This window comes from Felis catus, chromosome D2 (assembly GCF_018350175.1).
Source record: "Felis catus isolate Fca126 chromosome D2, F.catus_Fca126_mat1.0, whole genome shotgun sequence".
In the NCBI taxonomy this organism is placed as follows: Eukaryota; Metazoa; Chordata; class Mammalia; order Carnivora; family Felidae; genus Felis; species Felis catus.
The window spans coordinates 87,536,407-87,672,210 of NC_058378.1; the positions used below are offsets into that span (position 1 = coordinate 87,536,407).

The 135,804-nt window shown below is 55.9% G+C and overlaps 9 protein-coding genes and 2 long non-coding RNA genes across 16 annotated transcripts in view; 7 read left to right on the forward strand and 4 right to left on the reverse strand.

Moving 5' to 3' along the window:
* Nucleotides 1-4,174: 4,174 nt before the first annotated feature.
* On the forward strand, nt 4,175-5,190 carry LOC109492807. The gene is made up of 2 exons (XR_002146794.2): nt 4,175-4,512; nt 4,903-5,190. It is a non-coding gene; the product is annotated as an uncharacterized LOC109492807 (long non-coding RNA).
* Nucleotides 5,191-20,682: 15,492 nt separating this feature from the next.
* LOC102902043 lies at nt 20,683-28,520 on the forward strand. Its single transcript, XM_006938294.3, has 2 exons — nt 20,683-20,853; nt 24,833-28,520. The coding sequence occupies exon 2, from the start codon at nt 24,901-24,903 to the stop codon at nt 26,128-26,130; it is 1,230 nt and encodes a 409-aa protein (XP_006938356.2). The 5' UTR covers nt 20,683-20,853; nt 24,833-24,900; the 3' UTR covers nt 26,131-28,520.
* Nucleotides 28,521-35,373: 6,853 nt separating this feature from the next.
* CALY (calcyon neuron specific vesicular protein) lies at nt 35,374-44,670 on the reverse strand. Its single transcript, XM_023241166.2, has 6 exons — nt 44,545-44,670; nt 38,062-38,216; nt 36,937-37,050; nt 36,227-36,340; nt 35,697-36,030; nt 35,374-35,523 (listed from the first exon to the last, which is right to left on the reverse strand). Exons 2-5 carry the CDS (start codon nt 38,194-38,196, stop codon nt 35,722-35,724), a joined length of 672 nt encoding a protein of 223 aa, XP_023096934.1. The 5' UTR covers nt 38,197-38,216; nt 44,545-44,670; the 3' UTR covers nt 35,374-35,523; nt 35,697-35,721.
* Nucleotides 44,671-51,663: 6,993 nt separating this feature from the next.
* On the forward strand, nt 51,664-56,232 carry PRAP1 (proline rich acidic protein 1). Its single transcript, XM_019814041.3, has 4 exons — nt 51,664-51,923; nt 54,317-54,383; nt 55,127-55,179; nt 55,973-56,232. The coding sequence occupies exons 1-4, from the start codon at nt 51,916-51,918 to the stop codon at nt 56,184-56,186; spliced, it is 342 nt and encodes a 113-aa protein (XP_019669600.1). The 5' UTR covers nt 51,664-51,915; the 3' UTR covers nt 56,187-56,232.
* A 1,279-nt stretch (nt 56,233-57,511) lies between these two features.
* FUOM (fucose mutarotase) lies at nt 57,512-62,452 on the reverse strand. Its single transcript, XM_003994526.6, has 6 exons — nt 62,300-62,452; nt 61,501-61,569; nt 59,981-60,051; nt 59,692-59,790; nt 58,987-59,060; nt 57,512-58,722 (listed from the first exon to the last, which is right to left on the reverse strand). The coding sequence occupies exons 1-6, from the start codon at nt 62,382-62,384 to the stop codon at nt 58,656-58,658; spliced, it is 465 nt and encodes a 154-aa protein (XP_003994575.2). The 5' UTR covers nt 62,385-62,452; the 3' UTR covers nt 57,512-58,655.
* Nucleotides 62,453-63,279: 827 nt separating this feature from the next.
* LOC109492811 lies at nt 63,280-65,570 on the forward strand. Its single transcript, XR_002146797.2, has 2 exons — nt 63,280-63,620; nt 65,457-65,570. It is a non-coding gene; the product is annotated as an uncharacterized LOC109492811 (long non-coding RNA).
* Nucleotides 65,571-67,544: 1,974 nt separating this feature from the next.
* On the reverse strand, nt 67,545-76,286 carry ECHS1 (enoyl-CoA hydratase, short chain 1). Its single transcript, XM_023241167.2, has 8 exons — nt 76,134-76,286; nt 74,776-74,973; nt 74,147-74,274; nt 73,035-73,134; nt 71,757-71,861; nt 71,162-71,281; nt 69,575-69,642; nt 67,545-68,577 (listed from the first exon to the last, which is right to left on the reverse strand). Exons 1-8 carry the CDS (start codon nt 76,219-76,221, stop codon nt 68,512-68,514), a joined length of 873 nt encoding a protein of 290 aa, XP_023096935.1. The 5' UTR covers nt 76,222-76,286; the 3' UTR covers nt 67,545-68,511.
* Nucleotides 76,287-85,146: 8,860 nt separating this feature from the next.
* Nucleotides 85,147-95,682, forward strand: PAOX (polyamine oxidase). The gene is made up of 7 exons (XM_023241168.2): nt 85,147-85,408; nt 85,997-86,483; nt 88,290-88,489; nt 90,406-90,658; nt 92,176-92,288; nt 92,896-93,053; nt 95,268-95,682. Exons 1-7 carry the CDS (start codon nt 85,225-85,227, stop codon nt 95,403-95,405), a joined length of 1,533 nt encoding a protein of 510 aa, XP_023096936.1. The 5' UTR covers nt 85,147-85,224; the 3' UTR covers nt 95,406-95,682.
* Nucleotides 95,683-98,071: 2,389 nt separating this feature from the next.
* MTG1 (mitochondrial ribosome associated GTPase 1) lies at nt 98,072-114,182 on the forward strand. Of its 5 annotated transcripts, XM_006938297.4 has the most exons (12): nt 98,140-98,284; nt 98,575-98,742; nt 99,332-99,455; nt 102,348-102,439; nt 104,839-104,919; nt 105,461-105,517; nt 105,870-105,960; nt 108,156-108,217; nt 108,656-108,752; nt 109,136-109,217; nt 113,022-113,134; nt 113,526-114,182. In XM_006938297.4, exons 3-12 carry the CDS (start codon nt 99,386-99,388, stop codon nt 113,657-113,659), a joined length of 879 nt encoding a protein of 292 aa, XP_006938359.1. In that variant the 5' UTR covers nt 98,140-98,284; nt 98,575-98,742; nt 99,332-99,385; the 3' UTR covers nt 113,660-114,182. The 5 variants fall into 5 exon arrangements, with proteins under 5 accessions (XP_006938362.1, XP_003994576.1, XP_006938359.1 ...); XM_006938300.3 differs by lacking the exon at nt 98,575-98,742 and having other exon boundaries at nt 98,072-98,284; nt 99,332-99,396; nt 102,335-102,439; nt 113,022-113,112; nt 113,526-113,669; XM_003994527.6 differs by lacking the exon at nt 98,575-98,742 and having other exon boundaries at nt 98,074-98,284; nt 99,332-99,396; nt 102,335-102,439.
* SPRN (shadow of prion protein) lies at nt 114,176-117,034 on the reverse strand. Of its 2 annotated transcripts, XR_002736999.2 has the most exons (2): nt 115,873-117,034; nt 114,176-115,737 (listed from the first exon to the last, which is right to left on the reverse strand). XR_002736999.2 is itself a non-coding variant. In XM_023241171.2 (1 exon), exon 1 carries the CDS (start codon nt 117,032-117,034, stop codon nt 116,597-116,599), a length of 438 nt encoding a protein of 145 aa, XP_023096939.1. In that variant the 3' UTR covers nt 114,176-116,596. The 2 variants fall into 2 exon arrangements, 1 of the variants encoding a protein (XP_023096939.1); XM_023241171.2 differs by having other exon boundaries at nt 114,176-117,034.
* LOC101090391 (olfactory receptor 287) overlaps nt 117,003-135,804 on the forward strand; it is a 21,325-nt gene continuing 2,523 nt past the window's right edge. Inside the window, exons 1-2 of the mRNA XM_003994550.6 lie at nt 117,003-117,081; nt 127,567-127,662. The gene's annotated coding sequence lies outside the window, so the exon portion shown is untranslated. The remainder of the gene's footprint in view (nt 117,082-127,566; nt 127,663-135,804) is intronic.

The following is a 135,804-nucleotide window of genomic DNA, read 5'->3' on the forward strand; positions in this document are numbered from 1 at the left end:
TATTTCTTAAAAAAATTTTTTTAAGTTTATTTATTTTGAGAGACAGAGAGAGCAGAGGAGTGGCAGAGAGAGAGAGGGAGAGAGAGAGAATCCCAGGCAGGCTCCATGCTGTCAGAGCGGAGCCCGATGTGGGGCTTGAACTCTCGAACTATGAGATCATGACCTGAGCCGAAACCAAGAGTCAGGTGCTTAACTGACTGAGCCACCCGGATGCCCCAAGGACTTTCGTATTTCTTATGGTACAAGTCTTCTGGTGAACTCTTTCAGGTTGTGTATGTCTGAAAAAGTGTTTATTTCTACTTTGATTTTGAAAGATATTTTCCTGGGTATAGAATTGTGACTCAACGGGTTTTGATGTTGTGCATTTATTATCTGCACTGTCCCCAGTGAGACATCTGTCATTGTCCTTTGTTATCTTTGCTACCGTATACATAAGGTGTCTTCTCTCTGGTCACTTAAGATTTTATCTTTATCATTGGTTTTGAGCTTTTTGGTTATGGTGAGTTTGGGGATAATTTTTATTTATGTTTCTTGTGCTTGGTTTTGGGTGAACTTCTTGGATCTGTGGGTTTAGAGTTTTCATTCAATTTGGAAACTTATCAGCCCTTATTCAAATTTTTTTTCTGACTTCCGTTTCATTTAGATACTCCAATCATATGTATCTTCAGCCTCTTGAAGTTGTTCTATGGCTCCACTTTTCAAAAAGTTGTCTTTTCCTCTGCTCCTTTTTTTTTGTGGGAGGAGAGCTAGTTCTGAGCACTACCTGTCCATTCTGCCATTAATCTTTTTGAGTGTTTATTTGTATTTTGTTTTTGTTTTATCTCAGACATTGCGGTTTTCATCTCTAGAAGTTCTATTTGGATCTCTTTTATGTGTTTCACGTCTCCACCTAACTTGTGAAATGATGGAATGTTGTGGTAACTGTTGTGCAAAGTCCATCATCCATATCAGTTCTTGGTCGGTTATGATTTGATTTTTCTTTCCATTAAGGTTCACATTTTTCTGCTTTTTGCTTCTTGGTAATTTTTTGTCAGATGTTGCACTTCAGGAGTTTACCCTGTTGAGTGCTGGACGGTTTCACATTCCTATAAATGCCCTTGAGTTTTGCTCTGGGATATGGGTAAGTTATTTGGCAACAGGTGGTCCTTTCACATCTTCCTTTTAGATTTCTCAGGCAGATTTGGAGCAGTGCTCATCCAGGACCCTTCCCCTGAGGCAGGGCTCCCTGTCCCCCTCCCCAAACGCCGTGGATCATGGGATTTTCCATCTGGCTGGTGGGAACTGGTGCTGCTCCCAGACCTGAGTGTCAGGTGCGACTCTAACACTCTGGAATGTTTCTATCCACAACCCCACACGCATGCACTGATCTACTCTCGACTGAGTTCAGAGGGGGGCCCCTGAAGAACTCTGGAGCCCTCACTCTGTGCAGCTCTGCCTTCTTTGGTCTTTTGTGCTGCTGACCCCAGTCTCCTGTCTGCCTGGCCCCCCATCTCCACTTTCCCACCCCAGGAGCCCAACCACGAGTTGGGGCGATTGTAGGGCTCATCTCATTTGTTTCTTGCCTCTGAATAACGGGCTGTCCTTCATGGCCTCGTGTTCACGGCCTGGAACCGTTGTTCAGGTGTGTTGTGTGTATCTTATCGACCCCTTGAACGTTTCAGGTAGGACAGTAGACTCTGTCTCTGTGGCTCCATCTTGGCCAGAAATGGAGTCACCAAGACCAAGTTCTAGGTTAGCACCTACACGGGTGAGGTCAGGGATGAGGCAGCCAGCGCTGGTGGGAACTACATACATCCCAGCATGTCACAGAGACCTCTAGGGGGCACCTTCCATGAGACATGTGAGAGATTCTAGCTTGCAGGGCTTAAATGGGTGCTGTGGGAGAAGCCAGTTTAGCAGGTGGTGGTGGTGAGTCCCTGAGGCCTGGTCCTTGCGAATGTCCGCTGGCGCGCACCCAGGGGTGCAGGAGTCAGCCAGGACTCAGAGGTGCCTGCCCAGGTGGTCTCTCCACCTGTCCTGGCTCCTCCGCAGCTCATCACAGCCTACCCAGGAATCTTCAGGTTATGTCATTCTTGCTGACCACCCCCTGCCACAGTAGGGTCTCAGAAAACTATCAGTGCCACTCCCGAGTGTGTGTAGTTTAAGCTACAATAGAAGCCATTTTTTTTGAGGTGATGCAAAAGAAACGATTATGGGGTCTTGAGATGTGGCAGAAAGAACTGAAGTTCCTGGGGTGGAACCAGTCAGAGTGATGCTTCCGCCAGTGAAGAGAGGGAGCAGGAAGTCCTGAGGGCTGGGCCCCTAAAGAGTGGCCCAGGAGGACCCCTGACAGGGAAGAGGGCAATGGCACACCCCCGGAGTGCTGGGGGGCGGTGCACGGGCAGCACAGGCCCCCTCCCCCGTGGGACCCCCACCTTCATGCAGGAAGCAGCCCCAGTGGGGCCCTGAAGCGCCAGCTGGCCTTGGCCCTCACCCCGTGCCCTCCTGTTTCTCCCATCTTAGCAGCGGGCCGGCCTGAGGGCCAGGCTCTGCCCCCCATTTCAATGGGTCTCACAAGAGCAAGAAAGGCCTCATAAAGGAATACTGCACGAGCATCCAGATTTTGGCACTAGGACTTACTACCAAATCTCTGCCTTGCAGAGTCACTGGAGGTTATGGGAAACTCGTCCCTAGGGTAAGAGCGTTCAGCTCCTCTCACGTGAGCCCCCGACCCTCAGGCTCAGAGCAGAAACCACAGGAAGCCGTCAGGGTAGGTGCTCACTCCTGTCTGGGACCAGCTGAGGGTCAGTCCTGGTCCGGGCAAGGCGTGCCGGGCTGCCTTTGCGCAGTCCTTGGTTTGGGAAGAGGTACGGGGAAGCTGGAGCAGAGAGAGGGCAGAGGCCAGGGCCTCGGACAGGAAGGGGCCCCAGGACCCCGGGGGAGGGGCCACGGTGCCCCTGGGGAAGGGGGCAGGGGACCTGCGGGGGAGGGGCCTCGGTGCTCTAGCACACGAACCAGGTAGAAGGCTGGGGAGTCAGCGGCAGCGACTGTCAGGTCAGCGTTCTCCTGGGTGTTAAAAAGGCCCACCCAGGGGCGCCTGGGTGGCGCAGTCGGTTAAGCGTCCGACTTCAGCCAGGTCACGATCTCGCGGTCCGGGAGTTCGAGCCCCACGTCGGGCTCTGGGCTGATGGCTCGGAGCCTGGAGCCTGTTTCTGATTCTGTGTCTCCCTCTCTCTCTGCCCCTCCCCCGTTCATGCTCTGTCTCTCTCTGTCCCAAAAAAATAAACAAACGTTGAAAAAAAAAATTAAAAAAAAAAAAAGGCCCACCCAGAGCCTAGGGGACCCAAAAGCACGTACTGTTGGGGCCATTTCTGGAAAATGTAAACCGGCCCGAAGGTTTGTCTGGGGAAGAGCCCTTTGTCAGGACTCTCTGGCCGGGAAGGAGCTGGTGGGAGCGGCCGGAAAGGCAGGAGGCCTTCGGGGACGGGCTGTGGGGCTGTCAGGACAGCGGGGCGCCTGGAGGAGAGGGCCGAGGCTGGGGCCTGGGGGGGGGGGGGCGCCCTGGGCCCATCTTGCCTCCATGTGGTCTGTGAGTGCGCTCTGCGGACTTGGGAAGCCCCTGGAAATGTGAAGGAAGCAACAGAGGAAGTGACAGCCTAGAGGGTACCCCCCACTTCCCTCCCCTTCCCTCGTCCCTCCTCCTCCCCCCCTCCCTTCTCCTTCCTCCTCCCCACTCCCTTCTCCTTCCTCCTCCCTCCTTTCCCCCGCCCCACCCCCCACAGCGCAGCAGAGGAAGTGACAGCTTGGAGGGTATCCCCCCACTTCCCTCCCCTCCCTCCTCCTTCCCCCTCCCTCCTCCTTCCTCCTCCTTCTCCGCTCCTTCCTGTCCTCCCTCCCTCTCCCTTCTCCTCCCTGCTCTCCCACTCCCCCCCCCCCCCCCCAGCGGAAGACAAGGGAAGGCACTGGGCAAAGCCACGGGTTCAAGGCCTCACGCTTTCCTGGTGCTGCAGGAAGAATGGGCGTGGGGCTGTTCCCCTGCTGCCGAACCCACCGCTCACCCATGGGGGTGGGGAAGGGGAGTGGCGTTCGAGGTGGGGCCGCCCTGGCCCATCCTAGGCAGGCTTTTGGACCTCACGGCGGGACCGCACGGCCGCTGTTGGGGCACCAGCTCAGTAGCAGGGGTGAGGAGGGGGTGACATCCCAGACCCCACCCGGGGAGAGAAAGCGGGGTCCTCCTGGGCCTGGCCCCCACCCCTCGGGAGTTAGAGGGTCTTGTGGGGCTGGGGCCACGTGCTCCTCTTCCCCGAAGCCTTCGCCCCGCCCCCCCCCCCCAGCCGCCCGGACCGCCCCCACCCCCCTCCACCGCGGGGTCCGCGGGGCCTGCGGGAGCCCGGAGCACCTTGACGAGTGAAGGTCGGATCTAAGTTTCTGTCTGTGGCGCCGGCCTGGGGCCTCGTCTGGGCTGAGCAGGATTCTCCCAGGCGTGCCCACACAATGCGGAAGGAGTGTTCAAAGGACCTGAATAAACAGGCGGTACATTTCGGGGACAATGGGCAGCCGCGTCTCCAGGCGGGGAGGGACCTCTGGAATCCGCGGTCCCGTGCTCCGGGCCGGGGACTGCGGCGCTTTGTGCGCCGGGTTAATGAGCTGGAAAATACAATTGCGCTTCCCTGGCTGTGAAAATCGCTTTGGGGGCAACCGAGTCACTTAGCTGCCGGGGGAACCGGGAATTGATTTCCTTTGTCCCGAGGACCCAGCGCGTCCTTGCGGAGGCCACGGGCTGGGGGCTGGGACTCCTCCCACGAAGACCCCAAGCAGGACAGGCTTCAGAGAGACTGAGCAGGGCCAGGAATCCCCAGGGAAGGACGAGGTTTTAAAAACAAAACAGCAGACACCTATTCTCCTACCTCTCTCATCTTCCAGAGCCTCACCTCTTTTGGACCAGAGGAACGTCCCTTTCCCCTTGTTGAGCCGGCTATGAAGAGGCCACTGTCCCTGGAGGATGGCACTGGAGCCCTGGACCAGGCTCCTGTGTACGGACACTGGGCAGCTGGGCAGGCAGCCCCTGCCCAGGGAAGTCTGCTGGGCCAGCGCTACCCAAGAGGCCCCAGGACTCTGATGGTCACTTGAGACCTTGCTCCTTGCTTGGCCAAACACCATATTCACTGCGTAATAAATGGCCCAGGCCCACGGGGCATGTTGTTTTGGGCAGACTGTGGAAAGTTTCTTAATCATTTCCCAGATACGGGGTCATGAACGTTTAATTTCTGAGCCACACAGACAGTGCCTGACACTTCTGTAATAATTCTCTCCCATCTTTCAGGCTCACCCAGTGTGTGGCTTTAGATGGTGATGAAGCTTTTGCAGGCTTGATTCTGTGGATGGTGGGGGTCTTGCTGGTTGATGGTCTGTGGAGACAAGCCCTGGGGATGGCGGGCTGTGCTCAGGGCCAGTCCACGGAGCCTCCCTGCTCTCTGCTGCAGATGAGTCTGACGCCAGCAGTACTCCACCGAGGGGCCACTAGGCAGTGGCATCGGGGGTCCTGCTGGCCTGGAAATCAGGGCTGAAACCCTGATTCCCAGACTTCATTCCTGTGGTTACCAGCAGCCCAGAGAAGCTGGAAGTGGTTTGAGGAAGGCCTGTAAATCCCAGGGGATGGGGTCTCAGAGGAGCCAGGGTTGTCGAGGGGCACTGGCCTTAGACGGACAGCCATGGAGTAAGAAACACGGCCAGAGTGGAATCCTTGAAAACCCCTCAGCTCTGGGAAGAGGGGAAGAAATCCCACGGCTTCAAGGGCGGACGTTTTTCCTCGCTGAATTCTCCTCATTGAAGTACGTTAATTTTCAAAACAGACGCAGCCTCAGTTTTGGTAATTCTCCAGGCGTGGAGTTTCTGTTCTAGACAGAGGCCCTCCACGGAGTCCTGCACACAGGCCTGTCCTCCCTGCAGCCACGACGGCCAAGCTGCTCACATCTCTGAGCCCGCTGGGCGGAAGCTTCTGGGGCTTGTAATCCGGCCTGATCCTGCCGGCCTCAGATCCCTGCAGGCCCAGAGGAAGGCCACACACAGCAGTCCCAGCTGAGGCTGGCCCTGGTGACAGGCCAGAAGAGCGGTCCCCTCCCTGAGCCCTGAGCCCCTCAGGACAAGTTGACAGGTGGATGGGCTGGGTGGGTCCAAACCAGATGAGAGATATTAGGGTTCTTAGGGGGTATTCTGGAATTCTGGTTCATACAGAGCACTGCTCCTGCCTCAGGAAGTACATGAAAAGGCGTGGGGTCTCCAAGCTGACCACTTCCGTTCATAAAAAAGTGAACGGAACAGTTCAAGTGTTCAAGTGGGAACAGTACCCCAGTATGAGAGTCGAACAGACCAGCCCCAGAAAGAGGTGGCCTCCTTGGCCCTCCCTCAGTGCCCCAGCCCATGCTTGGTCAAGGGGAAGGAGAGCCTTGGGCCACTTGGGCCCAGTCTGTCCTCCACAGGGGCCTCTGGGCAAGCCTCAACCTCTCCAGGGACAGAGTAAATGAGGGGCATTGAGAGACCAGTCACCCTAGTGCACTCCCCACATTCAGGGAAGACATTAGGGCAGGGAACACATCCCCCAACAGCCCTCAAGTCACTGTGGCAAATAGAGGGGCATCGGGTGTGTGGTTAGGAAAACGCAAAGTGTGAGATCTGAGCAGAGACTCTAATGCCAGGGGTGTTTTGGGGACAGAGGCAAGGCCAATGAGGGTGGCACTGTGGGAGGGGGCCAGAAAGGGGAATAGGATCTTGGGGTCATGAAAACTGATGTTAGGAGCATGGGTTTTGTTGTAAATAAAGGGGGGAAGGGGTGTGTAGGGTCAGGCAGGAAGTTCAGGTGGCCACACCAGTAAGGTAGTTCTCTATTTGTGCCTCATAGGCTGTGCCAGTGCTGGTGGCGTGGCCTGGGGGACTGATGAGACCTTAGCAGGACCCCCACCCCTCACCCTCAGGCAGGGAGGGGGACAGGGGGGCTGCATTTGGGAGTTCTGCAGAGAGATGTAGGGGCCTTGGGTGTTTTCTTCTTGATCAAAGACACCAGGGAATGAGCTGTGTGCATCTATGGACAATTCATGGCACAAGAATTGTTAAGTTTGAAAACAATCGAAAATGGAGGGTAATTGACAATCTAGAATCTAATTTAATCCTGGTCTAAAAGACCATTTAAGGCTGACGTTTCTGGCAGTGGGTCTGACTGCCTACTTTCTTCTGCAGTCCTGGAGGCGGGGAGGCGGCTGGGCACGTGTGGACCCTGGGCCTGGGCTGCTGTCTGGCCCCTGCTCGGGTGGGCAGTCTCGGGTGGTGAAGGAAAACCAGGATCTCTGCTTCAGGGATGCTGTGACCACAAGGGCTCCCCTGCCTCAAGTTCCCCTCCACGTTCCGGAAGAGGCAGCTCTGGCTTCCCCAACCAGGATGGTGATGACCGGAGCCTCACACACCCCCAGCACTGGCCCCAGGCGGGCACTGAGCCCTGGGGATGTTCAGGCTGCAGTGCTGGGCCTCCTTCACCACCTCCCAGGGGAAGATGGGAACCCACCACCCGCTTCGCTGCAGGAGCGTCCTGCAGTGCGGGACCAGAGAGCGCCCAGAGATGACTGGGTTGTGGCCGGGCAGCAGGGCCCAGCTCCCGCTGGACGCATGCACCGGCCACACTTGAGCGCTCTGGCCGCCCCGCTGGGACTGTTGGCCTCCAGGCCCGTGCCCCGAGGCCCCTTTGTCATGCACATGAGGGCGCTGAGGCTGAGAAAGGGTCCCCTTCAAACACCGAGTCCCCGATGAAGAGCACTTTTCTTTCCCGGTCTGCGGGCTTGGCACATGCCTGCTGTTTCCAAGTGGCCTCTCATTGAAGGGGCCAGCTCCCCCATTCTTTGTCCCTCTAGGTGCCCGGCTGACAGACCCTGGCAGCTGCTGCGCTTTCAAAGGCTCTATAGAGCGTCTCTGCAGGTGAGCCCTCCTGCCAGGGGGCTCCCCGTCAAAGGCTCTTTGAGACGTCACCGGGGAGCGGGCTCTGAGCGTGTAGCTGCTCACAGCGCCGGCACAAAGGCCGCGCCACTCAACGGGCGACCCCGTCGCCGCCCCGCCCGCGCGCGCTTCCGTGGGGAGGGGGCGGCCAGTCCCGGGCCTCGCGGTCCTTCCCCAGCTCTCCCGCGGCGCCGGGCCTCCCTGGCCTCCCGGAGCCCGGGGTAATTGCTCCTGTGAAGCCCCCGGCCGGCCTGCGGGCGTCGCGGTGCCCTGAGCGCTCCCACCCAGCGCACGGGGCTGCCGTCTGGCCGCCGGGTTCCAGCTCCTTTTCAACTTTATTAAACCGGGCCCCGCGCCGGGAGGGGGCGGGGTGGGGGGGTGGGGGGAGGGAGCCGCTCCGCCCCGCGAGAGGCGGCCCGGGCAGGGGAGGGGCCCGCGCCTCCGGGAAGCTCCGCCCCGCCCCGCGCCCCTCCCGCCCAGGAGTGGGGGCAGGGTCCGAGCTGCCTCTGCCGGGTCGCTCGCAGCCAGCAGTCCTCGGGCCCCGTGGCTACCAGGTGACACTCTGTAGGATTCACCAAGCAGCCCCGTAACCCCAGGCTGCACCCCCCCACCAGTGCCAGGCTGCACCCCCAGCCCCAGGCTGCACCCCTTAACCCCCCAGCCCCAGGCTGCACCCCCAGCCCCCTAACCCCAGGCCGTACCCCCAGCCCCAGGCCACACAAGGGGTTTTCTTGCCCTGGGGTTTGGGTTACGGGTTAGTCTCCAGGGGCTCTGGGAGGTCAGGCAACACTCTCAGGGACTGAGTCATGTGGTAAAGAGCACAGGGGACACCTGCTGACAGGACTTGAGTGAGTCCTCAGACAGATTTTTGGAAACCCAATGGTCACTTGTCACCAGCGTATCCACCCAGGACTGGGCAAGCAGGCAGCCCTGGGTGGGGCCCAGTTTCTCGGACTTCCAGCCCCTTGGAATTTCCTGGGCCTTCCAACGGTGGCTGCTCCAGAAGCTTCTGCACAAGTGCTGCCCAGCCCCCACCAGCCCAGGAGACAGACGCCTCTTGCTAGCTCAAAGAATGAAGTTTCCCTCAGGCCAGTCCTGAATCCCTGCCCACCCTCTGCGCAGGATGTGCCCCTGCCCACTCTCTGTGCCACTGTGCATCCACCTCTGCGCAGGATGTGCCCCTGCCCACTCTCCCACGCTGCTCTCCTCCCTACAGCCTCTCCACCCTGAGCCACGTCTCCCCACAGGCCACTTCCCCCCCACCACTCAGGTTGGACTCAGGCTCCAGTGACCTCCTAGGCAGACATCAGATCCTGGCCGCTCAGAACAGCTAACTGTAGTCAGTGATGGTCGCCATCTTCCTGGTGAGAGCCAGCCACGCTCCCTTCATGGACCCAGGAAGGATGCTGGGGTCCGGGGTGGGCTTGTGTGCTGGGGCGCATGGCAGCTCTTCCCAGACCTTGGAGCCACTGGCCTTTATGGAGGGGTCTGTGCCTGTCGGGCCAGCTTGGCTGGCCAGTGGAGCAGAAGCCCCTGGGTCCCGGAATCATTTGCCAGCGGCTGATTCTTGTTTGCTGTGTCAGCTGGGGGGGGGGGGGGGCGGGGGGGACGGCAGGGCAGGTGCCGAGGGAGGTGAGACAGGAACAAGTCTGGTCTGTGCGTCCCAGCACGCTTCTCAGAGGCCGTAGCTGTGGGCACACGGCTCCCACTTGAACTTCCAAGGGAGGCTCCTGGAGCCCTTGTTCTGCATCAGGGTTACCGGATGACTCTCTCGAATTTCCTGGGTTCGCTCCTGTTTGCCCAGGTCCCCAGGACTCGGGTCTGTGGGACAGATGGTGTCCATCAGGCTGACGTGGCCCAGGGGACCCCGCTGCCATAGCCTATCAGTAGCCCACACCCGACTGGCCTCCTGGGAACCAGCCCCTGATTGCTCCTTCTCCTCCTGAGCAGGGTGGGGGCAGGGCAGCTTTCGAGAGGCCCTACAGAGTGGAGCCTGCTCGTGGGGCCTGGAGCCTGGGATGGCGTCCCGCTTGTAGCTTCCGGCTTCCGTTTCCCCTGGGCCTTGCTTGCTAGCTGCAGGTTGGGGTCTTCCTTTCTCTTCCTCTTTCCTTCAGCTGAGCGTCACAGAACGTGGGTTCCAGTCACCGGGAAGGCCTCCCAGGCAGTGGCTCTCCCCTCTCTCCACACACACCACGCACCTGCCGCTCGGGCAAGCCCGGGGACCTTGCAGGGCAGCGCCCTTGCCCCCACTTGCTGTTTGGGGCCTCTCTGCCTGGCCCGTTCCTCTGCCCAGGGTGGGGGCCCCTGTATGGGGTCCCCAGGAGGTGGTTCTCAGGTCTAGCACCAGCCTCCACCTTGAGTGGATCCAGGCCACTTGGCCGCAGGCGCCTCTAAATCTGGGCTCCTGGGGCACGCGGCCACCGGTGAACTTCAGGCCGACCCGACGAAGGCGTACCAAGTGCTGACCGTCACCCTTGCTTCCTGTAGGGCCTCCAAAGGGACTGTGGCTCTTGGGTTCCTGGCTCCCTGGTTCCCCACCCCCAGCTGTGGCAGCTCCCCGAGGGAGCAAGACCACCTGTGCCCCCCATGCCAGGCCATCACCTGGAACCCAGGCTCACCTTAGCCCCCTGGCCCCACAGTCCCCTCGGGCCCCCTTGTGTGCTCAGCCCTGCCCCATGTCACCTTCCCAGGGAGGTCTCCCCTGGTCACCAGTGGCCACATCCCCTGTCCTTCTCAGCCCTTAGGACCACTTGTAGGATGAGCCCTCACTTTTCTCTGTCTCCCGACTAGAGAGGATGTTCCTGTGCTCACCAGGTGCTCCTTGGCGTGGAGCCAGAAAGTGCTCAGCAACCATGGGTTGATGAATGAATGTTGAGGGTGGTGGGCACGCAGACCATGCTGGGCCTGGGACACCTGTCCTCTGCCCAGGTCCCTGGGAGCCTGTGGGTGGCAGGAAGCCCAGCTCTGAGGATGCTCAGCCCCTGTACGCAGGGTAGGGCTGGAACGTGCGACACCCCGTCCCTGGGACACCCCCGCCCCAGGGTCTGGTGGAGGCGTGACCAGGAGCTGCTCTGACCTGCCCTTCCTGCCCTGCTGTGGCCGCCACTGGACTCGTGGCTGGCCGACCAGCCGTCTCCATGGGTGTGGTGGGGGGAATGTCCCCCTCTTTTGTCCCCTCTGGAGTCTATTGTCCCCCTCGGGGGGCATGGCAGCTGCCTGGCCATTCCTGGTTCCTTCTCGCCCGGCTTCCGACCCTGACTGCTATCGAACTCCAGCACCCAGAAGCACTTTCTTCCACGGAGACCCCTCCCCAGCACGGATCCCTCCCCAGCTCCAGCCACGTGGCAATGTGAGGCCCACTCCGCCAGGCTCAGGTGCACGACCTCAGCTCCTGGGCTTCCGGGGAACAGCGTTCGGAGCACAGCATACGGACCTCAAACGGTTGCGGGAGACTCAGGGGCTCCTGGGGCCTCAGGCCGGGCCCTCCTCCCCACAATGGCCCCCTGCAGGGCCGGGCTGGGGACTCTACACTGTCCTGCCCAGGCCCTCGGGGGCTTGGAACCATCCTGTTTTAGGAGAACCAGACCCTGCCTGGAGGGGCCATAGGTGCAGGGACTCCTGATCAACAGGTCCTGCCTGAGGAGGGTGGTCTTCTCAAGGTTACCCAACTCCACTAGCCCCTCCATCACCACCTGGTGTCCTGTAGATGCAGCCTCTCCTGACCGTGTGGACAGCCCGTGACAGCAGCGTGTCTGCTCGAGCAAGAGACGGTTGTATCGCATGTATACTTAAAACACATTTGGCAACAATTAATTAATGTATTATTTAATTATATATAAATCGTGTCATAAAGCATGGCAGGTTGATGAAGCTAGATGCATGCAGCCTGGCATGGCTGACCTGTGGTGACCACCGGAGGCCCCGGGTCAGCCCTGTGTGTATGCCCATGCCTCTCCCTGTGTCTCCTGCTCCCGCCCCGGCACCAGGCACACTGTGGAAGCCCGTGTGTCAGGCAGGCCCCCCTAGTCTGGGCTGCTCAGGCCCCTTCCTCCCCAGGGCGGTGGGCACGCAGCTGAGGGCCTCGGTCTGCCGATGCTCAGAGATGATGCAGTATGAGCCCCACACGAGGCTCGGAGATGGGCTCACACACCACCTCATGTGCCTTGGGGAGAGGGAACTTTGTCGAACGATTTCCTTTGAGGTGGGGCGAGGCCAGGCCGTCCTGCCTCGGACAACAGCCAGCGTCACGTCACTGCAGTCCCAGCTTGTTCGTAAGGATGTGGCCTCACCAGCACGCTGAGCCGACAGGTCCGTGCAGCCCCGGAGACAGGTGCTTCCCGGGAACCAGGTGGGCATAGGGTGGCTCGGGCTCCAGGCAGGGGCAGGGGACATCCTCCAGTAGGGCATGGTGTCCTGGGCTGGGGGCTGGTCCCCTGCCTGCTGGAAAGTGACCTGTGGGCCAGCCCTGCTCTGCTCTTGCTCTGAGGTCCTGAGCTGCTGTGCCTGAGGGCACCTGACCCCGGCTCCCCACCTGAGTGTCCAGCTGCCGGCCTGGCTGAGCAGAGCAACTGAGGGGTCCTGAAGGCCCCCGTCCCTGGACACGCAGACCCAGAAAGACACAGAAGGAGCATCTGGAACCAGCCTCAACAGCTGTCTGTCCTGGGCTCGGGGACAATCTGGGCAAGGAGACCTGGCCCCTGCTTGGCCTCTCCACCCCGCCTGAGTCTGGGGGCTGGCTCTCAGCCGGGCCTGTTTCCAGACCCTCTTCAGGGAACAAGCAAGGGAAGAAAGGAGCATCCAGGTCTGCCCTAAACTAGCGAATTACCACCGGGACCATACAGCCACCTCAGGAACCCTACTGTGCCACCGGAGCGGGAGACCAATTAACATGGACACAGTTTCTCACTGTCCCGGGCAGCCGGCCACAACCCCTGAACTGCGAGCTCTGGGGCAGGATCTCTGTCCTCTGTGTGAGCCATTGTTCTCCCTTTGGAAAGAACTCAAAAGTCAAAAGAAATGTTTTGCTGACGCGGAGCAGATGTGAGCTTTTCCTCTGGGCTCAGATGTGAGCGTGAGGGGTGGCGAGGCGCCCTGGGGCCAGGCCTGTGCAGCAGAGCCCAGTGTCAGGTCTGACTTGTGGTCTCCTGGCTCAGGAGGTCACTTCCTGCCACAGGGGACACTGCCTGCCGGGAAGGAGGCACCTGACCTTGGTCACTGGGGTAAGATGGAGACGCCCCAGGCTTTGACCTCCCGAGGGCATGTCAGAGAGAGGGAGGGGTGTCAGAGCAGAAGCAGACACGATGCCTGGGTACCTTTGCTCCTGAGTTGGGGGATGGGAGCCCCAGAGCCCTGTGTGCCCAGCACCAGGCTGCAGGCCCAGAGTCTGACGACACGTCCCCACTTATGGGGATACTGAGCCCAGAGAGCATGGGGTTCTGCCAGCCAAGCCAGAGTGGGGACAGGACCCGGCTTCCCCACACGGTAGAGCCACCCCAACCTCTAGAGTGACGTACACAGCAGGGGTCAGGACCCAGTCGGGGTCGGGGAGCAAGGCAGAGTGGCTAGTGGAGGCTGGGTCTGGGAGGGCGTGCCCTCGTGTCCGACCGGACCCACACCACGCGCTCCTTGGCACAGAGTTCAGCTTCGGAGGAGGCAGACGTGTTTCCCCTCTCGCTGGTGTGGGGGAGGGGCAGAAACACCACGGGCAGGTGTGCTGGCCTCACGCGGGGCACTGACCCACCAGGCTCTTGGGGCGGCTGTCACAACGCTTTCTGTGCAACAGGAGAAGCCTCGTGGGATCACCTGATTCCCCTTCAGGGGCCCCGCCCAGGGGAGGACTGGTGCCGTTTCCAGCTCTTTCTTTTTGGCTTTTCTAAGATCGAGTTTGGACTCAACCTAGACGCAGGCTAGCGGCGTTCCTAGGGCATTCGAGCCTGGCAGTCTGGTTGGTACAAAACTGCCCAGGGGTGCATCTGGACTGCGTGGTGCCCACTGAAAAGGAAAGCCTAGAATGTTCACTGCCCTCTGACCTTCTGCCTGCCCCCCCCCCCCCCCCGCTCCTGCCGCCATGCCTGCCCTCCTTCTAGCCCCACCCTCAGACTCAGGGCTATCTATATACATTCACATGGTATCTCAGTGGGGCAGGAGATGTCCTTGAACCCTTGCAGTGAGTCCTTGGAGAGGACTCCCCAAGAGGAAGGACCAGGGGCCAGTGCGGACAGGGACCCCTCAACCTCAGGCCTCCTCCTGTTGCCCGCGGCCGTGACCTGGGTCTCATGGCTGTGACCACATGGTGTGGCTGTGGCAGGCAAGGACACCTGGCGCCCCGGGTGACCCCAAGACCCTCGGCCAAGCTAGCCCAGACTGTGGGCTGCCTGTCCTCTACCAGCCACCGGGGATCCCAGCACCCAGGACCCCCCCCCCCCCGGCAGAAAGCTGGCACCTCGCCTGCCGGCTGCTGGACAGGAAATGTCTGACGGAGGGCAGAGTGGCGGCATCCTGCCAGGACTTGAAGTGAGAGAGGAAGTGAGAGCCGGGCCCGGCCATGCACAGCCGGAGCTTCTGTTGAGCCACTGTGGAAGGGGGCACACGCCCCAGGGCCTGCTGCGCATCCTCGGGGACCCCCTCCGGCCAGGCTCTGGGACGGCCACCTACCTGGGGCTCTCTGCATTCTGGGGCGCAGGTTAGCCTGGAGCAGGGCGCCCGCACAAACTCTGATCCCGGTCCCCGCAGGCCCCTCTCCACCTGCCCCCACCAGGCATGGGCTCCCCTGCCGCCCCCACATTAGAGGCCTTGGAAGGATTCCTTCTGGGGTGGGTGGGGCAGACCTGGAGCTACACGCGGGAGCGGGCATAGTCCTGGTGTGGATGACCCATGGCTGGGCGGCCTGTCGTGTGCAGGGCTGACCGGAGCTCGGTTCTCTCTCCCTCCCTCCCCAAACATCGCTGCTGCTGGCCGGCCAGCTGTGCTGGGGTGGACACACGGCCACCACAGAGGCTGTCCGGCCAGGTGGGGCCTGTGAGCCAGGAGGCACGTGCTGGGGGCTGCTGGGGAGGGTGCGATGCCAGTGGAGACCTGACTCACAGGCTAATCTGGAAGCAAAGAGGGGAAGGGTGCCCAGCAGAGGGGACGGAGGCTTGGCAGAGTGGGGACACAGAGATGGAACATTTGGCATGGCCAGAGCCCTGGGGGCGGTGGGGCAAAAGAGGAGTGGCTGCTGGAGTCAGCAGGGTCCCCCCACACACCAGGGGAGCCCGTTGCTGTCCAGACACTGTTCAAAGAGGCTCAGACAGCAGCAGCCAAGGTCTCTAGTCCAGCCTTCATGAGAAGTTAGGAGAGGTGATGGGTGGCCAACCTCAGGGGAGAATGGTCAAGGGGGATGGGAGGCACTGGGAATAGTGTTGGCTCCCTCCCTGGTTTTCCAGGGTTTTCCAGGTCAAAGGGGGAGGGGGGTCAGAGGATCATCACAGTCCCAGCCCTGAGCTGGGGGGCGGGGGGTGGTGGTGCAGGTGCAGGGGCTCTCACGGCTCTATTTCCAGAAAACATGCCCAGCTTGGCCCCGGGCAGGTGGCACTTGCCCCCCTGGGTGACCCAGCTGCATTTCAGTGTCTTCAGCACCTCTCCTCCGCCGGTGACTAGAGCTTCCGGTCTTTGCTTACAAGTGGGTGGCCCCAGCCCCATCATCCCTGTGCCATCTCGGTTACTTTTAGTTGAAATATAATACACACATAGCCTAAAATGTACCATTTCAAAGTATACATCTCAGTGGGTTTTAGTGTATTCACACAACTGTGCCACTGTCACAGGGACTAATTCCAGAACATCTTCATCGTCCCCATGAAAAACCCCATCACGCGTTAGCTGCCGTTCCCTGCTCCCACCCCACCCCCACCCCGGGCCCTGGCCACCACAAAGAGCTTGTGCCCCCACAGCTGCCCACAAGGGGCCTGGTGTCCTAAGATCCCCCCAGGGGCTGCCCAGTCTCCAGCTCACGGTAGATGCACTTGAGAGCCATTTGTCACCTCCAAAACTGAGGTTGGAAGACCCAAACCCCAGCAGAGGCTTCCTGGAGTCCCTGTGTCACCCCTCTCGCAGCATCCCCACGGAGGACCTCTGGCTGGATCTATGAGATGTCACATCCCTCGGGGCTTGGGCCCCTCAAGGCAGCTATATGGGGATCCAGGCTCAGCAGTGACAGCCCAGACACTTCTTCATCCTAGTTAGTGGTGCCCACCCTACCCAGGGCCATGCCACGTCCTTCCCTCCCCTTGAAGAGCCTACTGTCCAGGATGAGGTTGGGAAACTCTGCAGGCTGAGCCTGGGCTAAGACCACAGGGCTCCACTCCTTAGCCCTATTCCAGCTTTCAAAACTCACCTCCCCAAACACGCCAGGTTCATGTACAATACACGTGCAGCAGGAGCGCACGCACACCATAAACACGCACATACACACATGCCCCTCCCCACATAGATGCATTCACAAACACGTATCTGTCAGCCGCTGAGAGGAAAGCACCTTTCAAGCCCCATTCTGAAAACGGAGTGTCAATTTCTCCTTTTAATTTTGCCAAGTTTTATTTTACCAAATTTGACACCGTGTTATTAAGTGCTTATAAGTTTAAAATTATTATATCATCCTGGTGAGTTGACTCCTTATCATCAAGTACTGATTTGTATTGTCTCCAATAAAGTGCTGATGTCGGGCGCCTGTGGGGCTCGGTCTGTTGAGCCTCCGACTCTTGATTTTGCCTCAGGTCGTGATCTCACACTTCATGGATTTGAGCTCCATGTGGGCTGCTTGGGGTTCTCTGTCTCGCTGTCTCTCTGCCCCTCCCCCGCCCACTCTCGTTCAAAAATAAGCATTAAAACAAATTAAGTGCTGATGTTTAGACTGTCTAGTATTCACGCAGCTACACCAGCTCCTTTTCCATTAATGGCAGTTGCTAAGTATGTTTTTCCCATCATTTCACTTCCAGCTTTTCATCTTCATGTTTCAGGTGGCTCTCTTGTAAACAGCTGGATTTTACTTGTTAGCCTGCTGAAAATCTCTTTTTGCCGATATGTTCTTATATGTAATATAATTACTGATAGACATCGTTGTGTGATTGTTTTTGTGCTATTTATTGTTCCACTTTATCTTTGCTTCTTTTTTCTCCTTCTCTGATTTCCTTTAGATATTCTTTTGAAAAAGAAATTATCCCCCCCCCACCCCCCCAGTAGTTTGGAAGTCGAACACACTGTTTCTATTGTCTATTTTTGTTTGGGATATACTGTGTTTTTTGAAAAGACAGGTCCACTTTTTTCATCAGTTCTGAGAAGTTATGAGCTGCTACCTTTTCAGATATTGCCATTTCCCTATTTTCTACCTGAAACTCCAATTAAAATTATGTGTGACCTCGTTGTATCTCTTGGTCTCCTAACCCCCGCTTTATATCTCTTATCTCTGTCTGTATTGAGTTCTGGATCATTTCTTCAGCTATTTCTTCCACATCCCAACCTGTTTTCTTCAGCTGTGTTTAATGCTATTTAACTGAGTATTTAATTTTCAAAAATATACTTTCTTTCTTTCTAAAAGTTCTATTTTATTCTTTTCAAATTTCTCTATTTGTTTTTAATGCATTTTGATGCTATTTTGTATTTTCAATTCTTTTATTTCTGAAAAAAAATTTTTTTAATGCTTATTTATTTTGAGAGAGAATGAGAACACTAGAGGGGAGGGGCAGAGAGAGGGAGAGAGAAAATCCCATGCTGACAGCACGGACCCTTTAAAATAAAATTTTAAACACACACTTTATTTTTAATATCTTTAATTCCATTTTCTTTTTTCTTTTTCTTTTTTTAATCTGTTACTCTTAGAAAATCTCATTTTTATTTTTTATTTTTTAAAAATGTTTATTCATTTTTGAGACAGAGAGAGACACAGAGTGTGAGCAGGGGAGGGGCAGAGAGAGAGGTAGACACAGAATTCAAAGCAGGCTCCAGGCTCTGAGCTGTCAGCACAGAGCGTGATGCGGGGTTTGAACCCATGAACTGTGAGATCATGACCTGAACCGAAGTTGGACGCTTAACTCACTGAGTCGCCCAGGCGACCCAGAAAATCTCATTAAAAAAATTGTTTTTTATTTGAGAGAGAGAGAGAGAGAGAGAGAGAGAGAAAGCGTAACCAGCATAACTGCTGGTTCGGACCACGTAACCCTTCCACGCTTCACCCAGAGCATCGGCAGCAACTTCTGTGGCCACAGGCTCCTCATAAAAGGTATGGAGTCTGAGTTCCCCATTTCTGGCAGCCGGTAGTCGGGAAAGTTCATCCTGGAGCAGCCCGCCGCCTCCCAGATGCCACCAGTTCCATTTTCTGAGCATGGTTTCTCTAATTCCATTTTCCGAGCATGGTTGAGTTTGTTGCTTTGCGGCATCTTGCTGGCGGAGACTGTCTCCTCTCCTGTCCCGTAACCGTGGTGTTTGTGTCATGTGGTTTCAGCCGTGGGAGTCCTGTGCAGTCTGGTTTGAGAGCTATGTTCTTCTAGAGGAGACTTCACTACTGCTGTGGGGACCCCAGAACCACTCATTTGCTGAGCCACACAGCAAATGAAAACCCAACCCTCTGCGTAGCTCTGCGTGTGACTAACTCCCAGCTGGGGGTGACAGGCTGTAGAGCACCCACAGGGTTGTTTTGCTGCGGGGGATTCTCTGTCCGGTCCGGCCCCTCTCGCGACACCAGCCTTTGGGGGCCCAGCCTCCTGCGGCGGCCCCCTGCCGGCTCTACCCTGGCCTGGCTTGGCATCCCGTCCCGTCCTCTGACCTCGCGGGGCCACTAGAAGCCGCTCTTGGCCCCTGCAGTGGCAAACGCACGTGGGCCGCTGCAGCCAGGCCGTCGTGCTCCCCTCGGGGTTCAGCTCCCTTCTCCCTGGACACTTGTGTGCTCCTGTGCAGCCAGGGAGGTTCCAGACTTTCTAGGTGCCTTTTTGTGGAGGGCCGCACTGAGGAAGGAGGGCCCTGCCTGCCAGAAGGTCCAAGAGCTTCAGAGAAGCTAGAAATCCTGATCAGTCAGCCAACTTCCTGCTTTTAAAGTGGCAACACGTTTAATAAAACAACAAAACTCCCAGGCACTCTGGGTCACACAAAGCCCCCTGCAGCCTTGCGTGGCCAGAGACCTGTCTCTGACCTCAGAGAGGCAGTGTCTGCGCTTTCTGGCTGAGCCATCTGACATTCCGGGGGCTTAAGGGTCTGTCCGAAGGCCACGTGGATAGTAAGTGGCAGAGCTTGGGTCACATGGAGCCTTAGAAGTTTGGTTCTTCCTTGATCGATCCAGCCCCCCCTCAGATGCTCGACAGCCTCGGGCTGGGAAATGATGGGATCACCAAGTGACGGGGCCAGGGCCAGCAGGACCACCCCGGTGAGACGGAGCCCCGCCTCTGTGTCCCAGCCCTGCACATTCTGGTCTCCAGTGTTGGGAGCACAGACTTGCTTTCCAGACCGTCCCCGCTAACATGAGGGCGGGGGGCCCTAGGATGCCAGGATGCGGTCACGTGCAGACTCATCTCTCCCACCAGACTGGGCTCAGGGGTGCACGAGGGCTGACGGCTGGCCCTTGGATGCACTAAGGACTCGGGAGTCAGGTCTGGCCGCAAGGACAGGCTGGGGGTCAGTGCTAAGCTGGAGGCCCTGAGTGTGTCTGCCCGCGTCGGCCTGGGGAGCTGGGGTGACATCACCACCTGGACTCTGGCCAGCAGCCTAACGACCACCTTCTGAGCCCCACACCTGCCTTCTTGCCACCTTCCTCCAGCACAGGGTTCTCTCCTCCCTCTGCTCTCCTCTCCAGCCACCAGCACAGGCCCAGGATGACCGGGGCGTCCCTACCTGTGGGAGGGACGACCCTGCCTATGGCTGCTCCCAGAGGCAGCTGTCCACGGCCCTCTTCCCCACCCCCCCGCCCCCCTCTTCTGCTCTCATTCCTTCCCCCCACTTCTAGGGCTACCAGTCTTGTAAACAGAGCTTGGATAATCAGTAAACTGGAACCAGGCGCAGAGAGGGAGGAGGGAGGAGGGTGGTACTTTGCTGCGGGTTGAGCAATGAGGATACAGACAAGTGAGGAGCGGGGACGGGCCCAGAGAGCCTCACAGCTCACTGGGAACCTCCCAGAATGCTGAGGGCAGGGCACAGAGTCAGGAAACCAGAGCCCAGGCAGGAGCGGGAAGCAGAGCTTCCGGCAGAGTCAGAGCTGAGGTCCGGGGGAGGCTGTGGGGGTGGGGTCTGAACTGAGTGGGGCGCAGGGAAGGGGGTCACTCCCCTGCCCCGAGTTGTCGAGAGCTTTGTTAGGAGGGAAATGTTGCCTGAGCCACTGACCAGGCCCCAAGGACCACTGCCCACGGCCCAGAGGGTCCTTGACTGGTGATGGGGAGGGAGGCATGGGGGCCCCCCCTGCCCTGCCCACCCACTAGGGTCTGCACTGAATAGCCTTGACCCTTGACTAGTGACCAGGCTGAAAGGAGCCCTGGAAGGGGCGGGACGGTCACCTCCCTTGGAGAGGTTCTCACCCACTGGAAACTGCACCGACCCTGTGGCCCCAGCCCACTCACCTCCCCGATTCCCTCGCGTGTCCAGACCGCCCTTTTTGGTGCTGGACGCGGATGGCTTGCCCGGAGTGGGGGTGGAGGGGGCGGGCCGAGGGTGGAAGGCGGGGCGGGACTGGGATTCCCTCCCCCCGTCCCCTCCCCCCCCCCCCCCCCCCCCCCAGCAGGGCCCTGCCCAGCTTGGTCCGTGGCAGGAGCTGACCTCTCAGACCAGACCAGCCCAGCCCCAAACTGGAACTCCGGGGTGGGGGCAGAGGTCCCGTGGTCACGATGCTCTGAGACCCCAGGGATCCGCGGGAACCCCCCCGCCCATGGCGCTGAACCGGTAAGGAGCAGAGGGTCGTCTGATAGGGAAGCAGAGTTCACAAGGAAGGTGGGGGGATGGGAGGAGGCCAGCCTTTGAGCCCCACATCCCCCACTTCCCCGATCCCTCCAGGCTTGGGTTTGGAGCCCCGCGGTCCGAGCTGGGCCTGGGCTCAGCGGGGCCCCCTCAGGAGAGGCCGGTGTGTGAGTGTGCGGTGTGTGAAATACTCGCGGTGACCCTCTTTCTTGCCCTGGCTGCCTCACGGAAATGAGCTCTGGGACCGGCACCGCCCGCGGAAACGCGGCAGTAATGTGGGGTGGGGGTCCCTGACCGTGCGGGGCGGAAGGTGGTGGTCCTCAAGCGCTACAGCCTGGACCCAGCCAGGAATGCAGCCGAGAGGAGAGGGCTCCGGTTAGCACACCCACCTGCCCGAGGGCCCCCTCCCGCACAGCCCTTCCAGGAGGACCAACCGCAGCCTTTGGCTTTGCCCTGAGTGCCCGGGAGTCATGCCCCAGCGGCCCGACTCCTGGGCGCGTGAGCCCGGAGCAAAGAACAGCGGTGTCTCCCGCCTCCCAGGTGCTCAAATAGCTTTCCCTGGATCTACTTCCTGCCCTTGTGTTCCCAGCCTGGCCAGCTTCCCTCACTCCGGGCTTCCCTCCCCCTTCTTCCCTCCCCCTCCCCCCCTCCTTCCCTCCTTCCCTGGTGCTTGCAAGGGGAAACTACCCCTGGCCCCCATTAGCCCCCGCTGCTCACAGGCAGGGAGGCCAGAGGCTTCTTTTCATTGGGTAGCGGACACCCCAGGCCACCCTTGCTTTTGAAGACTGGGTGTTGGTGAGGGGTGAGTGTCCCTCCGACTGGGGGGAGGGGGGGCAGGATGTGCAGGGAGAGCCCCTCAAAGGATTTGTTGTTGGGAAAGTCTCTGTCCTCCGAAGGCGGTATCACTGGATGTGCCTGCCCCTCAAAGTGCTGTTACTTCAGGCACGATCTCATCAGCTGGGCCTGTGGCTGGTTTTTCTGGGGGATTCTGTCCTCAAAAGGCAGACCCCTCCTCCGTGCCTCTTGGAGTGGTTACCAGCTTGTGCTCCGAATCTGTGGTGACACGTCGCAGGCCCCTGGTCCATGCGGGGTGTGCCAGCCTCACTGGCATCATCAGCACCAGGCAGCTTCATCAATTCTGGGTGTCGCTGCTTTTCCAGGAACAAAATAGTCCGTGAGGGACTGTCTTCACCAGGGGGGAGTTCAAATAGCTATTTTCTTAAGAGAGCACATGCACGTGATGGCTCAGATCGGAGAGGAGCCTTTGGAGACACACCTTTGGCCCAGGTGGGAGGAGGTCTTGGAGGGGGACGGGGCCCCCAGGGACCCAGATGGCTTCTCCCTTGGGTTGCTGAGTAGAACTGGTGAAGGGGCCGGTGCGAGGTGTGGGTGGGTTTTGGGAAACCACCAGGAGGGCCGCAGCTGGCTCCCAGGCTGACCCTGAGAGGGCAGGAACAGGGGAAGTCACCTGAGCCCCGCGTGGCTGTTTGGGCAGGGTCGCCCAGCAGCTGGGGTCTCCCCTTCCTTCGAGGATGCACTCCCACGCCCCACCCTGGCCAGACCTGCTCGGGGAACCTTACCAGGAGGCACCGGTCACCCGGCCCTCCGCGTCACTCCTTCCAGCTGCAGGGCCTGGCCGGGCGGCCGGCAAGCCCAGCGGCCCCGGCAGAGGGGCCTTGTAAGTGCCCAGCGTCACCATCAGACAGACTTCAAGAGCTTCCTGACCATCGTGCCCCTATTTCCAGACCTTGAGGCCCAGCTGGGTTTCTCAGAAGGGGCAGTGCTCTGCCTCTTCTCCCTGTCCACCCCTCACCCCCATTCTGCACAAGGGGCCTTCCTCAATCTGCTTCCTTTTTTCGGTTTCTCGCTCCTTGTGCTGTAGCAGAGATGCCCCTAGAAAGTATTGGCTGCAAACTTCCTTCTATGTGGGGACGGCACTGGGGGAGGGTCCCCAGCTGCCTCCCAGGCCTCCCCCGGACTGCAGTGAAGAGTGGGCAGCATGGGTGGCCGGTGCTGGCTGGCTGAGACCCTCAATGCCCAGAACGGTGTCTGAGTCATAGCATTTAACGACGAGGTAAATCAAGCGTGTCTGCCGGGGAAGCGTGGAGCGGGTGCAGGCACGACCCGGATGCGTGCACACCGTCACCCACTTTGCAGGCTGCCCGTGGGAGAGGCGGGGCAGCCAGCCCTCCATGGAGGGGGAGCCCTGTGAGACCAGGCTTTCAGATGTGTCCCCCAGAGCCTCGCCCACCTGATGTTCAGCTGTGCCACCTGGAAGCGGGGGTGGTGGTGTGGGGATGGTGCCCACGCAGGAGGGCTTGCTGGCCAGGAAGGGTGGGCACCGTGGCCCCTTACAGAGGCTCCAGCTGTGCTGTGCTGGCCACGCTACGGGAGGAGCCCCTTGTCAACACTGTGCGGGTGCCTTCTTCCCGACCAGCTGGTAGAGCAAGTAGGGGTGGGGGGCCCCGTGGAAGCAGGGAGTGGGCAGCTGGGCTTCTCCCACCTCCATTTCCCAGAGCTGCTCCCTGGTCCTCCTCTGGGCTCTCCTGCCCCTGCTCACCGAGAGGGGACGGGTCTCAGCTGGGAACTTCCTGGCAGAGTGGCAGCACAGCCACTGACCAGCTGCCACATGGGGTGTGCAGGGCTCCAGTGGGCGAGGCCCCTCGGCAAGGCCGCCAGCCGGTCGTCGGCACATGAGAGGGTCTCAGCAGCGAGTGCTCTGTGGGCCTCCTTGGACACTAGCAGACAGACCTCTGGTGGCTGCAGTTCAAGCTCTGTTCACTGAGTTGGAGCATTGGGATCTCGATGTGAGGGTCTCAGGCAGCATGGAGAAAGTTCTAGTGCTTCCTGGAAAGTGTGTCTGCCCTTCCTAGAGCAATAGAGCAAACGTTATAGAGGCGGACCCATCTTAGTCTGCTTGGGCTCCAGAACACAACATGGCAGGGGCGCCTGGGTGGCTCAGGCGGTTGAGCGTCCGACTTCGGCTCAGGTCATGATCTCACGGTTCGTGACTTCGAGCCCCACGTCGGGCTCTGTGCTGACAGCTCAGAGCCTGGAGGCTGCTTTGGATTCTGTGTCTCCTTCTCTCTCTGCCCCTCCACTGCTCATGCTCTGTGTCTCTGTCTCAAAAATAAACGTTAAAAAAAAATTAGGAACACAACACGACAGTCTGGGGGCTTCAACAATAGACAGTCACTTCTCACGGTCTGCAAGCTGGCATTCTGGGATCTGGGTGCTGGTGTCATGGCCACCTCCTGGCTTGCAGGTGGCACCTTCTCACAGCATCCTCACTGGTGGCAGGGGCGGGGTGCTGTCTGAGGGTCTCTTTATAAGGGCACTAACCCCATTCATGGGGCTCTACCCTTATGCCCTAATCATCTCCCTGTACCTGTACCTGGGGGTTAGGGCTCCAACAAATTCTGGGGACATAAACATTCAGTCTATAGCAATCCCTCAGGACCAGTAACCAGGTGAGCCACACCTGAAGAGAAAGAAGGCGCTGGAAGATGCGGTCACTCTGTGCCCCGACCCTTTCAAAGCCAATGTCCGGTGGACATCAAGGAAGATGCCCCAGATGAGAACAGCAAGGCTGATTCCTTACAGCGCACCATATTGGGGGATCCCACGACACTTGGGTGTGGCCGAGACCCAGAGGCAGGCAGGGGAGTGGGAGACTCCACAGTGGAAGGGGGCTCAGGCACCCTGCTGGGGTCTGGGGGCGGGGAGCTAGAGCAGCGGTATCCTTGCGATTGGGAAAGGGAACGTGCTGGCTTTCTCCGAAGGGCCCTGCCTCGGAAGCGGGGCGGGCAGTAAGCAGGAAGGCTGGTGGTTTGGGCCAGTTGTGACTGGGGTCGTTTGTGGCTCTCCGAGCTGTGTGCTGCGGGTTCTCGACCTCAGTTCCGTCTTTGTAGATAGTCCGCTGTTGTCCATCCCGTATCGGTCCGTGTGTCTTGATCTTTTGCAGCCTGAGGGTGGTTTTCTGTTCCGGAGACCAGAGGCAGATTCCCAGGGCTGGATTCCCAGGTGGTGCCCATGGAGTCTGGCCCTGGGGAGGGAGGCGTGGCTCTGGCCATCCCCCCCCTGAGGCCCAGTGAGAAGTTCCACCTGTTCGTGAGCTACAGCAGCGTGGACGCCACCTGGACCCACGGGCTCATCAGCCGCCTGGAGGCGGACCTCGCGGGGCTGAAGGTCTGCCTGCACGAGCGGGACTTCACCCCCGGGAGGAATGTGCTGGAGAACATGGCGGAGTGTATCCAGCAGAGCCAGAAGGTGCTGCTGGTGCTGAGCCAGGACTTCGTGCAGAGCCGGTGGTGCCTCCTGGAGGCCGACCTGTCGCTCTTCGGCTCCTGCCTGGAGAGGAAGCCGGTCATCCCGGTCCTGCTGAGGCCCTGCCAGGTCCCGCTGCACCTCAGCCACCTGACGTACCTGGAGGCGGCAGACAGCCACTTCTACCGCAAAGTGGTGCAGCTCCTGCTCATGCCCAACCACTGCCTGGCCCGCTCCCTGCCCGCCTGGCGCCCCGCCGCCTCCCTGTACAGCGGGAAGAGCCTCCTGACCCTGAACTGCGTCAACAGGGACAGTCTGCCCTCGTGGAAGGTGGGCACCTTCAGCACCCTGGGCGTCCCCGACCCCCTGAAGGAGGTGCTGGAGGACCCCGAGGTGTACAAGCGAGCCGTGGGCATCCTCAACGGGGTGCGGTCCCCCAGGTCCTGCCTCCGCTACCTGGGCTGCAGGGTCACGCTGGCCGTCTTCCTGTTTCTCGTGGCCTTGGCCCTGCTCTCCCTGCCCCTGATCATGGGCCTCCTGGAAAACACCCCAGCTCAGCGCTTCTTCCTCATCGCTGCCAACATATTTTTCTGCCCCCTCTTCTTCGTGTTAGGAGTTAACACCCTGTGCTGGTTCAGGAGGTTCTCCAAGAAGATGATGCAGGAACTGGTGCTCAGGGTGGGGGAGGCCAACCTCCTGCTGGCGCCCCACTCGCTGCTGATGGGCTGCGACACCATGAACAAGCTGCACTTCGTGTACGTGCTGCTGGGCGACTGCAGGCGGGTCTTCCTGGAGGCGGCGGAGGGCGAGGCCCTGTTCCGGGAGGCCCTGCTGCGCTTCTCCTGCAGCTACGCCTGCTGCGTGGCGCACGCGTACTTCCCCGCCTGCGACGAGGCGCACAGAGCCCGCGGCCACCTCGAGCTGGGCCTGTGCTTCTGCCAGTTCGTGTCCTTGCAGCTGCAGACGCGCCAGGGGCGTGAGGTTAACCCCGTGTGACGCCAGCGCCCTCCGTCGGACGTCTGGCCGCCCCTCAGCTGGCCCTGCGGACCAGGCCTCAATGAGGTGCGTAGGGGACCCTCCCCTGTGGCCAAGACCTTCGCCCGCAGGCCCCACGCCAGCCCGAGGACCCCGCAGCCTGCTCTGAAGGCAGATAGGGGCTGGGGAGAGCGGCAGGCTGGCCTGTGACCCCAGGTGTCCTCAGGACGTGGCCTGCTCCTCCGAGGACATGCTCACTGCCTCTCTCTGGATGGCTCGTTGGCGTCCAGGGGCCAGGACAGAACCCGCGGGCTCGTTGTGGCCCCGCCCTGAGCAGCCCTTCCAGGCACCTGGCCCTCAGACTGGAGCGTGGAGGGAGGCCAGGCCAGCCTCCAGGACTGGGGGCCGTCCGCCCTTCACCGCCAGGGCGACACACACACACACATAGACACCCCCCCCCCCCACTGTCTACCCCGAGGGCCTGTGGGGCCGCCGCCATCCTCGGCTGGAAGCCAGGAGGCCTCCGTTCCTCCTCAGCGTGGACACCCATCAGACCTGGGGCCGCAGCGCCACCTGCTGGTGCCGTGTCCTCCATCCGGAGATCAGTGCCTGGCGCAGACGATCTTCCTCCCGAGAATGAGAGGCCTCCGCAGTCAGGAACCTGAAAAATGTGTACTGGTTCTGGATATGGGGACACAACAGCTAGTGTCCTGGCCAAGCTGCACATCCGCCCTGTGACCACCTTGTGTCAGCCCTGTGTCCGTCCGCCCTGTACCTGCCCCTGTGTCTGCCCACCCTGTGTCCACCCCAGCAGTGAGACCTTTGCACCTCACGCCCGCGCCTCTGTGAGCCCCAGTCAGGGTCTGCAGACCCTCGGCCCCAGCAGCACACCAGGGCAGGTCTTCAGACAAGAGGAGTGGCCCCGGGGCACTGCCTCAGCTCCTCTGTCTGTAAAAGAGCAGCTGGCAGGTGATGACAGATTTGAAGTTGGCGCTGGGTGTTCCCGGCAGCCCTGGGGAACCCTCCGCCCGCGGCCAGGTGCTGCTCCGGTTTGCAGCCTCACATCCATCTTGTGTGACCAGTGGCCCTCGGGGCCTGATGCCACCCCTTGTCTCTCCCATGAGCGCAGGCCCCAGACCACAGCCACCAGACGACAAGCAAATGAAGTCCCGGCTCTGACTCCCTAGCAGCCCTTACAGCCAACAGTGTGCCTGCCTCCCAAGACCTCCTCTTACGCACCCCTTAGAGCAGACCCCCGCCCTGCACCATGGATCCTACCAAAACCCCGCTCTTTGGGTTTGAATGAACCAATGTGGTCCTAGCTCAGGAACCCAAAGCACTCCACCCAGAGACCCTGGCAGAGGCCGGAGTCTCAGATCCCTGTCTACACCCTGCCTTGACGTGGTCTCTCCAGGCGCGCGCGTGCACTTCCTCCAGGACTTGTGAGCAACCGACTTCTCTATTTCAACCTGTCTTGTGCAAGAACAGCAGGTCTTGTGATCTGTTGAAGTACAGCTCACCACCCAGCAGCCTGCACACACTGAACACGTGTTAACTGGACACAGAGGCTGGACTGCTCACCTGTGTCCCGAGGCCAGGGCTGCACGGGGAGGGTCCCCCTTGAGAGGAGCAGAAAAGGGAGGGGCTCTGGTCACGGGGACAGTGTAAGCAAAGGCACAAGGCAGGACCCCAGGTCACAGGAGAAACTACCAAGTAGGGGATGGTCCTGTGAACCCCAGGGCTCGCTGGGTGGCTTTGGGCGCTGGAACTTTCTTGGGGGCAGTGCTTGGCATCAGGATCCGTTCCAAGGGGTCCCAGCACCTTGACGGACCTTGAGAGGCCTTCAGTCTTGGCCATGTCCGAAGCAGGGGGCATAGTCTGGGCCCCAGGCTGAGAAAGAGCCTCCCAGGAGCAGCCCCACAGATGCAGCATAGGGTGAGGACACAACAGGCCCATCCATACCCACTCTGCCGCTCTGGGCACAGGTGGCCCCATGAACACTGACGGGCCTACTCTAGGCCACAGCAGCTGCACCCGCTGTGGCTGTGGATCCGCTCGATGCCTAGAACGTGGCTGTGCCAGCAGGTGCACGAATGCTTCATGGAGCTAGGTGACCAGCCAGGCCTTTTGGGACCTGGACTCCCGGCTGCAGCACAGAAACCCTGGGGGACAGTGGCTGGGGGCCTGTGGGCTGAGGCCTAGCCGTGTGCACGGGTGCCCACATGTACACACAGCCCCTCCACTCCTCGGGCAAACCATGTGCTGACAGTGTATTCCTACCCCCACGGTGCTGTGCGGCCCAGAGACAGCAGAAGGACAAAAAGAGATGCCTGTCCCTTCAAAAGGCCATGATATTTCAAGTCATGAAACACCACGTTTGTGAGCACAATAAAGAGAAAGGTTTAAATTAACCATTTTTAAGGCTTATTTATTTTGAGGGAGACAGAGAAAGAGTGGGGAAAGGCTAGAGAGAGAGGGGGAGAGAGAACATGAGCAGGGGAGAGGCGGAGAGAGGGAGAGACAGAATCCCAAGCAGGCTCCACGCCGTCAGCGCAGAGCCCGACTCGGGGCTTGATCCCATGGACCGTGAGATTGTGGCCTGAGCCGAAATCTCCAGTCAGAGGCTCACCCGACTGAGCCCCCGGGAGCCCTTACGGGAACCATTTTGCAGGATCGTTGATCTTTTCCTCGAGCTGTGGGAAATCCAAGTCTCTTTCAGATCCTGCCGGCTCGGTATTCCGAGCCTCTGCTGGGGTCCGGCGGTGTCAGGCCGGCAGGGGGTACCATACAGCCGGGGGAACGGCACCCCCAGTGCCCGCTGTGGAGCAGGGTCTGGAGCTGGCTGTCCCCCGCCATGCCCGCCAGCATCTATCCCCAGGACTGCGCCATCCAGGCCTGTGGCTCCAGAGTGCCAGCACCCCAGCTGACCGCCCAGCAGCCTGGACACAGAGCTGTCCCAAGTCACGCTGCCTGCCCTGACCCCTGTCCTGACCCACGCCAGCAGTCGGTGGTCAGGGGGTTTGATGAGGCCCTGTCCTCAGGCTGCCGGAGTTCCCACCCCCAGGCACACCTTTGCGTCCAGAAGCAGTGGTCTCCACGTGGAGAGAGGGGAGGCCACTGCATGCCCCACCTCCGCTGTCCACCCCAGGGCAGCCCCTCAGCCGGCCCTGCAGAGCACACACACATACCCCCTGGGCAGGTGAGGGAGGAGACACGGACCTTTCCTGGGACCTCCATCTCCTGAGATGCCTCGCAAAGCGTTGGTGATCTGTCCTGGCTCGTTCTTAGTGGGTGACCTCAGGTGTGCTGGGGCCTGGGGACCCCAGGGAGGGGCCGAGGTTCTATCCGGTCCTGGGAGCACCTCACTAAGGCGCTGGTCTCGCCGTACCCCAGCTGCTGTCCACAGCCAGCCCTCCGTCGTGGTGTGTCACCCACCGGCGCCCACCCCACGGGGCCTCTGCATGGACCCCTTCCAGGGTCTCCACATCATACGGCGCTTAGGGAGGAAAAGCACATGTTCTGACTTCACCATGGGGTCCTACTGCGGGTCCCATGTTGGGGTCCCACCGCGAGGATCCAGGCCGCGGCAGACTGCAGCGTGGAGTCAGTCCTGTGAGCTGGGCTTCCCTCCGGTACCGTCTGCCCCGCACACACTCACCTTTCTTCTCCACAGCAACCGGCAGGTGCCTGGCTGCGGGAGGTGCTCTGCGCCCTGGGACCATGAGTGGGCACGCCGGGGTGTCCCGGCTCCTGGGAGGGTAGCACTGGTGAAGTGGCCTCCCACCTGCGGGATCCTGCGCTCGAGTCCCGAGGTCCGACCTTGGCGGGGGGGGGGGGGGGGGGGGGGGGAGGGGTTGCCTGATGGGCCAAGGCATTTAACCTTGAAACACCCTTGAGGAAAGAGCCGAGAGGAAGTGAGAGATGCAAGTGGGGACAGGGTAGTCACAGAGACAGGTGCTGGGGGTGGGGCATAACGCACGGCACACCGATGGGGCCGGTGGGTGTCTGTGTGCGCGTGCGCCTGTGTGTACGCATTGTGTGTGCGTGCGTGCCCGCATGTGCGTCTGCGTGCGCGCGCGCATTGTGTGTGCGTGCGTGTCTGCGTGAGCGCGCGTGCCTGTGTGTGTGTGTCTGTGTGTCTGCATGCGCGCGTGCATGTGCGCATGTTTGTGCGTGCACGCGTCTGCGTGTGTGTGCGCATTGCGTGTACATGCGTACATCTGCGTGAGCGTGTGTGCATGTGTGTGCGCATTGCGTGTGCGTCTGCGTGTACGTGCGTGCGCGTGCGTGTGCGCATTGCGTGTACGTGCGTGCGTGTGCGTCTGCGTGAGTGCGCGTGCGTGTGCGCATTGCGTGTACATGCGTGTGTGCGCGTGCATGCATGTACGTGGCATGTGCATATCCCGTGTGTTTGCCTGGTGTTTGTCACGGTGGAAACCACAGCCCACCGAACAGAAACAGAATTCGTGCCCTGCTAATGTGTCCTTCTTGCCGAATGTGCAGCCGAAGGAAGCAGAGCTGACTGCGTCTGACAACCTAGGTCTGCCCGGCCCCGGACTTCGGGTCACGCACGCAGTCTGTCCAGCGAAAGGACGGCCCCAAAGGCCACGGCGCCCGGGTGCATCTCTGCCCGGTTGGGCCCCTGAGGGTCCAGGGTTTCTTTCTGCGTTGAGCTCAGATCTCCTCCCGTTCTCCCCGAGTCCCGCCAGCCTGTGGGAGCCCGTGATCTTGGGACACGTTCTATGTTTCTGTAAGAATTGTTTTAACTTTTGGACATTTTATCTGACACTATCGACAAAGCCTCTTTTAGTTTCTTCACGAAGGACCTTCCGGGCTGTGGGTTCGAGCCTCCCCAATACTGGCGCCACACGCCGTGGACAAGACCCACGGGTGAACAAAGTGCAGAGGGTGTCCGCATTGGCTCCCCGAGGGCAGAGCCTAGGACGGAACGGTGAGCAGGTGGCGAGCCTGGCAGAGGGTTCTGGGGGGTATGTCCTGGGCACCCCTGAAGGCCAGGCCCACCTGAAGTGAGCCAGCCTGCGGTCCCACTCCAGGGCGGCCAGCTTGGGAAAGGGTTTTTGCAAGAGGTTTCTGTAAAATCTGGGTAAGAACAAAGTTGAAAGGACACCCAGAGGATGTGTGGGACCCTGAGACAGGAGCCGGGCCCGCTGCAGGGGGCCTGGCAGGGGCCTGCACACCCTGTCACGGAGCCTCCTGGGGAGAATGGGGTGCTCTGGGCAGTTGTGCACACAGATGCGGGGAGGGTGCGGAGCGGCTCCTGCAACCCCCGCTGGGTTTGCCCAGAGGTCCTGGGGCGCGTCAAGTCGTGAAGTTGTGCTCGTTGCTCGCGTAGCATAAACGACTTGTTTTAATTTGAAGCGTTGAAAGTTAATCTCAGTAACCTAAGGTTTTCGTTTTAGAATGTGTGAGAGAATTCCAGTTTAAGATCTGATTGACTCTGACTCCGTTGTATTAGATGGTGAGTAGTGAACAAATGTTCGTAAAGGTTTTGTTTGTAGGTTGGAATCAGTTGTATCAATTTATGGTTAGAGCTTGAAATACCCAGGGCATCTAATTAAGTTTATCACATTTGTGAAATGTCTTTAAAAATTAGAGACTGACTATATATCAAATATATAAGTTAAAAGAAAATTAAAGAATGAGTGAAGAGACACATAAAAGTTACTGCATTTGAAAGCAAGCTTTTAAATGGAACTTTAAAGCTTGGGAAAGCTGGGGAGGTTCGGGACAGACCTCCAGAATGTGCCACGTTGGCTTGTGGATGGTTTTGAGCTGAAGGCACTTGAGACCCTGTGGGCTCAAGAGAAACTTTTGTCCTTCCCTTAACCACATGCAGGAATCTAAACGGGGGCGGGGTGTCTTTCCCAGAATAAGGGTTATTAACCGAGATACATTCTGTCTGAGTGACTCATCTGTCTGGTGGGGCAAACATCTAATTACCAACATCTGTTTCTCTTACCTCGCTGTGAAGTGCATTCCCTCCTCTGACGTCCCGGACCCCCACCCCCTTCTCCTGGGTTCAGGACGACATGTGTACCTCCTTTCGCCTGTCTTTGGAATTTCCAGGTCTATGTGGATTTCCTGTTGGTACATCGTTAAGTTTGATTTCCTCCTGTTAATCTGTCTTACTCCAGCTAGAAGACGGGAATTCATGTCCCTGACACTGGTTTAAGTTTATAAGTATAAATTATAAAATGTTATAATTTTATAAGTTAAAAAAGTTTAACCCAACAAGACCACTGGTAGGAATTTGCTTTGAAGATAAGTTCCCCACAACACAAACCGCACACGCGTAAATTATTCATTGCAGCAAAGTACCGTAAACCCGGTAAAGAGCCCTGTGTGGCGGAGCAGCCTGCAGCTGGGACAGGAACGAGGACAGCGCATGAGCACCGTGTGGCATGACCTTCTGTGTTTGTTAGGTGAATGTGCTCGGATGAAGCATGTGTTTGGCCTTTGTCCTGGGTCCCGGTGTAGAGCTCCTGAGACCCTCGGCATTTCCTGCGTGACAGGGAAGGCGCCGAGCACTAGTTAGAGCAAGGAGATTCCCAGGGCTTCCAGATTGAACACCCAGGTGCAGGAAAGTTCCCTGCTCCTAGGACCACCCCTGGCCTTATGCCTCTTCTGTCCGGCTGTCCCTGATTTGTACGCTTTATAATAAACCAGTAATCTAGCAGGTGCTTCCCTGAGTTCTGTGAGTAGTTATACTGAGTTATCAAATCTGAAGAGGGGATCCCCAAATTGGTAGCTGAGTTGGAGGGAAATGCATATGGCCTGAGGCCCCGATACTTGTGCCCAGCGTCGGAATCGGGAGCAGGCTCTTGAGGCTGAGCCCTTCACTTGTGGGGTCTGTGCCCGCGCTGAGGAACAGGTGTCATAGCACTGAACTGTAGGACACCCGGCTGGTACTGGGGGACTGGAGATTTGGTTGTTGTTTGTGTGGGGAAAGAAACCCTTCTAGTGAAAAGTGTCAAATAGGAAAAATAAAGTGCAGGTGCATCTGTGCAAAAAGATGCACAGACGGGCTGAGCTGGTAACGAAGACTGATCTCCCTCGGGGGTGGGACACACCGTTTGGAGCCGTGCTCACGTTTTACATGCGAAAAATAATAGGACAAAATCAACCAAATGGGAGAAGGACCCTGAAACAGTGCTAGCAGTACTAAGCGATTCCGCTATATTCCAGAGGAGTAACACAGCCACACTGATGTGAAGAAGAAACCGCGTAACCTGAACACAGCATTTTGACTATGAATCCCCAAGTTAGAGACAGAACTCTAAACGAGCACCAGACTCTAGTTTGCACGCTTACTTGTGCCATGGTATGGTTACCACTTCTGAAAAGGATTCCAGTGTGTTCTAAGACTAAGCAAATGAGTATATTGAGGAAAACAGGAACCAGGTTTCTCCCTGTTGGAGGATGGATGTATCAGCAAGGAAAGGGGGAACTAGAATAAACCCTGAGGTTGTGGGTTGGGATTAGAAGTATCGGTATGAACTCCTGGAGATTCATGTATGTCGTATGTGCACTCATAGTCCATAGACGTATGGATATATTGTATTGATTAAATGTGGGTTGTGTCTGTACAGGTGTAGACACTTGCACACACGTGCACAGGTGTATACGTGCACTCACAGGGAGGAGGGAAATACGGACTGTGTGCGGATGAATGTGTGCATGTATGTATCACACCCCAGCTCTCTCCACTGAATGTGCCTGAAGCCACACCCACGACCACACCCAGATCTTGGTAGCTAGCACAAGAGGGGCCTGGAGCATCTTTGCTCCAGAAAGCTAGGAAGCGTCCCGAGACTGATGAGGGCATGTCAATAGGATGCCTTCCACCAGCCAGGAATGAAACATGTGAACATAAGAATCAATAGTGGTGGTAACAGATTGTCGCCTGTTGAATAAAACGGGAGAGTATGGGTCACACTGATGTAAATAAATGAGGAAAGGGGGGCAAGGGAAATCTTTTCTTTACAGTAAGCCAATAGAATGTCAACCACTAAATGTAGGAAAAGTGCTGAATTTAGATAATTGCCACTTGGAAAATATAGTAGTATTGATTCAGACAAGAATTGTCAATGGAGGGGCGCCTGGGTGGCTCAGTCAGCTAAGGGTCTGACTCTTGATTTTGGGACAAGTCATGATCCCAGAGTCGTGAGATTGAGCCCCGCCCACCCAGGGAAGGGGCTGATGTGAAGAAGCCCCCCTCCCCCCCCCGGCCTCCAGCATGTCCATGGTTTCCTTCAAACACCTGTCTCATCCACTTCCTGGTCACTGCCTGCTGTCCAAAGCCACTCAGACCCCTTACCTTGCCTCCCTGGGCTGGAGGCTGGAGGTCAGGGTCCCACACTCAGTCTGAGTGCCCAGCCCTGTGTCCCCTCACAGGACTGCACTAGGGCCAAAAAGGGCCCCCCCCCATGTCACCTGACACTGCTCAGTGCAGAAAATGCCCGTTTCCTTCCTAGTTCTGGCTGCATGAGCCTGCAAGGTTGTTATCTCTAACCCCAGCCCTTGGTACTAGGGCCGGAGCTTACCTCTCACCCGGTGGGAACAGACCTGAGGCCTGGAAGTGCTGTAGTGGGGTGGGGGTGGGGGGTGCTGTGGGCTGGGTGAAGAGACTCTTGCTAGCTCCAACATCCTCAGACCTCCCACCACCCCTCTAGCTCCAAGGGAATGGGAGATAGGGGTGCTCCAGGAGTGGGGACCCCTTTCAGACAGGGATGGGCTCACATCCCCTCTCCAGAGGCCCGGGCCCCTTGGAACCATGCATTTGCTCATTTCTTCAGTGACTTGTGCCTGTGTGAGGCGGTTGGGGCAGGAACCACATGTGGGCGCTTGCCCAGAACAGGGGGATTCAGAGGCTCCGGTCGACGGGTTAGGTGTGTGAGGACCAGGCCCGGCAGTAGGAGGCAGAAGGGCCTCACTGGATGTAGGGCTAAGCAGCAGTCAGGGCTGGAGCCCAGCCCTGGATAGAGGCGAACTTACTCCTTTGCAGCCCGGCAGCGCTGGGCCTGTGCACGCCGGGCGCTGGCCTTCCCCCTCTCCCTGCGTGGCCGCGGCTTCCCGGGGCTGCCTCACTGCCCCCACCCCCACGGTGGCTGCTGCTCTTCCGGATCCTTCGGGGCTCCCTCCGGGCAGCAGAGGAGACACGAAGCGGGCGCTCACCCAGGCGGGGGTTGGGAAGGCAGGGAAAAGGTCAGCGTGGGACCAAGGAGGCTCAGGAGAAACAGAGGCCCAGGTGGATATGAATCTTTACTTAGAGAAAAGCAACAGAGCTGCAAGCTCGGGGGCAGGGGGCGTCAGCGAGGGGTCCTGGAAGCAGGGGCACGACCACGAGATGGGAGAGCGTCGGGCGAGGGCGGTCACAGGTGCCGGCAGGGGGCGCTGCCAAGACAGAGGGAAGCAGGGGCGAGAGCGGGCGCTGCGAGGTGGGCCCGCGTCCCCCCTCGCCGCCCACCTGCGTGGGAAGAGGTGCCAGGCTGAACCCCGTCCCCCGGCTTCCAGCGCACCGGATCCCCGCCCTGCCCACGACCCCCATGCCGCCTGAGCACACCTACCCGGGCTGCAGGTGCGGAGGGGCCATCACTGGGGGGCCGGGGGCGGGGCGCTGCCTGCCGCCTTCCGCGCCGCCTCTTTCTCTCCCGGCGCGGAGGGCTTCCCGGGGGGCTCGGTGGCCGCCGCCGCCGCCGCCGCCGCCGCCGCCCCCGCCTGGGTGGGCGCCTTGGGTCCCTCCTTGACGGCGCGGTAGCCCTCCCCCCAGGCCGAGGGCGTCTCCGTGCCGTGCTTGCGGCTCAGCGGGTAGGCCCCGATGGCCGCCAGGATGCTGCGGTGGCGCTCGGGGTCCATCTCGGTGTAGTACATCTCCAGGGTCAGCGGGGTGCAGATCTTGTGCTGCGGGGGGGGGGGGGGGCGGATCAGGGCGGGGCCGCAGGGGTCTTCCCTGGGCGTGGCCCGAGAAGCGGAGGGGAGGCAGCCCACCTCAGTGCTTCCACAGGGACACCCCCCCTCCCGCCCCCGCCCGGGCAGAGTAAGGTCGCGACTGCCTGCCTCACCCCCGACCCCGTACACCCAGCTGGCCAGGCCTTACCCGGAGCAGGAAGCCGTCGGGGCAGGTGAACTGGTCATACCAGATGGCCTTGTACATGATCAGGACACAGCCCAGGAGCGCCATGGCAAAGGCGATCATCCGCGCTGTGGGCAGCTGCGGGAAGGAGAGAGACCCGAGGAGGGGGGTGTGAAGCTGTTGGAAGGACCAGGGCGGTCCTCACACAGCCCCGCTCGCTTCTGTTTGGCTTTTGTCTCAGAAACAACGGAGGAAAGGAGATGACAGGTGTCACTAATGAAAAATAAAGGGTTTTAGAAATGGTGTGCAAAAAACGATTTAAAAAACCACCAAAACCATTTAGTGAACTTAAGAGCTAAAAAAACAGGAAGGGTGAAAATATTAGCCAGATATACAGCATAAGTGACTTTCCATAGTACCTAGAAAACCCAGGGGTCACTAAGGGAAAACGGACACACAGCAGGAGCAGGTGGGGCCCAGGGTGGCTCAAGGCAGGAGCCCCTCTGAAGGCAGATGCTGTTCTCATCCACTTTATAGCAGGATGAAGGCCTCTGAACGGGGTGGTGTCCTGTCCCTCTCTCTTCCTGACAGCAGGCGAGTGAGCAAGAGGTCCCGGCCAACCTGGCCCAGACGTGGCCACCCATGGCCTGCAGCCTCCTCCTCGCCATCTCCCCTGCCCTGACTCCCCATGGAACTGACCGCTGGGCACCATGGGCCCAGGAGGGTTGGGTTACCCTGCGTCCTTCCTCAGGGTGGTTACAGGCCAGCTTCTGGGCCTCCAGGTCGGGGAACTTCTTTGGCTGGTCCGGGGGGGACAGCTGGTATTCTGTCTGTGTCTTGATAACCACCTGTGGAAAGAGATGGCCCAGGAGGACCCTGAACCGGGAGGACTGGCGGGGGCAGGCCCAGGGGTCAGCTCCCCGGCAGTGGTATGGGTGCTGGCCATCTGCCAGGACTGCCTAGTGGCTCCACTGGCTACAAGCTGAGGCCAACGGAAGGTGGAGGCAGAGAGCCTGCTGGGCCGGGCGGCCCTGGGGCCTGTCCACACCACACAGGGAGCCCCTTAGTCTGGGGGCTGCAGTCAGCTCTCCCTGCCAGGCCAGGAGCTTCCCTTTTAGGTGCTCCACAGCTTGGCTCCTGCCTCCAGGAAGTCCACCCTGACTTCTCCTCTGGCTCCCAGAGTCTTGAGGCCCCTACCACCTGGGGCACAGGCAAATAGTCCTGTGCTTTGTGAATGCTCCCAAGGGGTGAGCACTGAGCCTCCCCACGTGTCTACTGAGAGCCAGATCCAGACCTGTGGCGGACTCGGCTGCTGCCCCCCCCCCAGATCACTGGGAGGTGCTCCCACCCCCACGGCCCCCAGACAAAAGCTTTCAGCTGCCTGCCCCCTCCCTCCTGCTGGGACAAGTCCTGATGCCAGTCAGCTCGTGTGGGGTCAGGCAGGGCTACGCTAGAGCCGAGCCCTGCTTCTCACACATCCCTCCTGACAGCGGGTCCCCATCGGTCACCTACCCCAGGACCCTGTTTCAGGCCCTCAGGGAAGGATGGGGATTGTTTGCTTGCTGAGCGCCTGTGGGCAGCACCATGGGCTGGGCACTGTCTGCAAGATGTTGTAGGAGTCCTCACAGTGACCCCCGTTCACGGATGAGGAAAGGGTGACTCTGGGTGACCAGAGAGCTGATCAGGTCACATGGATCACCCATGGCCGACTAGGGCCTTGGTCCAGCCCGGCTCTACCTCTGCTGGCTCTCCTGCACGTTGGGGGAGGCCACATCTGCATAAACTCACCCCACTGCCCTCTATGCACAGGGCAGGCTGAGAAGAGCCCCTCACCCCCTCATGCTGGTCTAGGCCCTCACCTGGTCCGGGAATGGTGGCTGGAGCTGGCTGACGTCCAGGGGGCTGATCAGAGGGACGCTGTCCGTGGTAGCCCCATCCTGGTCCCCGGGGTCCTTGCCCGGCTTCCCGGAGAAGCTGCAGCCCAGCTTCACCATGGTGATGGGTGGTCCTCGTCCTGCGCAGAGTAGACACAAGGTTACTGGCCACTCAGCACCCAGCAGACGTCCATGCCGGCTGCTGCAGGAGCCAGAGGGCCCCAGCTGACCCCGGTGTTCCTCACACCTGGGCCGGGACAAGCCAATCTCCCAGGACAAAGTGGGTGTGTTCGTCCATAGGCTTCTAGTCCCTTCCTGCCCTCTGGTCTCCCTTTGGGTCCCAGAGCCATGCAAGGGGTGCTGCCTCTGACCAGGGAGTGCCCAGACACACAACACCGGCAGAGCCGACAGCTAGCCAACCTGCTAGCACATTCCAGCACATTCCAAGGGCAGCTATGTGCTCAACAGAAAATGATCCCAGGTAGAAGGCTGGAGAGTAGGGCGGCCAGACTGTGCAAATAAAAATATAGGACACTTGGTTAAATCTGAATTTCAGATAAGCAATGGAAGTTTTTTGACGTCTATTTCCCATGTAATATGCAAAATGGGACGTATCAAAAAGTTATTTGTCTGAAATTCGAGTTTAGCTGGGCGTCCTGTGTTCTATCTGACAAAACTCCTGGAGATGCAGGAAGTAAGGAAGAGGTACAGAAAGGACATCAGTGAGAAGATCCAAATGCTAACTGCACAGAGCACCGTAGTAGGGCTGGAATACCCTGACGAGAGACAGGACCAGCCGAGGACAGCGGAGGTGCCTGGAGGAGCACACAGCCCCCCCACCCCCTCCACCCCCATCTCGGGAGCTCAAGACGATTTTACCTCTAGGCTGACCGATAAATAAGAACAAAGAAAGGAAGGGCCGCCTGGGGGGCTCAGTCGGTTAAGCGTCCCACGTTGGCTTAGGTCATGATCTCACAGTTCGTGAGTTCGAGCCCCACGCCGGGCTCTGCACTGACAGCTCAGAGCCTGTTGAGATTCTCTCTCTGCCCCTCTCTCTGCCCCTCTCTCTCAAAATAAATATTTGTTTAAAAAAGTGATCAGTCTTTTCACCATAAGGAATACAGAAGAAAAATCACCTGATCAACTTCAATAATACCTGGAGAAGTATTTGATAAAATTCAACATTTATTATTTTAATTATCTATTAGCACTTTAAAAATTTTTTTTTTTTTTCAACATTTATTTATTTTTGGGACAGAGAGAGACAGAGCATGAACGGGGGAGGGGCAGAGAGAGAGGGAGACACAGAATGGGAAACAGGCTCCAGGCTCTGAGCCATCAGCCCAGAGCCTGACGCGGGGCTCGAACTCACGGACCGCGAGATCGTGACCTGGCTGAAGTCGGACGCTTATCCGACTGCGCCACCCAGGCGCCCCTCTATTAGCACTTTAAGGGCAGAAGGAAACTTCCTTAATCTGATGATAAAGGTTATCCACAAAAACCTCTAAGCTGTCCTTATACAGTGTAAACAGTGAAAGCTTTGCCTTTAAGGTGAGGAAGGAGATATCAAGGCCTGTTATTATCAGTTCTATAAATCACAATGCAGGAGGTTTTAGCCAGCTGTCGGGCAGGGAAAACGAATGAGAGAAAACAGGCCTGGAAAAGATCAGGCCAAACTCTCATTGCTCACAGATGAAGCACCTTGTATGTGCAGAACACCCACGAGACTCGACAGGTAAGTGACAAAGGCTGAAGAGTGAGGTCAGCAGGGTCATCCAAGGTATTCAGGGGTCATTAGTGACAACAGATTAGGAAATAAGCTTTTCAAAGATTCTACTTAAGCGGCATTGGAAATATTCAACACTCAGGACCAGGCTTAATGAGAAAATCATGGAAAACCTCAATCAAAACATTACTGACACTGAAGGAGACCTAAATTCTTTCAGTAAGTGGGGTAGGGAATGGTCATGGATGTGGGAAGGTTCTATGTTTAAAAATATCATTTCCCCCAAAACGTATCTGTAGAATCAATACACCCAATCCACAGCCCAAAAGAATTCTTTTGTGTGTGAACATGCCCGGCATCGTAATTTTATATAAAAACCAAGGGGCAAGAACACGTGACCCCTTGAAAATGACCGAGGGGTAGGATTCGTCCGCCAGGTGCAGCCAGTCGCGCAGCCCTGTGGTACAGATGCGTGGTATACACACGCCTGCGCACACGGACCACAGATTTATGACAGAGATGCCGCCTTTCGATAAACATGTGTCCACACGGAGAGCAAGGCACCGAAACCCCACCTCACACACACAAATCTGCTCCATGTGGATGTAGCTAAGTTGGGAAAGCGTCTGGAAGACACTACAGGAGAATGTTTTCCTGGTCTGGGGGAGGGAAAGAGTTCTTCAGTATGACAAGTAGGTACTAACCATCAAAGGGCTACATTCAATTTAAGAACTTCTGCTTATTAAAACGCAGCTTCAAAGAATGGAAACAGAAAGCACGACTGGGAGAAGACGTTGGCGACATGCAACTGGCAAAGGACCTGCGGGCTCGCCAACAAGGTACGTTCAAAGCCTAACCCCTGGCACCCGTGAACGTAACCTCACTAGCAAACAGGGTCTCTGCAGATGTAACTAAGATGACCTCATACCGGACTGCAGGGGCCCTAAGCCAATGACCGGTGTCCTGGCAGAAGGGAGAAATGTGGACGCACACGGGGCGATGCTCAGGTCCAGATGAGAAGGTTGGAGGGACGCATTCACAGGCCCAGGAACACAGGGGGCATCCAGAAGCCAGGAGAGGCAGGAAGGATCTTCCCTAGAGCCTCAAAGGGATCACAGCCCTGCCCCAACCTTCATTTCCGACTTCTCGTCTCCAGAGCCGATGGAAAAATACATGTCTGTTGTCTTAAGCCGCCTGCTTGTGGCAATTTGCCACAGCGGCCTGAGGAAGCCAACGCAGGGCAGATACCAAAATATAAAACGGACATCTCAAGTTGGTAAAGAAAAAGATAAACCCAATAGAAAAATGGACGGAAAAAGATTTCAATGGCCACGAATACTAAAAAGGTGCTCACCCTCACTAGTCCCCGAGGGAGATAAATTAGAACCAGCTTAAGGGGACACACTGAAGCCCGTCAGGACCCAGGAGAGATGCCACATGGGTGGCGTCCGCTCACGTAATCCACTCAACGTCCGACCCCGAGCAGCCCTCACTCCAGCGTGGACACCCAGCAGAAGGACGGGTGGGCGTGAATGTGCACACAGCACCACACATCACCCAGAGTGACACAAGTAAATAAATGGGGGTGTTCCTACCACGGAGTCCTTGGAGCAACAGAAGTGACCGGTCACAGCTTCACGCAAGAGCAGCCCTGAGTCCCACAAAACAACGGTGGCCAAGAGAAGCCGGGCGCAAAGGAAGGTTCGATAGTAAGAGAACTCCAACTGCAACCTTTAGGAACCAATCGGCGGCATTTAGACACGCACTCTGGGGGTCCGGACCAATCGTTGCTCCTGTGTCTGGAGAGTCTGAGAGGCGGTGCCCGTTGGGGAGGGGAGCCGCGTCGGGGCTGGGTTGGGATTTCTAGTCTTTGCTTGGATGGTGGATGGCTGGGGTGCCCTTCTGTTACATTATTAGGCTGCACGTTTGTTTTATGACCTCTTGTGATGGCAGAGGCACGGCCACCCCATGCCCTCCCCCAGGATGTGGACCCTGGGGTTCCGCTGAGCAGACAGGGTGAGTTCCTTGGCAACTGTGCCCTGGCTGTCTCCCCACCCTCTTCCTTGTGAGGACGAAGGGCAGAGCCCCAGGGGCTGTGCTTCCTACCCTGGCCACTGCATGGGGCCCTCCCTCGCCAAGGCCAGCACCCACCCTACACACACTGCCGTGCCTCTGCAACCCCAAACTTCTGTCCTAGGGTGACTTCGCCACCCCCAAATGCGTCTCCCTGGAACAGCCCCACCAGCGCAGGTGCCCATCAGGCCCACAGGTGCCAGTCTCACACCCCAGAGGCCAGGCAGGCCCTGCTGTGGGTTCTGGATGTGAGCAGTCAGGGTGGGAATATAGAGGAGGAGCCCCTACCCAGAGGCAGACAGGCGGAGAGACGCCCAGGATGGAGAACCTGCGAGGTGCTGGGCAGGGGGCCGGGGCTGCGTAGGACCGGGGGAGGCGTGGCCAGGAAGCAGCTCTGTGGGGCTGGCGAGAGAAGCAGCCGGCGGGCAAGACAGGAGCGCCCCCATCGTGGACTTCCCGGGCGCCCCGGGGAGGGAGGTCCTACTAGGGCCCTGAGCTGGGGCTCCTCCTTGGATTTACGAGCCTGGCCCGGGCGCCCTTACAGGACGGCAAAGCGCCCCCCACTCCCACCCCCTGCTGGAGGGCTTTTCCTGAGGACAGTCTGGCTTGGCAGGGGATCCGCCTGGGGCACATTTGCACCAATTGGTTAGTCTGCACGAGGACCACGCAGACCACGTCCGCGCTCGGTGAGGCAGAGATGGAGAAGGGACCACCCGAATAGAAACAGAGATGTCGGGCTTTCCAGTGCAAGGAAGGAAATGTGGCTCCAAAGCGCTGGGAAGGGGCCACGGAGGGAGGGACTGACAGGAGAGCGGGGGGGGGGGGGGGGGGGGGGAGGTGGGGGCAACAAGAGCTCAGGGCTTGAGGGGAGCTTCGTGGGGGCGGGAAGGGTGTGCCTGGGCCTTCTAGCAGCGGAGCCCCGCCCCCCCCCCCCCCATCAGCCTTCGATTTACAGAGCAGAGCGCGGAGGGGCACAGTGTGTCGCCTCCCGCACTGCCGTCAATCTGTGGTTGGCCACCCCCGCTGGAAGGCCGGGTGTGTGCGGGGTCTGCACAGTCTCCCCACAGGAAGCCTCTCCCTATAAGGGGTTCCGCCTCTGGGGTCCTCTTGGAGCCAAACCTAAGCTCCAACTCCTCCGACGCGGTGTGACGTCCAGGTTACGTCATCGCGGGTTTCCATGGCAACGGAGGCTGGCGACGACAAGTCTTCACGAAGGAAAGGAGCCATTTGGGACCTTCTGGACCCTCCGCTTCTGGTTCCGTGCCCCTCCCACCAGGCGTAATGCTGGGGAGGGGGCTGGGCTGCATGTGGGACCCCCTCCCCCCGAACATTTATTTCCCTCGCTGAGACCTGGGGACCCTCTGGGAAGGCTGGCTGGGCTCATTCACACGACAGACACAGAACTCCGTGGAATTGGGGGGTCGCCCCTGCTGCTCCCACTGCCCCCCTCACTCCACCCTGCGCCGTAACTGCGTCTTCTCCAGCAGCTCATCTGCTCCCCCCCCCCCCCCCCCCCGCTGTGCCCTCCTGGATGGGGGCCGTGCACGCTCCTCTCCGACGTTCGGGGAAGGGGCACCGGATGAGCCGTGCGGGTGGACGGACACGCGGACGGCCAGGCAGGGCAAGGGCCCTCGGCTGAAAACCCGACCGAAGCCGGGCGGCAGATCCGTGCGTCACAGACTCGCCTTGGCGCCCCCACTTCCCCCGCCCCCCGCGGTGTGCTGCGTCACGAGTAGAGGTGCGCGCCGGGGCGCCGGGGCGCGCGCTTGTGCGGGCTGGGCACGAGCGTGCTGCGCGTGGCGGCCGTGCATGTGACTGCGGGGCGCAGGGCGCTGCGCGCTCCGCACGGCCCTCCGCCCCCCGGCCCTGCCCTAGCCGCAGCCGCACCAGATGCCCTGCAGGCGGGTCGTGGGCTTGGCTTTTGGTCTAAGGGTCTGTGGACTGCAGGCCCCAGCCCCGCCCCGCGAGGCCCGAGTTGGGGGAAGCTAAGTCCGCACCCAGCGGTGCTTTGGTCCCGCATCCCAGCCACCTGTGGCCCCGCGTCCTGGGTCTGCGGCAGGTGGTTCTGGAAAGATACCCCTCCGCGCGCCTGCCCCCGCCACAGCCACCCCGCTCTCTATGCCAGCAGCGCTTCCCCGGGGTCTGGTTCGTCTGACGCCTTCCACCTCGCTGCTTCTCCCACCCCCTGCTCTCCCCCACCCTCAGACGCAACTGGCGCCCCCTCCCTACCCAGGGGACGCCCAGCTCCCAATGGCTCTCTCAGATCTGCAGGGAAGAGGGGCTGCGGTCACCAGCACGACCCCCACCCAGCTGCCCTGCTCTGCTGAGGGTGGGGGATCCGGGCAGCACGTCGGGTCTCTGCAAGGCTGGACACCTAGGGTTCTTCTGGAAGGTCCAGGCAGCGGCTCACCCCGCGGAGGCCCCCGATCCTCCGGGAGGCCAGGGGTCAGCACCCCCGCTCCGTCAGCAGAGACCCCAAAGGAAGACCCCGGTTCGGCCTGGCCGCCATCGGCTCAGCCGCAGTGCCCCCCCCCAACACTCTCCCACCCCTGCACACGCACCTTGCACACGCGCCTGCACACGTACCTCACACACCCGTGCACACTGCCCCGTGCACACTCGCCCCCCCTCCCCCCCGCTCCACCAGGAGAAATGGGGAAACGGCTCACAGGCGGCTCCGACGGGCAGCTGCTGCAGGACGCGGTCGCAGGACGAGGGTGCGGAGGAAGGACGCGGTTCCAGACGCTTCGCAGCCGGGGCGGGGCGGGGGAGGGGCCGAGCCGAGACCGAGGCTGCTGTTGCCTGGGCGACGCTGGTGGAGGGAGTACTTGCGTCTGCTGCAGCCGCTCCCCTCCCACGGTGCCCCCCCAATCGAAGCTGGGCCTGGGCTCCCCCATAGCCTTACACACACACCTCACACACTCACACCACCTCGCTGCAGGGGGCTAGGCACCCTGGCGGGCCGAGCCCTGGCTGCTCCTCGCCTGAGGGTGTCCAGGCCCTGCCCCACCACCCTGGTCAGTGCTCACACTCGCCGTCTTGCTGCCCTCGGCCGGCTGTGTTCAGGCGCGGCTGGTTTGGCCTCCACGTCCCCGGAGCAGAGCCTCCTCGTGTCTCCCTGCCGAAAACCCCTGGGCTGTCGGCTTTCCTAGGGCCCTCCTGTCACCCTCGGTCACCTCTGTGCCGCAGCCCAGAGAAAGTGCTCAGTAGGCGTCTGCGCAGCGACTGGGTGCTGTGGCTCCCCTGGCTGGGGTCAGGCCGGGCGCTGTGGGGGGACGGGGCCCTCTGGCTGGGGTCTGGCTGCGTGCTGTGGGGGACGGGACCCCCTGGCTGGGGTCAGGCCGCGCATCCTGGCTCCCAGCTGGTGTAAGAGGGCAAGGAAAACAGCAGGTGTCAGTGCTTCATCCCCTTTTGCTGTTGAATAGTACCCCGTGGTATGGATGGGCCCGTTTTATCCACTGATGGGCATCCGGACCGTGTCCAGTTCTGCCTGTTGTTGACAACGTTGCCGTGAACGTTGTCTTATGTGTCTTCGTGTGGACAGAGGCCTTCACTTCTCCTGGGTAGGCACCTAAGAGTGGGACTGCTAGGTCAGGTGGTAGTTTACATTTAACTTAAGAAAATGCTAAACTTTTCCAGAGGGCCTGCACCATTTTACACTCCCGCAAGCAAAGTATGAGGGCTCCAGTCTCCCCTCGTCATCAACACTTGTCGCTGCCTGTCTTTTTATAACAGCCATCTGCATGGGTCAGTTAGGGCCGCTGTGACAAAGCACCATGGGCTGGGTGGCTACACGTCGGAGTTAGTTCCTGATATCGAGGTGTGGGTACGGTTGGCCTCCTCTGAGGCTTCTGTCCTTGGCTCGTGTCTTCGGATGGTCGGCCCTCTATGTGTGTCTGTGTCCTCACTCCCTTTTCTTAGGACACCAGTCAGAATGGATTAGGCCCACCCATATGACCTTGGTTTTGTTTGTTTGTTTGTTTTGGGGTTTTTTGTTTGTTTTTTTTTAGTTTATTTAATTTCTATACCCAACTCGGGGCTCGAACTCACGACCCCAATATCAAAAGCCACATGCTCCACTGACTGAGCCAGCCACACTGAACCCCCCATATGACCTCATTTTAACTCAATTATCTCTTCAAAGATCCCATATCCAAATACAGCCACACTCCAAGGTGCTGAGGGTTAGAATTTCAACATAAGAAATTTTGGGAGGAACAATTCTGTCCCTAGCGCTGACCTAGGACATGGAGTGATATCTCACTATGTTGTGAACCTGAATCCCTAATAACTAATGACACTAACCAAGCATTTCTTTATGGATTTATTAGCCACTTACATAGCTTATGTGAAATACCTGTTCAAATGTTCCTAATGCTTTTCAGTTGGGTTGTCTTATTATTGACTTCTAAGAACTCTTTATATATTCTGGATACAAGTCCCTTATCAAATATATGATTTACAAACAGTGTCTCTCTGTCTCTGACTTGTCTCTTCTCTTTCTTTCTTTAAAAAAATTTTTTTTAACGTTTATTTACTTTTTGAAACAGAGACAGAACATGAACAGGGGAGGGGCAGAGAGAGAGGGAGACACAGAATCGGAAGCAGGCTCCAGGCTCTGAGCCATCAGCCCAGAGCCCAAGGCGGGGCTCGAACTCACGGACTGTGAGATCGTGATCTGAGCTGAAGTCGGATGCTCAACCGACTGAGCCACCCAGGCGCCCCTCTTTTCTCTTTCTTGATGGTATCTTTGGAAGTGCAAAAGTTTGTAATTTTGGTGAAGTCCAATGTATCCTTTTTTTTTTTTTTTTTTTTTTTTTTGGTACCACGCTTTTGGTGCTATACTTAGGAACTGTTTACCTAACCCAAGGCAATGATAATTTTTTCATTTTTTTCTTCTAGAGGTTTTATAATTGTAGCTTTTACATTTAAGAATGATGTTTTGGGGCGCCTGGGTGGCTCAGTCGGTTAGGCTCTGACTTCGGTTCAGGTCATGATCTCGCAGTTCGTGAGTTCAAGCTGTGCTGACAGCTCGGAGCCTGGAGCCTGCTTCCGAATCTGTGTCTCCCTCTCTCTCGTCCCCTCCCCTGTTCACACACTGTCTGTCTCAAAAATAAACATTTTTTAAAAGTTAAAAAAAAGGAATGATGCATTTTGGGGGCGGCTGGGTGGCTCAGTCGATTGAGCACCCACCTCGGCTCAGGTCAGATCTCATGGTTCATAAATTTGAACCCCGCATTGGGCTTTGTGCTGACAGCTCAGAGCCCCCTTCGGATCCTCTGTCCGCTTCTCTCTCTGCCCACCACCTCCTCATGCTCTCTCTCTCTCTCAAAAATAAATAAAACATTAAAAAAAGGGGGTGTCTGGCTGGCTCAGTAGGTAACGTCCGACTTGGGCTCAGGTCATGATCTCACAGTTCATGTGTTCGAGCCCCACATCGGGCTCTCTGCTGTCAGCTCAGAGCCTGCTTCGGATCCTCTGTTTTCCTCTCTCTCTGTGCCCCTTCCCCTGCTCTGTCTCTCTCTCTCAAAAAAAAATTTTTTTAAGTGATGCATTCTGAGTTAACTTGTGTGTGCAATGTAGGTTACAGGTCTAAGTTCTTTTAGGGTTTTTTTGCATGTGGGTATTTGCTTGTCTTGGTGTCTTTTGTTGAAAACACGAACCTTTCCATATTGAATGTTTCTGACATCTTTGTCAAAAATTAGTTGTCCATATGTGTATGGGCTTACTTCCAGACCCTTAGTTTCATCTCACTGCTCTGTGTACAAACCCGCATGCCTCTGGCGTGTCCTTTATCACTGTGCCATGAGAGCAAGTTTGGACACGGAGGCGGTGTGTGCCTTCCAATGTTGCCCATTCTTTGAGAAAGTTGTTTTGGCTCTTCTGAGTTTCTGCCTTCTCACATAAATTTTAGGATCAACTTGCGGATTTTTGCAAAGAATCCTGCTAGGAATTTGACAAGAATTGCACCAAGTCTGTAGATCAACTTTGGGAAAATGGCCATCTTGACAAAACCGAGTCTCCCAGTCCGTGAACCTGGGACTCCTCTCCGTCCATTTAGAACTGCCGTTTTCTCAGCACTAGTCTTGTGCTGCTTTTGTTAAATTAATCTAAGTGTTTTATTATTTTCAATGCTATCATAAATGAGCTTTTCCCCTAATTTCATTAAAATTGTTCGTTGCTAGTACGTAGAAACAATTGATTTTTGTATATTGATTTTATATCCTGAGATCTTATTAAATTCATTTACTTATTTCTACTAATTTTTTTTTGTATTCCTTAGAACTTTCTAAATACGGAGTCACATCATCTGCAATAGAGACAGCTTTATTTCTCCTTTCCAATTCAAGCATAATTTCCTTCTTCTTGCCGGGTTGTGCTGCTTGAAATTGACAGGACAGGGGCGCCTGGGTGGCTCAGTCTGTTGAGCGTCCGACTTTGGCTCAACTCATGATCTCACAGCTCGTGAGTTCTAGCCCCGCGCCGGGCTCTGTGCTGACAGCTCGGAGCCTGGAACCTGCTTCTGCTTCTATGTCTCCCTCTCTCTCTGCCCCTAACCCACTCGCATTCTGTCTCTGTCTCTCTCAAAAATAAATAAACATTAAAAAAAAAAAAAGGAATCGACAGGACAGCGCTAAAAAATGGTGAGAGTGGACATGTTTGCCTTATTCCTGTTCTTAAGGAGAAAGCCACCCACCGTCTTTCACTGAAATGCGATGTTCACTGTCCGACATCTTCCTAGTTGGAAGTTTTTATCACTTATGGATTTGGATTCTGTCAGATTATTTTTCTGCATCTATTAAAATGACCATGTGTTCTTTGTTCTATCAGTACAGTGTAACATATCAATTGATTTGTGAATATTAAATCAATTTTGCGTTCCTAAAATAAATTCCTTTTTGTGTGTTTTAATATTTTATTAAGAATTTTTGTCAATGTTCATGAGGAATCGTAGTGCCTAGTTTTCCTTGTAACGTCTTCAGCTGCCTGTGGACTCAGGGTGGCGCTAGCCTGGAGCGCTCTCCTCTCCTGCGCGGTCACACCAAAGGGCTGCAGCTCCCTCTGGGACCCCCGCCCGCGGGTCCCTAACGTCTCCAGGAGGAGGTCAGCTGTGGGTCTGATTGCGGGTGCTCTTCTGGGGGTGCTTTTCTCTCGCTGCTTTCTATATATTTTTTTAAATTAAAAAAAAATTTTTTTTTAACGTTTATTTATCTTTGAGACAGAGAAAGACAGAGCATGAATGGGGGAGGGTCAGAGAGAGGGAGACACAGAATCTGAAACAGGCTCCAGGCTCTGAGCTGTCAGCACAGAGCCCGACGTGGGGCTCGAACTCACGGACCGCGAGATCACGACCCGAGCCGAAGTCAGCCGCTTAACCGACTGAGCCACCCAGGCGCCCCTTTAAATTTTTTTTTAACATTTGTTTATTTTTGAGAGACAGAGACAGAGCGTGAGCAGGGGAGGGGCAGTGAAGGAGACACAGAATCTGAAACAGGCTCCAGGCTCCGAGCTGTCAGCACAGAGCCCGATGGGGGGCTCGAACCCACAAACTGCGAGATCATGACCGGAACCGGAGTCGGACACTTGACCTACTGAGCGCCCCAGGTACCCCTCTCTTGCTGTTTTCAAGACTTGCTCAGTCTTTAGATTTCAACAGTTGAGCTGTGTCTTTGTATCCTATTTGGGGCTCACTGAGCTTATTGGATCTACGGTAAATGCATTTCATCAGGTTTGGAATGTTTCTGCCGTCGTGTGTTGAAATATTCTTTCTGCCCCTTTCTCTCCTTCCTCTTCTTCTGGGAATGTATCTGTATGTATATGTACGTCTGGTGTGTATATACATGTGCATGTGTGTGTGTGTCTGCATGTATGCACGCTGCACGTGTGTATGAGATACGTGTGTGTATACATGGTGTGTGCGCGTAGGGTACCCGTGTGCATGTGTGCATGCGTGAACGGTGTGTATGCATGTGCTTGACATTGTGGTCTCACAGGTCTCTGGGATGCTGTTCATTTTTCTCCTTTTTTTGGTCTCTTCAGGTCGGATAATTTCTATTGATCTGTCTTTGACAGTTGATCAGACTTAAAGATATTAAATACTTAAATGTGTCTTCTACTAAACCTTCCAGTGAATTTTTAAGTTTTAGTTATTGTGTTTTTTAATTCCAGAATCTCCACTTGATTCTTTAAAAAATTCGGTTTATTAAAATTACTTAAGACATTTTCATCAAATGTTCCTTTAATTCTTTAAGCCTGGTTTCCACTCATTGTTTTGTCCACTCATCCAGTGTCTGGGTCCATTCAGAGAGACTTTCTGTCACCCCCTTTCCCCTAAATACTGGCCACACATTTCTTGCTTCTTTGCCTTCGGATTTTTGGTTGAAAAATACGTGTTTTGTAAAATTTTTTTTAGTGTTTGTTATTTATTTTTGAGAGACAGAGAGAGACAGAGTACGGGCAGAGAGAGGGAGACACAGAATCCGAAGCAGGCTCCAGGCTCTGAGTTGTCAGCACAGAGCCCGACGAGGGGCTCCAACTCATTAGTCTTGAGATCATGACCTGAGCTGAAGTTGGATGCTTAACCGACTGAGCCACCCAGGTTCCCCCAAAATATGTGTTTTAATTGGCTCATCAGTGTCACACATGTGCCATACTAATGCAAGATATTAATTGTGGGGGAGACATGGGTGAACAGCACAGGCTGTGTGGGGACTCTACTTTCTTAAAAATTTTTTTAACGTTTTATTTATTTTTGAAGGATAAAGAGACAGAGCGTGAGCAGGGGAGGGGCAGATAGAAAGGGAAACACAGAGGGACGCCTGGGTGATAATTTCGAGTTCGAGCCCCGTGTCGGGCTCTGTGCTGACAGCTTGGAGCCTGGAGCCTGCCTCGGACTCTGGGTCTCCCTCTCTGCCCCTCCCCCACTCACATTCTGTCTCTCTCTCTCTCAAAAATAAAGATTAAAAATAAAGACATAATTAAAAAAAAGAAAGGGAGACGCAGAATCCGAAATACGCTCCAGGCTCCAAGCTGTCAGCACAGAGCCCCACACGGGGCTCAAACTCACGAACCGTGAGATCATGACCTGAACTGGAGTCGACGCCCAACCGACTGCACCACCCAGGCGCCCCATGGGACTTGTACTTTCTGTTAGATTTTTCTCTAACCTTAAAATTACTCAAAACGTCAAGTCCATTTGTTTAAAAACAACTGGCTGTCTCAGATTGTATAGGGTAACCACCTTGGATTCTGGTATTTCCTCCGCAGATGGCTGTTGTTGGTTCATTCAGTGATTCCCTTGCACTAAACCTGTGCGCTGCTTCCTTCTGGTGTGTGGCACGGCGCCCCAGGGTCAGGGCGCTGCAGCCCCCTGCGAGGCCGCTGGCGCCCTCCGCTCATACCCAGGGCTCAGCAGCTTGCTGGAGCACCCACTTCTCAATTGCTCCTGTGCCACAGGTCAGGTTCCAGAGCCCTGACGTGGTTGGTTTTAACGGTCCTCACTCTGACTTGTGGGAAGCCCCACCCCTTGTGCGTGTCTTTGGGCAAAGTCAGCTCCGGGGGAGGCCTGTGCCCAGAGTGCCCGTAGGGCTGGGGCGGGGTTTGCTGGGATGCTTTTCCAGCTTCCAGCCAACTAGTCAGCCCAGTTTTGGGTCCATTGCCCCCGGGTCGCGCAGCTCGGGCCTGCAACGTCAGGACATTTTGTTGGTGGGTGGCCAGGCCAGGAGGAGTGGGCAGGAAGACGCAGACTCCAGGGTGGGGGCTGGTGTGGGAGGCGGAGCTGTGTCAGATCTGCCCTGAAGTGGGTGGTGGGAAGGCCACAGGACTGACAGGTCGCAGGGAGCCAGCTGGGCGCACCCAGTCACCGGTGCAGTTGGGAACCCTGGTCTCTGACCTCTGTCCAGACACGCCTACATGGGGGCCATAAAACCCTGAGAAACGTGGGTGGGGAGGCGCGGGCCCAGTGTCTGAGTTACTGTCTACGTGGATCTGGGACTACAGGTCCCCGAGAGCACCCTCTACGCTGAGAAGGGGACTGCGGCATGAGGAGGTAATGCCCAATCCCTCTGAGGCCAGACCTGCCACCCGATCCTGGGGCTCTGCTGTGCAGCCACTCAGGCTGGTTCCAGGGGAGAGGGTCGGGGGCGGGGGGAGGAAGGCTCGGCTCTGTCCTCAGGCCAGTGGTGGCTGCAGCCCCCAGGGTGTCAAGCCCTCCCTCCAGAGCCAGCCGAGATTGTGGCCCATCTGCTGTCTGCGTCCGGGCACCCGATTTGAGGGCCACCCCTGTGAGCACACCTGTCCCTTGGGGTGTCCCCTGACCCAAGAGCCACCCTGGAGGTGGGAGGTAGGAGGCAGCACGTCTGTGACTGCCCAAAAGGGAGGGTTGGGTCAAGAAAAGGAGGCTGGAGGCTGGCAGGGCTGAGGGCAGGGGTCAGATGCTACCCTGAGGGAATGTCAGCCTGGCAGCTGGGTGTGTGCCGGGCCCTGGGGTCAGAGGCTCTGTTGCTCCTGTGGGGGACCCCTTTCTTCCTCCTCTCAGCCAGAGCCCTCCCCTTGCCCTTCTGTTCTGGGGCGGGGTTCTCCTTGGGACCCTAGCTTGAACCTGAGGCCATGCCTCCTTGCAGAGAGGTGGGCCGCTGGGTTAAGGCTGGGGTCCAGAGCTGTCTTCCTGGACAGAGGATGGGGGCCCCAAAGCCAGGACGCCCCATGCTCACCGCTGCCGTCCCCACTCCCTGGACCCCGCCGTGTCCTGTCCTGTGAAGTCCTTTCCCTGACTCAGCTGGACAGCATGGTGGTGGGTGTGGCGCCCAGACACGTAGGCGCAGGCAACCAGTTCAGCCCCTGCCCAGCACTGGAGCTGGCCTCTGCCTGGGGACCCCTGCCCTTTGGCTCCCGAGGTGTGCCTCAGCCCCAAAGTGCTGAGCCACTCGGAGAAGCAAAGGTCTTTGTGGGGATGGAGTCTGGGGCTACAGGGGCAGGCAGCTTGTAGGAAGCCTTGATCTGATGCCCCTGCTGACCCCGAGCTCCCTGGCCCTTCCCAGCCCCGCCCAGCCTGTCACCCCGCCAGCTGCATAGACAGAAGGAAACCTTCCCAGAGCACCAGGAAGAGCCCTGTGTACACACAGCCTGTTAGAAGATAGACTGAGGCATATGAAGCATTTTGAGTTTATTTGAGCAAAATCAGTTAGAATTGGGCGGCGTCCCACCCGGCAGACAGGAAGGCGCTCGACGGGCCGGACGCGATGGAAAACTTAGAGGCGGACGAGCAGGTTACAGTAGCAAAAGGCGGGTTGGTGGGTCGCTCTTTTTCAGGGGACGGTGGGGGCCGATCAGATGACCTACTCGGCGCGGGCCAGGCGGTTCCCGCCTCACTGCTGAAAGGATCCATTTCTGGGGGAGCCTAACCTGTCGTTAGGCCTCGGGTTGGTGACGCGGGGCTTAGCGTGAGCGATTCCAGTCTGGGCCTGTTGTCTTGTTTTTTAACAACACACACACACACACGCTCATAAATGCACAACCCCCACACACACCCCCCCATGTACCACACACCGCACGAACACATCACACCCTCCCACCATCCACATGCACATCCACACACACCATCCACACACACACCACACCCTCCCACCATCCACACACGCACACACACGGGCACACACTCACTGCGCCAGTCTCTCACCCCCTGTTCTCCTGCTCATCTTGGATAAGGCTTCCAGGACCTTTGCTGTTGGGTTCATGGATCACCTGTCCTGCGTGTGTTCCTTTGTGTCTCTTATCTTTGGCCGCTGCTCCTCGGACTCCCTGCTTGGGGCTTGATCCTTGACCTCCTCTGCCCTGGTGGCCATCCTGGCCTCCCTCGGGGTCAGGCTGAATGTGTCCGGGCAGAGTGCCCCATCCCACCTGCCTCCTCCTGGGCTTCCTGCCCAGTACCGGCACCACTGTGCACCCACAGCTCTGACCTGGGGGGGCCTGAGGGAGCCACGGCGCATAGCTTCAGGGGTCCCATGAGCACTGAGCGCTCCCAGAGCCTCGCCCCAAGTCCTAGCTCCCCGGCACCTAAGCAGAGGATGCTGTGAGCGCACACCGCTCCCTGGCCAAGAGGTGCATGTGGTTCCATGTGCAGCCACCAGCACAGAGGCTGGGAGCTGAAGGGTCCACCTGGTGGCCGGGGCCAGTAGCGTGGGGTCCGTCCAGAACATGGGGTGCAGTGGTGCCCGGTCTGAGGGGGCCTGGGGGCAGGTGTGGGCCTGTGGCCATCCCACCTCTTTGTGCCTGTGTGTCCTTGGGCTGTGAGATGGGGAGATAATAAACTACCTGTGAACCTGGCCCCAGGCCTCCCTGGCTGGGACCCACATTGCCAGTGACACCAGGCCACCCACCTGGCTGTCCTGTCTAGAGGAACAGCCCCGGCCTACCTCTCACTCTCCTCTCTGGTCCCTTCAGGCTCCTCCTGGTTGCCAGCCTGGCGGCTCTGCTGCTGGGGGAGGCAGGCTCGGCTTCCAAGCCCCAGGTATGTGTGGGCTGCTCTGCCCAGCCCCTGCCCCATGAGCAAGGAATGTGAAGAAAGGGCACCAAGCTGGCCTTTGACAGAGAAGGCAGGGCATTAATGTGACTGCAGGTCTCTGTGCAGGGTGGCCCTGCGGGCACCGGGAGGGACCCTAAGGATGAGGGGGAGCGTGCCCCTCTGCGGGGTCTGAGAGGCAAGGCTCAGTGATGCCTAAGTGACCCAGGCAGAGGAGGGGCCCTAGGTGACGCTCACTGGCACTGTGACCCCAGGGCACATCCTCTGTCCTGGGCATCGCTGCTCAGATGCGCTCTGTGCTGTGTCTCCCCCCCCCCGCCCCCCCTCCCCCCCCCGCCCCCCTCCCCCCCCGCCTTGGGTCGAGACTACTCAGACTTGCACACCTGGGAAGGTCCAACCCTTCCTGGCAAGTGACAGCTGGTCTCCACAGGGTCACCTGTTTCATACACTCCCCTGGCCTCCACAAGAGGGCTGGGCCAAGAGGAACTGGACTCCTTCCTCCAGCCATCAGCCGGGGATTGGGGGGGGGGGTTCCAGATGCAGCCCCAGGGGTTGTCCTGTCTCTCCAGTAACCACATGGCCTCCATCCATTCCCTGGAGGAGGCGGGGCAGGGGGTGGAGTTGGCAGGTGCGGTCCAAGGGGCCTTGGAGTCATCTCTGTCCAGGTGTCCCCTGACCTTGGACCCCTTGTGGACTGCACGAAGCCCACACCTGTGATCCTTTCCTTCCAGGTCCTCATCAAGACCAAAGGCAAAGTTGGGGCCCCTGAGCAGGACACAGAGGAGTGAGTGTCCCCAGCGACCCTTGTGCTTTTCCCTGCTGTTGCCCCTTCTGGGCCCTGGCCCCAAGCTAAGGGCATTGGTGGATGGAGGGGAAACCCTGCCCAGCACCTTTCAGGAGGAGGCAATGCTCCAGCCAGCATGGGACCCCATGGGATCTGTCAGAAACCGAGCAGAGTACAGGGTCTGCGGGCTCTAGGCTGATCCCCTAGGGTGGCTATCCCCTCACCCCCCAGGGCTGTGGCCTCAGACAGAGCCACTTCTAAGCCATGATTGCTTCCCTGCATCCACACGAGGCAACCTCGGCTGGTTTCTCTCCCGGGGCCACACCTTGCCAGGCCAGAGGATACAGTGCCTGACATCTGACTGGTGGGGACTCCTGCCCAAACTCTCTGGGTCTCCATGGCCCAGGGCTGTGGCCGGGGCAGCATCTGTGTTGGGCCAGGATGTTTTCTCAGGGACACCCTTGGGGACGCTGCAACCTTCTGGGGCCCCCTGCAGCTTAGGCATGTGGCGAGGATGCCTACCCTTCAGGTCTGGGTCCCATGGGGACCGCCTGGTCATAGCTCTTGGGTGGGGAGGGGGAGAGGGATGGCGATGCTTGTCCTGGGCACTGGGGCCCCGGGGCCTCTGGCGAGTGATGGGACAGAGCCACCAGGGACCCTGGTGGGGGAACAGATTCCCACCAGGTCTCATCCCCAGAGCCCCCAGGCTGCTTGTAGGGTGGTGGGCGCCCTCACTGGGGCTGGCTGGCTGCTTCCTGTGGCACCTGCGGACCTGACCCAGCTGTGCTCCTAGGCCCTGGGGCGTCCCTTCTCTGGGAAGGGATGACGAGCTCATGGGGCTGCCCAGCTGGGACCCGGAGCCTGACCGTGATGGCCTGTACCACCCACCGCCCGAGGAGGCCCAGGCTGAGGCAGGGCTCCGTTCTTGGTCACTGCCACCTCACCAGGAGCTTCAGGGGCCAGAGGAGGATCGAGACCACATCTACCACCCCAGGGACGACTCCTGACCCCTGACCCCACCCCAACTGGAAAAATAAACCTTGCAGATGTGGATCCCACGCGTCTTCAGGAACAGTGACCATGGTCCTAGCCTGCTCTGGGAGAAAGGGGCCTGTGTCCTCCTGGGGCCATAGGTTTGTCCTTACACGTTCAGAGGCCCCCGAGGCTCCCCCAACCCAGCACCCAGGCTCCTGGAACGATCTCCTCTCAGGCCTCCTCCTTGTATGTTGGGATAGGGCCAAGGGCATGGCAGAGGTCAGCAGTTGGGACCAGTCAGCCCCCCACAGGTGGGCCCTGGAGAACATGAGGGAGGACAGATGAGGGGAGCAGGGCTTGGGCCCAGACCCCAGGGCTCCTCCTCTGCACGCCTGCCTGACGCTGTGTGAGGTGCCCAGCCCCCCAGCACGGCCCGACGTGGCAGCCACAGGGACAGGCTCACTAGTTATTTCACACGACGAATATGCGCCGTTTGTGCGTGCAGTTTCTGTGTGGTGATCATGCCCCTGCAGTGAGAGGGAAGCATTCAGTGCCCTCTGCCCCCAGCCTGAGCCGCCCCAGTGGTTGAGACAGAAGGAAGCGCCAGGCAGAGGCCACCAAGCTCTCAATTCCGAGGCACCCGGCTGCTCTGGGGATGATGGGCTTGTCCAAGGTGACCTCACAAGCCCCAGAGCTCCCTGTGTCCTTCCGTGGGTCCTAAGTGCCTCTGAGGACTTGAATGGTGGCCTTCATCCTGATGCTCTGCCTGGCGGCTCACGTCTCACCGCCTGGCATCGTCATCCCCATGTTACCACTGAGAAGACCCCACACTGGATAGCGACCTGTTCAAGGTCCTGCCCTAACAGGACAGAGTGAGTTTCAGCCTCACCTCTGTGCACCTTGCATGGGTCTGGGTCACCCCAGACCCACGTGTGTGTGTGTGTGTGTGTGTGTGTGTGGTGGCGGGGGGGGGGGGGGCCCAGAAGTGAATCCTGCATGGCATACAGGAGGGTTCACAGTCCCTCAGGTCCCTCCCCTGCCAGGTCGGGGACAGCCATCTCCAAGCAGCTTGGGTGTGGGCAGTTGGGGACTGGTGCCCAGCTCAGATCCCAGGTCAGTGGTGGCCACAGCCCCAGGCAGCCCAGGGTGGCGTTTGTGGCCAAATCTCTCTCCAGCACTACTGGAGCCAAGGTTCCTCACGGGCATTTCCTCCAACCCAGAGGCACAGCCATGTGGCTGAGGGCACCAGGAGGCGGGTGAGCTGGGGATTTGGGAGCGTGCAGTTGAGGTGTGCAAGCCTCAGGACAGGAGACACTGGCAGAGGCAAGAGGCCTGTCAAGAGTGGATAATATCCCAGGGCATTTGACTGTACACTTTACATGTGTACAATTTACTCTGTCAGTTAAGTCTCAATAAAGCTGTTTAAAGAAAAGCCTTCGTGTGGCTAGAAGTGGCCGTGGGGTCAGGGGTCTGAGGTTAAGCCCTGGCAGTAACTGGCCCAGAGCAGGGTCCCTTCAGGTAGAGCCTCAGATCTGCAGCCCGGTGGGCTTGCCTGCCCTCTGGATTCTCCTCGACATGTGGACACCAGCTCCTGGTCGTAAGCAGGGACCCTTCCCCAGCCTCTGAGGCCGGAGGGCCCCTGGTCATGCCAATTCCTGCACACACATGGCTGAAAGAGGTCTGGAGGGAAAGGAGAGGGTTTGGGGAGACCCTGGGGTCCAGGGCAGTGGTGGCAGGATGCCTCCCACCCCGAGGCCCAACCCAAGCCTCATGCTGAAGCCACGACAGCCTCCTCCTCCACGTTGCTTCGGGCCGGCTGGCCCTTTGCCTGCTGGGCCAGGGGCGTTCTCCTGTCCTTTACCCCTCACCCGCCCACTTCCCAGGATGGTTCAGGCTGCTGCGTATTCAGTAGGCACTCAACCACTGGAGACAGAGAACAGAGAACAACAGACGTGCCCCACCCCCCCCACCCCCGCCACCACTTCCCGGAGCATCCAGACCAGGTGCTGACACCTGCCCGCCTGGTCCTCTCCAGGGCCACCCACATGTCTCCCCACTCAGGGCCACCTGGGCAGCGGCTCCACCCACCTCCAGGCCTCTTGCATAGTCACGGCCCCCCACACAGTCTCCACTCCACCTGTGTGAGCTCTTGTCTCAAACTACAGGGGGGACGGAGGCCTCACCTCCCACCTGAGGAGGCAGCAAAGGCGACGGAGGGATGGGCACTCCACGGAGCCAATGGCTTCCCTGGTGCTTAGAACCAAACAAGTCTTTGTGAGGGTGGGGCTGTTGTTGAGGCCTCTGGACACTGACAAACCACTACGGTTTCTGACATTTTCATAAATTGGGTGCATCCCAGTCCCAGGCCCCTCCCAGGACTGGCCTGGCCCCCCGGGGCTCCCGGTTGGCTGCAGTCTGGGTGCTCCAGAGCGGGGCCAGCTCGTCTGTCGTCTGGCTCAGAGATCCAGATTTCCTCCTGGGCCCTGTGGTCTTCGCCAGGCCTAGCAGAGGGCGTCGGGGGCCAGCACCCCCTTCTTGAGGATGAGGTTTCCGTAGAGGGCTGTCTCCCTGCATAAGGAAGTGAGCTGAGCACCAGGCTGGGGCCCGCTGTTCTGCCACCCACCTGGCCCACCTTCACCCCAGGCGCTAGACTAATCCAGGGACCGGTCATCAGGCAAATCCCTTGGCAGTCATATTCCCAGTGGGGCATCCAGTCTCAGTCAGGGCAGGGCTGAGCAGAGGGTAGGGGGGGCTCTGGAGTGGGGAGGAGGGCCCAGCATGGCCCAGACCCAGCAGGACCAGCAGGACCCCATGGGCCTGGCCAGAACTCACCCAGTTGCTACAACAGCAAAAGCCTTCTTGGCCCGCGCATAAAACTCAAACCTCTCTATCTTCGCCAGGGTGTCCTGGAAGGCAAAATGTCATGGTCGAGGGACCTTGCTCAGAAACCCTCAAGGGCCCAAGCAGGTAGCAGGGGCATGAGGTCACATGGCTGCTCTGAGGTTCATTTCTCTGGCTCTCCTTGCTGGGGTCCCAAGGATGCTTGGCCTCTGAGCTGTGAGGGCTGGACGGGCAGGAGCATGGGGGGCTGTGGTGGCCACCTGCCTGGGGCCCTTGTGTCCCTTGGAGCTGGCCTGAGGGCAGGAGGGTGCCTGCCCAGGACAGAAGCCCCAAGCATCCTCTCCTCAGGTGGGTCCTGCCCAACACACCTGCCAGCGGGTGGTCCTTGGAGGACAAGCCCACCCCCTCACAATGTGGGGGTGACACACGGCATTGGCCAGGCCTCTGACCACAAGACAGGGGCCGGGGCACCCCACTTCCCCCTGGCTCCGCTCAGACAGGCTGGCATGGGGGAGGGACCCTAGGCGAAGCCAGGTCAGGATCCTGAGGCAGGGCACAGCCACATCCCCAGGGTCACTCTTCTGTGGAGGGAAGGCAAGTGCTGAGACAACTGTAGCATGGAATTTGGGGCCTCGGTCTTGTGCTCCTCCTGGCCTCCAAGGAGGTGAAGCTTTCCTGGTGGGGCCGCAGTCTCACCGTGCAGCCAGCCCCGGACAGGATGGACTGGTAGCTCCTCCACACTGGGGTCTGAAGGCCCTTCGTCCTGTCGCTGGGCACCAGGTCCATGACAGCAGCCTAGGCACAGAGGGGTCAGCTTCGCGGTCTGTCTGGTTGCCCTGGGTGCTACCAGGCCCCCACACTGGGTGACAGTTCAGGGGTCCTCCATTCAGGGTCAGAGCCCTTTGGGGACACATTCCTCCCCACTCAAGGCAAGTGGGCCCCCTGAGATCTGACAAAGAAGAAAGCAAGTGGAAAAGGCACTCACCGGGCTCTCTACGTAGGTGTCCAGGGGCAGCAGCTTCAGCACGGCCTCCAGGAGCTGCGGGATGCCCAGGCCTGAGGGCACAGTGCCAGCCTGAGACTCCAGCCCTCTCCCACCTGGCTGCCGATGGTGCCACCTGCCCTGTTGGCCTGTCCACACCGTTCCCCCTGGGCCTCACTCAGCTGGCCAGCAAGAATGCACTTGGGCCCAGGACAGAGAAGGCCCTGCAGGCACGTGCTGCCCGCCTGGGGACACTTATTGGGGCCACACTGGCATCTCCCCGCCCTGTGACCATCCTGGCTCTGGGCCTGCCCTGCCCGTCCCCCTTCACTGCACTACACAGGTTATTGGTGGTGACCTCAAAGTCATCTATCAGGAAGGGCACCTGGGCCACTTCCCTGAGCCCAGAAGTCCCCTGACATGACCCCTGGGTTGCCACTCTTATCCTGTGGTGAGCACAGTGGGGCCTGGGAAGAGGCTGTGCCCACGGCCCCAGTTCTCCCGTAGAATTGGGTCCTGATGGTTAAAGAACTCGTGCGCGTCGTACAAAACTGGGAAATACAGAAACTGCTGGTGAGAAACCCCGAGAGCACTTCCTTTTGCCGTCTTCTCTGCTCTTCTTGGTGGCTGACTTGTCTGCAAGCCTGGCTCCGACCCCTAACTGCTAGTTTCCACTAACACGCAGGGTGTGTGCGTCGCTTGGAGGCTTGGCTGCTCCTTGCCTCCCAGCATTTGGCCTTTCCCACGGCCCATCCTCCTTGGGTCATCTGGCTCATGGTGTAAACTGAGGCACAGCTGGCTCATCTCTGTCAGCAGGGAGTGGAAGCCAAGGCCACTGGGTCTGGAGCTGGCAGCCCACTGAACATGCCTCAGACCACTGGCCTGCGTTGTCCGGGGCGGGGCGGGGGAGGGGTTAGCCCACATTTCACGTCTCTGTGCCTCAGTGACCTCGCCTCTCCACGGAGAGTCATGTCCCCCTCACGGCATCGCCGAGGGCGGGGAAACAGCCATGCCCAGTTTGAGCCCAGTGCCAGCCCAGGTAGGACAGGACGCTGCTGCTCTTATCCCCCCTGCCCAGACCTTACTCTCGGTACAACTCTGCTATCTCTATCACCTTGGGGATCTGGTTCCAGGACTCTCCAAGTCAAGCCTCCTGCCCACCCCTTAGGGTCAGAGGGTCTTAGAAACAGAGCACGTGGGCACCTGGAGCCCGTGAGGCCAGGCCACTAGTACTGGGATTTCTAGTGAACACCCGACCTGGGTGTACTAGTGCTCAGCCAGCCGATGAGGCTCTGGGCCTCAGTTTCCCCACTTGCATGAAGTTACCAAGTGGTGTCTTAGATGGAGCAGGAGACCCAGGGTCATCTCTGGGGTTGGGGTTGAAGAGGGTCCTGGTACCGGGATTTCCTGGCTCACTGGTGGGTGCTTGGGGAATGAGTGGGGATGGGGACAGAGCTGCCACACTTGGGGAGCCCAGAGCAGGGACGACTGCCCATCCACCCTGTCAGAGGTGGCCAACTCACCGTCGGCACGGATCTCCTCTGGGCCACACCTGCATATGGAGGAGGTGGGGAAGTTCACGTCTGCAAAAACTGAACAGCCATCCAACCTGATTAGACATCCCTTGGTGGGTCCTTGGGTCTGCGCAGCCCATCTTCCAACTTCGTGGGTGGGCGCAGACCTCGGGTCACAGGCTCACTGCCCTCTCCGACCCCTCCCATCAGAGGTGGGGGGAGGGGACAGGGAGTTTCCCAGTGGTGTAGAAACTGCAGGTGTTTCCAGGACGAGGGCGGATTTTGGACCCGCGGCCTCCACCCAGCAGGGGCGCCCCGTCCTGAGAAGCTGCCCCCGTCCGAGGCCCACGGCCCCAGGAAAAGATAAAGCGCCGCAAACAAATTGGTGTGACCCTTCGGGGGCCGTCTGGGAAGGGGTCTGGAGACAGCACACCGGGCCTGAGGCCAGAGCTGGGAACTTGGCCGCCCCCCCCACCCCCAAAAGCCAGGCTGATGGAGGGGCCGGGCCTCCCGGACACAGCCCTGCCTGGAGCAAGGGTCGCTGTCCTCGTGACCTTCTGGGACCAACCAAAGTCGGGGCAGGGGCTTGGGCCACCGCCTGGGCCTCAGTTTCCTAAAGGACGCGGGACGGGGAAGGAGGGAGTGTCCTACTGGGAAGTCGGATGGGGCGGCCCATGCAATGCCCCCACCACCCTTCCCTGGAAGCGGGAGTCGTCGTCTCCTGGCCGGGCCACAGCCTGGGCCGGGCCACCTGCCCGGCTTCTTCCAAGGGTGGGGGCCCCCGAGGCCCTGTCCCCGCCGCGCTCACCGATCTCGTCTCCGTGCCCCATCCGCGCCAGGGCGTAGAGCAGCTCGGGGGACAGCAGCGCCGGGACGCCCTTCAGCACCACCATGCTCGCGGTGTCTGGAGCGGGGGGCGGGGCCTCGACGGAAGGGGCGGGGCCTGGAGCGGAGCAGGCGGGGCCTCGACGGAAGGGGCGGGACCGTGCGAGGCGTACCTGGGGCTGGAAGCTCAGAGCCGCGCTGGCTGACCCTGGGTAGGGGTGGTGACAACCCGCCCAGCCCCACAGGCGTCTTCCTGGGCCTCGCGTTCCCCGCCACGTCCAAGACCCAGGCGTCGTGTGTTTGTGGTCCGAGCTCTCCGCTGCCGCCCCTCGCGGCCTCCAGGCCAGGCTGAGCCCCCCAGTCACACCCCAGACCGCCGGGTCTCTGGTGTCGCTGAGTGGGGAAGGGCGGGTGACCAGACCTGTCAGACTTCTTTAACCAACATTCTTCCTTCAGGACACCCGCCGGCCTGCCCTGGGGTGGGGGAACCCTGGAGGGCAGGCAGCTGTGGCCTCTGGGCTAAGTGGGTGTGCTAGGAGCACCCCATTGGCGTTTTCCACCCTGTCCCCCAAGTGTCAGCCTGCTGACACCCCTCAGGTAACTGACTGGGGTATAGCGCCCCATCCCAGGACAGCAGTGCCCTGACCTGCCAGCTTTCCTCAAGACTGGATCTTCCCACCCCCACCTTCCCAAGATGGGGTGTCCAGACTGGGGGGGGGGTGTGCTGGATCCACAGCTCCTTCTGGTAAACAGAGGGAGCACCTTGCCTTCAGCTGGCCAGAGTCCCCTGCCTGCTGACCCTTGTCCCTGCCACTTGGAATCTGGATGCTGGGCTCCATCCTTAAGAGCCAGGATCACCAACCATCTCAGGGTGTCACCACCTCCTGTACACTCCTTGCTGGAAGATGCCCACTTCCACAGCAGGGCACCCCACAGCCTGTCTGTGTCCAGGGCTCTGTCAGGTTCTGGGGCCTGATCCTGGTAGCCGGTAGCTAACTGTCATCCCACAGTGCCATGGGCACATCTCCACTGAAAGACGGGGTTTATTCCCTTCCCTTGAACCAGGTGGACCTTGGTAACTGCTTTGACCCATAGAATATGCTGGAAATGGTGCTGTCTGGCTTCTGAGGTTAGGTCATAAAAGGCAGCACGGCTTCCTCCTGATTCTATCCTCAGAACACTTGTCCAGGGAACCCAGTCACCATATTGGCAGGAAGCCCAGGACACACGGAGAACCTCCTTGTGGATATGTTGGTCCTTGCCTCCAGCTAGGCGCCGCTGATGCAGCACCAACCACCAGAAGAGTGAGTGAGTGGTCAGGAGGCCCCAGCTTAGGCCCCAGACACAGTGGGATAAAGACAAGCTGACCCATACAGACTGTGAGAACGGCTAGTGATTGCTGCCCTAAGCCACTAAGTTTAGGGGTAATTTGTTACACAGCTCTAGCTGGCTGATGCAGGTGGCTCCTGGGCCCTGCTAAGATGGACACCAAGAGCTCCACCAACACTGTCGTTGGCCTTCAATCTGTGTCTACTCTCTTCCCATCTGCGCCCACACTCAGGCTGGAGGGCAGACAGCAGAGCAGATGTGCACACGTGTGCTGGCCTGGTCGTACCCCACGTAAAGACCCACCACCGAACCTCACTGCCCAGTGTGCAGATGGGGATCCTGTTCAGCTCCAGCCGGCCCTTAGCCCCAGGGCCTCACCTCACAGTGCGGCCCTGCTCACCTGCCCAGTGGGAGACGGCCTGACCCAGAGCCGTGGGCAGGCTCTCTCCTTCTGAAGCCCACCTTCTTCCGCTTCACTGCCACATGGACTCAGGGTTGTGTGGTCCGTGCTATTGTCATGACCCCCAGCCCTGTGGTTCTGGGAATGCTGGGAGGCCTGGCTTCTCCTGGGAAGGTTCTGTACATGAAAGACAACAAAGCCATAGCAAAAAAAAAAAAAAAAAAAAAAGAAAGAAAGAAAGAAAGAAAAGAAAAGAAAGAAAGAAAGAAAAGAAAGAAAGAAAGAAAGAAAGAAAGAAAGAAAGAAAGAAAGAAAGAAAGAAAGAAAGAAAGAAAGAAAAGATGTCTCTGTGTTTTCCTGCTGGGCCCTGGGGTGCTTGGCTGGTTGAGGAGACAGTTGGAAACCAGCCTGGCATCTGGCAGGGCCAGGAACGCAGGGCCCTGGGCTGCCCGGTTGGGCAGGGTGAAGGCAGGAGCCGCCAGGGGCTGGAAGAGGGAGGGGGGGAGGGGGGGCGGGGGGCAGGGGAAGGCCAGCAGGGCCTGTACCCGGGCCATCCGAGTGGCTGCCTCCACTCTGGGTGAGGGTTGTGCCTGAGCAGTTTGAACTCCAAAATGGAAGTGTGCAAACATGAGGGGAGGAGCCAATCTGGTACAGAGAGATAAGTAAGGCAAGGTTTCAGCTTCAAAACAAATCAAAATCCCAAACAATATGGGGCCAGAAGTCCATTAAGTCCAAGGGAGTGGGAGCTTCGCCTCGGGGTTTGTGGTCCCCGGGCAGTGTCCTGCTCAGGGCTGCCAGCGATGCTGTCACTCACGGCAAAGCCTGTGGCCGCGTGCTAGCCTCCCTGCAGCTCAGCCCAGAGCCCCCAAGCCAGCTCTCACTCCACCAGGCCTAGGGGGTGGGCTCCTGTCTCTGCCAAGTTCTGGAGCCCAAATAACCCTGTGGATACAGACATGTGAGGCACACGGAGACTCTGACGTGCATGTTCAATGTTTAACAATTTCTTGGCTTCTGGCTGCACACGGCTAAGACAGGGTGTGAAGACAAGTCTCAGATGGGCCCCTCAAAACTGGCTCCTCAGGAGGCTCCTGGGTGGTTCAATCAGTTAAGCGTCCAACTTTGGCTCAGGTTATGATCTCACGGTTTGTGAGTTCGAGCTCTGCGTTGGGCTCTGCGCTGACAGCTCGGAGCCTGGAGCCTGGAGCCTAGAGCCTGGAGCCTGCTTTGGATTCTGTGTCTCCCTCTCTCTCTGACCTTCCCCTGCTCTCTCTCTCTAAAATAAATAAACATTAAAAAAAAAAAGAAAAACCCCAGCTCCTCACAATCCTGGGGCACATTGCTCGATCAAATTACAGAGGCTGCTGCCTCATGCCTGTGAAAAATTAAACAAATGGATTTCTCCAACTTTCAGGTTTCTTTCCTCGGACACCTCTGCTTGTTCATTCTAGAATCTGCGATAGGTGTTATGCCATCCAGCACAAACCCTCAGTTATGCATTCAGCTTTAATAAATGAGTATTTCCACATCTATTGCCTGAAGAATGCCCAGCTTTCTGGTGACCTGCCCAGAGAGCCTGTTCGGTGCGGCCCGAATCCCATTCCCTTGTACCTACTTCTGCCCATGTCACACGGTCTGAGACCAAGGCTTATCTGTAAAGAACATCACCCTGCCTTCTGTCTGCACTCTCAGCCCCGGGGAGCGGGGGAACTCCCGCCTGCCTCTCAACACCTCCCTTCTGGAGCCTGCTCCAAACTCACTGATTTCTGACCACGAAGCACAGGAGAACAGACAGGTCCTGGGTGAAGCCCGCAGCGCTAATACCTGCAGGGCAAACGGTCTGCATAGGATCAGAATTCCTGTTGTGGCCCAGTGCCCGGCTCTGCTGCACAAATGTAACCAAAACACAAGAGCATGTCATCTACGGTGTTCAGACAGCCAAGCTTTACAGAAGGTCATTTCAACTCTTTGTCAAGCATTCAGCTCGTTTCCTGGGGCGGGGGGTACACGCTCCTGGCCCTATCCCAGCCCAAGACTGTGACTGGATCTGCACGTCCAGAAATGATCTCAGCTGTGTTCCAGCCTCTGGACTACCTGCCCACACCTACCTGCAGGACACAGTGGAGGAGGCAACTGTCACGAGTGCTCCCGGGTCACCACTGAGCCGCAGGGAGAGAGGGCTCCCAGGGATGTGCGCTCTGAGGCTCAGCTCCTGGACGAGTCCCTGCGTGGGCAGAGCTCTGCCCTGGCTTGTGAGCAGCACTCACCGTCCCCTGACAGGTGGGGCTGTCTCTGTAGAGCAACGCTGGCAGGGTGAGGGCTGGGGATGGCGTGGCAGCCGGCAGGCGCTTTCCCCTCACCCGGGCCCATCAGTTAACCGGCAGCTGCTGTGCCACATGCACCAGCGTTGACAGCTAGCTGGGTCCCCATGGTGCCCGGCGCTCACCCGTAGATGCTCATGTCGCGGCCTCACCTCAGAGGGTCCGATGATGTTCTGAGGCTGGGCCCCTGCCCTGGGGTAGTGACTGCTCGCTTCACCCCTGAAGCTCTCAGGCAGGACATGGGTCTCCGTCCTGTGGTGCAGGGCTTTTGCTCACGGACCTGGTGAGGGACGGTTTGGAGCACCACGCTGTGCTGGCCCAAGAATTGAGCAGCAGACGTCTGGTGGGGTGTGGGTGGCCTCCTGTGACTGGGGTCCCTCCATTACCCAGTGCCCTGCACGGTGTGATCCAGGGGACGCAGCTGGCCCACCAGAGTCTAAAGCCAACAGAGGAGACGTGCTGTAGAAATTCGGTCTCCTACCGCAGGTTTCGCTGGATGCCTTGGGGGACCTCACATGCCAGGGACCCCATGGTTCTGGTCCAGGTCTGGGGGCACGTGCATTCCAGCCAACACCCCAGGGGTTCGGTTCGGATGCATGTGATGCCTAACATCAGTGCTGGAGACTCAGCCTGCCTGGCCCTGAGAAGCACCAGGGAGAGGCTAGCCGACGAGTTTAGATGGGACGGGGTAGGGCAGGTCCCTGTCACAGGCAGCCTGTCCCTTGACAGGCTCACTTCTCAAAATCTTACAGACATGCTCATGCTGAAGCACGAGGATTCACACACAGAATGCTCACCACGGTGTTTTGCACACAGTTCTGGTAATTGGATACTGGACGCAGCCTAATATCTAACACCAGGGGAAATAAACCACAACATACCTGCATAATTATGTATTTCAGGGCCATCGGGCGGGATGCTCGCAGGAACATTACTCAGCCATGAGAAGAAATCAAACTCCATTGTGTGCTATGACCTGGACAGAACTTGGAAACACACTAGATTCCTGGACACAGAAAGAAGGTGGCCGAGGCAGCACCAAGGCTGAGAGGTCACGGTTTGGAACAGGGGTTAGTATTTAATGGGGACTGAGTCTCTGTTCGGAGGATGAAGTAGCATGGAGATGGGCAGCAGGGAAAACACCGCGAACACACTTGGAGAGTTAAAAACGGACAAGATGGTAACCTGTACGTTACATATATTTTACCACAAGTAAAAGAATGCTCGTCAAACACGAGAAGAGGGTGCACTCGTAGGACGGGAGTAGAAGACAACCAGTCAGTGCACTTTGGAGAAGCGTGGATGCAGAATTCCATTTTTATAAAAAAGAAAACTGAGCTCCGTACTCATGTGTGCACGTGTGTGCACAGAAATATCTAGAAAGCTCCGTGCCTGTTAGCAGTGGTTACCCTGTGTGATGGGTGACTTACTTTATGGACTTCTGTGCTGTGTGACTGTCGTCACAACAACAAAGCGGAAGTTTGCACAGCGATGTGATGCTCACCTCCAGAGGAGAAAGGCACGATGCGATTTATGTCTGCCACGTAGTCAGCAGCGCCACCCTCAGAGCGGCACGTTCACTGGCTGTGAAACCACACAGCGACCCAGCAGGGGACACACTTCCATCTGAACAAGACACGCTGTACACACTATCTCAGTTCCTGAAATTGAGTAAAAACTTAAACACGCCAAAGGCTCGTGAGCAGAATTATTTTCAGTTTATTTTGAGAGTGTGTGCGCGCAAGCAGGGTGAAGAGGCAGAGAGAGAGAGACAGACCCTCAAGACAGAGAACCTCAAGCAGGCTCTGTGCTGTTAGCGCAGAGCCCGACGTGGGGCTTGGTCTCATGAACTGTGAGATCGTGACCTGAGCTGAAATCAAGAGTCGGACGCTCAACCGACTGAGCCCCCCCGGCGTCCTGAGCAGAATCTGATTAAGAAGAATATGCTTAGTCAGGACGTGAACACACTCCAAGTGCCGATTCTCACGGCCGCTGGGTTCAGACTGCCCACCACTGAGAGCACGAGCCCCGAGGAGCTGAGTGTCCCCCACACAGCCCTTTACAAGAGTAGGACTGATTTGCTTCTAAAACTGTCAGACTGTATTTTTCTCTCTTTAAGTAGAGACTTCAAGGCGGAGACAGAGGCGCTCACTGGTCTTTGAAACTGGCCTTTCTCTTTTCCACAAATGCAGTCATCCCTTCCTTCCGGTCTTCCTGGTGGGAAAGGGAAAAAAGGAGGAGATGGACATTTGTCAAGCACGGGGCTCAGCCTGTCTGGGGTTTGCTCAGTCTGTCGGGTTCCTCTGCCCTCCGATTTCCAGAGTGGTGGGGGCACCGGGAGGGAGGGTCCTGCATTGGGATCGCCTGGAAACCTGGGAGTGACCCAGATTCCCTGACCACTTAGGGTTGGCCTGGAAATGGCAGTTTTATACGTCACTCAGCCCCAGGTCTGATCATTCAGGGGCCACTGATTTACATGTCAAACTCTCATCCACAGAGAAGCTCAGATGCATGTGTTTGGGTCATTCACCTGTTCTGCACCTGGTTTAATGGCGGTCTGTGTCAACGAGTATCCTGAGTGCCAAGGAGCAGGACACGGAGTGCAAGCCCACCTTGCACCTTTCTCTGCGTGCGCGCATGTGCACACACGTACACACACACACACACACACCCTTCCCTGCACGCGCATGTGCACACACGTGCACACGCATACCTTCACTCCCTCGACAGGCAAAGCTATTTCTGATCTCTCTTTTATGAAACACCTACATAAGACTTTCTGATAAAAAAGAGGTTTTAATGACCATTACAAGACTGACCACCTTTCGGTCACTGTCAGAAATCCTAGAAAACACTGTTCTGAAGCTCTGGGTTGCAATTTCAGAACACATTCAAATTCCGTTCCCAGCAATTTGACAGATCTAGGAAAATTATGGGCAAGCGGACTGGATTTACGTAGGGGAGCTTGCTGTCTAAGAGTGCAGTTCCTAAGACCTTCCGTAACAGGAAGTCACCCTGTAAGAGCTTCCATACACTGCACTTATTTGCGAAAATCATGCTCACGGACAGGATACATCTGATCCAGTTACTGGGGAAGTGAATGGTTCAACCAAAGAGAAATGGTATCTAATGAAAAAATCTACAAGGAAATTCTCCGTGATTTTTATGGCTGGGACACTTGTGACGCCTCATCTGAGTGTTGTTTACTCACAGTAGCGAACGTTGAATAGAAGAGCTTCTTCTCCAACTTGTTTCCCTCTGTTAATGTCATTTCAAAAGCTGAAAAAGAAAATCCTTAAGTCATAAACTCCGGTGTTAGATGTGGGAACATATAAATTTTTTACAGTGATAAGGAACATTTCCCGCTGACCCACATCAACCTCAATTTCACCATGATTGAGACCGCAGCCTGGGAAGCCCTCCCTGGCTGAGACATCAGCAAAGCCACCTGCTCAGAGGGCTTCCTGAGCTTCCTGCCCAGTGGCCGAAAAAACAGAGGCGTGAGGAAATGAGTAAAAGAGTTTAACGACCAACTCTGTCCAATCACAAGAGAATCTGGGAGCCTACAGAAGTAGATGTATTTCACAAAACATTAAAAAAATAAGAATTAAAGGGGTGCCTGGGTGGCTCAGTCAGTGGAGCCTCGGACTTTGGCTCAGGTCATGATCTCATGGTTCTCATGGTTCTCATGGTTCGTGTGTCAGCCTCTGCGCTGACAGTGTGGAGCCGGTTGGGGATTTTCCCTCTCCCTCTGCCCCTCCCCTGCTTGTGCTTTCTCTCAAAATAAATAAAAATTACAAAAAAAGAAGAAAAAAAAGGATTTATTAAAAACAAAAAAGGGAACGAAAACCAGAAAAAGGAACATTGTGCCAGAACAGAGTCCTGGAGTCCCGGACAGTAAGAACGCCATTGCTCTGGGCCCCGTCTTTCTGGCGAAGGTGCAGTGTTTCTCTTGGCTGAGCACCAGGAGCAGCAGGTCCTGGGCAAGGGGTGGAACAGTGGCAGGTGCCTCTAACTGTGGCCTCACGGACACTCTGCAGGAACAGCAGTGTCCGCTTCTGGAGTGTGTGCTACCCACACACCCCCACAGTGAAGCGTCACAAACACCAGCTCACTCAAATAAGGTGGCGGCAGCCCAGGGTGACCAGCTTTCCCGCATATGAGTGCAGGCCCCGGGGCCTCAGCAGCCATCTCGGGCCCACGGTCTTCTAGGCAGCACCAGGCAAGACCCCCCAATACCTCGACCACGTGCTCCATTAAAACTCCAGAAATTCTCAGAAGGGCCACAGCCGCTTGGCCGGTAGAGAGCAGATGGAGTCTGGAGCCACGAGGGGCAGCAGGCACGCTGACCCCGGTTCACAAGGGTGTCCACGAGCCTATACTACCCGTCTGGCCCTGCCCACGGCACAGCCCACACCCTGCTGCGGACAGGGAAGCATCCCCCACCAGGTTCTGGGGGCTGAGCCGACTTTCTCAGGAGCCAGACTGGTTTCATTCTAGGGACCATCCTGCCCATCCCACCCATTTCCCTGTAGCCCAGAGCTCGTCACCCTCTGTCCCTCAGGCTGGCTCCTTCCTTGGGTTGTGACAGCAAGGGGACTCAGAAGGTTTCAGGAGAATCTGTAGCCAGCAACCAAAAACTAGAACTCTACAAAGAGCCAGGATCACAACATGAAGAACCTCGTGATTTCTGTCCAGGGTGGGTTAAGATGCATGACTTAGAACCAAAGCCTCGAGGCTCACGACTGTTCCTGTGCTGCCCGGCCCTTGGACCTCCGCCTCCCGGCAGAACCCCCACCTGCATTCACGGACTCTTTGGCCATTGCTGCTATGATTTTGGAATTGCTGGCGATTTTCTCCGCACACCGGATGGCTTCTTCGACCAGTGTCTCCACAGGAAAAATTTTGCTTACAAGACCTAAAACACAAAAAGGTAAATAACATGGGAAAACAGCACTGGTTATGTTTTTCTGAGTCATGATGCTGTGCTAAGAGCCCGGGTCTTCTGGGTGCTAACAAGGGGCTGCAGTGACACAGTAAAGGCTCCACGCCATCCCTGAGGTGGGGCCGATGCCCTCTGCTGCTGGGGCCACTAGGCTCTCACAGACACATAAATTAGGAAGAGAGAGTCCCCCAGGGGCAGAGAAGGAGTGTGTCTGCCGAGGGTCTCCAAGATCCCCCACCGCTGACACTGAGCTTGGGAAACAGGATGGTTTTCTAATGATTCTTTAACCAGATGTTTTAGTTATTTTATACATGGGGCATTCCCAATAAAAAACAAAGGCAGCTGTCTCCGGGGTTCTCGGGACACCGGAAAGCACGGCTGGACACAGCTCTCCCCTCTCTACTCAGCTCCCGTGAGGGCGGCTCCATGGGGCAGCGCTGGCTCCCACCTGCTTGCTTGGCATCCTGGGCAGAGATCCGGTCACCAGTGAGGACCATCTCCATGGCCAGTGACTTTCCAACAGCACGGGTCAGTCTCTGGGTGCCCCCTGCACCTGCAGGCACAGAAGGCTGCAGGTCACAGCCAGTTCATGGCCAGTGCAAGCCAAGACGCTACAGACACCCTTCCAGCAAGTTCTGAGGGGTGAAGATGGGCCCCGTGGGTGGGGCAGGTGGGCAGAAAGGAGGCAACTTAAAGCCCTCAGGGGAGGCCCCTTTTCCTACTCAGGCCCCACGCCTGGCAGGCCGAGTCCTCTGCATGAGCAGCTCTCTGGCAGGAGTCAGACTGCTCAGACCCTGGCCCTGCACAACCTGGAGGGCAGCTGGGGTGGCCTCTGACAGTGGCCTGCTGCCCTCAGGGTATGGAGTGAGACCAAGGGCTCCACCTCCTGGGCTGTTGAGTGTGTCTTTATCTCCAGTGCTGGCTTCTGTGCACCCCACTCACCCTCCTGCTCACTTGACACTCTGCAGCTGGAAAAAGTGATCTGCCCAGTCATCTGCCCCACGCTGAACCCCAGGCTGCCAGGATGAGCCAAGGGGACCACCTGAGGGAGATACCCACAGTCCAGCAGGCTCAGGTACTATTTCAAGGAAGTGCAGGCCTTGGGCACAAGGACAGAAGAGCCCAGTGGTCAGCAGAGCTCATCCAGGGCTTTCCTTGCCCGTATCTGACCCCACAGCTGCTCCCTGCCTGCCGGGCTGCTCAGGAGATACTGTGAGCTCCAGGTTCTACATGCAGGGCAGAGACCCTGTGGGAAGTGAGCCAGGAGTCCTCATCAAGTGGTCCCCAGGGCACAGAGGAGTCATTGTTTGCCCACGGATCCCGTCAGCCTCCTCGTGCGGTATCTGATTCCCTGCTCTGTTGAACCTGGGGTCACAAGCCAGAATTACTGCAACTATAATGCAATATGCAGCCGGCCACTCCTACTAGTGTCTGACAAGGAATCGGGCTGTCATTAAAGGAGACTGCGCAGCCGGAGGCTCTTGAGCCACTGTCTGAGCACTGTTGTGTCCACTGGGGCTTAGTGTGCTGGCCAGCAGAGGTAGCAATGGGAGCAGAAAGGTGGCCGCCGGGCCAGTGCTCGTTCGGCAGCCCGGGGTCCCTCGTCAGATGCAAGCTGCATGCTTTTGTCTATTGGTGGAAAAGCCCATCACTTCCTGAGACGTGGGCAAATTCCAGAGAATTATCTGAAGGAAGACTTTACGTTAGGGAGGTCATCACGCTTTACCTGGGATGGTTCCTAGTAGGATTTCCGGCTGCGCAAACTGGGCTTTCTCTCCGGCATAAATGATGTCACACATCATAGCAAGTTCGCAGCCGCCACCAAGCTGCAAAACATGAGGCGCCACCAGGAAACCCAGTCAGAAATTCACTCTATCTGCCTAAATTTTCTGTTAAAATGAACCTGCCCAAGAGTAGCAAGATTCACACAAGAGATGCAAAGTTAGTTACGTGTTCCCATAAGTTACCCACAAATGGCCGATGCTGGCAACGGGCCCAACAGCAAACTCTCTCAGCTCTGTGGGTCCCACAGGCTCGAAGGCAGCCTCGAAGGCAGCCAGGGAGTTCATGAATTAGCAGGCAGGATGGTGGTCCAATAAACCCGACTGGCTGACCCCGGCTTACCCAAGGGGAGCTTTGTTAAAGGATCACTAACAGAGCTGCCATCATCACTTCGCTACGACCAGCCCCAGTGCCTTTGAGTGCCCATGTGCCTGGACAGAGTCCCTGAACTACCACGCGGAGAACACGTCTCTCAACGGCGGCAGAGGCTGTCAGTTTACAGGTGCAGGGCAGGCTGCAGCCATTAAAACTGTACAGAAAAGGCAGAACGCAGCCTATAACCTAGTAGAGGCAGTCGTTCCCTGGAGTCATGGGGGCTGCGGTGGGGACGGAGGGGCTCTCCTAACAAAGGAACCAGAAAGCCAGCGGTTGAACGTCCACTAACAAAAGCCAGTGCTGTAATGTGTTCTCTCTGTGCTTCCCGGGTCTTTGGCGTCACTTGGTAGGAAGGACATGCTGGCTGGTAACTACACTCTGGCCTTTTCTTTTTTTTTTTTTTTTTTTAATATTTATTTATTTTTGGGAGAGAGACAGAGCATGAGCAGGGGAGGGGCAGAGAGAGAGGGAGACACAGAATCCGAAGCAGGCTCCAGGCTCCGAGCTGTCAGCACAGAGCCTGATGCGGGACTCGAACCCACGAACTGTGAGATCACAACCTGAGCCAAAGTCAGACACTTAACCGACTGAGCCACCCAGGTCACTCTGGCCTTTTCAAAACAAAAATCGGTTATTTGATGCCTGCTAGTATGCTGAGAGGAGGTGTGGCCCGACACTCACGGCATAGCCATTGACAGCAGCTATGACTGGCTTCTTAACCCGGGCAAGTCGGTCCCAGTGGCTCAAAAACATGCTGGAGTAACAGTCCTGGAACGTTCGGCTCTGCATCTCCTTGATGTCGGCTCCAGCTGGGGGGTGGAAACGAGGTCCCAGTTACGAGAGCAGAGACCCCATGTTGCTATGGGAGCTGTGAGTGTGTAGGAACGGCCAAGCAGGACCTGTGAGGCGATGGCCACAGGGACAGAGGCGGCAGCAGGGACAGAGGCGATACACCATGGTATCTGTTGACGGAGGTGACACAGAGGGACCGCGGGATAGGAACCAGGTGCAAGCGGGACTCAGAAGGCTTATTCATTAGTCACTTAAGCCCTCAACGCACATAAAACCCGACTGTCGGGGACCTGAATTCCTCTCAAACTCATTTTGCTGGTGGAGCACACTTGAATGTTAAACAGACAGAGCAGTTATTTGAAGAAATACTGGTGTCGTTTATGCTTTACATTTAAAGAAACCCCAAGTACTAAAGCGTCTGATGCTGCCGCGGAGGTCTAAGTGCCTACAATGCCACGTGCCACGGTCAGACCGCCCCTCCAACACCTGGCTGACCGGCGGCCATGCTGCCCACACACCTGCAAATGCCTTCTCCCCACCCGTGAGGACGATGGCCCCCACAGCGGGGTCCTCCTCAAAGGCGTCCAGTGCCTGGTTGAGCTCCATCATCAGGCCATTGCAGAGCGCGTTGAGTGCTTTGGGGCGGTTCAGTTGGATCAGCCCCACGTTGCCGTCCTTCCCCTTCTTTTCTGTGATGAGGTACTGAAAGTCAGCACCTGGGGTGAGAGGGGACAAAGGGATTTCCATTCACGTAGGCATCGAACTAGCGGGACTTAACCCGTCAGTGGACGGAGTGACCCTGACATGCCCCCGGCCCGGTCCTCAGGCAGCAGCACACAGCTTTCAGCCTCATGGGTGGCCTCTGTACCAGTCTCTACCCTCACAGAAGTGTGAACATTTCCTTAAGCTAGAAAGCAAACCCAACAATAAATAGCAGCCCACAGCGGCCTTCCTTCTCCTGCATGTGCTGGTCAACACCGCCCAGAAGCTGCACTAGGGACATCCCGTGACCCTGCAGAAACAAGGGATGGGGACATAGGTTCCTTCAACAAATGCCAACTCGGTGGCAGAACCAAGCTGCGGACAGAACACAGCAGGAGGCACACACAGGGAAAAGGTGACTGCCGCGGCCGGGAGGCTCAGGCCGCTCAGATTTGGGGGGTCAGTAAGGCCTGGAGAGGAAGAAGTGTAACCTCGGAAACCACAGGTGTGTGTGTGTGTGGGGGGGTGAGGATCGGCACCTACCCTGGGGGTCGGTTGGGGAGCGACACGGAAAATACTTAGCGCGAATGCTGCCTGGGAAACGACTGCTGACTGCAGGTCAGGGGCAGAAGCGAACCTCAAGGAAACGGAGGGTAAGACCACAGGCCCTGGCAGCGGGCAGTCACGTGGGTACCTGCGTGGGGACCCGCCAAAGGAAGAGGAGGCAGGGATTCGCCCAGCTCAGGGACAGGCCGAGCGCTCCTCGGGAGGCCCGCGGCCCCGGCTGAAGGCTGAGTGCGGGACGGGCCGGCCAGACCTGGGGCAGCAGCGGAGACGGGCGGCCCGCACTGGAGGCCTGCCGGACCAAGCACGTGGCCGTTTCCAATCCCGAGGCCCCAACTGCACCTTCTCTTGAACTCCCGAAAACCAACAAGCGAACTGAAACGGCCAGCGGTCTCGGCACGTGGTCCTGATCCCAACTGAGGGGGCACCAGTAACCTCAGGGCCCAGCGGGGGAGGCGGCAGGTGCTGAGGGGCGGGGTCAGGCCCTGGCGGCGACTGCGGGTGCTGAGGGGTCAGCTCCGGGGTCGAGCAGGGTCAGGCCCGGGAGTCCCAGGTGCGGCCGCGGTGCCGGGCCCCCACCCCGGGTCCGCGCCCTCGGCCCCGCACTCACCCGAGGCGAAGGCGCGCAGGGCCGCGCAGCCGAGCCGGGGGCGCAGCGGGCCGCGGACGGAGGGCAGCAGGGCGCGCAGGGCGGCCATGGCGCTCTGGGACGAGTCGCCCCGCCCCGCGGAGCCGCCCCCGGCTCCGCCAGTCAGGGCCCGGCCCGCCTCCTGGCCGGCGTCGCGAGAAGGCGAGGGCATCGCGAGACCAGCGGCGTGCCGGAAGGAGGCGTGACGAGGCCGGGGGAAGGGGTCGAGGCTGGAGGAGCCGAACCCGGCGCGCGGGTGGCGGCGGTGGGCTGAGGGATTTTGGGGGAGCCCCGGGCGGCGGACACCAGCCCTGAAGATGCCGAGGGCCAGGCCCGCCGCTGTCTGACCGCCCGTGGGGACCCCAGTCAAGGCGCCTGACGTGCCCGGGAAGGTCGCCAGGGGCTGCCGGGGCCTCTTCTTGACCTTGACCTTTAGCCTTCGGCCCTTGCCACCCCGTTCCGGACGTGTCCCCCCACTTCCGGGACGAGCCCCCACGCGGCTTTCCCGGAGGCCGGGTTCGGGGCAGGGCTCGCGGGCGCGGGGTCCCAAGCCTGTGCGCCCTTGGGGACGCCCTGGGTCTCTCACCGCCCCCCCCCCCCCCAGTCCTGCACGACAAGCGTGACCGCGGAGTCGGAAAGAAGCTGAACGGAGTGATGGCTCCTGAGCGCTGTCCCGGGGGTGGCTGGCATTCTGTTGGTGCTTCGCCCCCGCAGCCCCGCGCGCTCGGCGCCGCGGAGACATTGTGGTGTCCCTGGCCCGCGTGCGCTCACGGTGGGGCGTCCCTGGCTGCACCTCCCGCGCACACGGTGCGGTGCGTCCCGGGCCCTCGCGCTCGGTGTTGCATAGTCCCCAGCACCGAAATTTTTGTACGTGTAGGACTAGACAGCGTGCGTGCGTCGCCGTACTGATTGTTTACACTGGCGGCCAGGTAGCTACTGAATACTAGATTATGGGTAGCTTTATAAAAGTAATATTTAACTAAATTTTAAGAATGACCTTGTAAGTTTAAATTCTTTTGGTTGTAAGTTACGAGTGCTCAGACACCAGGCTTCCATTTGTATCTTGTGCAGGCTCTGCAAATGGAGACAAAAGACAGAGTCTACAAGTGGAAAGTACAATTGGAGTTTTAAGTAAATAAAAAATTCAAACCAGAACCGAATACTCGGCAAGGTTTATTTCAAGGCTGAGGGTGGAATAAAGGCCTTTTCATGCAAACAGAAACATTGCCAACTCTGTGCTAAAGGAGACTGTCCGCGTGGGCTGCACGGCTGGAACAGGCACACAAAATGAAATGGTTCCAGCATGAGAGAAGTTTCTGGGACCCTAGGGCTGGTGTTGAGGAGGGTGCCTGCTGTCCTCCATGAGGACAAGAGCACAAGTGACAGAACAAATGTATTAACCTTCAAAATAAAAGTCACTTACTTTACCAGCAAAAATGGGTTTATTTGGAAATAGCAGAGAAGAGCAATTAGGGACATGCCAGCTATAGTCCAGTGCAACAGAGGAGAGGAACTTTAGTTTATGCAGAAGGAGGACTTTGGGAGGCACTGCCTCAAACTAAAGTCTTTTGGAGAGAAGCAAGAGTTCCTGGTGATGAGCGTTTCTTGGCTGAGTTGCAGGAGTGGTCCTTGTTTTTGTGCACATGCAATGTTCACCTCTTCCTGTAGGGGCCTGTAATTGATGATCCTTTATTCCCAAGGATTCTTAGGTTGGGTCTGTAATTCACAATTCTTGCAATCCACATGGAGTGGTATGGCTCCCCCTTTTGGCCTCGGGACTCTATTTTGGTGAGGTTTCTCTTATTGTGGTGTGTGTATATATACATATATACATATATACATGTATACATGTATACATGTATATATGTATATATACATATATATGTATACATATATATACATACACACATATACACACACATATATATACACATACATATACACACACACATACACACACACACACATATATGTTGGGCCTCAGCAAAGTTTAAAACCTTTGTATTCCAAAGAACACCACGAAGAAAGTGAAAAGACAACCCACAGAATGAGAAAAATTTTTTGCAAACAAAAGATGTGATAAGGGTCTTGTGTCTAGAATATATAAAAACACTTTCAACTCTGTAATAAAAAGGCAAACCATTAAAAAGTGGGCAAAGGAGGGGTGCCTAGATGGCTCAGTCGGAAGGCCGTGCGACTCTTGATCTTGGGGTTGTAAGTTCGAGTTCCACGTTTGGTGTAGCGGTTACTAAAAAGGAAACCAAAAAATGGGCAAAGACTTGAACAGAAACTTCTCCAATAAAGATATACAGATGACCAATGTGCACACAAAAAGGTGCTCAGTATCTGTAGTCACTAGGGAAATGCAAATCAAAACCACAATGAGAGATCACCTCATACTAGAATGGCTATAACCAAAAAGGACAGATAATGGTAACTGTTCGCAAGGATGTGGAGAAACTGGAAGGCTTATTCACTGCTGCTGGGAATGTAAAACAATGCAGTCACTTTGGAAGGTAGTCTGGCAGTTCCTCAAAAAGTTAAACATAGTGTGACCATATGACCCAGCAATTCTACTCCTGCGTATATACCCAAGAGAATGAAAACATAGGTCTACACAAAATCTTGTTCGTGAATATTCATAGCAGTGTTATTCATAGTATCAAAAATGTGGGAAAAAAATCCAAATGCCAATCACCTTAATGGGTAAAAATGTGGTATGTCTATACAATGAATGCATTAAAATGGATTAGAATACACAATAGAATGTTATTTGGCAGTAAAATGAGGTGTACTGACACCTGCTACAATGTGGGTGAACGATATGCTGAGTGAAAAAGGCCCCGTACTATTGTATGACTCCATTTACACAAATGTCCAGAATAGGCAGATCCATAGCGGCAGAAATCAGATTAGTAATCGCCAGGGGTTGCAGAAGGGGTGTGGTGGGGCACTGCTAAAAAGGAGGTTTCTTCTTGGAGTGACGAGCATGTTCCAAACTTGCTTGTGGTGATGGTTTCACAGCTCTGTAAACATACGGTAAACCAGTGAATTGCACACTTTAAACGGGTGAACTATATGGCATGTGAATTGTGATCAGTAAAGCTGTTTACAACTGGACAACTTGATTTACTTAGGTCACATGGGCAACATCACTGTGTAGTTGCAGCCTCGATGGCCGGGGTGGCCCTCGGGCTGATCAGAAGCTCATGACAGAAACAAGGGTGTCCTGTGTGTGCTTGAGCTGCTGCTGGTGGCCTCAGACACAGCCAAGTAGTCCAGCCCCGGTCGTGGCCATGGGACTTTTCTGTTTCCAAGAATGTGGGACGAGGATGACAGACCCAGCTACCGGTCACAGTGCTGGTTGCAGCTATAGTTTGATTCAGGCGGTGGTGCCACAGTGAAGGGACACAGGGGCAGGAGATGTCCTTTCCTACAGCCGGGGGACTAAGGTGCTCCCTCCCCCAGGTGTCAACCTAGCTGTCTTCTCTCCCCAGCCATAAACTCAAGTTGTGAACTTTGCCTTCTCTCCAATCACCCTTTACATGCACCCAGGCCTTCCATTCAGATGTCATCTGCATGGGCCACCACTGGGCTGGGGGCAGGGGTACACATGGAGCAGGTATTCAGTCAAGTGGTCCCTGCCTTCAAGGTGTAGGACTGTGTCAAACAAGAAGATCCAGGGGAGTGGGCCAGAATTAAGTTTGAGTCCCCCAGACCCTGTTTTGGCCAGCTTCTTATCCAGGAATGATCAGGGCAGAATCTAACTTCCTAAATAGGCCCCTGCAACCCCTCATGATCCTGATCTTACCAGTGTTGACTGAGAAAAGAGGCAGAGTTGAAGTAAAACAAAAGCATTATTTGGGGTCTCAGAATTGCAATTTGGGGAGTAGAGATTTGGGTAGCAGCCCAAATTGTGTCCTCCTAGGGAAAAAACATCAAGGTTTTTTATTTTGATCTTTTTCAAGTTTATTTATTCATTTTGAGAGAGAATGAGGGCAAGAGCAGGGGAGGGGCAGAGAGAGAGGGAAAGAGAGAACCCCAAGCGGGCTCCACACTGCACAGAGCTCACAAACAGCGAGATCATGACCTGACCTGAAATCAAGAGTCTGATGCTCAACTGACTGAGCCACCCAGGCACCCCAGAAGTCGGGGCTCTTTAAAGACCAAAGGGAATGCTTGTAGGCACTGTTTACTAAGAATTTTGATTGGTGTGGGCAGTAGAAAGCTAATCTTGGCTGAATATAATCGATTGCTAAGGCTACCACTAAGCAAAGTCTTTCTGTGCTGCGTTGCCGGTGTTTGGGCAGAGTCCTTGGAGCCCAGTTCAAAGTTCATGGCTTTACCTGGTGAGGGCGTGAACAGGCTGTCCCCTTGAAGGCCCCTGGCTCCATCTGAAAAACTCCTTGACAAACGTGACTCCATCTCATTTTACCTTTCACACCAGAAAGAACAGGCTGGCTGCTGGAGGAGGAGAAAGTCCCCACTCATGAGGTACCAGATGCTTGGGGTATGGACATCATCAAATACCTGTTTCTGGGCAGCCACTGGCAGACGATAAAGGGACAGGATAACCGAAAACATGGCACCGGGTAGTTTCAAGGGTGATAGAGCCAGCTGACAGGACAAGGGCGGTGACAACGTGGCCTGAAAATGGGGCTGCAGCTGTGAGACACAGCCAGCCACCTGGAGAGAGGGCTGACATCTGGCCAGTTAGTCTGCTCAGAGTGACCAAGGCCCAGACGAGGAGGTCCCCCTCCCTGAAGGATGACGTGTGCCTCACGGCCCCATGGGTCGTGTCCTCGAGTGTGGTATTGTGCTGCCACATCAGGGGCAATGGGCGTGTCACTAGAAACTCTCTAACAAGCTCCAAACAAGCCACAATGACCCAGTTTTCTAGCCCTGCTTACAGGGGCTGCTTGCCACCCAAAACTAAGGCCCAGGCCAGAAGCCACGAGCTCTAAACAAGCCCCCAAAGCCCAGTTTTTGACCAGTTTGATCCAGTTCCGGCAGCGGGCTAACCCTCCAGGTGACCTTGGGATTGTAACAGAAAACACCCGCTAGCACCCTGACAGACCCACTGTGCCCATTTAGGGAAAACAGAGGTTGCGCTGACTCCAAGAAAGCCTCCTTCTTCCCTGAAAAACCCCGCCAGCTTGCTCACTAGCCCCTTAAGTACCCTGACGCCATAAAACCCTGACCCTGAGACCTGATCCAGGAGACGGAACCTTTAGAGCACAAGCTCCTCTTCTCTATTCTCTGGTCATTGAATAAATTACCGGCTTGCCATCAAATACTATTTGGTTATTTGGCAAACAGTACTGAGTAGGAACTAGCCACTTTGATAACAGATGGGCTTCTTGGGCTCCACCACCAGCTTGACTTCAGGGGTCACATCAGGGCTCTCACCACGGGCATACCTGTAGAAGACCCAGAGACCAGCAGCCATTTTCTGGAGTTTGGGACACCAAGAGTCTTTAATCTGTGGGTTGAAGTGTCCTCAGTGGTAGACCAGACATCTGGGACATTGACCACAGCTCAGTGACCCTGCTGAGTTGAACCCTGGGGGAACCCCAGGGCATATAGGGGAACCTCTGAGGAGGAAGCCCCCTGAACCAGCGGCTTTACTCCAGGTGCTACAGTCGGGGGTAACGTTTTCCCCAAAGGGAGAGCTCTCTCTTCCAGAAAACAGGTGATACTAGGGTCAGGGTGACTGTACCCCAAACATGTTTCATTGGATTCATCAGATCGGCAGGGATGTCAGGCTGAGTGACAAGGCCAGGGGTCTGGCGGTCAGCTCTGTGAACTGGTCTTGTCCTGGCACTGCTTCTGGGTTCCCTGCAACCTCCGGTTTCCTCCTGGGGCTTTATGTCCCTGCCAGGGGCTGTGCAGGGGTCAGGTGAGTGCCTCCAGTCAGAGGGTGCACCTCTAGGGACCGGCACCCTCTGACACGCTGTGTTATCCCCGTCTTTCCCTGCACCAGACAGCTGTCAAGGATCCTATTGGGGAGCAGGGATGAGGTACAGAGGGAGGAGCCCAGGGCCACCTGCCCAGCATGCAGCTGCACAAAAGCTGCCCTCCAACCACTGTGGTCCCCAGGGGCAGAGATCGTTCCTGGCAGTCACTCGTGGGTGTCCCGGCCTGCTTGGTTGCCTATATGACCGGCCACAGAAACTGTTCAGTGTCGGGAGACAGGTGAGCCTGTGGTCTGGGCACTCTGCAAGAATTCTCAGACACTGCTTCCTGCCTGTGGCAGCACCCCTCCCAACATCATTCTTTTAAGGTGCATGTATTGCTTGCATGTACATTTCATTGAGAGTCACATATTTACTCATATTTTTATGTCTACTTTCTGAATTCCACAAGGGCTGGGATTTTGCCACTATTTGGTCATTATTCAGGGGTGAGTCTTCTGCACCTTGCATCATTTGAATAGGTATTCTCATGTTTAAGAAACTGTTAAGATTACAGGCAGTAATCTGTTAAGTAACTGTTAAGACACAGGCCCTGGTGACTGTCCGGTGCCATCCTGGCAGCAGCCTGGAAGTCTGTCTCTGCACAGAGGCACAGTTGGGAGTGCGTCTCCAGCACCCAGAAAACTGACCGTCTGCACTCTCTTCCACTCTTTGGCTCCAAAATACTAGCAGGCAGGCATGCATGCTGCACGCAGGACACCGGAAGATGTCCTGGGGAGACTGGCCAGCCCAGAGGAAAGACTTAGAGATACTGATGGGGGGGGCTCCCCAATCAACAGGCCCCCTGAGCACCCCAGAGTCAAACTCAAATTTGATGAGTCCCACTTACAAGTCTAATATTTCCAAATAGCCTTCTGGTATATTCCTCCTCACGAGCAAACAAACATTACCTGACGGCATGTAAAGCATCTTCCTGGAAGGTAGGAACGGAAGAAACAGCAAAGAGATAACTCAGAGCAAACATACCAGGCAGGAGAATGATACTGCAGTATTTCTCATTCATACCCTCAGACATTGCTCACTTGAAGCAAGAACAGCATTTCTCTAAACACTGACATGAGTGGAAGAAGAAAGAGCTCTTGGAAATTAGACACTGTGACAGCAGAAACAAAAGCCTCATGGGAGAAATCCCTCAGAAAGCAGAGCAAAGGGTAAAGATGGAAAACAGGAGCGACTACGTTCGAGGGTCAGGCTCAGACCTCTGACATCCTAAAACAGGAATTCTAATTTTTTAAAATTTCTTTAGAGAGAAAGAGAGAGAGCACATGAGCAGGGGAGGGGCAGAGGGAGAGAATCCCCAGCAGGGTCCACGCTCCCACCACCCTGGGATCACCATCTGAGCCGAAATCAAGAGCCCGATGCTCCATCGACTGCACCACCCAGGCACCCCCTAAAATAGGGATTCTGGAAAGAGGAAATGTGGAATCGAGGAACAAGTCATTGGTAGAAATGATTGATTAGTGAAACAGCCTACGAAAGAAGTTCCCGGGAGTGAGGGACAGGCGTTTCCCGACTGAGGGCTCTTTGAGTTCCCATCACAGTGAAGGAAAATCCAGGCACTTGGAGCCACTACGTTGTGAAATTTCAATAGATGATCCTGAAAATTTGCAGGGAGGAACCAGCCTCCACTGTGGTAAAGGATTATAAATTGAAAGCCTGTGAATTTCTTAACAGCACCCCTAACAATCAAGGGAAAAATGCCTTCACAGTCTGAAGGAAGAAGCCTCTAACCTAGAATTCTTTGCTTAGAGTGTGTGAGGGCAAATCGAAGACATTTTCAGGTCTGCAATAACATTAAACAAAAAAGATTCCCAGACACCTCTTCTGAGCTTCACCAAAACAGGTGAGTGAATCAAGGAAAAAGAAGACCAGATGGCTGGAGAGGGCCAGCACCGGTGGAGAGAAGGGAATCCTTCCGGAGATGGACGGGGGAAACCCAGACAGACCATCCGCCCAGACTGGAGCTGACCGAGGAGTTCGCGGCTGAAGCCTGCAGAGCCTCCCGTCCCTGGCCACCCTCGCCCGCGGGCACAGGTGGCCACAGAAAGCCCACGGAAGCCTCCGGGTGGACTAGTGCGTGGCTAAGAAGGAATGACATGCGCTAACACGTGGTTACAGGAAAGCCTTGGGCAGAGGGCAGGAACTTTCTAATTCTTGCAAGACCTTCCTGAACTAGGGGAATTCTCTAGAGAGGCCGGTATGCTTGATTAAGCACTAAACGGCTTCTGGGACCAGTGGGGGGAGGGGGAAAGTGCTAGAAAGTTCTTCACTTACCTTCGTTTATCTTGAACTTCGTACATCTTGAACTTCGTACTTGATGTGTGGTACACGTGTGTATAAAGACACGTGACCACGTACACACAGAACAGTGTCGTCGCCGAGAGACTGTCGCGCAGTCCCGCTTTGTACGTGCTAAGCTCTCCCGGTCCCACCCTGACGTCACGGCCGTCCTCGACTTCACCTACGGGCTCCACGACGCCCTAAGGTGAAGGCGCTCACCTGCTTTTCCGAGGCAGGAGAGAGGCGTCTCCTCCGCCTCCTGGTCGCCTTTCCCACGTCTCCTTGGAAAGGAGACACGAGCCGCCTGGCCGGCCGCATCCTCCCCCCGTGGGGACACTCGCCCACACGGCCCAGTAGCGGGGCTTCGGCGCCTGCAACCGGGCTGGAGACACGCACGGGCGGCGCCACGCTCGCCCTTGCCCGGCCTGCACTTCTGCGCCACCAACATGGCCGGGAACCCCGAGCCCAGCCCACCGGGTCTCGTGGTGGGGCTGGCGCCTGAGCCTGGCCTCGCCCGGCGCCCCTGGCTCCTTGCTCCACCTCCGGGCCTACGCCTTCTGGCCTCGGGCCCGCAGCCCTTCGCCCGCCGCCCCCATCCACCTGCGGTCCCGCCCCGCGCCGTTCCGCGCCCACCGCGCCCACCGCGCCGCGCTTCCACCAGCCCCACCCCCGCCCCACTCCCACTCCCACTCCAACTCCCATTTACCTCCAGTTCCGCCCCGCCCCCTCGCCCCGCCCCTCGCCCCGCCTCCGGTCCTCTGGGTGCTCTCCGCACTTGAGAGCGGCGGAGACGCTCGGCGACTGCTCGGGACGGCGCGATGGAGTCGAGTGGCGGCCGCGCGGAGGCCCCGGGTCGCGGCCCGCGGGTGCTGGTGGTGGGCGGTGGCATCGCGGGGCTGGGGGCGGCGCAAAGGCTCTGCAGCCACCCGGCCTTCCGGCGGCTGCGGGTCCTGGAGGCCACTTCCCGCGCCGGCGGCCGCATCTGCTCAGAGCGCAGCTTCGGTAACGGCCTTTCTCGTAACCCCTTTCCGGACCCCCTTTCTGGAACCCAGCGGGTGTCGCCCGAGCTCTGCCGCTCCTGGTCCGGCCTGCGCCTAGGGTTAACAGACCCAGAAGCCTTACCTGGTCCCCTGAGTGAATCTCCGCCCCACCCCACTTAATCAGCCAAAGTTCAATGGTCCCCGAAACTCAGCTGCCTGGTTGGCAGGGCCTGCCCCTGAGGAGGAGGGTAACCCATGTCTCTGCAGTCGCCCCCGTTGTGTCCCACAAGTAGCACCGCCCCCCTCCTCTCCCCCCCCACCCCCCCAGCCTCGGGACCACTCCCAGGTGTCCCTTTTGCCCCCATGCCTGCTCTCCACGTGTCCTCCCAGGGCAGGTGCAGGCCAGCACCCCCTCCTCAAGTGTCCCCCTTAAACCAGGTCTGAGCAGGTGCTGCCATGAAGGACTGTGATCTTTCTGGGACTCTATGGCCTTGGGCTGGTTTTCAGAGCTTATTTGGGGAGGGCAGGGCTGTGTGTGGTCCAGGAGAAGGGCTCAGGGGTGGCCTTTGTGGAGAGAGAACCTCAAGGTGGCATCTCCTGCCCTTCCCAGGTGGCGTGGTAGAGCTAGGTGCTCACTGGATCCATGGGCCCTCCCAGGGCAACCCCGTCTTCCAGCTGGCGGCCAGGTACCAGCTGCTGGAGGAAAAGGACTTGTCAGAGGAGAACCAGCTGATTGAGACTGGGGGCCACGTGGGCTTGCCTTCCGTGTCCTACACTAGCTCTGGGGTAAGTGTGAGCCATGAGCTGGTGGTGGAGATGGCTGGTCTGTTCTATGGGCTCATCGACCAGACTCGGGAGTTCCTGCACCTGCCGGACGCCCCAGTGCCCAGTGTCGGGGAGTACCTGAAGAGGGAGATCAGTCAGCATGCAGCTGGCTGGACGGAGGACGAGGAGACCAGGAAGCTCAAGCTGGCCATCCTCAACAGCTTCTTCAACGTGGAGTGCTGTGTGAGCGGCACCCACAGCATGGACCTGGTGGCCCTCGCACCCTTCGGGGAATACACCGTGCTGCCAGGGCTGGATTGCACCTTTCCTGGGTATGTGCCTGCCCCACCCGCCCAGTCAGCCCTCCACCCCCCGGTCCCCCTCCATGTCCCCCCACCGTCCCTCCACCCACCCAGGCCCCCCATGTCCCTCCACCCACCCAAGTTCCCCCATGTCCCCCCACCATCCCTCCACCCACCCAGGCCCCCATGTCCCCCCACAGTCCCTCCACCCACCCAGGCCCCCATGTCCCCCCACTGTCCCTCCACCCACCCAGGCCCCCATGTCCCCCCACTGTCCCTCCACCCACCCAGGCCCCTCCATGTCCCCCCACTGTCCTTCCACCCACCCAGGCCCCCATGTCCCCCCACCATCCCTCCACCCACCCAGGCCCCCATGTCCCCCACAGTCCCTCCACCCACCCAGGCCCCTCCATGTCCCCCCACTGTCCTTCCACCCACCCAGGCCCCCCCATGTCCCCCGCAGTCCCTCCACCCACCCAGGCCCCCATGTCCCCCCACTGTCCCTCCACCCACCCAGGCCCCTCCATGTCCCCCCACTGTCCTTCCACCCACCCAGGCCCCCATGTCTCCCCACCATCCCTCCACCCACCCAGGCCCCCATGTCCCCCACAGTCCTTCCACCCACCCAGGCCCCTCCATGTCCCCCCACTGTCCCTCCACCCACCCAGGCCCCTCCATGTCCCCCCACTGTCCTTCCACCCACCCAGGCCCCCATGTCTCCCCACCATCCCTCCACCCACCCAGGCCCCCATGTCCCCCCACAGTCCCTCCACCCACCCAGGCCCCCATGTCCCCCCACTGTCCGTCCACCCACCCAGGCCCCCATGTCCCCCACAGTCCTTCCACCCACCCAGGCCCCTCCATGTCCCCCCACTGTCCTTCCACCCACCCAGGCCCCCCCATGTCCCCCACAGTCCCTCCACCCACCCAGGCCCCCATGTCCCCCACTGTCCCTCCACCCACCCAGGCCCCCCCCATGGCCCCCCACAGTCCCTCCACCCACCCAGGCCCCCCCATGTCCCCCCACCGTACCTCCACCCACCCAGGCCCCCATGTCCCCCCACAGTCCCTCCACCCACCCAGGCCCCCATGTCCCCCCACTGTCCGTCCACCCACCCAGGCCCCTCCCATGTCCCCCCACAGTCCCTCCACCCATCCAGGCCCCCTCTGAAGTCTGGACCTCTCCACGCACCCAGGCCCACTCCATACACCCTGGGACTTCTTCCATTTACCTCAGGTTGAGCTGGGAAGCAGGGGAGGGTGACAGGGTCAGGGGGACATTAGTCTTCCCCGTTTCAGAGAGATCGCTTGTTTCTCTAGTTTTGCTCATTTAGGAAAAATAATTATTTTCAAGAAAAGGTGGTTAGAAGAAGGCAGTGCGTCTCACAGAGCTTTCTTCTGCCCGTGTTTACGAGGCCCCTTATGTGCTAAGTGCTGTGTGAAGGCTTCAGCCCCCGTGATGGACAGACAGCCCACCCCTGTGGTGGGTGGCTGTCCTGCCCTCCCCCGCCCCCCCCCCCCAGCATTCCAGAGACCCTCGAAGGCTTGTCCGTCTGGGCTCTGTCTGCCTGAGCTGTCCAGGCATTCAAGGTTCCTGGCAGAGGAGGGCATCTGTGATCAGAAGTAGGGGGCCAGGCCGGGCAGGGAGGAGGCCTTCTCCCACGATTGCCTCCATTTGCTCATGCTCGTGGACTCCTCCTGGTTGCCCCGACTGAGGTGGACTGGAAACCACCAGGGGCAGGGGTGGGGGGAACCCTTGCCCTCCTCCCTCCTTCCCTGCAGGGCACTTCCTCCAGCGGCTTCCTCTGAAGACACCAGCACTTCTGTCTCTCCTAGGGGCTACCAGGGGCTCACAAACCGCATAATGGCCTCCTTGCCCGAGGACGTGGTAGTTTTTAACAAGCCTGTAAAGACCATTCACTGGAATGGGTCCTTCCGGGAAGCCTCTTCTCCTGGGGAGACGTGTCCGGTGTTGGTGGAGTGTGAGGACGGAGGCTGCTTCCCTGCACATCATGTCATTGTCACTGTGCCCTTAGGTAAAGCTGCTTTTCCCCACGGGTTTCCCTCTGGTCACCCATCCCAGGTGCCCTGGCCTCTGGCTCTCTCCCACCTCAGCTGGCTCTGTGGTGTTTGTTCGGCTGCTAAGCTCGTGTTTTCATTGTAGTCCTGGACAGGATTATTCTAATGTGTTTTGTAGCAACTGCATGCTTTGGAATTGAGTTTCACAGTAAGAGAAAGCCCACGTGTTGCTTCTTCAGAGGTCATTTATGGACAGGTTGGGACTGCCTCCAGGGGTTCCCCAAACCCTGCTTTCTTGGACACGGCAAAGGGTGTGACAGCCAGGTCTCAGGTTCAGTCCTTGTATGATTGAGAAAGGAGTCAAGTATAGGGTTCCGTTTAATTCTAGATCTGATGCCCTAGACAGAAGCCATTGGTGGGGGTTGGAAATTTGACAAAGGATGGGAGTGGCTGGGAGCCACGCCGTGTCTGTGCTATCTCACTTACTCCCCACACTTAGTTGTCCAAGTTCACCAGCCTAGCAAAGCCAGAGCTGCTGTGAGATGAAGAGTCCCCCCAGCCCGGTGGCTACAGCCTGCACCCTGGGGTCCCTTCAGGACACAGCTTGCTGAACACCTAGTCCTTTCTCCCACATGTGGAATCATACTGGACATATTAGCATAGTCTTCGGCTGCTCCTCTCTTGCCAACCCTGTCTTTTTGGTTAATACAACTTGTGTCAGTGTTTCCAACTCAGCACATATAGATCCGTGACATGGGTTTTTCCCCCCACCAATGTCTGTGTTCATTCACTGCTGTGGTGTGTGCTAACTGAGCCTCTGCTATAATCAGCAGGTGCATTACTGTGAATGTTGATATTGTTCACAAGGAGCCAGGACACTGTCACGTAGCAACATAGTTATAGCCACATAGTTATTTCTTATTTGAAGATGTCATTACTCAATATTACTTAAAATCGGTGGAAGTTTAGGTTATTTTCACTTTTTCTGTTTTACGTAACGTTTCCCACGTGCATTTAAAAACACTTGTGTGGGACACCTGGGTGGTTCAGTCGGTTGAGCATCCAACTCCTGATTTCAGCTCAGGTCATGATCCCAGGGTCATAAGATGGACCCCTGTGTCAGGCTCTGTGCTGAGTGTGGAGGCTGCTTGAGTCTCTCTCTCTCTCTCTCTCTCTCTCTCTCTCTCTCTCTCTCTCCCCCTCTTTCTCTCCCTCTCCCTCCCTCCTCTCTCCATCCCTCCCTCTGTCCCGCTCCCCTATGCATGCACACACACACTCCCTCTCTCTCAAATAAAATTCAAAACCCCCAAAACCAAAACAAACAAAACACATGTGCGAACGTGTCTGTAGCATGGCTTGCAGTAGAGGAACTGCTGGGCAGACAGGGACTGTGGCGGAGGGCACGTGACCCCCCTGTGGATCTGCTTCCTGTTGGGCTGTTTGTCCTTTACTCACTGCCTTTCAAGATATCTCTGTCTTAAGGAGATTGGCTTGTGCTGCAAACATCTCACCTCCTTGTTTGACTCTGGGCAAGATATAATTTTTTGTCATGCAGATACTCTTTCTGTAGCTTCTGGATAAAGCCTGTTTGTTGTCTCCTCCAAACCAATCCACGTCAGCATGGACTGCAGACGTCGCGAGGTGGAAGGTTTAGAAGGGGAAACTGTCCTGAGAACGGTTCGGGGGTGTGCCAACGGCACCTGCCTGACCAGCTGGCCACGGGGCCCTCTGTGTCCCTCCACGGTGGTGCTGCTCGCTGAGGCTGAGTCCAGAGATGGCCAGAGCCAGCCCGGCGTCTGGGAGCCCAGTTGAACTGGGGCTGGTGTGGGTCCCTGGAGGCCTCTTCTCTGACTCCTCTGACGGGGGTCGGGGTGTGACTCTCGCCTCCAGGTTAAGAGATGTGGTGTAAGTTGGGTCCACTTATGAATTCCAGGTTTTCTTAAAGAATGTCTGGACACCTTCTTTGAGCCCCCGCTGCCCACCCAGAAGGCAGAAGCCATCAGGAAAATAGGCTTTGGGACCAACAATAAAATCTTCCTGGAGTTTGAGGAGCCCTTCTGGGAGCCAGACTGCCAGTTCATCCAGGTGGTGTGGGAAGACACGTCGCCCCTGCAGGACGGCGCCTCCGAGCTCCAGCACGTCTGGTTCAAGAAGCTTATTGGCTTTTTAGTCCTGCCTTCCTTCGAGTACGTATGCTTCTTGAGTTTCTCTGAGGAAGCTTCAGGTGTGAGCTCTGAAGGGGCTAGCTCCTTGGCCTTAGTTTGGTTGAGAATCAGCGGTGTGTTGGTTCACTGGGAGGTGTTTCTGGAGGATTTCTGGGTGGGATCCCAAGGGCAGCCGGAGCCTGATGACAGACACCAGGGAGCTAACCCCTGCAGGGACAGACAGAAGCCTGCTGTGTGCAGCTTGTCGTATCTCCGGGCCTGGGGGCCTGGAATGTGCCGGTGGCCTGGCAGGAATGTTCAATCAGTAAGAAAGTATTTCCTGAAATCCCCAGGAAGCTGGGGCGTGTAGGGCTCAGGAGGAATTTGAAACATGGATGTGTCTGTAGCTGGAAGACAGTATTTAAACCTGTTGCAGTAATTGAGCAAATACCCTTACAAGTCATGGAATCAAAGACCCATCAGTGGCTAAATTGTGTGGCCCAGCCATAAAACATAAATAATGTGGCAACTCTGGACTCGGTGTTTACTCAGAAATAAGACCATGAATAATTTGGGGGGGGGTGCTGATTTTTCCAGCAAGATCAAAAGACGTGGTTAGTATGTTGTGGTCCAGTTTCCACACAGAGACGGGGTGGGATCGGGGACCATGTTCTTGGCCTGGAGGACAAAACACAGGCATGCCTGCCGGCATAGAGCATCCCCAGTGGTCATGAGAGTAGGATGTACGGGCTCCTCCAGCCTACGAGGGACCCTGCATGTCTCCTTTGCACTGAGGATGAAGCTGACTCCAGAAATTGTTGCAGTAATTGAGCAACAGGCTCAGAGCCCAGGCTCAGAAATGTGGCCGTGGTTGTGTGGATGGGTGGTGGAGTGGTGGCTTGGGGGGCCCGGCCAGCTTCCCTACGCCTGGCTCTCTGGCCTATGCTCTGTGCTCAGGACATTGGTGGGCATGACAGTCCTGGGGACACGTCGTGGCTCTCACACTTTATGGTCTCAGGAACCCCCTTTATACTCTTTAAAAGTATCGAGGATCCCAAAGAGCCTTTGTTTATGTGGTTGTATCTGTGCATTTACTACATTAGAGATTAAAACTGAGAAATTTAAAAATTGTTATTTTTAAATGGTACGCCTATACCATGTTAACATAAATATCATTTTTAAATGAAAAGTAACTGTATTTCTTAAAAAAATTTTTTAAAACATTTTATTTATTTTTGAAAGACAGAAAGAGAGAGTGAGCTGGGGAGGGGGAGAGAGAGAGAAAGGGAGACACAGAATCCGAAGCAGGCTCTAGGCTCTGAGTTGTCAGCACAGAGCCCGGTGCAGGGCTCGAACCCACGAACCATGAGATCATGACCCCAGGGAAAACAAGGGTCCATGCTTAACTGCCTGAGCCACCCAGGCGCCCTGTGAAATGAGCTCTGACCTCACAGAACCCTGGAGTTTGTGGCCCACACTTGCAGAACCGCCCGGCACAGGTGACTGTGGCCACAGCTGGCCGGGGGCCAGGCGTGTCAGGGGTGTGTCTCCCCACGCAGGTCTGCCCACGTCCTTTGTGGGTTCATCGCTGGGCTGGAGTCCGAGTTCATGGAGACCCTGTCCGACGAGGAAGTGCTTCTGTCTCTGACCCAAGTGCTCCGCAGGGTGACAGGTACTGGGCACGGGTGCAGCCAGGGCACCACCTGGGCCCCTTGGTGAACTCTGTAGGGCAACCAGGGCCCCAGCTGTGCAGAAGTGAACTTGGAGCTGTGAGCCTCTAGGACAGTCCTCCCTTCTGTTAGTGGGGTCACTCGAGTGTTCATCTCTGAGGAACCGAAATGGCTTTGCGAAAGCTTTCCACTTCTTGTTTTCTGTTTCTGGGGGTTCTGAGTTAAGCAAAGCGGGTAAGACAGAGACAGCCCTCTGATGAATACATTCGTGGCTTGGGTTTCATTCCGGGTAGTTTCCTGACTTTCCAGCTGCGGGGTCTTTTTTTTTTTTTTTTTTTTTAATTTTTTTTAATGTTTATTTATTTTTGAGACAGAGAGAGACAGAGCATGAACGGGGGAGGGCCAGAGAGAGAGGGAGACACAGAATCCGAAGTAGGCTCCAGGCTCTGAGCTGTCGGCACAGAGCCCGATGCGGGGCTCGAACTCACAGACCGCGAGATCATGACCTGAGCCACCCAGGCGCCCCGTCCAGCCGTGGGGTCTTAAATGGAAGAGCGGCTGGGGCCAGGCGGCCCGCGGTGCAGGGGTAACGCGTGTCTCTGGGTTCAGGAAACGCCGAGCTCCCCGCGCCCAGGAGCGTGCTGCGCTCGCGTTGGCACAGCGCCCCGTACACCAGGGGCTCCTACAGCTACGTGGCGGTGGGCAGCTCCGGGGACGACGTGGACCTGCTGGCGCAGCCCCTGCCTGCGGACGGCGCGGAGGCGCAGGTGAGGCGGCGGGTGGGCGGAGTCCGTGGGCTTCTTGAAATTATGAACTGTTACGCATGTATTATTTTATCAGAATTCTACATGCGCATAGACTGAAGCATCAGAGAGTTTGGCAGTGCTGGCTAACAAAATAAAATAACACGAGATATAGCAGGCTGGTGGAGGGCCCGACACCCCCTTCCCAGACTATTCTGGCGGAGTCCCCTCTCCAGGTTTATCACATCTCCAAATAACGCGTCTACCTGCCCCAAAGCATGCAGTCGTGGAACACTTCGAATGTGTGCACAAGCAGGCGGAACCTTTGGGCTCCATCTCCAACTTCTGAGCTGTCAGGTGGCGGCGGTCACTCACCTCCCCCAACCCCGTGATCGTGAAGCGTGCCCCACAGGTGACATCATCTTCCTGCACATATTTCCGTGTGCGTCTCTAAAGGATGAGGGATGCCCTCTGAAGATGTGTCACTATAACATCGTTATCGCAGTTACGAATTTACACTAATTCCTCCATGTTGTCCAACACTGTTCAGTTTTCCATGTGCTTTATGATCTCTTTTCGGTTTGCTTGTTTGATAACGTTGCTCCTTGAATTTTCACTTTTAAGCATCACTGAATTCTCACTATGGCCGATAAGGTGTTAGCTGTCTTCACTCCTGTGCCCCCCAGCTCCCCATGCGTGCAGCAGTACTTTGGGTGAGGCCCTGTCCACCCCTGGGTGCAAGGAAGCTGCGGCTCCTTTTCCTGCCTCTTTGTAGATGTGAGCGTGTTTCTCAGTGTGAGCGTGTGCAGCATGTATGTGAGCATGGGAGAGAGTGTGCAGGCTCATTTTCTTTGCCTGGGTTCTGCTGTTTACATTGTCTCCCGCTTCCTTCCCTCGGGCCAGAGTCAGCTCCAGCCCCTTCAGGCACCGCTGTGGCCTGCCCCCCACCCACGCCCCGTGCCCATGCCCTACCTGCCCGGAGCCCACACCCTGCCTGCCTGCCCCCAGCCCCACCCTTACTGTGTTGGAGCATTTATTCCAGTAGCTTCCTGAGGAGGGGGTGCATGGAGGTAAATGTTTAGGGAAAGTTTGCAGGTGTGGAAATGTCTTTTTTCTACCCTTATACTTAGGTGGTCCAGTCCTGTCACTACAGAACCAACCACCCTAAAACCCACTGGTACAAAAAAGACACTTTATTATGATGACAGATCCTATAGGTGGGCACAAGGGACCGTGTGTTTCTGCCATTTGATGTCTGGGGTCTCAGCTGGGAAGACGACCCATGGGGATCACGCAGGGTTGGGGCGGGGGTCATCTGAGGCCTCTTCTCTTGCACAGCTGCCCTGGGCAGGGACCCTGACTGGAGTGCCTGCCCGTGGCCTGTGTGGCCCTGGCTTCCTCACAGCATGGCAGCCTCATGCGGCTGCCCACGTGGTGCCCACGACTCTTAGCACAGGTGTGCCCGGGAGCAGGACGCTGCTGGGTGCCAGACGGTGCGGCTGGGCCACACTCCACTGCCCATCGCGGTCACACGCCTGCCCAGATTCCCGGGGCGGGACGCAGAGCCTACCTTTCAGTGGGAGGCGTCTCCAAAAACTTGTAGCCGTGTAAGAGCCACACACTGGGTGTAGACCCTAGTTCGAGAGTCACTGCCTTCAGGTGTGGAAGACATTCTCCGGTGCTGCAGTGGGGAAGTCCGGGGACATTCAGGTTCCTTTCTTTCCTACCTCCTAGGAAGCTTGGAAGAACATTAGGGCCCTGCTCTCACCAAGCACCTGCCCCACTCCCCCACACTGAGGCCACCCTGCACCTTGCCTCGCACCTCACGGAGCTTCCACCCTGCGACTGCTGTCAGCTGGGAGAGTCTCTTAGATTTGCTTTCTTCTCTCTGTTCTTTTTTCTTCTCTTTTTCTTGCTGAGATTTCTGTTGTTTGGATGCTGGACTGGTCCTCAAATTTTCTTATCTTTTTCCCTCTTAATTTCCATCTCTTTGGTTTGTCACTCTGCATTTTGGGCGATGTTCTTAACATTGCATCCCAAACGGTCTGTTGAAATTTCCATTTTGCAGTAACATTTGGTTCCAGGCGTGTTTGCTCAGGTTTCCGGATGTCTTGGGGCTCCGTGGGATTAGTGAAGAATACAGCCACGCCCTTGCCCCCAGCTCTGTGGCCATGGTGGCAGTCATGTGGCCACAGCCTGACTCCTGTGCCCCGTGCTAACCCCGGCTTCTCTTTCCAGGTCCTGTTTGCAGGGGAAGCCACACATCGGGCGTTTTACTCCACCACACACGGGGCTCTGCTGTCTGGCTGGAGGGAGGCCGACCGGCTCATCGCTCTGTGGGACACCCAAGCGCAGCTGCCCGAGCCCCGGCTCTGAGCCCTGCTCCTTCCATTCCGAGCTGGGCTCTGCCCCTCCTGTGCCGGGGGAGGCTGCCACCATCCTTTCTCTGACAGCGTCTGGCCTGGCCAAGATTTGGGGATATTAATGACAGCCTTCCTTTTTTTGGCGACTGGGACAGCTCTCATTTCTCACGTGTATCATGGAGTCTGGTCAGGGCCGAGCTTGAGCTGAATGCGAGGTCTTCCTGGAGAAGTGTGACGCAAGGCGCCAGCACTGCTGCTGAGGGCGTGCACATAAAGTGTGTTAAAGCCTCCGTGTGTCCTCATCCTTCCACCTCAGGGCTGCAGCATCTGTCGCTTCTGTCTTCGCCTGGTCCCAGGCTGGGGTCCCTGCGGGGCCCGGTGCCCCCTCCCCTGAGTTCCCTGGACTTTGGGTGCTGTGGTCGCCCCTGGTCCCAGGCATCTCCTGGTGTCCCGAGCTCTCATTGCTGGTGCTCAGGACCGTGCTGACGAGATACCTTAGCAGACACCCATGGCGTGCTGGGCTGGGTGACGGCCAGGTGGCGGGAGCCATGAGTGCATGGGGCACCCCGTCCTGACTTGGGGCCAGAGGTTTTCTGGAGGAAGTGGATGAACAACAAGGCCTCACGAACGCAGAGGAGGGGGACAGCTGGCGTGTCAGGGTGAGTGGGGAGCATGCCAGTGCAGCGGGCAGTGTTGGGGTGAGAGTGTGGGGATGCCCTGGGTGTTCTGCTCAGCTGACCTCAGCTTCCCTTCCTCCAACTGTCCCAGCGAGGGGGTCGAAGTACCTACATTTTCACAGCTGGGGAAAGCACAAAATACCTAGAGGTCTAGTTCAGTAATTGCCCAGTCTCACGACTGCCGGCGTAGAGCTTGGGCATCGTCCCAGGACAGGCCCTGAGGGGAGGCAGGTGTGGCTGGAAGGTGGCACTTTGGAGGAGGCACTTTGGCCACCCTCAGAGGGTGCCTCTGAGGCAGGAGCGTCAGAGGCCTGGACTCTATGCTGCAGGCGGTGGGGCTGCTGGCCCTGCACCCACTTGGAAGTCAGTGGCTTGTGCCTGTCCTCATATCTCTGGCTGCAGTCTGTGTCCTGCTCTGGGGTGGGGGCACCCTGGCTCCAGGGGTGAGTGTATGTGTGTTCGGAAGAAGGGCTTTGGGGCCAGGCCTGTCTGGGCTCTTCTCCAATCCCGAGTGGTGCCCAACATGCCCTCGGCCCCAGCACACTCTGCACAGGCCCTTCTCATACCTTCCCCTCCCAGATCAGGTCGCCCCTCCAAGGGGTCTTCCTTGCCTCCACCCTAGAGCTCTGTATGTGTGTCTACTGCTGTGTGTCACTGGAGTGATTTTGCACGGGACACCTACCAGTGAGCTTTGTTTTTTTTTTTAATGTTTATTTTTGAGAGAGAGAGAGAGAGAGAGAGAGAGAGAGAGAGAGAGATAACGAGTGCACAAGCGGGGGAGAGGCAGAGAGAGGCAGACACAGAGTCTGAGGCAGGCTCCAGGCTCTGAGCCATCAGCACAGAGCCTGACTCGGGGCTTGAACTCACGATCTGTGAGACCATGACCTGAGCCGACGTTGGACGCTTAACCAGCTGAGCCGCCCAGGTGCCCCAACAGGGTTTTACTTTAGTTTTACAGTTCTAGGTCTATGAGAGATTGCAGCTTCCCTCAGGCGCAATGATCTGTATTGTTGACATCCATCCAAGAGTTCATTGAGCCACGTGCTTTTGGGAGACATTTCTTGTATCCAGAGTGACAAAGGCTGTCCTCTTGGTGGGATGGCTGCTCTGTGATGGGGGGCTGAGGGCTGGGTCCTCTTCTGGTGACTAACTCATCTGGAGGCCACCTGGGAAGGCTGGTGGATTTGTTTCTCAATCTCTGGAATGTTTAGTGCTGAGAATTAGGAGGTTTAAGACCATCACAGTAGTGACATTTTTGTGCGGAGAATCCAAGCATGTTTGCAATTTTAGGAACTTGTTTCAAAAATTACATTTAGAGTAATATTCTTGTACCCAGTGTACGCTGAGTAGCTGGTTGGACTCAGATTAAAGCTAAAACCTGGGGCGCCTGGGTGGCTCAGTTGGTTGGGCCTCTGACTTCGGCTTAGGGCACGATCTCGTCCACACGTGAGTTGGAGCCGCGTGTGGGACTCAGGGCTGACAGCCAGGAACCTGGAGCCTGCTTCGGATTCTGTGTCTCCCTCTCTGTCCCTCTCCTGCTCGCAGTCTGTGTCTCTCTCGCAAGAATAAATAAATAAATTAAAAAAAAAAAAAAAAGCTAAAACCTGACTACATTTACACAGAGTACCCGGGCGGTGGGAATCCCAGGCTCAGTGTATTAATAGGCTTAATGTAGCAGAACCGCAGCCAGTATTTGCAAACGCTTTGCTTACAACCTGGAGTACTTGAAAAAGATATTACATATATAGGGCACATTTAAAATGTTTGAAAATTTTAACCAAGTTTGTAAAAAGAGGTCAAACATTGGCAGGGGACAGCTAAGTTATATTACAGTTATACTCAGAATACATTTAGGGAAGAACTGGAAAACACTAACGTATTCACGAATTCTCGGGACCCCTGAGAGTCTCCAGAGTGCACAGGCCCCAGGTGGGCTCGTAGACCCGCCCCCTGGGCTCCTTCCGGCGCACAAAGAAGCGTAGTGCGCACGCGCGGACCGCGCGTCCGTCTCCTGAACCCCGGAACCACGGGGCCGGATGGTGGGCCGGTCGGAGAGGTCCGTCGAGGGAGCCGTTCCCCCGCGGCGCTCTGGGTCGCGGCGCCATGAGGCTAGCCTTCCGCGCACTGGGCGGCGCCGCCGGGGTCGCCTGGCGAGAGAGCTTCCCCCTGGGCGGTCGCGACGTGGCGCGCTGGTTCCCGGGCCACATGGCCAAGGGTGAGCGGGGCCTGGAGGGGCCGGTGTTTGCGCGGTGAGGCCCGGTGGCCCCGGCGCCCGCTCGCTCGTCAGGCTGTCCGCGCGCGGGGCGGGAGGCGGCGGCGGCCCGGGGGCGGACCTGAGCCCCGAGCCCCAGCAAGTGCCTTCTGCCACTTTGCTCCCCCAAGCCTCCGTTTCCACATCTGAGTCCACAGAGACGTACTTTTCCGAGTCTTGTTTTGAGCACTCGATGAAATGGTGGTAGGAAAGCCCTCGCCGAGCTGCGAAGTATTCAGCTATTATCGTTGCAGCACCTTTAAGACACGGCCGCTGCTGTCTTCTGCCTGAAGCCCTCGAGGAGTTTCTTACTGTTGATTTGTAAAAATGGGCCCGAGAAGACGCGCGGGGCCGGCGCGGTCCTCCGTGTCAGCGATCGCCGGGTCCCGCTCCCGCAGCCCTCAGCGCGCTCTGACCTCCGCGTAAGTGGTGAGCCGGTGCCCGGTGCGCCGGCCCCTGCGGAGTGCGGTGCGTGGGTGTCCGCCCTCGGGACGCGGACGTCCGAGGCTATGTGGAGGACCCGGTTGAGCGGGGGGGGGGGGGGGGTCACCGTGCTGAGGGACACTGCGGGGGAGGGGGTGGTTACTTTCGTTGTGGGTGTTGTTCCTGGTTAATGGTTAAGGGGGAGTTCACTGCTGTGCGAGTGGCTGAAACTTAGGCAGCAGCATGTCCCCACAGCGTGGAGGGCCCAGAGAGTCGGGTGGTCCGAGTTACCCTTTTAAGGCCGAGACCAAGACCCATAGGAGGTTAAATACTGCAGCTGGAGCCCTCCAAGTGGCTCCACCCCAGACATGCTTTTGCCCTTCAGGCAGGACCTCTTCTTTTTGGAGACACCGTTATTGAACTTGGAAGAGGCCCTCAGCAAGGGTGTATCAGTTATGGTGACTTAGGACACTGCACTCAGGTGTATTCTCTCTAGGTGGTGTGTCATTCTGGACCATTCAGCGTCACCCCATCACTCTTGAAAAGCCATAGACGCCTTCCCTTAGGCATCTTTCTTCTGTTTTCCAGGACTGAAGAAGATGCAGAGCAGCCTAAAGTTGGTGGACTGTATCATCGAGGTCCATGATGCCCGGATATCCTTTAGTGGTTGTAATACTGTGGTTTATGATAAGAAATCTATATATACACACATGTAGGTATATGTTGTATATGTGTGTATATATGTGTGTGTGTATGTATACACGTGTGTGTGTGCATATATGTGTGTGTGTGTGTATGTGTATATATATATATACACATACACACACACACACATATATATATTTGGGCTTTGTCCCTGTTTCTGGCACAGAGCTCCTAAAATCCTGGGCATTTTTTTGTAAGTTTATTTATTTTTGAGAGAGAGAGAGGGAGAGAGCGAGAGAGAGAGACAGCAGAGAGCCCGGCGCAGGGCTTGAACCCATGAACTGTGAGATCATGACCGAGATCATGACCTGAGCTGAAGTCTGACGCCAACTGAGCCACCCAGGCCCCACAAACCCTGGGTATTTCTTAAGTGATGAGAGTGGTAAAAAAGTGTCTGTTGTTAGGTGACTTTTGGAAAGCCACTAAGTCACCTAAGTTCCAGGGCTGGTTGCCAGGGGAGGTGAGAGTGGCTGGAAGTTGGATGGATTGCCAATGGCCACTGATTTCATTAATCAGGCCTATATAGTGAAACCTCAAGAAAAACCTAAAAGGACAGGGTTCAGAGAGCTTTTGGGTTGGCAAACACGTGGATACAGAGGGAGAGTGGCACATTCAGAGCACGGGACCTCTGTGCCCCACTCCCTCATACGTCGCCTTATTCATTTCTTCTGTCTGACTTCCTGAGTTACATCCTTTTATAATAAGCCAGTAATCTAGTAAATAAGATGTTTCTCAGAGGGCTGTGGGCTGCTCTAGCAAGCTAATTGACTCTGAGGAGGGGCTTGTGGGAACCTCTCATCTGTAACAAGTTGGTCAGAGGCACCGGTAACCAACTGGACTCGGGATTGGCACCTGGAGGGAGTGGGGTGGGGAGGTGGCACATTGTGGGACTGAGCATTAACCTGTGGGGTCTGACTCTTCCTCCAGGTAGATAGTGTCAGAGTTGAGTTAACTTGTAGGATGTCCTGGTAGTGTCGCAGAATTGCTTGGTGTTGTCCTCCTCCCCCACCCCCAACTTTATTGGAATTGGGTGTGGAATTGCAGTGGTACAGGAGAGGCCCTCCTTCCTGAATCAGGCTGTGCTCAAGGCAGCAGGAAGCATTCCTGCTTTGTAGCCTTGTCTCTGTCTGGTCCTCCTCCTGTGTCTGGTCTCTGCTCTGGTCCAGTCTGCTCCCACAGTGCCTGGCAGCCTCACCTCTCAGAGTTACTGGCATTTAACTCTAAACCCTCAGTACATGACAGAGTTCCCCCAGGAGGCTTTAAAAATCCTGGTTTGGGTCCCTTTCCAGACCGGTTAATCAGAATCTCTGGTGGGGGGTCCAGGCCTTGTATTTTTCGAGCCTCCTCATTGATAGGTAGATAGCATCCATTGTCTCTGACCTCTGCCTGCCTTGCCCAGGCCTTCCAGTTGAGTCCAGTAGTCGGTTCTCGAGGTGGGGTGTGCAACCTTCATTTCAACGTTCCTGCCAGCAGGCTTTCCTCCACGCTTGAGGCGGGAACCGGCAGGGTCTGGCGATCTTGCTCATTACCATGTACTTTCCAGACCCCGTTTTTATTGTATTTGAGCTATGCTTGGATTCTCTTTATGTGGTAAAGACATTGGTTTGAGAGTTCTTACCACCTCAGGGATAGCAGATGAGGGACAATTTTCACTATTTCAAAGACTTGGAACTTTTGTAAGAAAGTACTGAGTTTATTTATTGTAGGCGAAATATTGTAGGATATCTCATGCTGGCCAGAAGTGTTTGCTGGCAATCTTACGATTATCAAAAGTGATGAACCTGTAGTTACTGTTCAGTGCTCTGTAAGAGGACACCTGTCCTGTTGGCTTCTAGATGTTTGCCCTTTTCTCCAGGACAGCAAGAATGCCTACGTTGGGTTGCGGCCCTGGGGTGGAGAGTCTGAATTATACAGGATTGGTTAACCCTTTAGGGAAGAGAGTAGGCAGCTTAACTGGTGCCTGGACCCAGGGTGTGCCCAAGGCCTTAGGAGTTTCACACCTGGACTCACTAGGAGATGAAGCACCGGGAAGGAGCTGAGTGTTCAGAAGATAGATATATGGGCACCCCCCTTCTACCTGCGTTAGGGTTCCACGAGGTGGGACCTGTCGTGATCCCCGAGGGTCCCTGGCTGAGGGAGGAAGGGCGTGGCAGTGCTAGTAAGGAGGCAGAACCTTCAGTGGTGGTTTCCATGGGGGACCCTCATCTCCTTGGCAGTAACCAGAGGGCGGCATTGGTTTGAGGTATACTAGTTAGGACTTTACGGGAGGCCCTTTTTTTGAGTGATCAGATCATTCATTTTGAACTCCCATATCTTGGCAACTAAACAAAGAACCCATTAATAAGACCTTCCCCTGAGCTTTGTTTTTTGTTTCTGCCGCCACCATTCCCATTTGAGGAGGAACGTGAGAACCACTGCCCTGCTTGCATGTGGTGGTTCCATGGCAGTGAGACCGTTTCCTTCTTCTCTGCCAGGAGGGTAGGACTGGGGTATGAGGCTGGGCTGGCTGGCATGTACTTGCTTTGAGACTGGGCTTCCTCCTCTGCTCACTTCCTTCTAAAGATGTTCCTCTGGGGGCGCCTGGGGGGCTCAGTCGGTTAAGTGTCCAACTCTTGGTTTCAGCTCGGGTCATGATCTCATGGTTCGGGAGATTGAGTCCCTTGTCAGGCTCTACGCTGACAGTGCCTGCTTGGGATTCTCTGTCTCTCCCTTTCTATCTGTCCCTCCTCCGCTTGTGTGCACATGCTCTCTTTTTCAAAAATAAATAAATAAACCTTAAAAAAGAAAAAGATTTTCTTCTGAAGGTGGTGCCAATATGCATAACAAGACGAGATAAAATAATGGTCTGGTGAAGCATTAAAGGAATTTTTGCCTTAATTTTGCCACATTCCACTTTCAGGCCGCAACCCTCTGTTTCAAGAAACCCTTGGGCTTAAGCCTCATGTGCTGGTCCTCAACAAAATGGACTTGGCGGATCTGAAAGAGCAGCAGGTGAAGGTCCCTGTCCCGGGCACCTCCAGCACTAGGGTTGTGTCTAGGGTCACCCTTGCAAGCAGACTCTGTTGATTCACTCAGGCAGGCTTGCTTTTTAGCAAACAACCCTTTGTTTGCGGAGGTATTCCCGCCTGATTTCTCAAAGTGACCTGCTTCCCTCTAATGTTTAATGTATGGTCCAAATGACCAGAGAACGCACCTCCCAAAGGAAGTGGCCAGGCTTTGCTGCTGGAGCCAAGTGCCCCACAGGGTGGCCTCTGGCCCCATGTGGCTCTGAGCGCTTGAGATGTGGCTCCTGCTGCAGACACGATACTCGTGTTTTATTTCATTTCAGTTAATAAGTTTCCGTAGCTGTTTGAGGCTGGTGGCCGTAGGCACAGGCCACAGGTACTGACCTGGAGGTCTCCTGTGATGGCTGCGTTTGGCCCAGGCACCCACACTGGCCAGTTCCATGGCCTTCCAGACACCAAGTGCGCTGGAGGCCCAAAGTAATGTCTTCAAAGCAGGCAGGATCGGGGGACACAAGTGACCAAGTGCAGGGCATGCCCACGTGTCCCAGCATACAAGAAACATGAAGGTCTGGGCATATTATTTTTGAGTGTTCACCTCTGCTTTTCTTGCTGTATTATCGAATCCTTCCGGAAGGGCAGGTGTCAGACCCTTGTGGATTCCAGCCTAGCAGTTTTCAGGCTGTTAGTGGCGCAGCGTCCTCTTTGTTGGCAGAGTGCATTCAGGCTTCTCAGTTGGTCGTGGTATGTTTGAATTACTTAGACCCCAACCACAAGTCTCTGTCACAAGGTTTCCAGGGGAACATCAAATATAGGAGCTCTTTGTTTGCTGAGAATCCGAGCAGAGGCCACCCCTAACCCACGTGCGGGTACCTCTGGTCATTTAAATCCCTTCTGCTGTGCAGGACGGGGGGTGGACAGCTCCAGAGCCCCCAGAACAAGGTGTTTGTGGGCTTCACTGCACGCACGCTCTACTAACTTAGCATCACAAGCTTTGCTTTCATTGGTTGAGACTTGAGTCTTACCAGCGATTGCTTCTGGCCTTAAGTGCTAATCTTTGTGGAGTGTTGGGCACATAAGGTGACCTAACATAGGGACACAGCGGTGTCTCAACTGGTTGGGAGGCGGCGGGAGTGTGTGCTCCTCCTCTCAGGTGCTGCTGTGGGCAGAGGAGAGGAGAGGAGAAGGCCCCAGGGATGGCCCTTCATGTCTGCCTCTGGGGGTGGGTGGGGACATCCCATGTGAATGTATACACTTCAAAGCGTGGCTTCAAATATGTCTTTGTTGTGGCCTGTATCCTCATCTGTATCATCATAACAAACAACTGAAATATATAATGAAAATTAAGTTAGCAAATGACTTTTGGTTCATTTAGGCATTGACCATGTTTTAGGTCAGTACGTGGTCAAACAATATCATACCGGTATTAAAAACTATGATTCCTACACTGATTTCACTTAATGTTAAGACCAATAAATTCATATTAACCTTAGTTTACTTTTGAGCTTTTAAAGCGTTGCATGTACTTTGTACTTGGATTGGATTAAGGCTGGGTTTACAGTGGTCATTTTGTGAGAGCTCGTCAGAATACTCAGGACTAAGCAGATCACTGAATGCAGCCAGAGGTGGCTCATTTTCCATGGAGGTACCTGTGTCCCGAGAGGACAGCCAGTGTCTGTGCTGAGCCCTCATGCCCGCTGGAGCCTGCAGCTCGTGGACCCCTGCCCAGGGCACTTCCTTCCTGTGCTCACACTGGAGCCTCCTCTATGGTCTGTGCTGTCCATGGGGCCCCCTCGCCTGGCCCAGGTCGGGGTGGGGCTTCAATCTCAGATCCTTGGATTTTAGCATATCACATCCACATTTTCATTTAGTTTTTAAAGTGGAAATATCGTCCCCTGTGTTTATAGCAGCACTCTCAACAATAGCCAAATTATGGAAAGAGCCTAAATGTCCATCAACTGATGAATGGATAAAGAAATCGTGGTTTATATACACAATGGAATACTACATGGCAATGAGAAAGAATGAAATATGGCCCTTTGTAGCAACGTGGATGGAACTGGAGAGTGTTATGCTAAGTGAAATAAGCCAGACAGAGAAAGACAGATACCATATGTTTTCACTCTTATGTGGATCCTGAGAAACTTAACAGGAACCCATGGGGGAGGGGAAGGGAAAAAAAAAAAAAGAGGTTAGAGTGGGAGAGAGCCAAAGCATAAGAGACTCTTAAAGAGAACAAACTGAGGGTTGATGGGGGGTGGGAGGGAGGGGAGAGTGGGTGATGGGTATTGAGGAGGGCACCTTTGGGGATGAGCACTGGGTGTTGTATGGAAACCAATTTGACAAAAATTTCATATATTGAAAAAAAAATGGAAATATCTCTTTCAGAAAATTATACAGCACTTAGAAGGAGAAGGCCTAAAAAATGTTGTTTTCACCAACTGTTTACAGGATGAGAATGTCAAGCAGGTAGGTGCTTCTCTGTTTTACACCCTAATGCTTTTGATTAAATACATTTAAAAGAAATGGATTATCTCATGCCCTTGTGAGAAGCAGAGTTTTGGAGGCAAGGCAGGGCTTGGCTGGGGTTCTTGGGGTACACTCATCTCTGGTCGAGAGCAGGTAGGCCCTGGGCAGCCTGTGGTGGTCTGCAGGGCCCAGTGCCAGGCTGTAGCGTGTACCCGGGGCTGTTGTTGGACAAGCTTCTGGAGGGTGTGGTGCCTGGTTTTCCGCAGTTGTATTTCGAGGATTTCCCTGGCTGGTGTATCTTTGTGGAAGGTGGCTGCGGTCACAGCCATCACCCTCTGGGGGATTGACCTGCTTGCTGATGGTGGAGGGACAGGTCAGGGCGCAGGTGACCCCCCCCCCCCCCCCCGCCAGCGCGTTCTAAGCCCTGATGTGGACAGAGCCCGGGTTCTTCGATGCTGGGCATGGGGTACGCCACCTCCAGAAGCTAAGGAGGAAGCCGGTTTCTGTGCGAGTGTGCCGCTGTGTGGTTTGTCTGTTGCAGATAATCCCGACGGTCACGGGACTGGTGGGGAGCAGCTGCCGCTATCATCGAGGAGAGGTCGGTGGTGGGGCTCAGTGCTGGCTGTGGGGTGGTCCCTCCTGCTGAGGAGCCCTGGGCTCGGTGGCTAAGCAGTGGTAGACCAGTCCCCATGCTGGGCCATCACCAAGCCCCGAGAACTCCTGGGGGCTGTCTCTGTGCTGCCCCAGCCCACAGAGCTGCCTTCTGTCTTCTTGTTTGGAGCAGGGGTGGGGGGTGGCCCTGCTGAGGCTGGCGGGGCCTCCACAGTGACCTTTCTTCACCTGAACTGGCCTGGGTTTGTGGGTCCCGTTGCATGAGCCACGTGAGGCTCTCAGTGGGGCTGTGGGTGGTCCGGGTGGACCCCTGACTCCCTGCTCTTGTGCTTCTGCAGAGTCTGGAGTACTGTGCCATGGTGATTGGGATCCCCAACGTGGGCAAATCCTCGCTCATCAACGCGCTCAGGAGACAGCACCTCAGGAAAGGTACTGCTGGCCGTTGTGAGCTGATGCTGTGGTATTTGCTGGCGAGTGGCCGCTCTTCCTCTGGCTCTGAGAAAAACCTCGTCCTTAGCCAGAGCCTCATGGCCCCTCAGGGTTGTCTCTTTGCACCGGATAACTGATGTAAGGTTAAATGGTGAGACAGAATCATCTTGTCACACATTTTAAATTAAAAAAAAAAAAATTAATATTTATTTTTGAGAGAGAGAGAGACAGAGTGTGAGCAGGGGAGGGGCAGACAGAGAGAGAGAGAGAGAGAGAGAGAGAGAGAGAGAGAGAGACAGAATCCGAAGCAGGCTCCTCCAGGCTCTGAGCGGTCAGCACAGAGCCCGACGCGGGGCTCGAACCCACGAATTGTGAGATCATGACCTGAGCCGAAGTTGGATGCTCAACTGACTGGGCCACCCGGGCGCCCCTATCCTGTTGCACATTTTACTTCGTTCTCTCTCCTGAACATGAAGTGTTAAGATATTTAACACGTGGATGACTTTCCTGCCTGTTGGTGATTGTGTTCCCCTTCACGGAAATCTCTTTGATGTCCATACTCATGGCCTTCACGGAAATCTCTTTGATGTCCATACTCATGGCGTAGCCAGATAGATGGGGCCTGATAACAAGCAGCAGGCGGTTGATGGGGCAGCCCCAGCTGGGAGACGGCATCCTGCCTGACTGCTCGGGGGAGATTCTGGGGAGACCCCGGGCCTATCTCCTTGTTTCGTGCTCATTTGGATTTGGAGTCACACAGACGTGCCCACACTACTTACTCGCTGTGTCATTACCCTTTTCCATTAAGTATTTTAAAGTTCAGTACCAAGTCCCACGTTGGCTTCGTGTTCCACACCAGGATGCGTTCTCTATTAACAAACCCAAACACCATGAGCTCCGCTCAACTGTTATTTTACAGATGGTGTTTTTGGTGCTCGTTGGAGAATTGTCAGATCATCATTTTGTTTTTTAATTTTTTAAAAAAAAATTTTTTTTTTCAACGTTTATTTATTTTTGGGACAGAGAGAGACAGAGCATGAACGGGGGAGGGGCAGAGAGAGAGGGAGACACAGAATCGGAAACAGGCTCCGGGCTCTGAGCCATCAGCCCAGAGCCTGATGCGGGGCTCGAACTCCCGGACCGCGAGATCGTGACCTGGCTGAAGTCGGACGCTTAACCGACTGCGCCACCCAGGCGCCCCTGTTTTTTAATTTTTTAAAAAATGTTTATTTTTGAGACAGAGACAGAGTGTGAGCAGGGGAGGGGCAGAGAGAAAGGGAGACACAGAATCCGACACAGGCTCCAGTCTCTGAGCTGGCAGCACAGAGCCCGACACAGGGCTCGAACCCACAAACTGCGAGATCATGACCTGAGCTGAAGTCGGACCAACTGAGCCACCTCGGTGCCCCAAATCATCTTTTTTTTTTAAGTTTACTTTTCTCTAATTGTGGCTTAAAAAAAAAATTGGTGGCATTAAATATATTCAGTGCTGTGCGACCATCACAGTATTTCTAGACTTTTCCTTGGTCTCAAACTGAAAGTCTATAAACATAACCCCTAGCCCCCTCTCCCCTCCCACCGCCTGGGCACCACTAATCTGCCTTCTGTCCCTGGATCTCTGAAGAGCTCCTACCTCACATGAATGGAATCACACGGTAGTTGTCCTTTTCTGTTGGACTGATTTCACTGAGCATAATGTCCCCAAGGTCCATCCGTGCTGTGGCCTGTGTCAGAATTTTGTTCCCTTTCAAGGCTGAATAATATTCCATTATGTTTAGATACCACGTTTTGCTTTTCCACTCGTCCACCGATAGATACATGTATCTCTACTCTTGAGTTTATCCGGCCCCTTGGTCGGGAGCTGTGCTCACAGACAGGCCTGTCATGATCAGTGCTGTGGGGCTGATTTGCCGGGTGTAGGCTCGGTGTCGGGGGCACAGGGTCAAGTCCAGGAGGGAGGAAGCCGTCGTGTGGGAAGCAGCAGCTCTGTGCTGACCTCCACGGCCAGGCCCTGGCCTCTCCTCACCCTCCCAGGCACCAGGGAGGTGCGTTTTGGTCCCTGTTGGTTTGGTGCTGAGTTGAGCACGAGCTCATCTGGGCCTTCATGGGTTTCCGGCTGTGTCATTTCTTCTTCTGTAGCTTGTGTGCCAGGCTTCTGTGTTCACTACGTCCGACAGCCCCTTTGCATCCCACAGGGAAAGCTACCAGGGTGGGCGGCGAGCCTGGGATCACCAGAGCCGTGATGTCCAGAATCCAGGTAGGGTCCTCGGCTGCTGGGTCTGGAGCTCCACACGCAGGCGCCTGCTGCTTCCTGAGGACTCGGGGGGCACTGCCTCCACCCGCCCCACCGAGTGCTGCCGCACGCCAGGCACTGCACCAGCCTTCCACCAGAGCTGCGGGCAGGCGTGCTCGTCACCCCTGTTTTATAGAGGGGGAGCACGCACCTGCCTAAGGTCACACAGCTCAGCTCAGCTTGTCCACACGTTCCCTTCTTTCCCTGGGAGGAGAAGATTGGGGCCCTTGGGGCCTGTTGCTCCTGTTCTCTGGACTCAGTGGGAGCTGACCCAGTGGGGAAGCCAAGAGTGTGGTGGAAAGGCCTCGTTGGAGCCTCAGGAGCCTAACACCCCGGCTCCAGGGGCCGCCCAGCAGCAAGCCTGGAGGCAGCGGCGCGGCCGACTGTCCTCTGTGTCCACAGGTGTGTGAGCGGCCGCTGATGTTCCTGCTGGACACTCCGGGGGTGCTGGCTCCTCGGATTGAAAGCGTGGAGATGGGCCTAAAGCTGGCCCTGTGTGGTGAGTTGGGGGTCACCCTTCGTGCCCCCTCCTGCCGCCTGGGTGCGGGGCCCCCAGCCCTGGCACTTTGTGCCTGCCTTTCTAGGCCTGGATGTTGCAGACTCTTGAATGTTGTGCTGAGTGGGCGTCTCAAGCAGCCTGTGCGGTCCTAGCTCAGGGCGCATGTGGGCCAGGCACTGCTGTGACCCCACTGACCCTCACAGCCCTCCTTGGAGAGAGTGCCTTCCTTCTCCCATTTTACAGCCAAGGCAGGTCTGTGGGTCAGGTCCAAGGGCCACGGCCGGGCCTCCTCCTCAGCAGCACCTCGGGCTGAGACAGGGAGAGGCCCTGGGGTGCAGATGCCAGGCTGGTTTGCCGGGCTCACCCTGGTCGCCTGATTCTAGGAACCGTGTTAGACCACCTTGTCGGGGAGGAGACCCTGGCGGACTACCTTCTCTACACCCTCAACAGGCACCAGCTCTTTGGGTGAGTGCAGGGTCCGGGGCAGGTGGCTCGCCTCTCTCTCTCGTTCTAGACAAACATAGTCTAAAAAAGCAGCAGCAGTAAGATGCGATTAGACCAGCAGCCTGCACGTTATTTGCAGCATACAGATCGGTATGTTTGTTACACAGTCAAGAAAAGCCTCAAATTTCCTGTGCTCTTTGGTAATTCCTCCTTCCCACCTTTACCTGCTCCCATTTTACAGACGAGACCCCAAAGCCCGCTCGCCACATCCTGATGACCGTCTGTTTCCTGTCTTTCCTTGGATGTCCTGTGCTCTGTCTTGCGGGGTTCCCATCCTCGGTGTGACTGCTTTCAGATTCCTCTGTGTGGTGCCTCCAGTCGCTCCTTCCTGGTGCAGATTTACACCTTGTTATTCCCCCAGGAGTGAGACGTGAGCAGAGGGTGTTTGCTGGGTGTCCTTTATCGCGTCGAGGACCACAGCCTGGCCGGAGCTTTGTCAGTTTTGTTGGTATGGTTTCATTGACTTTCTCCATTATCTTTCTGTTATTTCATTGATTACCGTTCAGTCTTTATTATTATTTCTGCTTTGCTGGTTTTCCTTCTGTTTTTGCCATCGGTTGTTGAGAGAAGGTACTGAAATCTCTGCCTGTGGTCTGTCTGTCTTGCGGCTCTGTCCGTCTGCTTCACGCATTTCGGAGCTCTGTTGTGCGGTGCAGGGACAGCCCGGGGATCATCGTGTCCCCCTGAACCGATGCCCTTATCAGTCAAAATGCCTTTCTTGATGTTCACAATACTTCCTGCTCTGACATCGACCTCGTCTGGTAGTTACACACCTGCTGTGGCTTCTGATGAGTGCTCACATGGAGCGTGTTTGTGTCTTTATATTTAACACGTGTTTCTCGGGGTGCCTGGGGCGCTCTGTCAGTTAAGTATGCGACTCTAGATTTCAGCTCAGGTCATGGTCTCACAGTTCGTGGGATCGGGCCATTCTCTTCCCCTCTCCCCTCACTCTCTCTCTCTCAATAAATAAATGAATATTTAAAATAAAATGAAATAAAATATGTTTCTCATAGGCTGTGTACAGATAGTGAAGCCTTGTTTCTTATCCAACCTGACCATTTCTGTCTTTTATTTTGGGTATTGGACCATTTACGTGTCATGTGATTATTGACCTTGGGGTTACGTTTGTCATTTTACTCTTTGTCCTGTCCGTCCTTTGTTCCTTTTCCTCCTCCTCTGCCTCTGCCTGTGCTGTCTCCATCTTTCTCTCTGTCTCTCTCTGCATCTTTCTCTCTCTTCCTCTGTCTCTTTGTCTGTCTCTCTGGCCTTTTCTGGTTACTGGGATACTCTCATCCCCTCTCTCCCCTTTGTCAGCTTGCCTTCTGTAACGTATGGAGGAGGTTGTCTCGGTGTGAGGAGGGTTAGGTGATAGAACCCGTCTCATGGCGCATAAGCGCATCTCCATTTTTCTCGTGATCTTTGGGCTTTTGTTGTTCTGTCTTGCTTTCGTGTATTTTGTAAGCCTGAGATGTACTGTTTTCGCTCATATGGAGACTCCCAAGTGTGGGACGTAATCTTAGCTGTTTGCCCATGGCTTTATGGTTCATGGGCACCGCTTGTTTCTTTGTGTAGATCCACGTTCTGTCTGGTGTCGCCATCCGCTGACGATTTCCTGTAGCATTTACTGTAATGCAGGTCTGCTGGTGAGGAGTTTGTCTCCTCAGGTTTGTCCAGAGATGCCCGTATTTCATGTTCGTTTTGGAAGGATACTTGCCCTGTGTGTGAAAGTCCGGGTGGATGGTTTTTTTTCAGGAGTGGAGGGATTTTGTCCCATCCTGTTCTCACCTGTGCTGTTTCTGATGAGGAATCTGTCACGTTTGTCTTTGTTCCTCCAGCTGCCTTTAGGATTTTCTCTTTATCGTGCTTTTGAGCAATTTATGACAATGGGACCCGTGTGGTTTTCTTTATGTTTCTTGTGCTTATAGTTTGTTGAGTTCTTAGATCTGTGGCTTTGTAGCTTTTATCACATTTTCAACCATTATTTCTTCCTGTGTTTTCAGTTCCTGCCCGCTCCCGTCCTCAGGACCTGCTGGGCACGGCTGCTGCCCCATGGGCGACCTGCCTGCACCCCATGTGTCTGACCCACTGCTAGCGCCCGCCAGTGTGTGTCTCACAGCACGGGTCTCTAGTCCGATTCGGATCATGCTTTACATCTTCTGTGTATCTGCTTAACTTTGTAACCACATGGAATGTGGTCACGATGACCGGTCTAACATCTCTGCTAGTCCTAACGTCTGGGGCGTTTTCAGCTGACTGATTTCCTCCTCACGATGAGTCTGTTTTCCTGCTGTGCACGCCTGATCATTTTTGCTTGGATGCTTGGTGTTTTAAATTTTACCTTCTTGGGAGATGGGTATCTTTAAGTTCCTGGACACATCCTTGAGCTTTGCTTGAGACAATTATCTGGAAACAGTTCCTTCCAGGCCTGACTGAGGCAGGGCCTCCCCCCACCTCCGCTGTAACCCATGGGTCATGAGGTTTCCGTCTGCTCCTGACTCTCCGTGAGCACTGACTGCTGCCCCTGTGCCCTCCAGGGTGGTCCTTCCTGGCCTCTGGCTTTGGGGAACTTCCTTTATCATGTGTGCAGATCCCTCCTCTGCTAAATACAGAGGATGGCAGGCTTCCAGAATTCTCTCTCTGGGCAGCTCTGCCCTTTCTGGTTCTGTCGTGTGACTTTTACTGGGCCCGCACTCCAGCCACCCTCGGGGCTCCCTGGGGTCTCCGGGCACCAGGCTGGGTGTTTGTTGGTTTACATCCTTTGTAGCTTGATGTCTGGTGCCTTGAAAACCATTGTTTTGTATGTTTCTGGTTGTTTCAGGTGGATCGTAAGTTCAGTTCTCGTTACTCCATTTTGCATGGAAGTAGGATTTCAAATTGATCATTTTGTTTCATTTCTGTGGGAGTCTGTGTGGGCCTCCGCGGTCCCCCAGTGTTTCTGGAGAACAGGCAGCCGTGTCCCGCAGGGCGGCCCTTGCGTGTGTGTAGTGGGGTGCCCAGGACAGAGGGGCCGCAAGTTTGATTTGGGACCTGCCTTCCTCAGGATGCGATGTCCTCCAAGGTGGGCGCTCCGATACCCGGGTGGGGTCGCCTTGCGGCCGAGCCCCGCCCGGCTCTGTGGACCCGGAGGCAAATCCCGCCGTCGCTCCGGCTTTTGTAGGTTCCGGGACGAGTGGCCGGCAGAGGTGTTAGTTGTGTCTCCCGGCTCCTGTGGGGGACGTGCTTGTCTGTGGATGAGGCTTGTCTCCTTCAACCCTTCAGGGTCAGACACACCCGGCCCTGTGCTGGCCTTTCTCATCAGGCCCTGAGCCAGCGTCACGGACGGGGCGTCCACAAGAGCTACTGGACAGTTCTCGGCAGAGGCGGGCGCCGAGTGGGTTTGTGCTGGTCTGTGGGCTACAGAAAACACCAGTCAGACCTGCTCATTCTCCCCTGGAGAGAGTGCTGGCAATCCTGGCGATCCTGCCTCGGGCGGCTGCCCAGAGGCTTGGAGCACCTGTCAGGGTACTGCCGTGATGACCTAGGGCTCCAGGCTACGGGCTGCTCGGGAACGGGGTGGATGACGCAGTCGTCCCGCCATTGCAGCCACGGGCATCAGCAGGGAAGCGGTCCTCAGGACAGCTGGCTGTGGCCACGTGGGAGGACAGACGCCGGCAGCTCTGCAGTGGGCACTTATGGCCACATGCACGAGGGGTCCCTGGTGGAGCTGGGCGTGACCCAGCATGTCCCCACCTGGCTCCCTCTCCCCGACTGTTGGTCTGTGTGTAGGTATGTGCGGCACTATGGCCTGGGCGGCGCCTGTGACGACATCGCCAGCGTGCTGAAGCAGGTGGCTGTGAGACTGGGGAAGACACAGAAGGTGAAAGTGCTCACGGGCACGGGTGAGAAGTGGGGGCATTCGCCTCCGGCTGGGCTTGGGGAACCAGCCGATTGAGCGGCCCCTGGTGCTGGGGGAGGACACTGTGGGCACGTGTGGCTGTTCTGGGAACACAGGTTCTGCAGAGGGGCGGGCTCTCGGTTCAGCCTGTAGACGGCAAGGCGGCCCTGCCTCTTGGTGCTGGATATACCCTACGTCCCACCGGTTTGAAACCTGCCGAGGTCGAGGCGCCACAGCCCAGACTCTTGTGTTTTCTTTCAGAACATGTGCTCGTGCCCAGGCTCCACAGGTGCCCACCGTCCGTCCCTGAGGACGGGCAGGGAGGCGTGCGCCTGAATCCTGCGCCTGCCCCGTGGGGAGGTGCCTTCCTCACCAGACCCTCTTCTCTCCCCCAGGTGACGTGAACGTCATCCAGCCCAACTACCCTGCGGCAGCCCGAGACTTCCTCCAGACCTTCCGCAGGGGGCTGCTGGGCCCAGTGATGCTGGACAGGGATGTCCTGCAGAGGTCCCCCGTGGCAGAGCCCTGAACTGGTCCAGTTGGCAGGGGCCTCACTCCTGCCTGGCCCTTGGCACCAGAGATGCGGGGCATCCCAGGCCACAGCCCAGAATCTGATGCTGGGCCTCCCTTTTCCAGAAGCTCCATGCTGGTCACTATCCACTCAGGTCTCTACGCCGGGAAGGAACCTGTACCTCCTGCTGCCCCACAGCCTGGCCAGCTGTTGTTGGGGACTGTGCCTGGGGTCTGGACGTCAGGGCTGACGAAGTCCCTAAGCTGTCCCTGGGTGTCTCAACTGTGCCGAGTATCTCTCAGGGGGAAGATGATGCTTTCTCAGGAGGACGTGAACGTACAGTCTGCAATTTAAAAGTCTCACAAGGCCAGTCTCTGCTGGTGGCTCGTTTGCTGTGCACCAGGAGCACCTTGGGCTCACATGTTAACGTCTCTCCAAAACGACACAAAAAACGGGATATGAACTGCTTAGTGAGTAAGGCCTATGTATTGGGGCCTTGGTGGTACCCTGGGTCCTGCAGTAAAGAAGAGTCTGTTTGCCAGTGGAGTGTTTATTTCACGACACGATGAAAATGTGCACACAAAGTGGACAAGAGGTGCCAAGGAGCTGTGAACAAACCCCAGAACTGTCTGCTCCCTCGGTGCCCCGGGGGCTGCCCTGCTCACTGCCAGCTGCATGCAGGCTGGGAGGGTCGCTGGTGTGGCTTCCCCCCACTTCCGAGTGGCAAACTGTAGCTACTGGACAGTGGGACTCTCCCCAGGGACCTGTACCTGCCAGCCTGCATTCCAGAAAAGGGCAGAGGAGGGAAAGGGGGTGGGGTGGGCCTGGTGAGCAGCTCTGCTCCTTCTGTGTCCAGTGTGTGTGGCCTTCTTGGAGCGTTGGAGTCTCTGCCAGGCACCTCCCCTCCTGAAGGTGCCCACGGTGGCGCACACTTCCTAATCTGAGATTACCCCCCCTGGGTGTCATCTGCCTCCTGCTGGGACCCTGACCAGTAGGGCAGGAAGTACTCTAGCATGTGACTGTGCCAGATGGGGACAGGCTCTGGGAGTCAGGCTGGTGTGTGGTGCCCTGCAGCCTGTGAGGGCGGCTCAGAGGCTGGGCCCATGCTCCTGGCCCCGCAGGGAGAACTGAGTTGGCCCGAGGTGCAGCCCTGATGGGTCTCCCTGTGCTGCCTGCAAGTACGGTGGCAGAATGGTCACACTGCCCGAGGCCCCGGGCAGGGCTTGGCCGCAGCCTGCTGGTCTTTGGTTGCATCAAATTTGGTCTGGAATGGATGGAGAGGCACCTGGGCTCGTACCCCAGGAATGCTGGCAGTGCGGATCTGTGTCCTGGTCTTTGGAGAACAATGCTTGGTCCAGGGCTCCGCTGGTAGCTTGGTGACCCTCACCCTGACCAGACCTGTGTGTCAGCTGTGGGCGAGCAGAGGTGGCAGGGCCCCCGGAGGTGCTGGTCTTGGCACTGGCCTCTGTCAGCTGAGTCCAAAGGCCCCATAGTCTGGGGGGTGAGGGCAGATTCTGGGAGGCAGCCCAGCGGCAGGTGAGGCTTTCAGTGAGCACCGACGACGGAGGGGGCGATCCAGAGGATCCAGGCCTGGGGCGTTGTCCTGCCGTGGGATATGGGGCAGAGGGCGTACAGAGCCAAGGCCTCCAGGGCTGAGCTCACGAACTGCAAGCCAGGCCAGAGGCTGGAGGGAAATGGGCTTCCGGGCACCTGAGAAGCAATGGGCTGGTCTGCAGACGGGTGTTTGTGTGCCAGAGGCAAACCCTTAGACACTTCCCTGGGTGTCTTCTGTCCTCAGAACACCCTCAGGTGCCCGGATGGCCGCCGTGGTGTTGCGGGGGTCAGCCTCCTGCACGCTTCCTTCTGCTCAGCCAGAGCAGCCCGCATCTGGTCGTACTTGCTGCTGCGCCTGCCTCCAGGGACCTGCTGGTGGCCTGTTTGTTGGTTCTGACTTGAGACCCCGCCTCCGCCGTTCACACCTGGCCCTCACCTTCCTGGAGCAGCTGCAGACCTGCCGGAGCCACAGCTGGCTGTCCTGGGGAGCTCTCTCCATCCCTGAGTACCAGCAGGCACGATTCCAGAACGGGAGCCTAAAGCTCAAAGGAAATGAAAAGGTTCTGAAGCTTAGACAGTGCCCCCCCCCCCCCGCTCCCCCCCCCCCCTCCCAAACAGGTCCCAAGAAGAGTTAAGTGACTTGTTTCAAGTTAGAGCACAGTGGCTCCAAGAGGCACCTGGCAGTGGCCTTGAGAGGGTCTGCCTGGTGAGGGGGCACACTTCTGGACCTGAGGGTGGGCTGGCCGGGCTCCGGGGCAGCTGCTGTGGCAGGGGGTGCTCCAGGGATTCTCTAGAGAGTGATGGGCACGCCTGGGCTCCAGTCCGCAGACGGCCTCTTCCGGACAGGTGGTAGGCACACTAAAACCTGTGAGGGAAACCTCTCCCCCCAAGTCCTCAAATCCTTTGGTCCATTCTGGCTGCTTCTGTGGGGGAGGCCACAGGGTCCTCAGGGGGGCCAGAATGGCCTGAGCAGCCTGGTCTTGGACATCACTTTGGGCAGCTCTGGAGAGATGGTGGGCCGTCAGCCTGGATGGTACCCGAAGCACGGGATGGCACCTGCTTTTCTGACGGTGGAGGGGGTTGGGGGGAGACCCTGGCATCCAGGCGGTAGGCGGGGCATCCTGGGACTGAAGGGCCCTGGTCCTTCGGTAGGATGGGGAGGCTGGGGAGGGACCTGGGCCGGGCGGTGGGCCGGGGGCGTCAGTGGGCACCCATAGGAGAGGCCGCGGCTCCTGCCCGGGCTGGCTGGAATCCCCCAGGCAGCGTCTGTGGGTCAGAGGCCGCCGGCAGCGGTGGGAAGCGGCGCTCAGCCGCTGGCGGCCTCTGGGGCCGATCCGGGGCGGGGGGCCTGCGGGGAGGGCGCGGGCTGGGGGCCGGATCTGGCCCCGAGCCTGGCCAGGCCTAGGGCCTCAGCAGCCCCAGGGCAACGAGGGCGCCGCCCAGCAGCAGGCAGAGGCGCGGGCCGCCGGTGGGCCCCGCGTCCGAAGTCCACGCCCGGTAGCTGTAGACGCCTTGGCCCGTCCGGTTGCCGCCTGGTGCCGCGTCCTCGTCGTCCTCCAGGCCGCGCTCCCCGGGGCCCGGGGCCCTTCTCCAGCCGGAACCCGCCGCCAGGCCGGCCGCCGCCCCCGCCGCCGCCCCGGCCGCAGCCACGCGCAGGGAGGAGCCCGCGTAGCGGGGCGCCGGCCTCACGCGCACCCGTGGGGTCCCGCGCGCGCCCCCGCGCAGCCCTCCCCGGGCGCTGCCGCGAGCCCCTCCACGGCCGCCCTTGGCCGCGCCAATGTCGCAGAGGAAGGTGGCGGCCAGCAGCAGAGCCCAGCACGTCGCGGCCGTCCAGTTCATCCTTGTGGGGCGAGCCTGCGGCCAACGGAGAAAGGACCTCAGCTTCTGTGAGGGTCAGGGGGCCAGGGTCCCCAGGGCCTGGAGACGGGCTCGGGGACTCGGCATCTCGAGGACGGCCCGCGCAGGGCTGGGAGTGGGGTGGGAGGGTAAGGCACTCGGGCCTGGACAGAGGGTGAGGCGGGTGCGCGGGTTGCGCACCTGGGGGTGGAGTGGGAGCAAAGAATGAGGGAGGAGGACCCCCACATCCCCGGCTGCGGTGGGAGGACCCGCCCAGACCTCCACGGCTTGCGGGGACCCGAGGCCACACCGGGGTGGGGGTTGTGTTGAAGGACAGTCTCGGGGATGGACAGTCTCCACTGTCTGGACAAAGGCCACACGCGGGTGGCTCCGCCCGCACCCCTTGGGGCAGCGCGCATGCGGCGCGGAGCCAGAGCAGCGGGTTCTGGCCTCGCGGGGGCGCCGAGAAGCGCGGTGGTGACACAGTGCAGACCCCGCCCCCGCAGCCCGGACCCGGGGGACCGTCCCCTCCCGCCCCACCCCGGCCGCCTGGCGGAGCAGCTGGCGCGGGGGACGGGGACGCGGATGCGACGCGGGGCCTAATTCCGGCGCCGGGACCCGGTGGCCGCTCGACCCTCCTCCCGGGCCCCGCCGTCCCCTCGGAGCCCCCGTCCCCTGCCTCCCCGCGCGCCCGGACCCCGCCGCGCGGCCTTACCCGCCTCGGGCCTCGGTGGGAACCGCGGGCTGGAGGGGCCGCTCCGGGGGCCGCGGCGGAGCGGGAAGGAGCCGGCTGCGGCCGAGACCCTGCACCGGCGCGCCGCGCCCCGAGTTTGCGCGAGGCCTCCGCCCCAGGATTGGGGGCGGGCAGACGCGGAGGCTCATCCCCCGGGCGACGGGAAGGGAGGAGAAAACGGCAGTCGGAGGCGCGCGCGGCCCCTCTCCCTTCCCAGCACCCTCCTGCTCGCTGCACACCGTCCCCCGTCTCCTCACCCCACCCCCTCCCGATTCCACACGCGTGCGCCCACTCTACCTCCAGCACCCAGTGCGCACCCGGCCCAACCGAGCCGCCGCCTCCCGCCTTCCCCCTCCCCCTCCCCCCTCCCCCTCTCCCGTTCTGCCCCAGGTGATGTGTCCCGGACGCGGGGACCACGGAATGCTGTGGCAGGCCCTGAGCTCGAGATCTTGGTGTCCAGGGCTCTCCACGGGGAGGCCCAGAGAGGAGAGGATGGCTCTCCAGGTCCCCAGGGTGCCTCTTCTTCCCGCCCTCACGGTGGCCACCCCACAGCAAGGTCACTTGGAGCCCCACTGCCCCAGCCAGCCGGCCTTTCCAGTCCCTGCTGGGTCCGGCTCTGGGGCTTGAAAGGGTGCTATCTTGCTGTCCAGGTCTGTCTCGCGCCTACGACCTCTTCCCCTCCCAACCGGGCTTTTACCCCAGCCACTCCACTTGGGGACACCAGGCCCTCTTGATGGCTTTAGAGGTGGGCTCCATGACCTCAACTGTGACGTGATGTGACCTCTCTTAGCTTCCATCAGATCCTCTCGATCCCCAGAGGCTCAAACTCCCTAATTTCTGTGTTGAAGTCATGATCCCCAGAACCTCAGAATATGACTGTATTTGGAAACAGGGCCTTTACAGAGGCAATTGCGGTAAAATGAGGTCATAGGGCAAGCCCTGACCTAATCTGACAGGTGTCCTTATAAGATGAGGAGATCAGGACACAGACACGCACACGGACGGCACTGCGAGGATGTGGGGAGAAGGCTGCCGTCTGTGAGAGGAGCCGTCCCTCTCACAAGGAGACAGGCCTCAGAAGGATCCAGCCCTGCCCACGCCTGTCTCAGACCGCCAGACCCTGCTGGGTCTGTGGCACTTTGTCACGGTGGCCCGAGTAAACTAATTGAGAACCTATGGGTTTCTAAAGTCCACGTGGAAACGTAAAGGTCTGATGTAACTCATTCTGAAAACCAAGATCAAAGAAGAACTCACCCCGTCAGATGTTAAGATGTTATAGGAAGTCACGGTAATAAAACAGCCCGGTGTTGGCTAGGAACAGACAGAGACCAGTACAGGCAAACAAGAGGGTCACTGACAGACTCAGGAATTTACACATGTCTACGGGCATAAACAAGATTGAGAATTTTGATAGAGGACAGGAAACTAAAAGAACCAAGTGGAAATTCTAGAGCTAAAAAATACACTTAAAAACAGAGATTAGATATGGCTAAGGAGAATTAGTAACCGGGAAGATCGGAGGGAAATATCCAGAAGAAAGCATGGAGAGAAAAGAAGAGAGTGTACGTAACAGGCTGCTGGGGGCGGAGGGGACGCGACAGAAGACCCCCTGCATGGACCAGGGAAACTGAACGGACGGCAGAGAAGGAAGGTGACGAGTGCAGTGTTTATGGAAACACAGGCTGACCGTTTTCAAAAACCAAGGAGGCAAGGCACAAATTCTAGAAGCATCACAAACTCCGAACATGATAAATATGAAGAAAAAGCAAACCCCAGAAACCAAACACGACAAGAAGATCTTGAAAGCTTCCCAAAGTGGGGGGAAACCCAAATACCTAAAACAAGTAAAAATAAGCTGACTTCTCCACAGAAACAGGGAGCAGCTGAGAACACAGAAATGTGGTTTGTAGAGTTTCTGAGCAGCTCGGTGAGCTGACAACAGGTCAGAAGCTGAGAGGCTGGTACGTACTGGTGCAGATGAAAACCTATGTCACACAAGCAACAGTGAACGAAAAGGAAGCTGGCTCAGCTCTCTTAATGCCAGACCGAGCCTTACAGATTAGGGCAAAAAGCATTACTGGAAACAAAGAGTAACACTTCTTAATGATAAAAGGTTAAATTTACCAAGATGACAAAAGAATTCTAAATTTTATGTACCTAACGAAGGACATGACCTCAAAATATGTAAAACAAAAGAGTAAGAGAATATTTTTTTTTATTTTTTAAAGTTTATTTATTTTGAGAGAGAGCAAGTGCGAGTGCAAAAGGGGCAGAGAGAGAGGGAGAGAGAGAACCCATGAACCCATGAACCGTGAGATCATGACCTGAGCTGAAACCAACAGTCGGACGCTTAACTGACTGAGCCACCCAGCTGCCCCAGTAAGAGAATATTTACAGCACAAAATCACTTACATGAATTTAAAACTCTCCCAAGCAAAGCAATACGACACATCTGTGGATACATGCATCCTGTCCGAGGGCAAACACCACACATCACACCGGGGTTCCTGACGGGCGTGATTAGAGTGTGGGAAACGTGGGACCAAGTGAGAAGCGCTCACCCTGGCAGTGACAGTAGCCCAATAAGGAGAGTGCTGGATCAGTCCACCTTTGTACCCAAGTGCCAGAGAAGAAAGGCAGAAACACCAGGTATGGGTATGCCATTTAGTCATTAGACCCATCAAGTTTTAAATAGAATGACATTCTCGTTTCTGAGAAAAGGTGGCACGTGTGTGGCCTGTGGCACTGTCTGGACTTGCCAGGTGCACACACACACCCCCCCCACACCCATCCATTCAGGTGCACGTATGCACATACACGCACCAGGTGCACACTTTTTACACAACCCCAGGTGTGCACCCCTCCAGATCTCCTCCTTGGGTGTGCATACACACATACCCATCCATTCAGGTATACACACACACACACACACACACACACACACACACCTAGGTGCGTACAAAACGCAAGAGGGAAGACCCAGGCTGCCTCCTCTGGCTGTGTCCCCGGGCACTTTCCTGGTCTCATCCAGATCGCCTCCCCCAGAAGAATGCTCATTCATGTTTTTCTCTGCTCAGGACCAGGGCCCCCTTTTGCCTGGGGAAGGACACCACTGCCATCAGATGGCCAGTGAGCTCTCTAGGGCTGAGCATAGTCGCCAGCTGCAAGGGGAGGGAGGCTCACCCCCAGCTTTGATGTCCCCATGTAGATCATGCGTCCTTATCTTGTGTTTTCTGGGCAGCATAATGGCTGTTTGGGGGAGATGGATGGAAGCGGTCCAGGTGGAGCCGCTAAGGGGCTGCACGGTTCGGGGCTCTGGTCCGACAGCCCTGGAGGTAGGTGTCTGAAGGATGGACGCATTGCGGGGAGGTGGGGGGGCTGGGGCACAGCCAGGGAGGGGCTCCCCAGGCTTTCCTGCCCGTCCGGGAGGAGGGGGAGCCTCAGGACCCTTGCCCACTCCCCCCGGGGGTCTGGGGAGCGGCTGCGCTTTGCGCTGTCCCCGTGGACAAGAGAGGACCAGGGTAACTCCTGCATGACGCACGGTCCTCTGGCGCCTGCTCACCCGAGGAGGGGGCTGCTCTGAGCTGGGGGTGGGGCACAGGCTGGAGTTCGGAGGGGATGAGGGGGACCCGGCGACTTGCTCAGTCCTGTGGGGAGGGGGTGGTCCGAGCTGGGGGGGGCACAGGCCGGGGTTCGGAGGGGATGAGGGCTGTGCCCCCAATTCTTGGTGATGCAGCAGGAAGAGGCTGCGTCTGCAAGTGTCTGCAGGACAGAGGGTGGGGCCTTGGCCGGTGGGACCATGTTGGACGCCCCCCCCACCAGGCTGAGGGCGTCGGGGGGCTCCGGTATCCGTGCCCAGCCGTCTGTGCCCAGCCTGGTGGCGGGGTTGTTGCCCCCACCCCCCCCTCCGCCCCTGCCCCAGGCACGGTCCTTCCAACCTTCCCCAGACCCTGTGCCTCTACTCAACCGCACCTCGCAGGAGGCGCAGGGCCTCCGCAGGGTCCCCGCAGGTCTCTGAGGGTCTGTCCCCACACATGCCGCGGCTCACTGGGTCTCTGCCACCTCTGGCCCCAGGGGGTTTTGATCGGGCTCACTAGTGGCCGTGCTCCCCACCGCGTCTTCTAATTGCAAATTCTCACCTGGGCGGGACTCTCAGAGCAATTTGTGGAGGGCGCTTTGGGGTCCCTGGAGGGAGGGTGTGAGGCCTTCCCCCTGTCTCCCCAGTGACAGGTAGGTCTTTGCCTGTTACCTGCCACCCGTCCGGAGTACACCCCCAGCCTTACTGTCCTTTCCAGGAGGTTCTTGTCTGTTACAGTCGGCTGCACACTCAGGGTGGGGCTTCAACTCAGACCTTGAGATTCAGAGTCGCAAGCTGGTTGGACTGGCGTTTATTTTGACTCCTGCGTAACATTCTGCCCCAGCTCATGGTCTCTGGCTGTCTCCGTGGGTCCCTCCCTGGGTGGTGGCTTGAAAACTCCCAAAGCAATAAGCCAGGACTCACTGCATTTGTTTCACACTGGTCAGGGTCACTGTCCTTCACGGCCTGATGTCCAGGGTCTTGAAGTCCACAGTTTTCCATATTCTGTCTGTTTCCTTTCAGGTGGGAGGGTAAATCCCGTCTCTGTGTTCTGTCTGGCTGGATGTGGGCGTCTGTCCCCTATATTACAGCTGCCTCGGTGTTTCTGAGCTCCGGTCTGTGTCTCCTCCCCTTGCTGACCAGCAGCCCGGGCCTCCAGAGCCTGCACTGATGCCTGGAGGCCAGCCTGTCCGTTTCCTTTCTGTCTAGACTCACAGTCCTGCACTGCCCCTTGTCCAGCATCTGAAAACAGTGTTAAAGACATGTATTATAGTGCTGTATTTTATAATTATAGTATTTACATAATTATAGTATTGTATAGAAGTATAATCATATTATATATTTTGTCTAATTTTGTCATTGTTTGTGGCGGAGGGCTAGACTGGAGTGAGCTCATTTTTTATGGCTGAAAGCCTGTTTATATATCTCAAAGTTAATTGTCTCCTCTATGTTGCAATATCTTCTCTCAGTTTTTAACTTTTAGTTTTCATTGTCTTTAAGGTGTCTTGATGAACAGGTGTTCTTAAATACTTTTACATTTTAAAAGTTAAGGTATAAGTTAAATATAGTAGCATCTACTCTTTTTAGTGTATGGTTCTGTGCGTTTTGACAAGTGTGTGTACTTGTGTAACCACCACCACAATAAAAATACAGAGCAATTCTATCCCTCCAAAAGTGTCCTCTGTGCCCCTTTGTAGATAAGACTCCCATCCCCAGTACCTGGCAAATATGTTTTCTGTTCCTATGATTTTGACTTTTCTAGAATGTTCTATAGATAGTATCAAAAGAGTGTGTCCTGTTTTGAGTCTGGCTTCCTTCCCTCAGCGTACCACTTCCGTGATTCAGCCGTGCTGTTGTGTAGATCAGCTGTGTTCCTCCTTATTGTGGGTAATATTCCATTTATGGAAGGACCACCGTTTATCCATTCCCCAGCTGAGGCACTTTTGGGTTGGTTCCAGTTTTTGCTGATTATGAATTAAGTCTCTATAAACATTTGCGTATGTTTTTCTTGTGTGAATGTAAGTATGGGTTATATGATAAGTATATGTTTAACTTTGTAAGGAGCTGCCAACCATCGTCCAATGTGGCTATGCCACTTGGCACTCAGTAGTGAGTTTTAAAAACTGTTGTTCTAAGAAGTTGGTGGTGGTATCTCCTTGTGTTGTGGGTGTTTTTGTTTTTTTTTTAAAGATTTTATTCTTAAGGAATCTCTACACCCAACATGGGGCTTGAACTCATGACCCTGACATCAAGAGTCATACGCTGTACTGGTGGAGCCAGCCAGGTTCCCTCCTTGTGGTTTTTATTTGCAGTTTCCTGTTGACTAATGATGTTGCCTGTCTATGTGATTATTATCCATTCTTTGGTGAAATGCCCATTCAAGTCTTACACCTGTTTGTTTATTGAGTTGATTGTTTCTTTGCTATTAAAGTTTGAGAATTTTAAATTCTGAATGCAAATATTCTATCGGATACTTGATTTGTAAATGTTTTTTCCCCAAATCATGGCTTGTATTTTGAGTCTACTAGTAGTCTCTTGAAGATCAGAAGTTCTTTATTGATGAAATCCTGTTAAAGTTTTTTTCTTTTATGGATTGTGCTTTTAATGTTGCTTCTAAGAAATTTTTGCCTCACAAACATTTTCTCCATATGTCTAAGGTTTTATGCTTAGATCTACCATCTACTTTGAGTTAATTTTTGTGTAGGGTATGAGATACAGATTGAAGTTCATTTTTCTGCATATGGATAGCTGATTTTCCTGGCACTATTTGCTGAAGATTGAATTACCTTTCATCTTTGTGGAAATCAATCCTGTGTGCGTCTCATGTTTGGATTCTCCAGTCTGTTCCACTTCTATATGTTTATCTTTTTCCAATACCACACTGTCTTGATTACTATAGCTTTACATGTATTGCAACCAGGTACAGGTAGTGTGCGTTCTCTGACTTGGTTCTTTTTTCCAAATAGCTTTGGCTCTTTTAACTCCTTTTCTTTTCCATAAATTTTAGACTCAGCTTATTGTTTTCTATAACGAAGTTCTGCTAGAATTTTATTGAATCCATAGATCAGCTGGGGGACCATTAGCATCTTTACAATAGTCTCCAAACCATGAACATGGCATATTTCTCTATTTATTTAGGCCATCTTTGATTACTTTCATCAGTGGTTTGTAAGTTTTAGCATGTTTTACAAATACCTTTCTCCAGATTATAGCTTCTCTTCTTCAGGTCCTTTAAGATGTCTTTTGATGAAACAGAAGTTATACATTTTTCAAAATTATTTTAGAACAGTTTTAGATTTATGGAAGAGCTGCAAAGATAGTACAGACAGTTCCTATATACCCCACACCCAGTTTCCCCTAGTACTAATAACTTACATTAATATGGTACGTTTGTTCAATTAATGAACCAATACTGATATGTTCTTATCAATTAAAGTTCATACTTTATTTGGATTTCCTTAGTTTTTATCCAATATCCTTTTTCTGTCCCAGAATCCTATCCAGGATCCCACGTTACATTCAGTTGTCATATCTGCTTAGGCGCCTCTTGGCTGTGAGTTTCTCAAACTTTCCTTATTTTTGTTTTTATTTTTTATGACCTTGACAGTTTTGAGGAGTTCTGGTCATCTATCTTGTATAATGTCCTCAGCTGGGATTTGTCTCATGTTTTTCTTATGATTAGACTGGGGCTTTGGGTCTTTGGAGGAAGACACAGATGTGAAGTGCTATTTTCATCACATCACATCACATCAGGGCACATGCTGTTCACATGGATGATCATGGTTGGTCACCTGGCTGAGGCCATGTGTCAGATTTCTCCACTGTCATTCACTTCCCTTCCATACCTCCCTCTTTGGAAGGAGGTTCCATGCACAGCCCATATTTAAGGGGTTGTAAGTCATGTTCTCCCTCCTGGAGAAAGGAACATGTACACAGATTATTTGGAATTCTTCTTCATGGGACATTTGTCTATTCTGTCCATTGACTTGTTTATTTATCCAATCACTTGTTTATATCAGTACAGAGTCATGGATACCTACTTCACACTTTGGGTTATTCCAATACTGCTGTCTTTATTGTCTTGCTGTCTCAGCTTTGGCCGGGGAGACAGTTGTCTTCTTGGCCCCTTTGACATACCCCATCACTGTGCTTTCTTCTTTCTGAACACTTATTATTAAAATTCTGGTGCTGTGATATGTTCCAGTCCCATCTTGTGTAAATTTCTTGCCCCAGCCATAAATTCAGTGATTTCTCCAAGGAGATCTGGTGCTTTTTGTTAGACAAACATATTAGAAACCACTTGTTGCTCCTGGAGTGTTGTCACTTTTAGGTCCTCTCAGCTGACAGAGCGGAGAATTTTATGTGTGGATATTAACCTGTGCATGTGCACATATCTCTGAACACTGTGTGTGTAGCCATCTGTACCCATATTAAGCTGAACATGAGACCTCACCAACATCTCCACCTCTCATCCACCACTACATGGGTCATTCCAGCCTCCTGCCCTTGCTGATGTGTAAGTCCACTCCAGCAGTGACAACCCTGTCTCCCACAATCCAACATCCACTCATTCAGCTGTTCAATTTCAGCATACATGCATAGTGGCACCAGGATTGCTAACATCTGCTCTGTCAGGAAGAAGCTTTATCAGCTGAAGTACAGTGCTTGTGTAGCTTTCTTGCTGTTGGTCTTACAGACTCCACTTATTTTCAACATTATTTAGATCAGCACATTTACACCCACCCCTATGGTTAGATTGTTTCCCAGATCCCCAAACCTCCTAAATGAGTTTTTAAAATTTGCATACATTAAAGTTCACTTCTTATGTGGTCAAGTCCTATGGTTTCAACAAGTATCACATATCTGCCATTGCACTATCATACAGCTAGTTTGTCTGCCCTAAAAATCCTCTGAGCTTTACCTGCTAAACTCTCTCTCCTTCCCCCTGAACTGATCATTTTACTGTCTCCTTAATTTTGACTTTTCCAGAATGTCATATAATTGGAATCATACAGCATGCAGACTTTTTGTTTATCCATTCACCTGTTAAGAGGCATCTTGTTTGCTTCTCGTTTTGAGCAACTATGAATGAAGCTGCTATCAACATTCATGTGCTTGTGCAGTTTTTGTGTGGGCATAAGTCTTCAGATCAGTTGGGTAAATACCTAAGAGTGTCATTGTTGGGTTGTATGGCAAGAGTATATTTAGCTGCATAAGAAACTGCCAAACCACCCTCCAAAGTGGCTTTATCATTTTGCTTTCCCTACCAGTAATGTTGCTCTGCATCCTTGCCACCATTTTGCATTGTCAGGGTTTTGGATTTTAGCCATTTTTATAGGCATGTCATGGCATCTCCTTGTTTTAATTTGCAATTTCCTAGTAACATATTTTGTTGATCAGCCTTTCGTATGTTTATTTTCCATCTGTATATCTTCTTTGGTGAGGTGTTAAAGATCTTAATTTTTTATTTTATATTCAATTTCTTTTTTTTTTTTAGATTTAAATCCTAGTTAGTTAACATATAGTGTAGTAATGGTTTCAGGAGTAGAATTTAGCGATTCATCATAAGCATCTTAATTAAAAATTAAAAAAATTTTTTAAATGTTTATTTTTGAGAGAGAGCGAGAGAGAGCAAGCATGAGTGGGGGGGAGGGGCAGACAGAGAGGGAGACACAGAATTTGAAGCAGGCTTCAGGCTCTGAGCTGTCAATACAGAGCCCAATGCGGGGCTTGAACTCACCAGCTGTCAGATCATGACCTGAGCTGAAGTCAGATGCTTAACCAAGTGAGCCATCTAGGCTCCCCAAAGGTCTTAATTTTAACAGATTTTCAGAAATTTCAAAAAAATTTTTTTAAATTTTTTGTTTATTTACTTATTTTGAGAGACAGAGGGAGGGCGCGCGCACGTAAGCAAGTGGGGGAGGGGCAGATAGAGAGGGAGAGAGAGAAGCCCAAGCAGGCTCCATGCTGTCAGCACAGATCTTGATGTGGAGCTCGAACTCACAAACTGTGAGATCATGACCAGAGCTGAAACCAAGAGTCAGATGCTTAACCGACTGAGCTACCCAGGCATCCCCCAAATTTTCTTTTATGATTCACATTTTTTAAGGAAGTTCTTGACTACTCTGCAGTGAGAATAATATTCATCTATATATTCATGGAATTGTTTTAAAGATTTCCTTCTTTTTGACATTATTTTCTTTTTCCTTTCTTTTCTTACTGAAGTGAAATTCACATGACATAACGAACAAGTGAGAGCATGTGGTCCAGCGGGATTTAGCGATGTGCTGATTCCTTTTTATGACTGGATCATATTCCATTGTAAGTATATATCACATTTTATCTCTTCATTCATCTGTTGGTGGACATTAAGGTTGTTTCTAACTTTTGGCTATTGTGCATATCATTGCTATGTACATTCATACCGGTTTTCAATTCTCTTGGATATATACCTATTAATGGAATTGCTGGGTCATATACTAACTCTTATTTAACTTTCTGAGGAACTGCCACACTGTCTTCCACTGAGGCTGCACCATTTTACATTCTCACCAGCAATGTACAAGGATTTCAATTTCTTTACATTCTCACCAACACTTGCTCTTTTCCATTAAAAAAAAATGATAGCCTATCCTGGTGGGTGCGAAGTGGTGTCTCATTGTGGTTTTGATTTGCATTTCCCTGATGAGTAATGGCACTGGGCAGCTTGTCATGTTCTTGTTGGCCACTTGTATGTCTTCTTTGGAGAAATGTTTATTCAAGTCCTTTGTCCATTTCTAAATTATCTTGTTGTCTTTTAGTTGTTGGGTTGTAAGGGTTTTTTTAAAAAAAAATATATTCTGGATCCTAGACCCTTATTGGACATAAGATTTGCAAATATTTTATCTGATTTTGTGAGTTGTCATTTCAATTTCTTGATAGTGTTCTCTGATGCACAAAAGTTTTAAATTTGTATGAACTCTGACTTATCTATTTTTCCTTTTGTTGCTCTTGGTGTCACATCTAAGAATCCTTTGCCAAATCCAAGATCATAAAGATTTACCCCTATATTTTCCTTAATGAGTTTTATAGTTTTAAGTAATATATTTTCATCATTGATCCATTTTGAGTTAATTTTGGTATAATGTGTGAGGTAGGGGGGTCAAACTTCATTCTTCTGCAGGTGGATGTCCAATTGTTCCAGCCCATTTGTTGGAGAGACTGTTCTTTCCCTATGGAGTGGTCTTGGTACTCTTGTCAAAAATCAGTTGACCATAGATGTATGAATTTATTTCTTGACTCTCAATTCTATTCCATTGGTCTATATGTCTTTCTTTATTCCAGTACCACACTGTTCTGATTACAATAGCTTTGTAGTAAGTTTTGAAATCAAGAGGTATGAGTGCTACAGCTTTGTTCTTTTTCAAGATTATTTTGGCTATTCTGGGCCATTGCTAATCCATATTGATTTTAGAATCAGTTTTCTAAGAAATTTTTTTCTAAAAAGGCCATTGTTATTCTGATAGGAGTTACATTGAGTCTATAGGTCACTTTGGGTGTCATTGCCAAGTTAACAATATTAAGTCATCTGATCCATGAATATGGGTTGTCTTTCCATGTATTTATGTCTTCATTAATTTTTTGCCACAATGTTTTGTAGTTTTTAGTGTACAAGTATTTCCCCTCGTTGATTAAATTTATTCCTATATATTTATTCCTATATATTATTCTTATATATTCCTATAAATATATTCCTATTTATTCTTTTCTGATGCTTTTGTTAATGGGTTTTTCTTAATTTATACTTTGAATTGCTCATTTCTAGCATATTTCAGAAACACAATATATTCTCTGTGTTGATCTTATACTCTGAAGGTTTGCTGACTTCACTTATTAGTTCTAGTTATTTTTGGGGTATAGATGCTTTGGGATTTTCTATGTAAAGAATCATGCCATCTGGGAATAGAGATACTTTTGCTTCTTTCCATTTGGATGCCTTTATCATTTTTTTCTTGCCTAATTGCTTTGGCTAGAACTTAGTGTGATGTTGAGTAGCATTGTGAAAGCCAGCATTCTCCTCTTGTTCCTGTTCTCAGTAAGAAAGCTTTCAGTCTTTCACTGTTGAGAATAATGGCAACTGTGGGTTTCTCATAAATGCCCTCAATCATTTTGAAGAAGTTCCTTTCTGTACCTAGTTTTCTCAGTATTTGTATCATGAAAGTATGTGGAATTCTGTCCTTCGGTCTAATGGTTTTCCTGCATTAATTCAGTCAATCCCATATTTCTCTCCTTCATTCTATTAGTGTGGTCTATTCTATTCTATTCTATTCTATTCTATTCTATTCTATTCTTTTCTATTCATTTTTGGGTGTTGGATCACCCTTGTATTCTGGGGATAAATCCCACTGGTCATGGTGTATAACCCTTTTAACATGCCATGGATTTGGTTTTCTAGTGTTTTGTTGAGGATTTTTGCATCTACATTTGTAGATATTGGTATGTAGTTTTCTGGTGGTGTCTTTGGCCTTCTTATCAGGCAGTGCTGGCTTAACATTAGGAAGTGTTCTTCCCTCTTCTATTTCTTGGAAGATTTGGGAAGGTGTTGATTCTTCTTTAATTGTTTGGTAGAATTCATTAGTGGAGCCATCTAGTTTTGGGCTTTTCTCTGCCTGGAGGTTTTTGCATATGGATCAATTTCTTTACTTGATACAGGTCTGTTCAAATTGTTTATTTCTTCTTGAGTCACTTTTGGCATTTGTGTGTCTAAGAATTTGTCCATTCCATCCAGGATATCTAATTTGTTGGTATTGCCCTGCATTCTCCTATAACCCTTCTTATTTCTGTGAGGTCGGTGGTGATGTCCCTGCTCTCGTTTCTGACTAATGTGTATCTCTCCTCCTTTCTTTGCCAGTGTAATGGGAGGTTTGTCAATTTCACTGATCTTCTCAAGAACCAATTTTTGGTTTTGTTGATTCTATTTTTATATCCTGTATTTCATTTGTCTCTGCTCAAAGTTTATTACTTCCTCCTTTCCATTGGGTTTGAGTTGAGTTTGCTTTTCTTTTTCAAGTTCCTAAAGGTGTTTTTAGTTTATTAGTTTGAGAATTTTCTTCTTTTACAAATGTGTTTACACTCGTGTTTCCCTGTATGCGCACGGCTCTTTCTACATCCGACGAGTTGGTATGTTGTGTTTTCACTTTCAAAGTCTTTCAGCTTTCCTACAAAATCTGTATCTGGAGTTTATTATTGCGCATGGTTTAAGATAAGCATTTATTTCACATCAGTTTTCCAGTGCTGAACAGCGCTTTCCTCCCTCAACTGTCTGCTTGGCTTCCTCTGTCCTACACCACACATTTGGCTGTTTCTCCGAGTTCTGTTGTAGAGATGGTGCTTGTGAGGATGTCCTTAAAGAAGGTACTGCCACTAAACCCAGGCAGACCTTTAGTCACTAATTGTATTCAGTTTTTGTCTTTAGTTTTTCACTTCTTTGTAAAACTTGTAGTTTTCCCAGGTGGAGGCTTCTCAGTGATACTCAGAGCCCCGCCTGATTCCATATTTTTCTTTAAATTTGTTTTTATTTTTATTTTAGAGAGAGAGAGAGAGAGAGAGAGAGAGAGAAGGAGCTGGAGAGAGGGGTAGAGAGAGAGAGAGAGAGAGAGAGAGAGGAGAGAGAGAGAATCTTAAGCAGGCTCCGTGCTGAGCATGGAGCCCCACTCTGGGCTTGATCCCATGACCCTGGGATCATGACCTGAGCCAAAATCAAGAGTTGGACGTTCAACTGACTGAGCCACCCAGGTGCCCCTCCCTCAATTTTGTCTTCAATATGCCATGGTTCTCAAAGAGGGGGACCTCCTCCTGCTGGCAGAGGGGCACTCCTGTCCTTCTCTGTTGGCCATGGGGGACAGAGGCCCAGGACCATCCAGCCTGGAAGAAACCAGGTCTCCCAGCAATTTCTATGTCAACTATGCAGCATCTCAGTGGACATTTTGGTGCAGGAGCTGGAGGTCATAGGGTGAGGTTCAAACTCTGAGGTTCTCAGGCAGGAGGTCTGCAGAGAAGGTGGGCCGGGACAGAAGGTGATTCTGTAAGGACCAGGCTCAGAAACTGAGAAGGAAGCTAGGTGTGGGTCAGCCATGGTCCTGGGGTCCCAGGTGTGAGCCAGGTCACAGGAGCCCTGGTGCACCCTGGGGCTGTCCTGGGCCCCGGCCCAGCCCTGGAGGCGGGACTCTGAGGTGTCTGGTCAGCGTGATCATGAGCCCCCGCACCCTCCTGCACGTGATCACATTTGATTCCGGGGCAGAGGAAGCAGGACAGACCATCGCTCTTTCACGGAGAAAGGGGTCCAAGAGGGGGTGCCCAGCTCATGGTCTGGCTCTACGTTTCTGGGCACAAGCCCCTGGGCCTTGTCACCTCTTGAGTGGCTTTATCAGTGGGGGAATTAGGGATTTGAACTGCTCTTCTTCTATTGTAAGGAAATTACCAGAACCATGAAGAAGCTTTTGGTCAACATAGGTTTGTCAGGCGAACGTGATAACCACTACACTACGGAAACTGGTCAACATAGGCTTGTAAGAGCGTCCCTTCATAGGAGGAGCCGGAACCCAGCTGTCCCTGCATGTCCCTGTCCCCGTGAAAGCCTGCTGTGTGGCACTGAGCCTGAGGGTCAGTCTTCAGTGGGAGGCTCTTACCTTCTGCGCAGGGAAGGAGGGAGACTTTCCGAGGCGATGGTGACCATTTCACAGGTGTATGCGTATCTTCAGACTCACCAAGACGTATACTTGAAGCATGTGCACCGTTCTTGTATGTCAACCATAAGTTAATAATGAAAAAAGAAATGGGGGCGCACAAGTGTGTCCCTGTCCGTGACACGGGGAAACATAATCCCAAGGAAGGGAAGACGTAGCAAATCTCCACACTGATCTGTGCTTTGAAAATCTCTCTTCTACTTCGACATCTCCCAAATTCCTAGAGTGTTACCAGATTTGGAAAAAGTGTTTATTGAATCAAACAAAGCAGCGCTCTGTGTTTTCCCAGACCAGTGGCATCCCCTACCTTTGGCGCTAATTGATGAGGCACGGCTCCTGCCCCAGGGGACACCCTGCGCCAACTTTTAACGAACTCCCAATTAGGGGCAGCCCAGACACCTGTGTGGCACTGGAGTCCCAGGGCAGTGTAACACTTGTCGCCCCGGAGCAGGCCGGCAGGGGTCAGCATACGTCCTGACTGCCACAGTGCCCCTTGTCCCTGGGGCCTCGTCAGGACCCGCTTTGGCCAATGCTGATGAGGGAAACGGGGGGAGGCTTGTGGGGAGCACACTCCCACCATCTCCCAGGACCCCTGCCCTGGGCGGCTGAGTCTCTGCCACTGAGGCCCAGGCCCCGAGTGACCACCTTCCCATGGCCATGACCCCAGTTCCGCATATCCTGAGTGCTCCCCGTAGGTGTGCCCCGAGGTGTCCCCGAGGTTGATGCTGGCAGAGTGCAGAGGGTGAGCTTTTGCTCATGGCCACAGCCACCTGTGGACAGGGCACGCCGGGCTGGACGCCACCTCGGGAAGCTGCCTGGTGGCAGACAGCCCCCAGCTTGGCTCTTTTTACTGCAGCCATTTCCAGCGAGCCTGGGTGGGGGCGGGGAGTGGGGCAGCCTGCTCTGCCTGTCAACCTGTGGGGCGTCATCACCTTGTTTCCAGAGGGGACATGGAGGCGTAGCTTACAGATGGGGAAAATGCCCCACTTGCAGACGGGAGAACCAGACACAGAGCACCTGCCAAGAACACCAGTGTCCAGGGTGCAGCCAGCCCATGCCCTGGGGTGCATGGGGCCGCTGCTGTCCCCAGGTGCGGGCACCCCGTGTAGGGCATGGCCCCAAGAGACAAGCCTGGCATGGGGAAAATGCACTTGAGCTGTGGGTGAGAAACGGCCTCCAGGCACAGCCTAAGGGCAAGAGGCCCTGCTTAGGATGCTGGTTGCTGCCCAGGACCACCCTTGGGGCCCTCGCCAGCCCCTAGAGCCAGTCTCATTGCAGCTCTATCATTAACAAGTGGGTCCTTGCAGGCCTGCCCCCGAGGGAGGCTGGGTGAGGGCAGAAGTCACCAGAGTGTCGGAGGGCACAGGGCTCACCCTCTACCCTCCCCATTGGTGGGTGGGCAGGCGGGGGGCTCTCCAGTGTGGGGGATCCCCCTCCCTGCCCTATATCAGTTGCATCTGGTCCTTGGGCTGTGAGCAGGAGCGCCAGGGCTGTGTGTTAGCTGACGGCCAGCGGGGCTTGGTGGAATCACCGTCCTGCAGGAGAGGAAGAGGGGACACTGCACGGCCACAATCTGAGGGAAGGACAACAGCCCAAGGAACAGGACAATAGGGGAGGTGCCACTGGCTTCCTTCTCATGGCGGGGGCTGGGGCAGCCTCCACACCTGTGCTCCGGGGTCTGTGCTGGGCTCACCAGTACTGGCCACTCTGAGTACCCAGAGTCAGGGTCGCCTGGGCAGAGTGGCCTTGCATGCCTGGGGCCCCCCACAGGGGGCTTGGGGACTGCACTCCGCTCTCATGTTGGTGGATGGCCAGGCCGTCTTCCCGGACAGCCCAGACCTGCCTCCCGGCCAGTGCCATGGACGCCCTGGAGCTGCAGATCTGCAGCAACTCCTGACCCCCCACCTCTGTTCCTTCTTGCTGCGTCTCCAGCAGACGGGCGGTGGGAAGCAAGCGGTCAGGCAACAGGAGACCACAGGGGCCCCCTGCCCCCCAGGACACAGCCCTGCCTGGAGGGTCCTTGGAATCATCCCGAGCTCACCCTCCTGGTCTCTGGGCTGCTTCGGGGGGAAATCCTGGATCGAGCTCACACCCCCTGGGTGAGTGACCTTGATCATGCTATGTCCCTGCGAGCCGACCTGGGCGAGTGGACCCTCCCACCCACACTGTCCCTCTTGAGGAGTCAGGCCACTGTAGGGGGGAGGGTCCCAAGGTAGACTCATTTTGGGACCGCCTGCCCATTTATTTAGTTCTATCTTCTCTAGCCCTTATGGGACCCCTTGCAAGATGTGGAAGATTCCATGGGATTTGAGTGGTCCTCACACTGCACAGCCGGGAGGGCCTGACGCCCCTGCACGCGTAGCTCCCGGGGCACAGGAAGGCGGGAGATTTGGGGCCGGAGAACTGCGAGAGCCTTGGATAGGTCTCTTTTTAGTCTTTGTAGCCGTAATCTTGAGCGGTGAAAAAGGTTTCTAAACGAAGCTTGTCCTGGAGTCAAGGCTGAGCAAAACAGCCCAATTCTCCGGGTCAGGACCCAGTGCCCCGGGCAGAGTGCTGGGCTGCAGGGGCAGAGTGAGGGCTCACGAGCCGTGCAGTGGACTCAGGCCCTGGTGCAGCCTGGGCAGCGGCCTGTGCCCACCTGAACTCTGGAGGTGGCAGCTGAAAAGCACGCTGGCCCCCAGGAGATGGGGTCACGGGGGCCCTGCTGCGAAGACTGCTTCTTCCAGGACCCACAGTGGCCCCACTCCTGGGACCTGAGGGTGGGGAGGGGACTGGCCTGTCTGCTGGGGTTGGCTTTTGCCCAAACGTTCACCACACAGCTGCATGGCTGCGAAAGGTGGGGGCTACAGCCCGACCAGGTGTCCTGTGGCTGTGGCTGGAGCTTGGTCAGTTTGTTACCGATTGGCACTGTTGGGGGTAGCTTTGCTGACTGCACTGTGGGTCTGGGGAGGGGACGCAGCCAAGGGACCCCCAGCCCATCAGGAGCCAGGGTGACTATTCTAGGGGCTGGTTCAGGTAGTGAGTGTGCACACACGTGTGAGCACAGGCCCATGCATGTGTGTGTGGTGTGCACAGGTGTGAGATTCTGTGTGGGTGGTGTGTGCACCTGTGCATGGCAGGGGGTAGGAGGGGCGCAGGCAGAAAACTGCAGGGGTCGCTGTGACTCCTGAGTGCAGTCCTCCCGGGGTGGACTCAGGGTCTGGACACTGTCGGGGAGAAGCCTTGCTCTGGGCTCCGCGCTTGTGCGGTCACTTCCTGCCTCTGCCCAGCTGCCCCCTCGGACACTCACTGGGTGCTGTGGGCCCAGAGCAGCCGGCTGGGCAGAGTCCAGCCCTGTAGAGAGGGGTTGGGGGTGGTGCCGAGCTCAGTTCCCATTAAAACCCCTCCTCACTGGTGCCACAGCCCCTCACTCTCTCATGCAGGCAGCCACCCTCAGGTGCCCCCTCCCCTCCAGCAGGTTCCACCGCCCCTTCTCCCTAACAGTGCCACCTGCAGCTTCTTGCCAGGAGGGGGCGCTGGTGATGGAGCTGTTTGCAATTCCACACGTCAGAGCCTCCTGGCTGCCGGGTTCCCAGCTAACGAATAATCCAGGGTGACAGCCCCAGGCAAGGAGAGCAGGGCCCCCATGGGCTTCCTCTGACCGTTGTGCTGGGTGTGTGGGGGGGCTTTACTGGGCACAGAGGTAAGAATGCTTTCCTAGGAATCAATCTGGTTTGTTGGATGAAAATGCGAAAATGAA

Bases quoted from the DNA above. Each gene is read 5' to 3' on its own strand.
- LOC102902043 (XM_006938294.3), top strand. From the start codon at position 24,901: ATGGAGTCTGGCCCTGGGGAGGGAGGCGTGGCTCTGGCCATCCCCCCC.
- CALY (XM_023241166.2), bottom strand. From the start codon at position 38,196: ATGGTGAAGCTGGGCTGCAGCTTCTCCGGGAAGCCGGGCAAGGACCCC. The intron at 37,051-38,061 runs GTGAGGGCCTAG...CTCTTTCCACAG, and splicing joins AGCCACCATTCCCGGACCAG to GTGGTTATCAAGACACAGAC. The intron at 36,341-36,936 runs GTAACCCAACCC...TCCTTCCCGCAG, and splicing joins ACCCTGAGGAAGGACGCAGG to CTGCCCACAGCGCGGATGAT.
- PRAP1 (XM_019814041.3), top strand. The intron at 54,384-55,126 runs GTATGTGTGGGC...CTTTCCTTCCAG, and splicing joins GCTCGGCTTCCAAGCCCCAG to GTCCTCATCAAGACCAAAGG. The intron at 55,180-55,972 runs GTGAGTGTCCCC...CTGTGCTCCTAG, and splicing joins CCTGAGCAGGACACAGAGGA to GCCCTGGGGCGTCCCTTCTC.
- FUOM (XM_003994526.6), bottom strand. From the start codon at position 62,384: ATGGTGGTGCTGAAGGGCGTCCCGGCGCTGCTGTCCCCCGAGCTGCTC. The intron at 61,570-62,299 runs GTGAGCGCGGCG...ATGGCTGTTCAG, and splicing joins GGGGCACGGAGACGAGATCG to TTTTTGCAGACGTGAACTTC. The intron at 59,791-59,980 runs GTGAGTGCCTTT...CTCTGTGCCTAG, and splicing joins ACACCTACGTAGAGAGCCCG to GCTGCTGTCATGGACCTGGT.
- ECHS1 (XM_023241167.2), bottom strand. From the start codon at position 76,221: ATGGCCGCCCTGCGCGCCCTGCTGCCCTCCGTCCGCGGCCCGCTGCGC. The intron at 74,974-76,133 runs GTGAGTGCGGGG...CTCTCACCCCAG, and splicing joins CCTGCGCGCCTTCGCCTCGG to GTGCTGACTTTCAGTACCTC. The intron at 71,282-71,756 runs GTGGGAGCCAGC...TTTGTGTTTTAG, and splicing joins CCAGGATGCCAAGCAAGCAG to GTCTTGTAAGCAAAATTTTT.
- PAOX (XM_023241168.2), top strand. From the start codon at position 85,225: ATGGAGTCGAGTGGCGGCCGCGCGGAGGCCCCGGGTCGCGGCCCGCGG. The intron at 86,484-88,289 runs GTATGTGCCTGC...TGTCTCTCCTAG, and splicing joins CTGGATTGCACCTTTCCTGG to GGGCTACCAGGGGCTCACAA. The intron at 90,659-92,175 runs GTACGTATGCTT...CTCCCCACGCAG, and splicing joins TTAGTCCTGCCTTCCTTCGA to GTCTGCCCACGTCCTTTGTG.
- MTG1 (XM_003994527.6), top strand. From the start codon at position 98,173: ATGAGGCTAGCCTTCCGCGCACTGGGCGGCGCCGCCGGGGTCGCCTGG. The intron at 108,753-109,135 runs GTGAGTTGGGGG...GCCTGATTCTAG, and splicing joins CCTAAAGCTGGCCCTGTGTG to GAACCGTGTTAGACCACCTT. The intron at 109,218-113,021 runs GTGAGTGCAGGG...GTCTGTGTGTAG, and splicing joins AACAGGCACCAGCTCTTTGG to GTATGTGCGGCACTATGGCC.
- SPRN (XM_023241171.2), bottom strand. From the start codon at position 117,034: ATGAACTGGACGGCCGCGACGTGCTGGGCTCTGCTGCTGGCCGCCACC.